The 144179-nt window shown below is 40.2% G+C and overlaps 4 protein-coding genes across 5 annotated transcripts; 2 read left to right on the top strand and 2 right to left on the bottom strand.

Moving 5' to 3' along the window:
- The first annotated feature begins 36050 nt into the window (after positions 1-36050).
- On the top strand, positions 36051-91821 carry LOC137298114 (matrix metalloproteinase-17-like). Its single transcript, XM_067830215.1, has 9 exons — positions 36051-37023; positions 61481-61752; positions 77693-77874; positions 78377-78472; positions 79148-79306; positions 84815-85008; positions 85707-85848; positions 86725-86997; positions 87371-91821. The coding sequence occupies exons 1-9, from the start codon at positions 36751-36753 to the stop codon at positions 87595-87597; spliced, it is 1818 nt and encodes a 605-aa protein (XP_067686316.1). The 5' UTR covers positions 36051-36750; the 3' UTR covers positions 87598-91821.
- A 2286-nt stretch (positions 91822-94107) lies between these two features.
- Positions 94108-103823, bottom strand: LOC137283523 (uncharacterized). Of its 2 annotated transcripts, none has more exons than XM_067815076.1 (3): positions 103535-103823; positions 101456-101622; positions 94108-96426 (listed from the first exon to the last, which is right to left on the bottom strand). In XM_067815076.1, the coding sequence occupies exons 2-3, from the start codon at positions 101577-101579 to the stop codon at positions 94790-94792; spliced, it is 1761 nt and encodes a 586-aa protein (XP_067671177.1). In that variant the 5' UTR covers positions 101580-101622; positions 103535-103823; the 3' UTR covers positions 94108-94789. The 2 variants fall into 2 exon arrangements, with proteins under 2 accessions (XP_067671177.1, XP_067671186.1); XM_067815085.1 differs by having other exon boundaries at positions 94114-96426; positions 101477-101622.
- A 10494-nt stretch (positions 103824-114317) lies between these two features.
- Positions 114318-116122, top strand: LOC137283535 (uncharacterized). Its single transcript, XM_067815095.1, has one exon. It carries the CDS (start codon positions 114395-114397, stop codon positions 115802-115804), a length of 1410 nt encoding a protein of 469 aa, XP_067671196.1. The 5' UTR covers positions 114318-114394; the 3' UTR covers positions 115805-116122.
- Positions 116123-123203: 7081 nt separating this feature from the next.
- On the bottom strand, positions 123204-128843 carry LOC137276333 (uncharacterized). Its single transcript, XM_067808218.1, has 4 exons — positions 128777-128843; positions 126203-126473; positions 123563-123735; positions 123204-123433 (listed from the first exon to the last, which is right to left on the bottom strand). The coding sequence occupies exons 1-4, from the start codon at positions 128841-128843 to the stop codon at positions 123204-123206; spliced, it is 741 nt and encodes a 246-aa protein (XP_067664319.1).
- Positions 128844-144179: the final 15336 nt, after the last annotated feature.

A 144179-nucleotide genomic window follows, 5' to 3' on the forward strand; every position in this document is an offset into this window, starting at 1 on the left:
TAGTGTCAGTTACAATCTGTTTGAAGCTGATGACCAAATTTATCCCAGCTGGTTTTCATACTCATCAGAGGTAAAGGACTTAAAAACTCGAGGTTTTGCGATGACAGATTAATTGTATCAATGTGACAGATTCGGATGTTCCGCAACTTCTTTCAAGCAGTATAGCTGCATTTGCACATAACTAGCATGTGTTCTAAATGATAATTGGGATCTTATTCATGTAGTATAGGACAATAACAGAGAGGTATAATTACAGGTAATATTTTCAAGATGTAACTAATCGGTCTAAACTGTATGTAAAGAAAAAGGTGTTTTTCGCCCTTTTAGTAACGTCATCGAAGTCGTCATCGCTTGTTTAATGTTTCATGATTCATCTGATCGATGGCGATCTTCAGCTAATGGCATCCTGACCAGACAAGTGGGCAATGTTATGAGCATCAATTTGGCATTCTTAGATACGATAAATTTCTTCATCACGAAGGACTACCAACGCAAAAGTACATTCTTTCACTCATTGTGTGTAACTGCTTAATATATTTTGTAAATCATTTTCTGACCATTGTGTAAAACTTGAAAACCTGAAAATACTACAATATAAATGCTATTTATATTGAAATACGTAAACAAAGCTGGGTTAGAATTGGTCTTCAACAACTTCGTAAGACAGGCAACTAAAGGGATCAGATAGTCAGGCTCACTGACGTGGTTGAAGCTCGTCAACGTTATCCCGATTTCGTGGATCTGTACTCTTGATATGAGTCACTCGACTCTCTGCTCCAGATTCGATCATACTGCTGGAAAATTGCTGATTGTGGCAGTAAACAATAAACAATGCAAACAAAACATCTGTTGGCTCTTAAGCAAACATCTCTTGGCTCTGAAACAAACAAATTAAAATAACACATCTCTTTTGAATAAACTTCAAGGAAGAACCCTCTGATTTAATTTATCCTATCTCGTATCTGGAAACAGTAGTATAAACGAACCTTGTGTAACTGGGAGTGTAACGCGTCACCTTTCCCAGACAAAAGACTTAAAGAACAAGGTCTGTTTTATATACAAACAGGGAATGATAGTTCCGAGGATGTCATTGTTGACATCTCTAAGGGGAAAGGTGAGCGTTTAACGAACATTACAGATGATGTCTAAACAGTGAAGTCACGGGTTAACTACCTACCACTCTCAAAAACGCCATGTGGCCAAACAAAAAAATGGCGCCCATGTCGCATCCGGGCACTTAGATCAAACTGCGCCCCCCGAAGGTCAGAGGAGAGTTTATGTCTGGGCACAAGGATGGGAGTATAAAGTTCACGAGCGTGTCTCTGTCGGCTATGGCTGCGACCAGATATAATGAGAATGGAAATATAGTCATATATGTCCACTGTAGATAAACGGGGAAACACAAAACTAGCTTTGTAAGCGTTTCGATTATATCCCTGTGCAAATACGTTGTCCTTCGTGTTCTCAATTTGCTATTCATCATATTCTGTTTTCGGTGCAGCATATATCGCACGACGGAGACACCGTCTGCGGTGGAGTGTCTGTGTCGTTAGTGATCAAGACTCTAGTTCTTCACACATGAACGATAAGTCCCCATGGGCGTCGATCTGCACGTTCTGTAATATACGAAGTGTAAAGTGCGCTTTTTTAGTTTTTCTCTTTTTAACGAAATATCTTGAAACTTAGCTTCCCACTGCTCTGCATTGCGCAAAATCGCAACAGTACATGTGCCTTCATCTGTATAGTAACACTTATTTTGTTATAAGTCTCAAGCAATATTTCCAAGTACCTTTGTAACCTTCACTGGAATATATTGTTAGATTGTTTTTTTTTTGCCAGAATAAAAATGATTGCAATTTGTGAATCATAAACGTATTTATGTTTACATCTGGAACAAGACAATTGCTTCATTTGTAAGAAGAGTATTGCAACATTGGTAAAAAGAAATCAGTAGTGTAACAATTATAAGAACAGTATTCAGGTATTTGCAATGGTAGTATAATAACATTTGAAATGGGAATAACTGTAACAATCGAAATGCAGCTATAACGGTCTCAGCAAGGTCACTGCGTCGTTGAAAAACACAATTTTTCATGAAGCATAACTGATCTGTCTGTAGATAAAACACTATGATATGAATTGTACCAAGCATGTTTCGAAACATTCGTGAAATGTGTTCAACACAGTTGTAGTAAGACATAATTTATTGAATCATGTATCGAATTACATATTGTCCTCTTCGTTACGTTGATCTTGTGATGCCAAAAAACAATGTTGTTTTAACGGAGAGCTTGGCCATAACAACAGACTAAATGTTCCAGACATATAAGGGAAAGTGGAGGGAACGCCTAACTGACGCCTAACTGACGCCTAACTCATTGACGTTTTCCGTTTTGTTGAAACCATGAACACGGATATAGCTCACGAAGAAGAAGAACAAAAAGAAGAAGAAGAAGAAAATTAAATTCGGAATACACGATACTGTTAATGAAATGTAGGCTTGATTCCCTTTCACGGCTTCCCAGAAATCCTATGTGAATCTTTTCAACGCCCAGCGATGCCAGAGAGGAGGAAAAATGAGCTGCATTCTTGTATAAATTTCTCTTCAACCCAGCCCTTTCAGAAGTGCTAAAAAGTCCAAAATGAAGCAAGACTTCCTCAGGGTCTGAATCGCAAACCCAATAGGACTCGTATTCAGTTTAATGGATTGTTTTGTTTTCAATAAAAATTATATATCTTAAGAGCCTATACGCATTAGTCTAGAGCATCCACTGCATTGATTAAAATAAAGTTGGCTCATTGATTTTAAACAAGGACTCAAATGGAAATTTGAAAAAACGAAAAAACAACGTTTAGAGTATGTTGTTCAGAGAGTGGTCGAGACCGTAAGTGGGTCCATGTTTTGGCCAATGTTTCGGATAATTCTGAGATTCAGTCATTCACACCCAGAATGTGTGACTGGGGAACTGTGGGCGAACTCTTTATCCAGTATCCCTTGCCAGCAACAACACCTATGTAACATGGTCGCTCGATCCACGACCTGTTTCAAACATAACAGGACTTCACTTAGAACTTCGTGTATTTGTAAACACTGCGTTACGTACTCATGCTCTGGGTCATCATCCAACTTTCCATCGCCTGACGAATTCAGAAGATACCTCCTGTCCCAATGGAGCGCTCGCATAGCAATCTGTAATGTCACTTGTGTGAACGATCATCGCATTTATATTATATGATTGTCTGTTCCTGACTGGATTACTTACAGACAGCTGCCATACTGCTGGGTATGGATTTAAAACAACAACCAATCAACTGCACTATTAAGAATCAGTTGTTTGTACAGGCTATATCAGTCCTACAGTTTGTGTTACTGCAACAGTTCAGATCCAAAAGGCAGCACTGGTCCCAATACTGTCCATGTCTGTACCGCCTCAGTACCATGGTAATAATTCATTAAACATGTGTGTTCATGAATGTAAATCCCCACATGAAGATCCAAGTTTTAATTTCAACTCATGCTATTGTAAAAGGCAAGTAACGGATGGTCAGTGATGCTAATGAACGGGTTATCTGGTCCAGAATCTGGTCAAGATGTGTACTGAACGTCGCCATTTTGCTGAAATATTGGTCAGTGCAGTGCTAAAAACAAGGAGACAAACAAATATGAAACTAAGTGACGGTGCCAATACACTTCTTTACTTCACGGTGAACGTATGCCTCTTTTAAGGTCTAACCAATGGTTGTCGTACATGACACCTTAGACCCACCGACTTGATCTGGCACGTATTATACTCATTACATCCTTCATCAGTGTGCCTGGTCGAAGTTTGACAATCTACAGGCACAAAGCTGAAATAGTCTTAACTGATACAGTCCTACAAAGATATTTTAGCTGTAAGTTCTTTCTTCATTAAAAAAATATCACCAAATATGTAATTGTACTGGAACTTAACACTACTTGATTTCTATTTCAGGAAACACTGGTTGTGAAAGTGTCTAAAGATTTTCATACAGGTAAGGGGATTTTAACACTTACATAAAGTTTACCAATAGTGTCTGGTAAAATCATATGCTTGCAAAAAAGTTTTCCGACTTTACGTCGGCTGATGTAAGCAGTGACCAAAACCACGCACCAAATTAACAAACAAACACGTTACTTACTTTATAAACCTTTATTCGATTTAGTTTACGCCCATGACGTTTTAAAATTTCTTCAAAAAGTAATCAATCTTTCCTCTGCAGAGTAATAATATCGAAATTAGCAAAAACCTACAAGTTAGAAATCAATATTTGTTTTGAACTCTCATTCCGAGTTTTGGAAGCCGGCAGTCAAGTGCCTCCGAGAGTGCTCGATACATCAAACTGAGAAATGACAAGTCTTATTCATATATTTGGTAACTCGTGGGAATGAGGGGGCAACTGACAATAGACGCTGATGAAGTAAGAAAAATCGCTGAATTAATCGTGTGATGGAAAGACTCCGAGCAAGGGTCAAACTAAAATCACTTTCTGTACAAATTGCCGGCTGACGCTCCTTTGGCTGTGACCGTGGAGTTATCCATCTTTGAAGAACTCTTCTCTAATGCGTCTCCAGTCGATGCCATTTTCCTCCTTCGCTGTCCAGAGAGTTCCAATAAATGTTATTTGTCCTTAAATGGGATGTAACAAATCTCGTTTGGGTAAACACAAGAATCGATCTGAGTAATTTGCTTTCGGACCGCGCTCAGCCATGTTCCAACGGCTCTATATTGGAAGTGAAGCAATTGCTCTCTTAAAGCGCCGGGAACCTGGGCTGCCTCTCCTTCATTTTCACCGCCCGTTAGTTTCTTTCAGGAGCAAGTAGCAAAGAACTGCGACAAATTTCACTGAGAAATTGATTGGGAAAACCTCTTGAAAATTAGATTGGATGGAAGAACAAACTTGTTAGATTTAATCGTACATTAAAAGTAGTGGTATTTATGACGTGAGCCGTTCTCGGAAGATTTGACACTCCTGAAACTGCGGGCAGCTATATCAAGTGTTGGGTTTTTCAATCAAAGCCGAAAAAAATCTGTAGCAATAAAGACTGATATAGGGATCAAAGATTGCACAGGGAGGGAATCGATTCACTGCAGGGATGGAAACAACTATTTGGTTTATGATAATTTTCAAATATTTTTTTTTGAGGATGTTAGAGTACACCTAGAGAAATGATAATCCAGCAAATGATTAAAATACTTTTTAAAAATACCAGAATAGAAACAGGTTTTGGTAACGACATATTTACCATTATCAACAGGATACAGGATAGTCTAATTCTATAAATATATTCGAGCAATTGTCGTTTATAAAATGACATCAACTTATGCACGCGAATCTCCTGTATTACTGGAAGCCATAGCGTAGAGCAAATGATGTAATGAGAACCCAGTTTGTATTGTTAAGAACTATTCGACTAATCGCTGACATATGTGTTTGATAAATGTGTGAGATAGAGGTGCTTCACGGAGTGTCTGATTAAGGCACTTGACGATGTGTTTGTTGAAGACCTGTTGTTAAAGTGTTTGGTGATAGTTGAGTTTGACAAACTTTTTGTTCAAATGTTTGATGAAGGTTATTGATGGGGTTTTGACGAAGTGTTTGACGAGGATGGTGGATGAAGGTTTGATCAAGGTTGTAGCTAAAGTGTGATTGAAAGGGTGATGATGAAGGTGTTTGACGACGTGTTTGTTGAAGGTGCTTGATGAAGACTTAGGTGAATGTTGTGTTTGACACAATGTCTGTGGAGGACGTTCGTTGAGGTGTTTGATTTAAGATGTTTGACGAAATGTTTGAAAGTGCTTGATGAAAGTGATCGATGAATTTATGTTTTGAAGATGCATGACAAGGGTACTCGATGTAGGTGTTGATAAATATTCCAGTCATCTGACCTTGATTGGTTAAAAACCAATGATGTAGAGAAAGAATTCCTTGAATGTGCCAATGTCATTGGTTGAACTGTTCAGGTCCCCAATGACCCCGATGTGTTATTTAATAAAAACATAAACATCAGCTATTATATATTGAAAGTTTTCTAACAATCGACCAGCGTGTATTAGTTTGCATTGCTCTCTGCACTTCCTTGACCGAAACGCCTTGATATCGATAGAAACGTTTCTTATACAATGCCCGAGAGTTTATGAATATCCTTATATGAAAATGTATTCATGTTTCGCGATTTCCTGGCGCCATTGGTACCATTACATCTCCACGTTTAACTGCGAGTGTTGTATAGTGTTACTTGTAGTGTTACTCCGTATTACTGTTATTGGTACCATCTGATTAATCACTTGAACGCTTTCTCATGATATTCAGATACCTCATCATCTGGTGGCGAAATTGTCAGAAGGCGTTAACTGATCTCATTTGGTCATATTCTCCCCGGCGCTTGCCGTTAAAGGGATAACACATGTTATAGTTGGTATCTGAGAGGGAGAAGTACTTAGGCTGTTACACCGACAAAAAGTCCTAACTGGTACATTCAGCCTTTCACACGTCGCTGTAAGAGTTAGAATGCTCCTTGGTAGGGAGTTATTGCTCATTTCATCTCATCTCCTTTATTTTGATTCATCCATGAACACGTTTCGTAGCTATGGCGTTAAACCGGAATATCACAAAGTCAGCATGATAAGCCCTATTGTTTCACCCAAGTATGTTAATGTGAATTGTGGTTGCTAGAATTTGTCCTCATCATTTGGTGGAAATTTACCTCCCTTTGTTGCGTCAGGAGCTTGAACTTCAATCAATAGTCTAATATTGTTTTGGAAAATTGTTTCAACTCAACACAACTCAGTGACTCACTCCACTATTCACTCACCCTCAACAAAATCGTGGTACGTAGCTAATGGACACAAGATGTGTTAGAAAATAAACACGAGGTGACTTCGCAAGGTTATTGAAGATACTAGTGATTGTGTCATAACTAATTACCAGTACAGAAAAAACTGACATAATTTGGAGGACAATGCTGTGGATGTGTTAGGTGATTGAATAGCCTAGCGGTCAAGCCCAGCAACATCATGCGGGCGTAGTTCCATAGCAACATCTTGCATACCTGGCACTCTCCTCATGCATTCCGCGAGTGAATAAGATAGCCCCAGACATAATCTAGACAATATTAGGTGTATGCACAGGGTTGGTGATAACGGGCAGCAGGCACGTGTTATAAGCTGCTATGCACCGTGGAGGAGATACGTAAGTGTTTACGTGTGTCAGACTTGTGAGGGCGCTCTGCTGGTGTTTGTTGCATGATCGAAGCATTGACTGTTTTTTCTTATTTTGAAAGGCAAGGTTTTTACGGTTATTGATGGTTTGAAAACACTTACTCAAAATAGCCGCTTATTTGTTGATGCGTTTATTAAATGTGGGCATTACTTAGTGAATATTATCAGCGTGACGTTTTCTTTTGAAAGTGTGCCACACAATGTCAGTTTTGTATATGAGTGGAAGAGTCAGGGCGAATGAATGCCAGATATTTGGTAAACCTTTATCCTTTGGATGGCTACGAAAATATTTGCCTCGCATTCCAATAAATAAATTTTAAGAAAACGTTTAAATGTAGTCCCTATGAAAATTAAGAACTACTCCGTGGTGGGAAAAACAGCAAGATACAAGATTCGAATCGTTTGATTCACACAGGTTGGCTGAAGTGTACGAACCGATAACCATGCTTCAAAAGGTTCAAAATTAACAGAAGATATATACGGTGAGTGAGGGTTCGAATCCCGGAAGGACTCAACCCAACAAAAGTACTAGAGTCTGTACTTTACTAACGTAAGCCTAAATACAGCATACATGTATGTTAAATTTGACCACTTTCTAAATGACATTGTCTGTTCAAATATCACCAAGTTCGTTTCTCACCATCACACGATAATCCCAAACTGAAATAGTCTGGTTTAACTTAATATTTGAAAATCGTTAATTGTGTTGCTCTACTTTTAACAAGGACACTAAAATTAGTTATAGTTAATTAGCCAAGATTTACCAAGAAATATACACTTCAGTTCAAAGTTTATGCCCACATTAATAACAAGCACCCTACTGTCAAAAGAAGACTAGTGACCTGGACTTAAGGTGTAGTATCAGCGGTAGATGTCTGAGCGGTAAGCGTGAGAGTGAGTGAGTGAGTTTAGTTTTACGCCGCTTTAGCAACATTCCAGCAATATATCACGGCGGGGGACACTAGAAATGGGCTTCACGCATTGTACCCATGTGACGAATCGAACCCATGTGTTTGGCGTGACGAGCGAACACGTTAACGACTGAGTGATAAGAGAGATCGCTCATCACGAATACCCTGTGTGTCTAATGTGAAAAACCCGTTTAGTGCCCCCTTCATGATAATTCCCTAATACAGATCGAAAGGGTGTAAAACGATACTTCGTCGATCAAAGATTAGCAGATATTCCAATCGAACGAAAAATATGAAGTCATTAAAAAGAAGGTTTTTCAAGTTTTCCAGCTGTAAAGCATCTTTGTTTGAAGCAGAACGTCTTGGTAATATATTACCAGTATAAGAGAAGGTAAAATGAAGTTGTTTTGTTAAAGGTAATTTTCTTAATTTCCATCCAAATCATTTCCCCGCAAATGTTGATCTTCACCGCGACAGTCCAGTAGCGTTATCTTGTTCTTTGTTATTACTGCTTCAATAGACTCTTGCTGGGTAAGGAGAACACTGGCGCCGAAACTGGCATGTTCAAAGCCATTTTAGACACTACTAGGATTTCCTTAGTACTAAATTATAGAAATCAATAGTTATTTACCATAACAGGGATACAATTTGCTGGCCTCCAATCTGCATCGGTTAGGGCGTGATGGAAAGCTGCATTGATGGAAAGTGTTTGATTTCAAAATTACACCATTTAGATGAATTCAGTTTGATATAGTTACAAGGTTAACCTATGGGAAATATATGTGTGTTATTGAAAATGTAAATTATCTGGAGTTTTTTTTGTGCCGATCAAAAAGGAAGCATGGCCGTGTTGAATATTACATCAAATATACACGCTGGGATAGATGATAGAATTTAGAGTGAGGAGCGTACTCGTTTGAACGTCCGGGAGGATGCAGCTGCTTATTTTCCAAGATTATTACGCAAATAAGCAAGCATATATATTTTATCTATCTTCAACCTCAGTGCTCAAGTGTATGACTTCGTGTGTGTTACGAGGACCGAAGACTTGCACATGAAAGACAAACGTTTAGTAGAAAGATCAAATTTTATATTTATACGTGTTGTATATCAGAAAAGTCATACATAAATTGCAAATACTTTGCATTTCGGCAGTAATACATAAATGGGAAATTTGTTTTTCTGGTACAAATTGAAGATATTTGTGGAACTGACTGGAGATACTGAGCAATCCCAGATGCAATTATGTTTATTAAAAATGATACCAAATATGATGGTCTTTCTCCTCAGTATTTGAGACTAAGGAGGAAGTATGTTACGAGATCAATAGACAATTGATTAAGTCTGTAGATATGAGAACAGAGAGGTTGCTTGACTTCCAGCAAATACCCTTTGGCGTCCGAGATAATATTTCAATTCTCCATAAATCTCGCGAGAAGCCAGACTATTCCCCATCCCGTCTTCCGCTTCTGTGACGTGACGCCATTTTGACGTTTTGTGAAGCGACCATCGCCTTGCAAACTTGGTGGCAGTTGTTGGTCAACCCTGGAACTGAGCCAGTGGCGGAATAACGAATCCGCTGCGAATATTATGGAGTTAAAAGTTACTGATTCGTCTCGCCTTGCATTCATTGTGAGCGAGTTTAAGATGAATGGCTTAGAAATTTCGGCGTCAGGGTAACACTGAAATCATGACTGATGCAGTTTTTCATACATATCTCAAGTATTTGTGTTATTGAATAACGCCGGATAAAGGACGCTGTCTGCAAAGCTCACTGTATAGCTTTTTAATAACCAGATTTGATTACATAAGTGTCAGGAATATCACAAGGGCATTCATGGTTCATAGTACAATATTTTCCTTACTGCTGGTCTAAATTGCTTAATTTCATTATTTTCAAAGGGTACTGGATAATATCTTTCGACTTCAGGTTGCATATACAGGGTTGCTGCTCACTACTCCATAGGTAGCATTACATGGATATGATCGTAACATTCAGGAAGCGATAGGGCGGTGGGGTAGTCTAGTGGTAAAGCGTTCGCTCGTCACGCCGAAGACCCGGGTTCGATTCCCCACAGGGGTACAATGTGTGAAGTGCATTTTCTGGTGTCCCCTGCTGCGATATTGCTGGAATATTGCTAAAACCGGCATAAAACTAAAACTAACTCACTCACTCAGGGAGCGTATGAAGGTGCCGCTTTGCATCAAAATTCGGCTGTTAGCAGTTTATCCCTTTACAACCTGGAGTTATGATAAGGCAATGAAAGGCTATGAATATCATAATATACTTCTGCAGTAGGTCCATATACTCAACCACTTCATGCAGCCAAGAAAGTATGCGCCATTTCATAGAATATGAACAGAGTACTAGTATTTAGTGGTTAAAGACTCCAAAACTGATCGATACATGCTCTTTTCTCACACGTTTAGTGTTGCTATGGTTTCACACAAATTCAGACACGCAGATATTGTAAATGTGCTTCATAACACAAAGTCTTGGGGTTTCATGGCACATATGAACGTGTTGTTTTTTACGGTTTCTACAAAAATTGGTGATTGGATTTTCCTTTCTGATGCATCTTTGAAAAGTGCAAATATAGTTTGAAGGGGATTCTGACAAATAGACTGTGGAAATAAACACCGCTATACACCATGTTAACATTCAAGTACTAACTACACCGTGAGAATTAATTAATCAACGACTTGATTAACAACCGCACAGTAACGTTTCAATCACTTTATCAAACTGTCACCCAGTCAAATATTTGTTTACAATTATGTCTCTATGCAACAAATACAAACTACAAATTATATCAAACGCATTAAGACTGCTAATTTCATTGCCGACAGAACCTCAGCGAAAATGGCATCAGTTCAAAAGACAACCTACGGTCATTCCAGTAATTTACTGCAGCAAGAAAGCTGTGTCAGATTCAGTCGTGATAATTTCTACTTTAGAAGCGGAAGTTCCCAAATCAGTATTTGTTATTGTACGTGCTAGCTGAAAATCCAACTTTTTGATGAGCCAGTCTTAAGTTTGCGTAAAATCAGCTGAAAGGGTGCATCCAGCAACGTGCGCCGATTCAAAACTAACAGTTCATAGCTTTTAGCCAATCATAATCGATAACCACGTTGGTTGTCGGACCACAATTCCGTGTCCAACATGGCGTAATTGACTGGTGTTGATTTCCTTTCTGCAAGGAAGCGTCCAATTGGCGGTGGCTAACTGAAGACAGATCTCGCTGATAACGTCGCCCAATTTCGATGAAGCTAATCTCTAAGTCTTGGGAGAACTTCAGATAAATGTTATTGATAAACAGGCAACTTGATGGCTATTCCTACAGGAGGGTAATTGAATTTGACCCCCATCGATTGCTGCCTTTGTTAACTTTGGATTCGTGTCATTTGCATGTGACTCAGAACTTAGATCATATGATAGCACCCATCCCCACAATAAGCGTCTCAGCGGGATGAATCAAAGGGGGTCCCTTATGGAAATATTTTTGTCTACCGTGGACGTAATATATGTCAATAGTTCCTCAAAATATGTATCAAAATATTGGCACGATATACTTGATGGTAAGCTTCTGTCCAATAGGAATGACAGACACAATAGGCACACAACCGTTAATAATCTTTACCGTTATCCTTTATCCTAAGTGAGTTTATTGACAGTATGGGTGGCCACTGGCCCATTATACATTTAAAAGAGAAATACAGTGTGTAGCACAACAAAGCGCCTGGAACATCAGTTATACATTTGGCAATACAAAACGTGATCGTAGTTTAACTGCTAGGAATACATATTTTGCAAGCAGTGATAATACATGAACATTTTTTGATGCTAACAACTGTTGAAATTTGGTTTATCCTTTATCCTAAGAGATTATACCTTACCGTTAGGTAGTCTTTTTGTGTGCAATTACTTAACGTTAAATGTCAAAGTGATAACATTTTCTTAGATGTTCCTACCCTGATTGACTTGTTTGATAATTGTTTACACGCACACGTTAAGTAAAGAAACACACTTTATTATCATTCCTTCATGTTTTCCTATATATTCACTTCAGCTAGTACACGTGTCAGCCATACAACAATCCAGTCTAACGAGGAATTATGTGGTTTATCAAAATTAGAGGCTACCTGAGAGGTCAACTTGCGCTTCTGAAAATTCCTGCTTCGTTAAGATACGACTAATCAGTTGATATATCTTACGAATTAACTAAGGTCTGTCACAGTGGATAGCGCCGTAATATATGTATATGGGTCTTTATTTGTCAATTGGCGAAAACTGATTAGAAAGATTATGTTACAAAGGTATGTGAACTTTTATTTACCACCAATATAGTTTAGCCGTTTGCTTTTTTTTCGTTGCGTACGCTCGAGCGGGTCAAATGACGGCCTTCTTGCACCGGCACCACTGCAAACACTCTGTACGTTCAAGATTTAAAGGTCGACGTGAGCGAAAAAAAAACGTCATTCACGAATGTAAATTAAATATTTTCTAAAAGGAAATACATAAATGTCCGGCATGAAACCGAAGTCACTCTTACCAGTTTCAGTTTGACTAGGAGAAAAGGTTTGAATGACCTGTTCAGTTGCACCATGAAACAAACACTTATTTATATTTGCAAAAAAATACTGTCTCGCACACGACCTCTAATCTAATACCAATCTACCATCATTAGAATGCTCTCAGGTGTCAAACTAGTTGCAAAAACAACTGAAATAAAATTCTGCTAACCTTTAAACATATGGCATTCTGGGCAAGTGACATTTGGAATTCATACCATTTAAACGTACAATTCCATACGGGTCATACGGCTTCTGAGAGTGAGCTAAAAGTTACCTTTTGAAAATAGTTATTTCAGACTAGATATTGCAGGTACAAAGTATATATTCACGCCTGAATTAAGTAAGAAACATCTACACTGTATCTTTTTGACAGCGTGTGTATTGTTTTTGCTACATGTACTTTTCAGGCGTACATATTCTGTTGCCCATTAGTTCACCCTCCTCTTTTTAACTCTGAATCTTGAGCGGTGGGGTAGCCTGGTGGCTAGACCCGCGTTCGATTCCCCACGTGGGTACAATGTGTGAAGCCCATTTTTCTGGTGTCCTCCACAGTGATATTGCTGGAATATTGCTAAAAGCGGCGTAAAGCTAAAAGTCAGTCACTCACACTAACTCTGAATTTGAATCTAGAACCTGTGTCTGGCGTTATATAATACACCATACCATTCATTTTACTTCATGTGGATGAAGCTATCGGGTGTAAACAGGGTAGCCTTGCGGTTAAAGTTCCACTCATCATGACCAAATGCCTACCTGTGAACGTGCCGGGGTAGAATAGGCCTTAAGCATCCCATGCTTGCCATAAAAGGCAACTATGCTAGTCGTAAGAGGCGACTAACAGGATCGGGTGGTTCAGGCTCGCTCAATAATGACTGGGTGTTGCTGTTAGAAGCGGTTACCGGTCACCCGAGGACTCATCTGTTATATGTGTAAATGTTGGTCACTCGTGTTTTTGTTCTATGTGTAACTTACCGGGATAGAAAAGGCTTTCAGCAACCCATGCTTGCCATAAAACTTTAAAAGGCGACTATGCTTGTCGTAAGAGGCGACTAAAAGGATCGGGTGGTCAGGCTCGCTGACTTGGTTGACACGTCATCGGTTCCCATTTGTGAAGTTCGATGCTCATGTTGTTGATCACTGGATTGTCTGGCCCAGACTCGATTATTTACAAACCGCCGCCATATTGCTGCAATATTGTTGAGTGCGGCGTAAAACTTAACTCACTCACTCACGACCAGATCCCGGGTTCACTCCCCATACGAATGCAATGTTGGATGCCGTAGAGTGACGCCACCCGCCCCGATATCTGTGGATTTGTCTGCGTAGGTCTCGAGTCCATAAGCCACACATTCATCGCATGTATTAAACATGGTCCCTCATAATTGTCGTTAGGACAAAGCTAACCAAAGTGTTTCCTTCTCTGGAAACGTAGTAGACCACTGCATCAACTACAGTGGTACGAAGTCGTAGTTAGAAATGCTACTTGTATTATTACACCATATCTTTAACACTACGTTGCTATGATAAAACTGCATCTTAGAATTGCTTTAAAAATCAGACATGCCTTTATCCTGCTCCAACAATGAATTTGCTGAAAGAATACAAACGTGTATCCAGTGAACAAAAATATATGCAAATATATTAATTTTATAGACGTGTAATTATGCACACAAAAAGGGAAACACGGAAAGAAAAAAATGAGAAACACATTTCCACATGCGGTAGATTACATAACCAGATCCATTTAGGCCACCTGTCGAGAAACGAGAGATATCTCTTACTACTGTTTGTATAATGACAAAAAAGGGCGTTGCGTAATTGAAATAAAAGTGCATTTGAGACAGAATACACATAAGTATAATTTTCACTCGTTCTTGATGACACATATTTTTTTCAGTATAGCAAGCAACACACCATCTTAGTATCCACTGGAAATGAAATGAAAATATAATATTAGATTTAGAAGGCAAACAAATACCAGACGCCGAACCCAACCTTTAAAAAACGCCCAAATCAAAGAAAACCTAATAGTCCTATCTGGAATGTCAATTGACATCCTCGATAATACAAATTAAGCAAATGTATTTGGACAACAGTCGAATTAGGCGCTGGCTATCGTCAAATTACGACAATCAAATCAGGTCGGATTATTCTGCCGCACTCGTTGGAAACCGATGAAGGAAAACTAAGATCGCCCATTTGCAAACAGAGACACTTGCTGCACCAATCACTGGCTGATTCCCAGAAGATTCTTACAAAGCCTTGAAAAGCAAAATGACAAAAAGCGGCCGGATGTTTGAAGGCATTTATGGATAGTTTGGTTCCACTGCTGCGTTCTTAATGCTACGAAGGCACGCAATAAAAGGCTAAGTTATCGAAACGAGAATCAAATTGGACCAATCAAACGCAATTTGAAAGGCAATGAGATGAAATGAAATATGCCTGTTGTTTCGCTAAACATGCAGGAGTTTTTGTCCTGGTTTTAGACCTTTCGCTTCTGATGTATGCGTGTTAAAATTGAGCAATACAGTTTTGACAGCCACTCGTTTATTCATTAAGATTTTAGATATGTATGTATTTCTCGTCATGTTCGAATCAATCTTATTCTTCCGTGCATGAGTAGAAATTAACGACAATTGGCGGCGTCATGAGATCGTAACATACAACACATCTCTCTCTCATTTCGCATCTTAACAAAACATGTTGTTATTGTTAAAACGACTTAATTCAGAACGATAAATAACATTAACGAAATTGTTTCTCATAGTTATAAATAGGTTATCACCAATGATTCGTTGAAAGTTTACAATGAATCAAGTTTGTAGAATTATGATTCAAAGGCGCTGTTCCTGCCTTACTCTGTATACACTATTCCTAAAAACAAATGCTGCCTTGTCGGGTATGGCACATGGTGTGTGGTGGTTCATTCTAAACTGGCTGAACTCATAAGTCCAATTTCGGGAAAAGCTTTAAGACTAAATGTCAGACAGCTCTGGCTCGTTGGCGATGGTGTCCAGCTTAATCCTGCCACCCTCATGTGACGTCATTGCACGTGCTCGGGCTCCCGCAACAGCAAATCAATATTCCAATCTCTGCGAAGAAGTGGCCATTTGATCAGTCACAGTCAAGTAATATTTGCAACTGCGGAACACTTGCTCATTTATGGCTGTTCATTTCCCAAGAGATTAATCCTAAATAGTATCTAACTTGCTTAACCATTCCGATCAGAAGGCAGTGTATGGTCGCTTTCGCTCGCCCTAGATTGGACCGTCCTGTGACTGCTGCTAGTCATAGAACAGCGAAGACAAAAGTTTGAAACTTTCATCCTGAGAGAAGGCATCATTATAATTTCCCGCCCTTTCTTCCAGCGGCAGACGACAATCGCAGCTTCCAAAGTCCGGTCGGAGGATCATCGTCTGCAAATTCTGACGCTCTTCTAAGCCCTCATCATGCTTGCGGGAGGTAAGCAAAGATGTTTATCAAAGATGCATGTGTTTTATCTCTATTTTCTAGGGTGCTTTTCCTATCCGTCTAATGTCTGAAAACTGACTTGACATATAGATTTTTTGTTCCACACCATGCCTCTTGTCCGACATGGAATACGTTTTGGTGTACTCTGACTGCTGTCAAGAATGTTTGTATTCATTTATACATTGCATTGTGTGTTACCGGAGAGACTCAGTGGGGGTTTCGGAAAGAAGACCCTCGTCAGATCACCCCACTACGAGTTCGATGTATTATTCATTATTGGCAGTGCAATGATTCATTTTGACTGAAACTATTTATCTTGCTTACTATGTATTACATTTACATTTTGACAAAAGACAAAAGTATTTTCATTATTTAACGCTGGGAAATTAAAACAGTATTAAATCATAACCATAGTAAAATGGTAGTTTTGAATACATGACAATGATTTTCGTGAAAGAATATATTGTCCACTTAGATTATCAGTTTACGTATTAGCTCGCATCTGTTGCTTATGTTAAATGAAAATTCTACTAATGATGATAACAAACTTGAAAGGTTTTAATCTGTAGAGTATTGCCTATCACTGTGCGCTGTTTTAAAGCATTGGAATTATGATACATATTCGCCGTATCTTCTTACAATTCTGTTTTCAAAATGTAGTAGAGATCCGCGGTATATGTCCGGTTTTGTGGAGGAAATGTCAAACATACGCAGCATGTAAAGTTTCAGCATCTAAGGCAAATGTACCATATTAACTTCAGTACATTGTCAAACCTTGTTCAGAGTTGACACTTGGTGAATGTTTACAAAGAATGTTATTAAATATTGTATATGTGCATAATATTCGGATATTTTTATAATTCAACATTTAACACAATGTTTCATAAATGCATGCGGAAGATTGTATATGTAGATAGGAATTTACTATATGATTTTGGAATACGTTATCACTGTAGTTAACAAACCTGTTGTGAGACTACGTGCATTTGTATAATAATGACGACCGCTATCAGAACTCGAATTCATTATCTATGTTCGTCTTTCAAAGCTTTCTGGATATAGTGTTCCATGAGATGGAGACTTCTTGAAAAGAAGCTATATTTGCAACTCCTGGTATTTTATTGCGACGTGCACATGCAGATTCGGACACCGTTGTCGAGCTAGACGTAGCCTAAGGGGCCTACCATATATACACCACGTTTTGATCAAGACCAGCCAGTTGGTTGTTTTAAATGTACATGAAAAATCTTCATACACTTCCCTGTCTGTAATGTATCTGTCTTATGTAGTTATTTGTAATTAATGTTATTTGTAATGATGTTATTAAAACGCGAGATGCATATGTACCTCTTTTCATTGCCTGTAGTCACTTCAGCTGAATATCGGTTTATGAATCTAGATCCAAAGGCTGCTTCATGGCGAAGACCAGAATTTGTTATCCATAACCAAGTACATTACCTGTTTCATACACCTACTGCAGGGATGCCAGTCAAACCGTTCCTGAGACTTGTTGCTTTGTAAAACCACTTCTAAAAGAAGAATTTGCACAATGCGCAAATATGTTAAATATATTTATGTTTGCAAACGTCTTTACTGCATTGCCGTCAGTTTCTCAGAAGTTTGAAAGTAGCCTGTCTAATACAACGTACCAGCTACTAATTGGCGCGGGTGACCAATCGGACAAGTACCCATTAACAATCACTTGGAAGAATCACCAGATGATCAATAACCACAACTGAAGTGATCAGGGGTCCATTTCGTTTAATTACTCGTTAAAAAATAAGCGTTCGTTTTATATCTTTCGCGCGTGTCTAGAAAACATCGCGTGTCCATTGCGCTTTCTTCTAACAAGGACACAATGGAATAATTGCGATATTATTCAGATTAGATGAGCCGCGTTCCACAGAAAGGACCAAGGACTGCGACGTGTCTATTCACTATGCATAAGACGATCTGCCTTGTGTTTTGTGGTATCATGTTTGTGTGTGGGTATTAGTTTTGTATAAATGTTTTTCGGAACATCCTAATAGTTGCTTCTGAGTTGGCTTGAAGGAGACTTATATACATAATTATGTCGAATACCCTCTGTCGTATAAGATGTTGTACCAGTTCTTTTTATTAACAGTTATTTCAATGTATATATTAATACTAAACTTTAATTGTTATTTCTGATATATTGTGTGGCGTGTTTGCTCTTAAGCCTGATTAGCTGAAGGCCCTAAAGAACCGTAATCTTAAAAGGTTGTAGGCCCTGATCAGAATGGTCAAAGTATCAGGCCCTATGTTTTCACTAAGTTACGATGTAATTGCCAGCAAACAGAAAACGTGACAACTAACATACTGAATTCAAGAGTTTAATGAATGCTGAATGATGACCTCCTAAAGGCAAAAGCGTTCACGCTTCACGCATAAGACACTGGTTCGATTCCCCACATGGGTACAATGTTGTATAGATAGAATATTACTGAAAGCAGCGTAAAATCTCACTCACTTACTTCAGGACACGCACACACTCACATTGGTGTTCATTTGTTACATTACTGTACTAAATTTGCATTTTCAGCTTTATTGCAGCTACATTGTACTAACCCGATTGTGTAGCAAGTCCACAAACACAGTAAATAATAATTATACATTCTCTTGTACACTATACTTGGATGGGATCTTCAGTAAATTGATAGCTCAGTGTTTGCCACACTCTCTTTCATATTATCTAATTTTCAATGGCATGACGATGAATTATTCATCTGATCTGCCACGACCCCTACTATGAGCAGTCAACCTGCCGGGCTGGGTTACATATTAAAGATAAACAGAGCAGTTAGACATGGCCGTAGGGGATGCCTAATATAATCAGCAACGTCCTGAACCTTGTCATTCATTATGCGCGTCTCCATTTGTTCCTTTGATGTAATTACATTTGGAAAGTTATTTACAATAAACAATTCACTCTTGTTTCAATTTCTATCAATTAGTATTGCATTTGCCACTTTCGTTTGGACGTTATTTACAAAAAGAATTCACTCCTGTGTCAATCATTTAGTAATGACTGTATTTGCCTCTTTCGTTGGTAAGTTATTCACAGTAAACAATTCACTCTTGTATCAATGTATCAACACGTGGAACAGATACACTTGTCCTTGTGACTGTTTTAGCAGTTTCACATTCAAGAGGTGCACAAGTCTAGGTATATTCGTAACCGTCTGTTACACATATACACGAACCTTGTCGTGAGCAGTAACCGTCTCCGGTAGTTACACATGTAAGAATTGCGCGAGTTTACTTGTATTCGGTAACCGTTTCTTGCAGTTACCATGTAACAAATGCACGAGTTTCGGTGTATTTGGTAACCGTCTCTAACACTTATACATTTAAGAGATGCACAAGTCTTGGTGTATTCAGTAACAAGCGGTTACACATATGAGAGATACACAAGTGCAACGAGGTATGATCAGTACTCGCATCTAGATGTTACACATAGTGAGTGAGTGAGTTTAGTTTTACGCCGCACTCAGCAATATTCCAGCTATATGGCGGTGGTCTGAAATAATCGAGTCTGGACCAGACAATCCAGTGATCGACAACATGAGCATCGATCTGCGCAAGTGGGAACCGATGACATGTGTCAACCAAGTCAGCGAGCCTGACCACCCGATCCTTTTAGTCCTCGGGTGACCGGTAACCGCTTCTAACAGCAACACCCAGTCATTATTGATCTCCACGCAGTGACTTAATACGTCAAAAGTGAGGACTGTATCAGCAACTTGTATAGTATATTATAAGTTGTTCAGTGGTCACGTGAGGTCCATGGGTTCATGTACCCTCGAGGTTTGAACATAAACAAACCTCGAGGGTACATGAGCCGATGGACCCCGAGGGACTAGTGAACAATGTATTTATCTTACCAAACACCTGAGTCTTAATTATGAACTGTTTGAAGCAGTTTTGTTGAATGCGAGGTGTGTGCGTGTCGCCATTTTGCAGACGACACAAGGTAAACAGATTTAGAGTTATCTCCCTTCCATCGATTTTCAATCGCAAAATATCTGTAATTTCCGTGCTGCATGCGTGGATGAATGTTATTCGAGACAAAGAAGTACTACCATGAAGCACCAGAAGAGTTCGGAAGTCCGAACATTGAAAATAATACATCTCTTGTAAGCGGGTTACATTGACAATAATAGAATAGCGCTTAGCCAATCAGAAAGCGACATTCATGTGTGAGGTAAGATAACACTAAATATACAAACTATTTAGATAGAAAAGTAGAATATATCAGCATTAGATGATGTTTCAGAATTTTAAGTTGAACCAGGGAAGGCCGATTTCCCAAAATGTTATCGACTTGATTCTTTCTTGGTACATGTACCATGTCTCTTTAGAATTGCATTGTGTTTTCCATAAATTGCTTGTTAGGACTTTGTGGCAACAAATCTACGATGTCTGCTATGCTCTGTAATAAAAACCCATCAAAATGTATTGTGTGATGTATTTCCCCAGAAAAAGAGAAACAAAGCAACCGTTATGTTCCTCTACAAAATCACTACAGTAGTGGAGATTTCAGGCCGGGTGTTTGCAACGGAATCACTACCTTTTGGCAGAATAAAAAACCAATTTATCTCTATCTTATCCCCTGCAAGGCCGTTGGATCTGCAGCATGATCTGTCTCATCGGCCCTGAAACAAATACAAAATGTATATCCAACCCATGTAAATCTACACTGGTTGGCAAATCTGAATGCTTCATGTTTTCGAAAACGAACCTCCTCGTTCGTTTCGAATAAAAACAAACCTTGACTCTGGTACATGATAAATCTTAGATTTTAGATGGGTTGGGTTGTAGTTTAACGCCAGATTCAGCAATATTAGGCATTTAGAAATACGGATCCAGTTTGCTGAGGCACTTAATGTTTAATGTGGGTATGCGACGTTGATGAATCGGCTGCAGATAAGGCCTGTTTAGAAGCAGTGGGCAAGAGTTGAATCTTCTTGTACTCCTGCTTGGCACATGTCAGTGGAGGTAAGGGTCAAGCTTGCCTTGGACTGATGAAAATTCATCGTCTCTGGTGATTAAACCCATCCAAATTGGACTGACAAATTAGGAACGCGGGACCGAAGGAATGGGGTTTGCAGTTTGACCTTGGACGATGGGGTCAAGAGAAGATCGTGATGGGAGATATTAGAGCCGTGACAACGACAAATAAGATTAAATGCATGGTAATTGTAGTTAGTTATCGGGATGAGGATGAGGATGACGAGAGATAATAGATAACTACGAGGGGAATGGCTTGTTCCAGCGCTGTTAAAGTGACCGTGGACATCGATGCCCTGCTAATCTTGGTGATGATTACACTTGTCAGTGGCATTCATCGGAGATAACGGAAACTCCAGGATAAGTCGCCTTCTCGGTGGAAATATATTTATGGGAAAACATAATTTGTCAATAGCTGATGAATAATGGATGCTAATAAAATAGTTATAGAAGTCATGTGATTGCCTTTACATACGTGTATAGAGCAGTGTGGAGACAGGGGCGCTTGGAGTTAATCGTATAATGACCCTGCGCATAATAACCACGTCAGTATTGGGGATCCATATTATACATGGACGTAAGACAAACAGGGTTACAGGTAGGATCCAGCAAGGAGTGAAGCAAGGTCACTGTTCACCTTGGTGTTTCTTGCCGTAGTATTCGTTTTTTTCAGTTGCCTGGGTATGTTTTTTATAGTCCTTCGTCAGTTGTGAACCTTTTTAGGCTTCCGACAGAAATATTTATTTCCTTTCCATTGAAAAGGGGTCCCACTGACTTGGGAGATTCAGAACCATGGGAAATTTGGACTTACTGCGATCAGGACTTTAGCGTCGCAAACGGGCTGAGAGGGAGGGAAAATAATGTGGTTCAGGGACTGTTAGACAAACTACAGATGCCGTTACCATGAGCATTGGACTTGCACAGGTCTGTCAGGTAAACATTAATAGTTTAAATGATAATTTGGAGAAAATAGTAAATATGAGACCGGGTACTGTCCTTTTAACTAGACCTGCCTCTTTGAATGATAGAGTTACTATACATGCATGGGAGTAGCATTGAATACAGCCTTGGAGCAAGGCATCACTAGTGAGGTAGTAAAGCATATCTAACTAAAGAACAAAAGAAAGTTGTTTGCGTGAAGTACAGAATTATAAACGACAGGTATAGGTTTGGGTTAATCCATCATAGAACCATGGTCCCTAGTATGGTGATCTACCTTCTGTTGTTGGTGATCTGTAACCTGTTGTTTTATTGTATTGTCTAAGTAGCCATAGTAGTTTTAACTCTTTTTAATTCAAATTGTGATATTCTAGTTGTTTTACTGTCCTTCGTTGACAGACTTTTACAATATGCATATACTCCACTTAAATTTTAAATGTTCTCGTCAAGAAATGGCAAAGATGTTGCCGATGTGACGTTAAATATTAACTCACTCACTCACTCACACCCCACCATAGAAATGTTACAAATATTCATGTTACTAAAAGTTGCACTTCACTGTAACCACCGAGGCTTCAGTTATCTCATGACTGACTTTTCAGATTTCCTTCCTCTGCAATACAAGGCCTTGCGTGAATTTCATTGTCCCGTCGTTCTCACACTGTAATAGCCGACAAGGCTTTTATAGACTTCACTAAATCAGTCTCGCTTCCGTCTCTCAAACTGTGTCACTAGCACCTTACATGGAGGTTACAGTGAGCAGAGGAAGTGCACATGCAAACACTTCCGGTTGAAGGTGATCCGACCAAGAGAGGAAGAAACGTGTGACGTCATTGATTTAATGTGAAACTGCATATAAGCAATGTCGCTGGCCAGAGTTTCTTAAATTAATACAAATAGCTCATAGATATATATAGGCATTTAAAGTTTACCGACATCATGGGGAAGTCAAAAGTCGGGCATGTGGTTCACAGTTTCACGTGTCCACCATCCAGCTAGACATTTGGGTCACGTGACTTTGACGTTCATGTGACGTACATGCGGGGCTTCTTCAACTCTTTGATTCTTTTGTTAAACAGACGTACGTGTCCGAAAATATTTGAATAATGATGTTGATTGTGGAGGGGGAAATGACAGAGTGTTGAAATAATCTTCTAACAAACCTAAACATAATCGTTCTTGTGGTTCGGTTTATTTTAAATACTATTTTCTATCAAATATGCGGGGGTGACCATAACTGAATCTGTAGTTCACATGTTTGTCCATAACTGGTTGCTTAACACCGAGACAAACAGCTGATCGATGGCATTAACATATTTTACACACACAAAAAAAATAGTTATCAAAATAAAACAAAATAAAATATAATGAAAGGGACCTTGAGACTTTCTTCATTCTGCATGACAGAATAACTGACACCTTGACCTTAGTGTTAAATTCCCATGTTTGCAGACAACAGCGAGTCTACCAATGCTACGTTAAAGAGCACGTCCTCTTTGTGTCGAGGCTACTAAAATACACACGAAACATTCCTACATTTTCACAAGAAATGTGCCTGAACAGTTTTAATATTTCACTAATCAAGACAGAGATGCGAGCTATTCTGCCCAAACTCTCGGGGACAGGGTCCTCGTCACGTGGTCTGGCTGTGGAGCTGGAACTAACCCAGATATGGTGGGGTTTTGGTGAACGTTAAGAACGCGGTGTGAATCTACTCTTGTAAATGTGGAGACAATTTCCACTATTTATACAAAGAACAGCCAAAGTGCTTTCCAATGCCTGTCACGCGGGAATAATTCCGTGGCATGGCACTGAAATCGTAGGTAATTTGGTCGCTTTTTAGAATCTACACTTTAAAGCACAGAGTGGCACTTGTGAATATTTAAGAAAATACGCCAAAGTGTTTTGAACAGGTTGCTTGGTCTGTGAGAGGGTCTTGCTGTTTATTGTGAATATTTTTTCTGGATTTGAGCCTGAAATTAAATCAATCATAGAAATAAGGCCTAACGTATAGAAAAAGACGCGTTAACAAAACTTTTAATTCAATAATTACTTTAATGGCCAAGCACATTATCTTCAGGGGTTTTCTGAATGGGGAACTTTAAATTATTTTTATCTGTTTGAATGATGAATATTGTTTTCTGTGGTGGAGTCATATTTTGTGCTGATGGCTTCTAAATATAACAAGAACTTGTGTGTTATATAACACTGCACTCCACAATATTCCAGTTAAATGACAGCGGCCTGTGCATAAGTTAATCACGAGACTTGCAAACAAAGCCGTAGCACGATCAACCCAATCAACCCACGATCAACCCAATCAACCCACGATCAACCCAATCAACCCACGATCAACCCATTCAGCAAAAGGACAGACGATAGTTAATTAACCAGCCACCAGATCGTACGCACGGGAGAGGTTGCAGGACGCCTTTTCTCAAAGCTATAGTAATTAATCCACTAACGTGAACACGTGTTAAAGCACGAGAGTTTCACGTTTAAATGGATTTGTCGAACGGTGCATTGGAAACAACTCTATCTATGTTTGTGTGACTAAACAGGCACTCTGTCTCCAAGATCCTAGAGAATGAATAAGAAATGACACGTACTGTCTCAAAGTATGATATTTGTCAACTCTAGATTGTCTATATGCTGAAATTGTTGTAAAAGCTATCTGTTTTCAGTGTGTTGTGTGTGTACAGATACACATGCATGCATACAAATAGCGACCGATAGAGTTACAATCGTGGTTATGCTAAACAGGATTGTCGAACGTGCTTTGGGAAAGAATTCAATGAACGAAGAAGCAGACAGTATGTCTCTCCAAGATCAAGAAAATATATCAAGAAATTAACCTATTTCTACTCTATAATTATTTGTCTCAACTGGAAACCCTTAGCAGAGAGGTTAAAGCGTTCGCTCGTCACGATTTAGGCGTGGGTTCAATTCCCCACATGGGCACAATGTTTGAAGCCTATTTCTGGTGTCCTCCGCCATGGCATTGCAGGAATATTGCTGAAAAAGACGTAAAACCAAACAAACATTCAGCTCTGTATTCTCGACTCTATTGTAAATATAGACCTAAGTCTATATTTTTGAATATAAATGTAAATTGTGAAGGAGGGAAACCAGACGCGAAGACATAGTGATATCCTTCATCAATCTTGGCTTCATGCAATCATGTATGTGCTCTGCGCGACCGCAACAGATGGTGCTTCATGTGCATCTGTCGCCGTCTTATTACAGCCGGCACCTCACACAAGACCAGGAACTGCGTCCAGCTAAAGATCAGGACAATAGAACGCCGATGTGAAAATTACTTTCTATGTAGATTGACAGTGACGATATTGGACAAAGATGTTACAATCTGTTCTGAAGTTATCAAAGAAAACTGATTTCATTATCGAAAATACATCATATGCACCAGTGGTTCTTTGAATAGGCAAACTCTGTACCATAACTTGTCGATTGTTTAGCTGACAGTCATTGATTCCCATTCGCCACGCCCAGTAATATCGATCTATACATGCAAAATTACACGTTACGACTCTTTGGTAAAAAAGTATTACGTTAATCTTGTATGATCCAGGTGCGACACTGATGACGTGAAGGTATCAGTGTAACAGTAAATATGAAACGTTGAAACATGAAATACTAACGATCGAGTTTCCTAAGAAACAGATTCCCTTAGCAGTAAAATGCAAATTAGAAGTGGCTAATATATGAATATTGATCACAGGAAATCACTGGTGCCACAGGTGTTTCCTAAATAGTATGTATGACCAGGTGTGACCATTCCCGTCTGAAGTGATTCATCCTCAAAATCTGCAGCTGATATTCACATATTTGAGTGGCTGAAATAAAAGTGAAAATGTACCGATATACAGTTGGATTATGTAAAACAGAAAAAAAACCCAATATCACTGTGCCTAACCGGCTTGCATTCCAAACTAATGGCAGATAAATAACGTCGTGATTGTTATACGACATTAAAACCCACACACAGCATTAAAACCCACACACAGGACAGCATAGAACCAAAGTAACAATGTATAGTTGTGCTTCTGCTTCATGCATCGTTACAGGATGACACTGTTCCACTGTTCCACTTGAAATGCGGTCAGAACTTATTCCATTTCTCTTGCCACAGATCAGTCCACGTTATAAATACACTGATCCACACTGATACTGATACCCGGTACTGTCCATATCACGACCCATAATTCCCTGCAAGAACTGGGTTAGTTCGTCTCCCAGGTCTTGAAACGCCGTATTTCACCTTCCACTAGGCCCTATCTGCAATTCTAAAGGCCTGAAAGGCCTAAGTCTGATTTCCTCAAGTCCTGAATATCCCCATTCACCGATGCTCCTTTTCAGTTTAAAAGGATTGGATTGTTTCTATCAAACGTAGATATATATCAGAGACTAGGCGTTAGTCTGGGATTTCATCACTCAGTAATTTCCCTTGGAGGATTCTGTAAATTATGGAGGGATTACGTAATCTTTAACTGCTGTTTTTCCGTCTTAGGTTAAATGTGATATTGGAAGGTTAACAAAATTATATTTCCCTTCCCAATGATTATAATTATGATTTCATAGGCCATGAAACGGGCAGATTTGAACGCCGTTCATAGGATCCTGCTAAACCAAAGGGAAGTAACTTGTTACAGTGAACTGTGGTAGCAGGAAGGCAGGTTCGGAAACGTACGCACCCCACGTAAGAACATTGTTTCCAAGTCCATGACGGGTATCAAATAAGGTGACTAAGTACAGTATGTCGGCCTCTGAAACTGCTGTAGACTTCTGTGGTGGTGCTCCAGCTCTCTCGAAATCGATAGTGTATCACTTAGTACATAATCCGCAGCTATATAAACACTCAACACTGACGAAATAATGCCACAGTAATACACATCATGCATCGTTCCTGGTTATGATAATATCGCAGAAATATGAACATTACAGGAATTGTCAGGAGAACAAAGTTCGACAGCATCTGCGTAGCGAGGTCATGGCCCTACGTGTATCAGCTGTGAGTCAGCGGTATATAGTCTAAATTATGTCATAATCATATCTTATCTCTCGCATAACACACCAAGTAACTTGCCGTCATATCTCCAAACCTGCAGCTTTGGCTTCATGGTGTGCATGTTTGGCTAAGTCGGCTCCTGGTGCGCGCTTTGTGCTGCAAATGTTGCTGATACAGGTCACAAGATGCAAAGTTCCCCATCCGTGCATATTTTCTTTACACGGGGATTATGAAACTGCTTTCCTAGTGTGAGGTCTCTTATAGGGACGATCTGATAATTTGTGTATTTATACTGGTGGTGCTAGGTGGGATGGAACTGGGTGGAGTTGGGAGGGGTAGGATGGAGTTGGATGGGGTTGAGTGGAGTTGGATGGGGTTAGACTTGGTTGGGTTGGGTTGGGTGGACTTAGATGAGGTCGGGTGAGGATGGATGGGGTTGGAGGGAGTTAGATGGGGGTTAGTTGGGATGGGGTTTGTTGGTGTTGGATGGAATTGGACGGGGTTGGGTGGGGTTTACAGGAGTTGGGTGGGGTAGGATGGAGTTGGATGGGGTTGAGTGGAGTTGGGTGTGATTCGGTGGGGTTGTTGAGTGCAAGATAATCACTTGATTGTGATGCTAGTTTTTCAGCTTAATACCTGGGGTTGCTTTTTAATCTGATAGGAATTATTTGTTTGTTGTCGAAAAGTATATAAAGTAGATACTAGTATTCCTACACTAAAATATCTTCATGTTCGTGAGAGTTACATAAAAGCGGCCAGAGACTGGAGGCTAGTACTTCTCATTGGACTTCCTCTCTGTCATGAGAGAGTTCATGAAAAGGAAATGATGAAGCCCTGTTGATCACATGTAGGCTTCTAGACACATGAACGAATCCATACAGTGATGTTTGACATCTACAGTGGTGTCCACATTAGTGTAAGAAATGCTACATTTGCAGAACCACTACAGATATAACATTACTCATGATCAATATAGACCCGTGAAGGTTCGGGGTAGAATAGGCCTTCAGCAACCCATGCGTGCCATAAAGGACGACTATGCTTGTCGTAAGACGGGATCGGGGGAAGGGGTGAGGGGTAAGGGGTGGGGGGATCAGGCTCGCTGACTTGGTTGTGTAGATCGATGCTCTTGCTGTTGACCACTGGGTTGTCTGGTCCAGACTCGATTGTTGATAACCCGCAGCCGTATGACTGGAATACAGCTAAATAACAACCAGCCAACTTAGTAGTACATCTTTAACAGAGCGGTAGGCAGCATGTTTATTTCACAAGGCGCTGTTCAAGACATCTGCCTGCTGGCATTGTAAACACGTCAAAACGAAATATTGCAAAAGCATGCAAAGGTATCTGGGACAAATTCACGCCAGGTGTGTTTGCACGTCATCATCATCGTCTTCTTCGACCTCATCAGAGTCGTAAACATCAACGACCTGCCCCACAACTATATCCCCTCAAACATAAAACTGGCACAGTGTGACATAACTGCCATTGAACCCACTAACTCTGCTATAGTTTCTGGGTTCAGTTACTCGTGATAATCTTGTCCTGATAGTTGCGATAGGAAGTAACATGTTTGTTTTCCTACGCCGTACACAATCTGGAAAAGTGTTGATTGTCTTTTAAATGAATCAGCACTTATCATGTGTAATAACACGCGTACGTGTAAGAGTCATTTCATCCTACTACACATGAGACTTCACTCCGTGGAAAATGCAGTAAGAATTATAATGTCAACATGCTTTATCATTTCATACAACTTAGACAAATACGTCGGTAAAATCACGTACAACGTAAATGTATATTTGAGATATGTCAATCATGCCATAAAAAATAGTGTCAGGAATAAACGGTGACTGCAGACACAAAGCCCACTGTGTAGCGAGTTCATGGAGCGACACGAAAAGTTCAGATTTCTGTGCTGACCTTCCCACTCTCTAGGGTCCAATCTGCCGGTTAATTTAAAACGCTGATGTCATTGAATGTTAACAAAGGCCTCAGTACATGTATACCCCCGACTCAGCAAATCTCTGTTTTTTCTATTACTCACATACGTGTTATGCCATTTGCTGACATTCTCGCAGCGATTCCTGAAGCCAGGCACTGGGGAAGGCAACAGAGCCCCTTATGTAATCATTAAGCAACGGCCGTCACATCGTGGAAGCTCGGTAGGGCGAGGTGACCTTGAACTTGGAACTTAATGCACATACATGTGCGTCAGGTGGAGCGTTTGACGGTATCGCACTTGGCTCCAGAATAAGAAGGTATATTTAGCTTCGTGAAGCACACGCATAACTTTCTTGATTTTTAAAGGACCTTCTTTCCAACTTATGTCAGTGAAGCTCTTTTCCTTACTGTGCAAATATTCACAGTGACCTTGAATCGAGATGTTACTCTTTGACAGTTCTTCATTAAATCTACAATATACATAACTACAAACACTTTTGCAAGTATAAGAAAGATATAATATAATTCCTGGCTCGTCTCATTGTCCATTCTGTCCAGAACTTAAAGTACTGGTGTAGTCTAAAATATAGTAAGTTCTTTCACTTTTTAATTTGAGTGTGTGTTCATTAGAACTATATGTTTTCAGAGATACACTGCCTGATCATACATTCATATTTATACATTTAAGTATTCCCAATACATAATGATAAACGCTGTACGTGTGTATTGGCTGCGCAACCGTCGGGCCAGCATCTCAAAGACTATGTACCGCGTCAACGTGAGGATGCTTCAGTGGGTGTCAGCATGCGTAAAGTATAAATGTAACTATAACGTCAATTATATAAAGTGGACCCATGTCGTCATGTCCAAAATTGACTAGATCGATGCTCATGATGTTGATCCCTGTATTGTCTGGTCCAGACCCGATTACTTACAGATCGCCGCCATATAGCTGGAATGTCGTTGAGTGCGGCGTAAAATTAAAGTCACTCACTCACCTTAGTTTAAACAGAATAGAACATACTTTAAAACAGGACTCAACACATGAGAGTGTTTCTGAAGGAACATTTAGAGCGTCCTGTGTCGGAGTTCTTCCGGACAAACGTACCTTTCCGCTTCTAAATGTTCGCGAAACTTGGCCTTATGATAGTCTGCCTCGCAGACTCTAAAGCAACTATATTCAATACAGCCCATACAGGCCTATAGCAGCTGAAATGCCTAGATCACCGCCGGTTTTTTTTAGAATATTCGAAGCCCCTGGGCTCCTTGTATGATATTATTGAGTTAATTTAGAAACTATTCATTTTTGTAAAATGTTTTCATTTCAGAGACAAGATGTTAGACTATGTTATGATCAATTCCAATGTACATTTGATGCCGAACAACAAACGCGTCTCTATTAAAGACGGAATACAGTTGAATACGAAATAATAACATTATGCTAGACAGCCCCGACCTGCAGGCAGACATGGGGCTTCTCGCTAAACATATTTTGATAAGAGAAAACCTTAGAATATCGTCAAGGCGTCTTAGAGGAATATGATCAGTCGGGGTCGGAGACAGACTTGGTGTGTTAACAGAGCGAACACAAGACTTTGCCTCCTGTTCTATTGGGTTGGTGAACAACTTACATTGATAGTATAGCCTGCAAATACATTGATAGCATTGGTCTAGAAATGCATTGATAGGACTGGCCTACAACTAGATTGATAGCGTCAGCCAGCAACTTCATCGCTGTAGTCTGCAAAGACATTCATAACATTGGCCTGCAATTAAATTGATAACATTGGCCTGCAACTACACTGATATCATTGGCCTGCAACCAAATTGATAGCTACCCGCAACTTCATGGCACTGGAATGATAGCACATTAATAGCATTGGCTTGCAAATACTTCGTAGCATTGAATCCCAAATACTAAATAACATTGAACTGCCACTACATTGATAGCATTGAATCCAAAATACATTGATAACATTGAACTGCAAATGCACTGATAACACAGAACTGCAAATACACTGATAACATTCAAATTAGCCTGCACCTAAACTGATAGCGCAGAGATTGATACCGATGGCTTTCAACTACTGCGATAGCATTGTCTGGACAGAATTGGTCTGTAACAACATTGGAAGCATTGGTCAGCCACTAAACTGATAACGTTGACAGACAAATACATTGATAGCATTGGCAAGCATCTCCAAAGACGTACACGCAGACGTGTATACTTGAAGTCGGACAGGGGAACCTGATATAACAGCAAAGTAGTGCAAAAACACCATGTTCCCTTTGCGGCCATATATTTTTCGGGACTCATCAAAAACGGTGATGTTTCCGGAAACTGTAAGGCTTCTCCTGTTTAGATCTACCACACGCAAACAGAAACAAGTAGCCACTCGGGTTATGGGCAGATCCTCCGAGACCGGATGGTCCGTTTCCACGGTGCAGGTGTTGCCATCCCAGGAGGTACAGCTGTAAATTGGACATTGTCCAACACACCTTCGGATGTACAAAGGCTGTTGCTGACATCCCTAATAGCACAGGTGATGACTGTTTAACCCCGGGCAGTCAGGCAGAATGTAGGTGAGGCGAGGTATATACAAATATGTTAGCACTTGCTTAGAAAGAGGATAGTCTTGTTAGAGACGGGTGTCTTTAATCTTGGTATTTCAGTAGTATTTATGTTATATCATTGACACAATGTGAAAGATATTAACATATGACAACATAATAAATACTGTACATTGTTCTGAGATACAGTCCGTGTATTATTTGACTCGATATCAAGACTGGGTAACGCTGTTCGTACTCTACTGTTTAAGGGACAGTGGTGCGGCCCAGTTTATGTAAAAGCTCGACGGTTTGAAGGACCGGGTTCAGTTTCCAACATGAGCTCAAGGTTCCTTGAGGTTTCCACTGATGTTTCTAACATTTTCAAAATCGACGTGAATTCTATCATTTACAATTATCTCCAAAGCGTACTAGTCACCGCACATTTTGACTGAATTTCACTCTATAGCACTATTTGTGCCGACCAGCTTACACGAAGATTCTGAAGGGGATTGGCGATAATTACATTATCTTTAATGAAAATTGCTCGTTTATCAATCGATGGCGTGTTCTTGTTGATACGCCACGCGAAGAACTAATATCCTTCAAGACCCTAATTAATAATGTTAAGCCTGTACTGAGCGCGTACGTCCATGTAGTGACTATATGACTCTGGGACAACCCTTATAAGACAAACAGAGACAGTCGTGCAATCAACCTGGGCTAAAGAAAGAGTGCCCATGAAAGTGCATTTGACCCAGAATGTACAACACGGTAACTTCGTCAATCACTGCGAACGTAGGTCCAAAGCATTATGATACTCACATAGAATACACCACCATTTAATAACCGTTTCTTGTTTACTTTCGGACGGTGGGGTAGCCAAGTGGTTAAAGCGCTCGCCCGTTATGCAGGAGACCTGGGTTCGATTCCCTACATAGGTGCAATGTGTGCAGGCCATTCCAGGTATTCCGCGGCGTGATATTGATGTAATATTGTTAAAAGCTGCTCACGCAGTCATATCGAAACACGTGGCAACCATCTAACATGGGTGTATATTTTTTGCCGGCAGTCAGTCTACCGTATTTAGTCGAAAGGTCCTAGGTTAACTTACGTGAATGTTACAGTTTATCAAAATTGTGAATGGATTTGCAACAGTAGTTTAAAGAAATTATACGACTCTCATAAAAGTTCAAGGCTTCCAAATTGAAATTAGACAAAGATTGTTGCGGCAATTCTGTAACATGAGTCACATCTTTAGAAAAGTCGAATCTGAAGTTTAAATTGAATGGAGTCTGAACTAAGTCTAATTACTGATATCATACAGCGACGTCCATAAGTCGAATGTCGACTATGGAGGTTTTCGTTCGATACATGTACACTTGGATTACATGCACTAGATTTTAAAGTCTTATACAAAATAATAATTTCTGTTTACAGAAGTATTGTTTAAATAAAGCCTTGAAATTCATGATGGGAAAGACTACCATCACCCAGACAGATGGTTCATTTCATGAACATGGTAAAATAATAATAAAAAACTCATTTAGTTTGTACAACACAAACTCATATGTACGAAATGGTACTTCATTGTTGATACTGTTGGTGCACAAATATTATTGCAATTACTGAAATAATTCAATTATGTCAACAATAAAAGCTAATTACTATCATTACTGCTTGTACGATGACCGGCAATTAAGTTATCCGCTTCGCTGCACAAAAGACCTCCTCCGACTCTTCACACATGCTTACGCGTGGACAAGGGGGCCATTGTTTTTTTTGTTGAGTTTAATTTTACCCCCAACAAAGGTTGTGGCCATGGTGTATGAACCCGCTGCAAACCCTCCTCTTGGACCTGTTACCACGTGGTCTCCAGATGACAGACATTAAATGGCAATATAAACACGGATGTAGAAACTCGACTTTGCCTTATTCTGCTTCACAGATGTACAGATGTCTGTTTCTTTAGGGAAATTTACAAGTCATTCCAACATGGCCTTGTTTTGTTTTCATCCGATGAGAACGACATCCCGCTTTTGCTAACACGGCAAGTTAACACAGCACGGTGTAGATATTCCTTTGACGCCCTCTCCTAAACAAGCAAACAGTCACTCTACTCTCACAGTGCGTTGCCCTCACGAAGCTTGTTATCGATTCATTTTTTATACTGCCATGAATTATCATTGCTGTAATATTGAATAGCGCCTATTTTTTTACATACAACATGGTATTTGAAATACAGTTAGTGGGAGTCTTTATAGGCAGTTTGTGGGATTGGTCGACCCTTGTCATGCGACGATAGTGATTATCACATGAATGTAATTGAACACCGAAAAATAGCTGAATATCTAAAAAGAAATTCCCCAAAATTCCATTAACAATTAACCAACCATTTGATACAGAAAACGAAATACTTTGTAATAAGGAAATGTTGTTATAAACAAAACTAACCAGTGAAAAACGCCTTGGGATCTGATAGTCAGCCAACAAGCAGAAAATTGTTACTATCTACTGGGAGAACATTTCATATCTATAAATAATGAGACACAATAATAATTTTGTAATATCAATCATCTTCCAAGTGCTTTCAGTTATTTATTGAGCACCACAATTACAGCCAATTACGTGATCAATTCACGTCGGTTATCACTGACGCACGATGGCAGACAGGATCACGCCATCATGAAATATAATGAATTTCCAAGATGATGAATATTTTCAATTTACATGGTATAAATAACTTGACCCACAGATTACGTGGCCCCACGAAGCCGCAGTGTTTAGGTATTTCCCCAAGTATTTAAAACCCGACGACTTCTGTTATATAGGAATGCACTGATGTCATAACTGGTCTCATTTAGGACAGACGTGTGAAGCCAATGCGGAATAGTAATTGTCTTGTTATCCGTATTAATAATTCATGCCTCTGCCCCGCCGGGTCTGAATGACAAGACAGAACCCAGTCCGTCAGCCATTAAGCCCGTTGCTCGGTACTCGATTAATCCGGTGTACATGATAGATGTGAGCAGATACAAATGTTACTATGGTTACGGATCGATATTATGTTCATTCCAAGGCTATACCAACTGTGCCGCGAACCATGACTGATTATTCTCGGTGTTCTTTGACATCTGATTCCTTACTATAATAAATGGGACAGGAGAGCTTTTGTATTAAAAGCGTTAGCAACGGCGGTAGTTAAAAATCCATCTGTCCGCGTCTCCATCACAGTTAGCTCATTTTGATGAACTGGTTTGTTTATTAAAGGTGGTTGAGTGTGTGTGAGTGCCAAAAACAGTCACAAAAATGAATTCACAACTTACCATAAATTAATGAGAAACAGATATCTAGCTCGTATGTATTTTAAAAGATATCTGATAAATAAAAGAGTCACTTTGGTACTGTGGCGCTTTATGCAATTTTCTCGCACTTTCAGGGCGGGGCACTCGATCATATACACGAAGCCGACGAATGGCGCGCGATATTTCCGCGGAATATGCAAACATTATATTTGGATAGCAATTGGTATGGTTTTCAAACACACATGTATCACTTCACGTCAAAACAGGTCACAATAACAAATTTGTCATGCCGATAATTAGGTATTAAAGATGTGTGAAGTAAATAAGAGCTACAAATGGGAAAATGCTTTCCAAATGCAGAGAAATATGTCGACGGCATTGTTGACTCATTACGTCCCTAAGGACTCCGTTCTTCTAAATGGTACGAATGGCGAGGAGGAAAAAAATATTTATGGATAGACAAATTCTTTATTGCAATAGAATGTCATAGAATGCCACTAAAAGAAGGAAAGAATGGCCACTAGCGCCGTATAGGGAACCCACCGGTGACAGGTGATGAGACAAAGAAATGCCTGTTTTATAGCCGAGCATTGGAGGCTGATTAACACCGTACATCTGTGCTGTTCAGCCCCACGTGGAATCGACCGAGTTTGTCACCAAGCCCGATGACTCACGTCTGAAGTAACAACACTCCCTCGCTTACCGCAGAATCTAGGAAGAACTGAGGACAATCGCGTCAGGTTGAATGAATATTGTAGCACTCGACCTTTCCATAGTGGCGTAGTTACGTCGCTTGTAGAGTGGAGTCAAGCGAAGTTAACAAGCCAGATGTGGTACTGACTCGTAGATAGTGATATAGACTATAGCTTTTGTTTACCTGATGAGTCGGGATGTATGTCATGTGATATTATGAGCACATGCTAGCTGTGGGTAGAAATACTCATTAGGTCTGACGGGACTGTTACGTTTATTAAATTTGACACGTGAATCAGGTGCGCGAAAGGACGAAGAATGTTCTGTTGGGTTTGTGGTTGGATCCGCATACACCGCAATACCTGTATTCCTTCATCAGGATGGGTCACGAACAGTGTCAGTGTTAACTGACCAGGATAGATCGTCGGCCATTCATTCATCCATTCATTCACTCAGCTGGCTAGCCGAGAGAGTCCCAGGCACAACGATCGTCTGCTACTGTTGACTGGCAGAGAGTCGTCTGCTCGGAACACAGGAAGTGCCAAGCTACCATATTTAGAGGGTTCAGCTAGCAGCTGTGGGGAAAGTGTGTGCACCTCAAAGTCGCGCGGTGTATTAACTGGGTCGGATCTAGTAAGACGGCTAGTTAGATTGAACACGCTGCCTACGTTTTGGCCCTATATCCTTTCGCTCAATTTCCCCACATTCAAAGACGGAGGCCCGGAGAGTCGGTAGATTCCTGCGAGACTATATTTAGACCCGGTACACGGAGCGTGCGCCGACTGGTGCTGATCTAGTTGGAGTTGTGAGCGAGGGAGTGGACGGGAGTTTTGACAATAATTCCCCCATATGGAGAAAAGGACTTAGCAAGGGTTAATCCCATAACGGCTTGGGCACAGTGTTGTTGCAAAATGTGGGATTAGGATTAACCGGGAACGAGGATTTGGTCCGAGAGAAGGAAACATTTCTCCAGTTGTTGAGATACTGCTCCGGACTTAGGAAGTTGCCCCTTCATTTGTTTACCTTTGTCTGAGTTGTCCAAGACTTAAGGAGCTGGTCAAAGGATGGAATTTGGATACCGACTGACCACTTGTCTCACAAGGAACCGGTGTACTCGATGTAGCAGCATGGACAAATGTTGCAAACGTGATTCCTCGCGCTGCCTTCGGTCCGACCAGCCCAGGTGTAATTCTCCCCTCTCGTCCGTCGACAGACTATCTCTACCTGCCGTGTCTTTCATCATGCTAAAGTTATGTATATTAGTTGTTTTGTTTGGATACTCGAATGCCATATCTAACACAGAGAGACACAACAAGGAAATGAGGAACAAGGCTGTGGTGAGTTCATTACATCCTACTTACATCCTATTTATGTCTATAGTTTAATTTAGATGTATTATTTTAAGTATATATATGTTATGTTTCATTTATTCTTCACCAGAACCAGTAATTTATTCATTAATTCATTAACTACTCGCAAACCGTCAACAGAATTATATGAAATGTCACAGTAGTACAGCGTTGTTGTTTTCTATTTGATTTTGAAAATAACGTCCACAGACATCATCACGCATTAATAATCAATCGAAATCATACAAATTTGAATTCATTATTTATTTTCATTATTTTATTTTGATGATAATTATATAATCATTATGCCAATAAAATTTTAATCTCTCGTAACGTAATAAACTTAACTTAGATTGATCGACTGACAAAAAAGCTCAGGCTAATGGCTTGAGAGGCTTTGTGCGGCTGTAGCTTTTAGCACTGTAGGCTATTAAAGCTATTAAGAAAGTTAAATCTATATCGTTCTGATTTATCCATCCACTATCAAATGACTGTATTAGATTCAACAGTGTAGAAGCTGTTTATCGCTAAGGTTGATGATCTATCGGTGTCTGTGTGTAATGGGGCAAGTGAGATGATCTGTTCGATACAGATGGCTACATTCACAATATCACCAGGTCTGTCTGAGTCATAATCTACTTAATCAATGTGCATTTTCACGGGGCACACCTCCTATTAACGATCTCCTGATATGTTCCCAAAATGCTAGGGAGTGGAGAGCGAGCTATGGGGGAGGGAGAGGAGGGGTGATAGTTAGGATAGCTGTTTAGAGAGAGCTGACATTAGTGCAGTGTACCTGAGAGACATGTATCTTTATATAAAAATGTTATAACTGGTAACATCGAACAGTGCCACTAATGAATATACGTCTGTGATATTTAGTTTGCACTTCAAGTTAATTTAGCGTCTGTCGCGATATGGGGATACCTGATTGTATTGCGGTATGAAAATATCGAACAGTGCCAATGACGAATATAAAACATGTACGTCTGCGAAATTTGATTTGCACTGAGGTAATGAGTGGTTGTTTTTAGGAAGACATGGATCTATTTAAACAACCGATAAACCCACATTTCAAGTTATTCAACAAGCGTAATCCCAGTAGCAGCAACACTGGTTTGTCTGACATGTGTAGTCCACCAATCGCCACAAAGCCTGTTATACTACTAGCACAAGGGACGTACACAGTGCCTATTTCTGACACAGTTTTAACAGACCTGTCTACCAGCCTGGCGAATCTTAAAGAAGACCATCCGTCTGCACTTGTGCATTAAGGCAAAGTGCCAAAGATTTAGTTTATAGGAAATACATGTGTATAGTACCTCCTCTATCTTCACGCGTTCGTTTCACTTTGTTCAAAGTATCCCGAAGCTAGGCCATTGTTTGTTACTCACAGTCTAGCATTGCTTCCTTGTCTATTAAGATATATGAGAAATGAAATTAAACCCTTTGTTCGAATGAATCAACGGAAAGTTAATTATACACACGGAACTCTTCATTGCTCACCCGGGAAGCCAATCTAGATGCACTTGAACAGCCTCTGTACATCCATGCATTACAGATGGTGAGGTTTAACTTTGTTTTCACTTTGTGGAGAGATTCATACGAATGGAAGATTAGATATGATGGCAATTTTTGTGTTTATATGAGTTCTTGCGTGAGTGGGAGAGATCAGTAGGGCAGGACTAGTCTGTTTCATAGTCCTTGAACTACATTATTGTTCCTAGATTTTCAACGGGTTCTGAATCTCTGATCTCCGTGGGGCTCGTTTATAATTTAAATGGCTTTATTTGTTACTGTCAAAATTATATCTACATAGACTAGGCATAAGTCTAGGGCATGCTTACCCGTTTCTCAAACACCAGGTGTCATGGTAGACTTTCTGCAATACATTCACATGGATGTCGGGCCGATGCTACTCTGCTTTTCACTTGATGATGGTGACTTTTTGTCTGGCGTGTCATGGTAGACTTTCTGCAATACAATCACATGGATGTCGGGCCGATGCTACTCTGCTTTTCACTTGATGATGGTGACTTTTTAGTCTGGCGCTGACGTTATCCTGACCCCGAACCGCATTATGTCCCTTTTTGCCTAGCCCTCTCTGCTAGGCTAAAGACCTAAATGAAATATGCCCAGAGTTCATCTCTTGTCTCGCTGGGACTCCTTTCCAGTTTAAATGGGTTGGTTTGTATTTTACTATCAAAATCATATATTCAGACACTAATATAAGCGTTAGTTTAATGCAGGACTAGTCGCACAGTATTTACGACATGCAATTCACTGTTTGAATTTTTGCTGCGATTTTACAAAATTCCTTTCTTTTTCTGCTCACGACACGGGCCTACCCAGATGATACGTGGGGCACGTGCTGTATCCCCATCTTATGTCATCACTATAGTGTAACGCCAGGGGTTATCAGTGAACCTTTCGCTGCTTCAACAACCCTCACAACGCCCTTTACAACGCGAAGGCACACAGCGTGGCCCTGTGAATTAAGGCGGTGTCTTCTTAATTCTACACCACTGCATCACTGATAATAGGGGGCGAGTGATTGAATTAGGGGTCTTTGAGTCATCCTTTACTGGCTATTGTTAGGGAATTATTCGTGCACTTTAGGGTTGGGGTCAAGCAATAGAGTATCCACGTGCCTATTCCAAGCGCATACTGGTCTTTAGGAAAAGCCCTCATATCAGCGAATTTATTTTAGGACGATGACGATGTGAAATATGTGTGTCTTTGTGAAATTGTGGGCATTTGATTAGTTTTGTTCTAAAACAGAAAATGATTGATTAACGCCCGTTTTGACAAAATGATATTTCCAGGATGTTCAGGCTGTTTTGCAATAAAGAACACATGGGTCATTACAACACAGCATGGCTAGTAAGATGCTTTTTGAAAACGTATGATATTCTGGTAGCCATGGTAACGAATGGTGCTTTAAATTGCGTCAATTAGGTTTCCTGATTTTACTTTGGTTAATGTGACATTGATGGATATGAAAGTTTCGTGGCTGGTTTTGTTTTGGACGGTTGATGTTATAGTAAACAGCACTGTTGTTCTAACTTTTGCCATGCATCTGAACCATGTGCAAGTAATGCTCGCTTTGCTCTTTGTGCAGTTATCAGTTGACTGAACCATGACAATTCATTGTTCTTTCATCTTGAGGTTTCACCACATGTTTCACCAGGGATTCAAGAACGTCGTTTCGCTACAGGTCTCATTAAAGGTTTCAAGAGGGCCTCAAGAACGATATTAGTTCCACGACAGGTTTCAGAACGTGGTTCGTTTCACTATTTGTTTCACTACAAGTTCAAGTATGTTAGTCGTTACACTACAGGTTTTACGTACGTTAATCGCTGCAATATAGGTTCCACTACAGATTTCGACAGGTTTCACGACTGGTTCAAGTATGTTAGTCGTGTTTCACCACAGGCTTCGCGACTGGTTCAAGTATGTTAGTCGTGTTTCACAACAGCTTTCCAAACTTTAGTCGTTTCACTACAGGTTTAACGACTGGTTCAAGTATGTTAGTCGTGTTTCACAACAGCTTTCCAAACTTTAGTCGTTTCACTACAGGTTTAACGACTGGTTCAAGTATGTTAGTCGTGTTTCACCACAGGCTTCGCGACTGGTTCAAGTATGTTAGTCGTGTTTCACAACAGCTTTCCAAACTTTAGTCGTTTCACTACAGGTTTAACGACTGGTTCAAGTATGTTAGTCGTGTTTCACAACAGCTTTCCAAACTTTAGTCGTTTCACTACAGGTTTAACGACTGGTTCAAGTAGGTTAGTCGTGTTTCACCACAGGTTTCACGACTGGTTCAAGTATGTTAGTCGTGTTTCACCACAGGTTTCACGACTGGGTCAAGTATGTTAGTCGTTTCACTACAGCTTTCCAAACTTTAATCGTTTCACTACAGGTTGCACTACAATAGCACATTAGTCCGACATTTTCCAGTTACGGTGTATTGAAGTTTGTAGTCATCGTCACTACATATATGCTCATGATCACTCTGTCATACAGATTCTAAAGAAAACTTAGCCAAGAAAAAACAACGAAGGTCCATAAGAAGTAGCAAGTCTAGATTTCAGCAGTTTCATGTAGGATAATTTGCAGGTCTACATATAACTGAAAACTAATGGCTCTTGTATTTTTCGTTTAATTGAACTTAAGAACGGTTTCTCTTAAAATATGTCCATGTTGATTCTAGTTGTCAGTCTAGTGTAGATTACACCCAAATCTTATACCATTTAGTTTCACATATACATCTTCTATCATTAATGGAACAGCTTTTGTATTTGGCTGAGAAAGCAATCGTGATAGAATTACTTAGCTGAACTTTACTGGGACTTCCAAAGTTTCAGACGAAGGATATGCTCAAATGGTACAATATGCCCTCCGTGTAAACGAGTTTAAAGCGGTACGTAGTTATTACCCTTTGATAGTTTTAGATTATGACTAGTCTGTCGGAAAGAAATGTGATTCTAACAGAAACAAGCTCCGTATGTAAATTGGAAAGGCTCCCCAACAACTTGAGTTAGACCTGTTAAATGTCTAGATCTGTGTGGTATAGGTCCCTACCATAACACAAGGTCTGAGTGAGAGTGAGGATCATATTGTTCACGGGCTGTATGCTCTATATGATGCTTAATGAAATGACTCATATTTGCCATTTAAACTTGAAACTTTTGTCGTGTCCATTGATACATGATAACGGTGTGCGTTATCTAAGCGCCCTTGCAATTGAAACCTCCATCTGTGTACATTAGTCCAGAAAGACAATATGGCTTTGTCTAATTGTAACCGGAAGTGATAGTGTTATGATACTTATTCAGAGTTCCGGGCCCAAGGGGATGCTGGGATTCATTAACACTGAGGTCACATTGCAGGGGTCGCTGGTCTCAAGCATCACAAGTGAAACACAGATGTTAGACAAGCTCATAAAAGTCAAATTGAGATATTTTGGATGGGCTTCTGGCTGTTATCCAGCTTTATCCAGTTATGCTGGTGTTTCATAGACTTGCAAATGTCTCTAAGGTAATAATTAATAGTGAAAATGAAAATTTCTAACAGGACAGGCGTCTTCAGTCTCCTTATCTAGACTTCCTCTCTAAAGGATAAAATATTTACGAAGTTCTTTTCTGATGTCCCCGACGTGATATTGTTGGAATATTGCTAAAAGCGGCGTAAAACTAAACTCTAAATTCTTTTTAACCGTAAACTGGCATAACCGGATATTATTCTTTTAAACAAAAACGCTATTTGTGAGAAACGTAAAGTATTATGGAAAAAACCCCGAAATACTGTTATGAGTGATGATGCTGGACATATTTCCACTCGAGGGTAATCACAGATGACACATTAAAGGCCGCTCCACATCTGTCGATGCATCACAGGCCAATATTCAACAGACGACACAATCGATCCGCACCGACTGTGTACCGCGAGATTACACCTGCATGTGTCACAGCAGAACGTGACGCACATGGAACTCATCCCACATCTGACGTCGTTGCACTGATGCAGTTCAAGCATTGAATGTGATGTAATGACGACTTAATCTGGTAGTTGTTCTGTGTGGCACTGAATGGTTACAGATTGCGTGTTACGTGGGCTGTTTGGAAAGGGAGGGATTAGTGGTTCAGGCCTGGGAGGGGGTTGTCGGTAGGCTGCGTGTACAAAGTAATTGCGTCGGATTAAAAGCGTATGGATCAATATTGTTTTACGCCGCTTTTATGATTTTCAGTTAAACATGTGGAAGTGCCCGAAAGTGACTGAGCATGGTTTAATGCTGCTTTTGTGGAAAAATACACAGCATTATCACACCTCTTAGATAAAGAACTTATTGGATGGCGAGGTTACTCAGACTACGGCCAAACGTTGCCACGATAAGGATGAAGCGTTACCATACGAACAACCTCTCACTTTATCGGTCTCACAAGGCCACGGGGGACCTCACCGAATGTGACGTGGTGTTCAAAATGTCATTGTACACACGGAGTGCCATTCATGAATAATTAAACATCAGTGTATCGTTAGGAAGGTTATGACATATTTGTTGTGAGTTGTGGCATGCCTCATCCTTTTCCGGGCTCACTCGCAAGGGCTGTCAGTCGACGTTGTTCTTGCACGGTATGTTTGACATTTGACGTAGCTGTTGCCGTCCGTCATCACCGGGTAACGACAACAGGTCATGATCTCTAGTATATGATCCGCTTGATATTGATATAAGAGAAATACTGATATTTTTCAAGGGATACTGTGTTGGAACATCAGCGGTGTATAACGATATTAGAATAGCTCTAAAGCGTGAGGTTTTAAATAAACGAAAGTAGAGCTGTTATAGTTTCGTTATATACCTCTAATTATCGAACACAGTCATTTCTACCATAAACGCGTTATTGAGATTTTGAAAAAAGACATACTTATATTTTATATACCACAGACTTAACCAATCACAAAACAGTATATACGGAAGTCATGGAAGGAGTGTTTGTACCTTCCGTCAGATTTGCAGAATCGTGCATGAAAGCTTTCAGATATTCCAATCATTTGAGTACTAGATTGTGTAATATAACACGTGTTACATTTGAAAACTTTCTAAATGGCATTGTGCATTCATAGTCACACCGTGTTCAAATGAACTTTGCAACATATCAGTATATGTCATCTTGTTAGGAACGTTTGTGTCACAAACGCTCAAAGATGAAAAATCTCTGGTTACAAACAATTCAACTCTATTTTCTAATGATATGATTTCTTTGTGTTTACACGACAGGAAAGGTTGCGAAGCCGACTCATAGGCAAATATCAACCGACTTCACATAAACTTCCTAGACATATTTGGTCATTATGTAAAGTACAAAACCTGTTGGATATTTTGTGAAAGTTTTTGCTTTGTTGTGAAGAAACCATTTAATCATGTGTCATTGAAATCTATTACAGCTGAATCTGAATCTGTCCGGACTGTAGTATTAATTAATCATCACCCTCAGACACAGCCGACTTCAGGCCCACTGGCCGAGACTACAAGACTCTAAAGTAACAGTTACGAATACAAATGATAATTTCAAAACAAATGTTAACACATTGTCTCTCTAAAAGACTGGCGTCCTTGTGTACTGCTCGATTATGTACACGCATCTCTGTAAAGGACGTAATTACTCTACATCCTAGTCTGGCAGTCCCTGAACCACATTATTGTCCCAATTGCCTTGCCCTCACTGCATTGCAAACGCTCTGGATACAGCAAGATTTCCACGGGTCCTAAATTTCCTTGAACCACATATTTTTAATACTGCCAAGCCCTTCCTACAGTGCTGAAGCCTTAAATCAAGCAAGTCTAGTTGTGTCATGTTCTGAATCTCAGTTCAAACTCGGGCTCCTTTTCAATTTAAATGGGTTTGTTTGTCACTCTCAAAAGTTTTATATATTCAGTCACACTCAGAGACTGAATACCTCCATCATGGATAGTTTTAGCCCATGGACTCACACATAATAACTTTGGAGCAAGGCTAACACTGATTTTACGAGAACAGGCCTCTGTGTATCGGAAAAGCTGTCATAAAGGGTCTTGAGGTTCTCGTTGATCGTTGCGTGTGGCATATGGTAGACAAGAAGGAGATCCAGTGTTTATTATGTCGATCAAGGCAGAAACATAACAGAGTAATGGACGCCGGGCGTCCATAGTAATGAATTATGGGGACGTGGTCGTCTCAATTCCACTCGCTTATCTCATCGTGCAGTATTTTTGCATGTCACTTTCCAGTCTGACTTGAGTTATAGATGTCGCCTGGTCGACCGTGTGTGTTTACTAATTTCGCGTCTGACATTTGTCGCCACGGTGAACTAGAGACTAGACTGGTATGTGAGTCTGTAATTGTCGGTACAATTGGTCACATTGGGACGACCGCAGGCGGAAGCGTGTGCGCACGAAAGGCGAGACTGAATGGTTAAAATTCAAAATCTGAGATTATTGACCGACATTTCATACAGCCCATGACGTGTATTCAAATTCCAGTTTCTATGTTCGTTGTAGTCAGGCAGTCCCTGAACCACACTATTGTATCTCGCCTTCCTTGTCCGTCTCACAGTCCCTGCACCAAATTGTATTCTCTACTGTCTTGTCACCCCAGTTTCGAGAAACTCGTACATACGTTGGTCGACTTCGACACAACGATGTTTGTTGATATAGTGAATAATTACAGCAGATTTAAAGATATATTTGTTTTAGGTTAAACGTATTGTACGACCGAATGCCATTTTGAAAGTGATAAAATGTATAATATATGCTATCCATGTAGATTCTCGTAATGAACTCGGTGGAGTCGCATCCGGGATTCGAACCCACAATCTCAAGGTCAGGCGCCCAATCGTCAGCTCAAAAAGTTAGCCGTACATTACAGAGGAAGTATAACTCAGTCTGCAAATATTAGGTATTTTACCATCAAGAGTTGGGGCAATCCAGGGAGGGACATCAAACTCTCTCCCCAGAAAAGATGACCTATAAGTCACAGAAAGTATATACAAGATGGTCTACTTTGTGGGTCGCACTTTCTGTCGGCCATGTTTCCTGTGACCCACGTCGCTGACTAGACAGTCGTTGTTACAGATAGGGAACGTAAACAGACCCTCACCGCCCTCCATGCTATAAACATACGCATCTGGGGGGAAAGCGTGGCGGCTTGAATCTAATTTCCCAGAACGGATATCAACGCTTTGAAAAAACCCTCTTACTAGCACTAATTATCAAATTTTTATACAGTGCTTTTTCACTTCAAAGAAATTAAGTAGGTCTATAAGGCGCTAAACCAGTTTTGAACATCCTACAAACATTTATGTTTAGTATGTAATGTCTTAATTTCAGCAAATGTCTGTATTATAGAGGCCGTACCACCTGTTCAGTGTTATATCAATGTTTGTTTACTTAGAAGATTTACCCTCAAACTTGGTATGACAATTTGTAAGGATGTTACCTAACCTTCAACCAACTTGATAAACCTGCACCACAGGTGTCCTGACCTTTCAACTCTGACCCTATGACCTTCAAGGCACATGCAACATCTTGAATGTCTCAGGTCTCGTTGTTAATTACCCACAGTCGATCTAGACGAACGCAGTGATTCAGCTGCTGATGAGAACGGTTGGCGTTACGAGAAGAGGCGACAGTAGTACTGCCGTGATGATGTTGATCAACCACAATCTAATTTACATCCATGTCTTCAGTTTAAGCGCATTGTCTGCAGGAGATCTAGGTCACGTGCACTGTATCAACTAGGCTGATAGACTAGCGCTCAGTCCTGAATGTCTGTAATTTTGATAGTAACAAATCAACCCAAAGGAACTAAAAATGAGCCCCTGAGAGTTGGGAAAATCGTAATCTTTGGAAATCTAGATTTGCTTCATTTATGGATTTAGCAGGGAGGGTTAGGTAGTAGGGACAGTATTGGGATTTAGGGACCCCTGACAGACTACAGCTAGACCGCTACACGTTGTTACATGCATGGCGACACTTGCTGAAAAGGTTAACATTGCCATTGTGGTATATATCACTCAAAAGGTAAAGATGTAGGTGACGATATTTAAATGATAAGTGATGTTAACGAAGTGCTTATTGTGGAGTATCAGGTATCGGTCATCATAGATGCAGAAAATATAAATGACGAGTTCAAATAGTCCAGATGAACTTCATATACATGTGCCATGATAGTTCTTCTGAACATCTCTGCCACAATTCTCGTTTATCCAAATGCTGCAAACGTAGATGCGTTCTGCATTGTGTCCAGTTCGTACTTACCTACTTAGATTCGTTATTATTTTGAGTCGACATTATGTCGACAGTTTCATCCAATCAGATTTACATCCAAATATATTGTTTATCAGTTTCGGCTTTTTTCATGCTAGCAACCATCAACATTAGCTTATCCATTGACCGGCAGTCAGAACGGAGCATTTTTAGAATTTAAAAAAACAAACAAAAAAAACCCCATGTTATAAACATTAAAGTACAAAGTGCGAACTCACAGGTGCCACTTGTTCATAGGTTCACAGAACTCATAGCTGTAACCTTAGTTCGTTACATGCAGTTTGACTAAAATATGCAACACTCAAGACAATACGTGTTCACTATATCCATCAGTTTGTACAAGGGTGTTCGTTATAAGTAGCTTACTGTATACCTACAGTGGAGGCTCTCTAAACCGGCACTCATTGGAGCTGAAGAAATAATCCGCCTTAAACAATGTGCCGGACTGTAGAGCTGATGATAAATATACAAACCACGAAGCCATTACGCCAATGTTGACAACATGCCGGATTGGACAGATGCAGTTTTCACAGCTTTCACATGTAATGATCATACGTGACACCATGATTGTCAGTTAAAACATAAGCGATTGACAAGGAACAATATATTTATCTCTCTGTTTTCTCCATTTTCTCCATTTTCTCTTTATACAACATTCAATTGCAATACAGTAGCTAAACAATAGTTCAAACAACTCAAACACAGGCTGTAATTATCTACAATTATGCAGTGTTGCTGCAAGGCGGTATCCTTGCTCCTATGTTTTTCAACTTCAAATGTCCACAGATATTTATGCTAGCGGTCATGTGAAAGGTTTTCTTTGTGGGTAAACCTGATACTGCTAGCTGGCACTAAATAAGCATAAACATCCCCTTGGTCATGTCATTGACCACGTCGTCGCCTCGTTACAGCTGGCATACATTAGTGGACAAGTTTACATCTCGGCAGCGTGTGTACCGAGCGCTGGAGCTGACCCAGTGACTTAGTGTTGACCTATTCAACAGAACCCCATCCAACATAATGCTATGTATGTTACATATGTAGACACAAGTGTTGCCAGTACTAGATGAAAATGAACTCTGGATGTGAGGGAACAGTTACCCAACAATATATTGGGTGGGTCTGCATCGGATACGTTTCGTTTCAGATAGTTTGTTGTTGTTATTTTTTTTTAAAGAACCCGAAGTATTTTCGCTACTGTTAAGTTTTCTGCAGTGCTAAAACCTTAAATGAAGCACGTCTAGATTCAGGTTCTGAAGCTCAGGTCTCCTTTTGGGCTTCTTTTTAATTCATATGAAAAATCACTATCAAAATTACATGTTGAGAGACTATAAGCATTAGTCTAGTTCAGGCTTTGTTCTTCACTCTGAAAGTGATTTTGACTCCCAGACAGAACGTGAATATGTATTGTGTATAAACAGCATACTACTGTAAATGTACAATTTAATGTCGTTCCAACCCTACTGTAAATGGTCGGGCTTATGTTCTTTTGACAAGCAAGGTTTTTGTGTATTTTTGTGTATTTTGTAATTTGAGCGAGTTTTGCCCCCTTAACACTTAAACCTAAAACTGCACAAACATTCCTACCATATAGGAGGGAAATGTCACAATAATGTTTCATGGCATATGCCCGATATAGCAGTACTTGTCCTTTCATTTGTGAACTACCGTTGACATTTGCAAATGACTCAATTTTGACCTCAAAACGCTCCAAATTTGGCAACGTTACATTCAGCTAACATATGAGCCATTCTGCCGATCATCCGCGAACTTCCGCCGACAACCGGAACCCAGGTATGGTTCTCGTTTCCCAATGTTCGCCAGAAATCTCCTACATCTCGTAAGATATCGCGTAACCTCAGAACCTCCATCAGCACCTAGTCTCTGCCCAATCTGAACGTCATTGCCCTTTGATTGGCGGCCGTCCAACAATGCAGTACACAAGACTGGATGTATAACTTGTATAGCACATGTTATTGCAGCCAATAGATCTGCAAGGAAGGGGGTGTAACTGTTGTTGTGTTAGGATACAGGTATTGTCGGTGATTATGTCACCTTGGGGGTTCCCGTGACGGCAATGGTAATACGAATGAAAGTGTAGCATAATCCGCACTTATTGCAGAGGCGATGTATTGGCCGTATCTTGTGAATGTCAGAAATGTTATGAAGCGCAATTCAATATTCGATAACAGCATCGCAAAGTGCATATGGTGCAGTATTAATAGATAAGCACCCAGTCGCTCAATCCATAGCAATTCGACGTTCAGAAATGCATTCCACAGACCCAGGTTCGAGTTGAAGATGCCGTTATGAAAATCGGTCCTTGTTTACTCTGCGCCAGGCCTTGTGGATCCAGCTCGCGAATATGTCTTCTCACGAAGAGGGGCGGCTAGTAGTTTAAGCGTTTGCTCGCCCCGCCGAAGAACCAGGTTTCGATCACCACATGGGTGCAATGTGTGAAGCCAGTTTCTGGTGTCCCCTGCCGTGATATTGCTGGAATATTGCTAGAAGTGGCGTAAAACTAAACTCAATCAAAGAACAGGGCCCAATTGTAAAGGTTGGAAAACAAAATACTTTTATGGTTGTTTTTTTTACGCACACTATTATGATTTTACATAGTGAATCTTCCTACCAAGGGCGTCCAAGTCAATTTTATATGCGTCCTGCACATCTCACTGCACTGTATTAGATACCCTCTGAATAGACCTGAATCCCGCGTTCCTGAGGGGTGATTTTTTTTAACGTTGGAATCTGCGACTTGAACGTTTTCCAGTCAAGTGTCAGTAATATATTTTCAAGTGATTGAAATTAATCACATTAGGTTTGAGTAGGAGAATCTGTAAGAGGGAATTAAACATTTTGCATTTTTTCCCCCGGGTTTCAAAGGCAGACTAATTTCAAAGTAACCCCACGTCAGCTATAAATATCTGATTCATAAAATTTTCATTCCCTGTTACTATGTTCAGCCTGTTTGGACTGTAGTATATATTCATTGAGGACTTGCAATCTTAACAACAATGGTCGCGTGCCTCGAGCTCGACTGCCTGATCCTGTTACCAGGTGTGAGTTCACCTTCAACTCCTCACACCACATTTCAGTTTCTACCGCTAAGAGTGAAGCCTAAATGTCAGAGAGAGGAAAATAGCTTTTCGGGCGGAAACTTCAAAGGATTCCGGGACTGATTCATTTTATGCACAGATGTGAACATTGGCCCGAAGAGCCGAGTCAGTACACACCTGTGCCAATATAAGGGAGATAACCGCTGGGGATAAGTATAGGAATTACTGACCCGGAAATTTGACCCAGCCGTCAGTGTCAGCCATCGTTGAAAGCGTTACGGACTGTACGCGTCCATTGTTTGGCACGTGGCTGGCTGTCGTGGATAATCTATCGAGGTATTAATCACGGGGATGTTTATCCTGGACTGAAAAGACAAAAACGTCTCATTCCATGTGTATTTTGTGCTGCTTCGCCATGTAAGCTCCTTATTGAGAACACTTGAGAGCAAATTACATTGTGCGAACTGTTTTATCAAATCTCAGTAAATGTTTAACAATATCAAGCTTTAGGAAAGTTGAATTTATTTTTCGCCGCAAAACGATAAGAACGTGGTTACAATTTTAATCGACGATTGTTTTCGGATTCACATTTCAAGTTACAAGTATTGTTTGTTTTAAGAAACGATGAAATATCTGATCAGCAATAATCGATGTTTTGCATTCGGAAGTACATTTTATTCAGTTACTTGAACAGAACAAAAGTGAAACAGTAGTGGTTTTGTCTGTAGAGTGCGTAGGCTTTTGACACAGTACTTGAGACAGCACCACATCCCAAGGAAATTGCTATCTTGAACATCTCGATGACCAGAAATGACCAATATCCTGTAGCCCACGACATCCAGGCTGCGCATGGCTCAGTAGACTCTGCGTGTACGTGAGGGATGAGGTGACGGAGTCAGGGGATGCTGTGATCCGCACGTCCACGTACAAGTCGGTGATGAGGATGTTCTAGATTCCTGGATTCAGGCAGTGACAACTACATATGGGGTGGGTGTTGTTTTCTTTGTGGGAATGTCGGATGACTGCTTACATCAAGTGCCATTTGAGTCGATATTGCCATATTTGTTGGTTTGGGGTAAAGCAGCACCCAGACAAAATCTAGTAAACAAGCCTGTAAACAATCTAGTCCGGACCTGACAATCCAGTGATCAACAACACGAGCATCAATCTACACCAGCGGGATACGATGGCATGTGTCAACCAAGTCAGTCAGTCTGACCACCCGATCTGATATTTGTTGAGGTTGGGAAGGAGGTGGGAATGGCAAGGGGACCTTCAATCTGATGGGGTGGGGATGGGGAGGGACGGGGAAACGAGACTGTTTCCTTTACTAGTACTGTAGTCTCCATTTCAGCTCGTCATATTTTTATTGAATAGACGATGCAATTGCTTTCAAGTGTGATACATATTTCGGTAAATATTATTAACAAAGTGTTGTTTCAAATGTATACATTTGCAAACACTGTCAATATCATTTCTAAAGATAACAAAGCGATCCTAACTGTTTTGATGACATCATCACAGTCGTCATGCCCTACTGAATGCACACGCGTCAAACCGATGACAAAAAGTACACACAATATGAATCACAAGGCTCAATTGATTAGACTGTGAAACAAAGCCAAGACGCATGAGTCACAGGCACTGCATGAGTCGACAGATGCTTGTTCTGTCTCTGTTGAGGGTGGCAAGAATACCCGCACTGGGTCGACAGGGGTGGGGCGGACAATAAGGCGAACACAGGCCTTGGATTCGGAGTCTTTATGGGAATAATGAAGGAGAGCGTAGTCGCATAGTCCCTGAACCACATTATTGTCCCTGCTGCCTAACCCTCCCTGCTATGATATTGCCCTGAATGAAGCAAGCGTAGATTTTCTCCGGGTTCTGAATTTCCCAGGGGTTCCTTTTCAATTTAAATGGGATTTTTACAACCAAAATTATATTTATATTTAGTGTGGTAGAGGGTTAGCACTGTAGCTTCTCACGGTAATGTTTTGGTTATGTTCAGCACTGCAAACGCGCAACAGTTACAGTATACATTCTAAGGTCTCGGGATGGTCACATTGTTTTAAATGAAAATCAAATGTGCACGATTATCTATGAAAACACCGCACAAAGAGTAACCCTAGTTTACCGGAAAGTCGACTACCCGTGGAAAGGGCATTATTGTCCGAGGATAGGACAATATTACCCGATGCAAGGGCATTATTACCCGAGAAAGGGCATTCTTTCGTCACCTGCATTTATCATTACCTGCTGTGCTGCCCATGTTCTTTCAGTCTTTTATTCAAACTGATTTTTAAATAAGTATTATTGTTTTGGTTCACATCAGCGAATTATCGCAAATATTCATGAAAATAAAAAACCCCAACGTATTCCACCGTTGATTACTGCCAACAGTTATCACTAGCATAACGAGTCTCCATTGTATAGTGTGTGTTGTTATCTCAGATGAAGATGACCACAAGAAGGATATGAAGAAAGATCACAGGAAGGCGTAAATATATCACTGTTTAATAACCATTACAAATTCAGTTCTTTACCAAAACATTTGGTAACTGAGTATTTGTGCAAGAGGCACACTCCCTACTTAGATCTCCAAAGCTTTCTATATCTTCGCAGGAACTCTGACGCACACGAACCAGAAACTGGAGATATACCTAATTACTTACTACTAAAACAAACAGTTTAGGAAAAGCCTCTTTTCTCACAACTCGCTTGACCTAGCTTGGATAACTCTAGGGTCTGCATATCACTGATAGCGGGGATGAAAGGGAGATAACTGCCCTCGACGATAAAGCGATCCATTCACCTGGTCCTTGTAAGTCATCTGCACACGTGGATCGCATTAAATTTGCTGACATATGTTTATAACACACTATATGTTAGCCTGCACAACTTAGCCCTTGTGATTGGTGTGTGGATTAGTTTAATGTGCTCCGTCATTAGTGCTTTCTTTGGCACTTCCGGCAACATCATTCGATATGGGAGATCAAAGGTTGAAGCCTTTGTCAGTCAAGGTCATACAGCTATCAAGATGGAGGCATGTCGAAGAGATAGTGTTTATATATTCCTTTGAACACTGGAGACTCTCATGAGAGATCGTGGTCATATTATTTTGGGAGAAATATTTCTGATAAGTCTTGGTATAAACACCCAATATAGTGAGACCATACGCGCTCTGAGTTCAAGCACAAAAAATATACATTCTCTTGCTCAGTCTCCACACCAGATGTCAGGTATCCGTTTTGGTTTGTTTTGGTGCTAGTTTAGTCTGTGAAAAAAATTTGATGGAAACCAGTAATAACAGAAAGGAACCCGGTGGGGTGATAAAACATGCTTCATTTAATGCTATGGGATTAAAGGGTTATCGGATGCGGAAATAATGTTCGAATACTGAGAGACATCTGTATAAATGTAAATAGCCACTGTCTCTTCTGTTGGTGTGGCCGCGACGTCTGCATTGATATTCAATGACGTACGACTCGGTATAGTGGCGATACAGTTGTAACACAGCTTCCTTATCCGAAGTTGAACACTGACCACTTCAGCTGTACTCTACAAAGTGTTTCCAAGACGGGAGATTTCGCGGTTTGGGATAAAGCCACTCGGTTAGACTAAGAACTAGTCTCTGATATGAACATATTTTACACAAAAATGCTCGTAGTAAAAGAAAAGGATGAAATATAAAAAGGAGCTCTGAGTCTTTCTTCATTTACAACTGAAGCTGTGGAAATGCCATATTTTCTAGACTTGCGTGGGCTTTCTTGGATATATTTGCTTCAGGGTCAGTACGGCAAACTATCACTCTGTATACTAGATGCAATTCTAAAACAGCTCTCATATCAGAAGTCTAACACTAACCACTTTAGCTCTTAATGTACCAATGGTTTCCACGACCGCGACCTGGGAGGTTTGTGGTATGGGATACAGTCATGGTTCAACAGGGTTTGTCATATGAGTGGTTTTGCTGTTGATGATAATCCCTGGCAGATACTCACTGGGGGTGTGAGAGGGACCGGGGACGGGCTGATGGCACAGGAAGAACCTGCTGAGACACAATCTTCATCACCAGTGTGGCAGATCTGCCATTCCTGGAAGGGGTATGGGTTTTCGAACTCAGTGGCACTTTAATGGTCAGAATGGTCATGCTTGGTGACTTGGATGACAGCAGGGCGTCGTACTCTGACACGGATCATTGCACACTGAGTTATCCATACTGATAACTGGATTCCTTTGTCCAGACTGGGAGCCGTTGTATGGCAGGAATACTGCTGGGCGACCAACAGACAGACACCTCCTCACTTCTTCACTTCACGTGCTTGAAAGCTACAGATTGTATAATGTACTTTTATTAGGAGCACCTGCTGTCATCGCTGATTTTCTGTGTTCCATTCACAAAAACACCATAAACTATTTTCCATTTATGATCTGTGGAATCAGACATGCAGATACCCCACAATGAAATTGCCAAGTAAAAGATATGCAGCCAGGTTAAAATCAGGTCTACACTGAGTGTGAGTGAAACAACAAAACTCCTTTTGAAGCGAGGTGAAAAAAACGTCTGAACGAAGATAATATGTTACCCATTATACAGATGTGTCATTCCCCGGAGTAATTGTCTTTGTGACACAAGTCCGTTGATGAACAAACACAATAAACGCGTTGAACAATTAGGGGCAATTTTTAGGCTGGATGAGATATTTATACATCTTCGAAGAGACGTAGCCTTGCTTCAATGGTGTGCTCAGATTGCAGAAATTTGTTTTTGAATGGACAAGCCCAGATAAGCGACGTTGTTTACAGGCACAAAAAGGGACCGTTTGGTAGCCCCGTGGGTAAAACGTTCGCTCGTCAGATTCCCCACATTGGTACAATGTTTGAAGCCCATATCTGATTTTGGTGTCCCCCACCGTGATATAGCTGGAATGTTGCTAAAAGCGAGTTGAAACAAAACTCATTAACTTAGTCACTATTGGGACAGGCTATCCCTCGTATATGTGTATGTAGAAACAATATTTAAACTAATAAGTATTGCATGAGAGACTTGTGCAAGCCTGCCGCAGCTGTTTCATATTTTCTTCCATCCTCCTGTCTTACTCATGACTTGAGAATTTCATTCACCTGGTCGCGCCATGTGCTTGTCGGAGCCAAATGCGAGTCATGGCAGTGCTTGCAGAAGAGTGGCGTCTTATTTATTTCCCAAATAATTGGATCTGTATCCTTGCGTGGATGAGCACATATCTGTCTCCAGCTGCAGGTAATGCATACATCAGAAGTAGGATTCATCTCACAGTCGCACCGCATCCCTCAAGGCCAGTACCGGAAGCCGTACTTCTGCATCTCCGACATGCGAGAGTGCTATCACGTGATGTCGTTACTTCCGGTGAAGTGACGTTAGTTACCTAATGACTGATGTTCAAAGCAATTTCCAGCCTATTATTATGGATTTTCTCGTGGTTCATGTTGAAGATTCCTGTTCGATAGCTTCCCGAGGTTATTATATGATTGTTACAACGAATTTATTAGTAAAAAAGAGAATAACATACGAATTTGTAACTGATATACAATGAAAACGTCGCTTGGTGTTTCTGTTTTCAAAATGCCTGACTGGAATGCCCGCAATTCTGAAACCATAAAACATTACCATACAGATAAAACACATGGTCATTATCTATCAGCCTGTTGATGGGCTCCGTAAACACCTCACGTCTCACGTCACCAAGGTGCAGCCAGCCATGTTGGGAATGTCTAAAACTCCCATTCTAAACCATGACATCGCTGATAACGGTTGTGGATTGTTTCCTGTATTGAGTTACGTCTGTCGGAGGAATGAACGCAAAGTTTGCGGTTACGTGAGGACACATGAATACGAGGCGTGTCTTGCAATAAGTCTGTTTGTAGTTTTACCTTCTATGAGTGGCATGGTTGTAGTTGATGATGGTCATGATGTTTCTAGACTAAGGCTTAGTCTCTGCTTATGTATAATGTTGATGGTAACGAACACTCCAATGCAAAGAAGCCCCAATGCTTTGGATATATACATTAAACACCAAAATATACCCCTCCTACTTTTATGAATTACGTATAAATTATCAAAGATATGTTAGAATGTAGTAGCTAACAAGAATTGATTGAGTTTAGTTTTACGCCGCACTCAGCAATATTCCAGCTATATGGCGGCGGTCTGTGAATAATCGAGTCTGGACCAGACAATCCAATGATCAACAGCTTGAAATTCGATCTGTGTAACTGGGAACCGACGACATGTGTCAACCAAGTCAGCGAGCCTGACCACCCGATCCCGTTACTCGCCTCTTACGACAAGCATAGTGTGAGTTGCTGAAGGCCTATTCTACCCCCGACCTTCACGGGTCAGTTGACAAGAAAGGTCAACAACACAGTGTTTAGTGGCCATACGACACCATATTATTTGGCTATAAATTGCAGTAGAAAGGTACATCCTCACCAGAACAGGTAACGTTTCTTTCGGTGTTCAGTATTATTTTGATGGTAACAAACAAACCCATTTAGAGTGAAAAGGAACCCCAGTGAGTTGAGAACCTGGTGAAATCTAGACCTGCTTCATGTAGGGTTTAGCATTGCAAGGCAAGTTAGTAGGGGAAGTATTGTGGTTCAGGGACTGTGAGACAGACTAGCTAGGAACCTCAGTGAGATGGGTGATTCAGAACGCCCGGTTTAGGGAAATGTAGGTTTGCACCGACGTCCTACGTACATACCACACTTAGATATGTCGGAACGAGAGTTCGAATCCCGGTTCATCCCGTCTGTAGGTTTGTCAATACCATACTCTTGCTCAAGAGATTGCAGTGTATCCAAGATCGACACCGTGTTTTTATCATACATTAAACTGAAATGCCGTGAGATAATGTTCAACGCTGTGTAAACCCAAACTAAACCCAAACATCAGTACGGCCACTGGACAATAACTGAATCAAAGCTACTATTAACAATGCATGGAGTAATTTACTAATAATGTATGAACAACACTTTTTACTTTTTACATCTATTTTGGTGAAATTAACAACTGAAGGTTTTCAGCTTATGCCATATATTTGTAGCCAAGATGGCATGAAACATGGAACTGGAACATCTATATTAAGTCGCATCTCGCGAGTACGTGTAGCTTCGAGTGCTGTGGGCGGTAGGGGAAGCAACCTTTTAATGCTCGCAGTGATATCACTGGAATAGTCCTAGAACCGATGTGAAAAACATTGAAGTATCTGTTTACACGTTGAGTGATTATTATTATCTGTTGTGTATCCTTAAGCGATTGTGACCATCACAGGCCGATTGTCTGTCTGTCGGCTGTCCCTACAGGTCCGGGGTTGGTGGTTTAGCTTAGTGGTTAAAGCGTCCTCTCGACACACCCATGACCCAGGTTCGATTCCCCCTTTGGTACAATGTGGGAAGTCCATTTTAAGTGTTCCCCGCCGTGATATTGATGGAAAACAGCTACAAGGGGAGTAAAATACTCACCCACTACAGAACGTATTGTCACAACCAAAGTTTTGTCAGTTTGATTCAGTCGCTGCTAATTTGCCCAAATTGTTGAAATTGTTTTCGTCAAATTTGTTCGAGACGTGTGAAAGGAGGGCAAACCCCTTCGTCTTCGTCACCACTGACAGCGAACACAAGGGGTCGGAGTGCCAGTAAACGCTGCCTGCGCTGTAATAAGATTAAAGTGCTTGACTCTAACTCATCCCCCGCCTCTCGAGCTCAAGCACTGGTTTGATCACCCCCGAGACTCTCCGTGCTAGTCGATAGTAATTTACTGAGCTAGAGAGACAAACTCGCAGCAAATTGGCAACTGGATTTGACCCTGATTTACAAGTACAATATAATCATTCCGCTAGTATCAGACGCTGTTTTGAACAACTTCTAATAGGGACACTTGTTAGTGTGTTCTCGGCGTCATTAGAACTGCCCAAGGGACATCCTGCTTTCTCTTTCAAGTTGATAGAATTTGTTTTAATTAAATGTTTTCGTTTAAATAATGTGAAATTCTGACCGAACGAATCAGTGATGAATATAACTGTATCGGTTTCTGCCGCGTAATTCACGATCAGTTTTAGCGGTGCTGAAGACTTAGAATGTTTGTTGGTATTTAAGGCACGGAAACATAAAAACATGAAATAATTCATTTCAAATAAATTGTTGTTTAAATGTGGAAGTTTGCGGTTAAGCGTGAAATTAGCTTGTCATGGTGTTTTCCAAGGGAAGGCAACTCTTCCTGCCTTGCTGCGACAGCTGTTTGACAAACTGGGTCAGCCGCTCAGGGCTTTGAAGCAACCCGCTGTGCCTTAACAAGGACGTGTATAGACAGATTTGCAGGCGCTTAGTGTACACGGAGTCGTTTAAAATGGTTTGAAACTGTGAAACAAGATTGTGAGGTGTATGTTAAAAGGCCAGAATTTTTGTCACTGTCGAAGGAAATCTCTGCTGAATGCAGAGTCTGTTTACTACTGATATTAATGATTTGAAACACGTTATAATATCAATCGTTTCGAATCATTATCACCGAGGGATGATATTACGCATTCGCACTCAAAGATTGGCACATCGCGATCGAGCCCCATTGTTGGTATCCCAACAAACACATGCAACGGCAAGGCAACTGTCCATCTGAACAATCCGACCCATTTGGGGAAAGGTTGATTTTTTTGTGATTAAAATGTCAAATTAGGGGAAAATAGATTCTAATAGATTCTGGTGAAAATACATCCAAGGAAGCCCATGCAAATCTAGATTAAGTCTAGATGCAAAATGATGCAAAGACGAATATACGCCTTGGCAAGACTAACGCTAAGTCTCTAAGAATGTAAAAAAAGAGCTTCATTTAGGGCGCTAGCAATGCAGGGAGGGCTAGGCTGGAGGGACAATGATGTGGTTCAGAAACTGAGACAGACTAGCTTTTGAATGAAGTGAAAAAAATCAAACAACCTTTAAACAAGAACTGACGTCTTCATCGTTTTATGTTCATTGTTGTGGCACTGTATCCTACTAGTGTATGATCATGGCGCTCACGTGTATTTGAAATATTTGTCACATGTTTCAATGGACCACCGTTAAATACTGAATGATACAGCATCTACTGGAAAGGTATTACAGATCGAGCTGTTATGTTCGCGACGGGTTATGTTCGTCCCACTGGAGGGCCCTCGGTGTCATTTCTATTCACGTACCCGTCACACCCTACGGTAATCTGTTGGAGACGTTTGCACACATCAGTTTATACCTCGTCCAGTAGCTCCCAGTTGAATAGGGTAGGTGGAGTAGCCAAAGGTTTGGAGCGTTCGCTGGTCACTCCGAAGACCCAGGTTTAATTCCCCACATGGACACAATGTATGAAGCCCATTTCTTTGATATTGTTGGGATATTGGTAAAAGCGGCTTAAAGCTATCACTCTGTTGACTTGTTAACTAGGTAATTAAAGTCTGGATAGGTTTAAGATATACAGTAATCACGCACATTCGCACACGCACACACACATGCACACACACACATACATATATAATTTGTTACAGGATAGTCTCTCTATTTTGCTGTATGCATTACTCTCTGGTATGCCTTAATACTGATTCGCTATAACATCTCCAAGCCTACCACCTCAACATAATATTAATTACGGAAACTGATATACATCGTTAAATGATCGTTGGCACAGAAACTGTTCATGTACACTGATGATCACTGATTTCATGTGCTGCTCACCCCAGGGAAGATTACAAATGATTCAAAGCAAGTCTACGGAATTATTTCAACGTCCAGGGAAGCTACCACGCATTTCCAGTCATGAACTACACATCTCTATACTTTCTTAAAGGGGAGAGAATCGACCCATGTGCTCTATCTATTCACAGCTATTAATGCCTTTTGGTCCCCATGTCTGTAGGCCCACCCCCCTACCTCCTCACTCCCATCCTCCCACGACCACCTCGTTGCCAAATTGACTCTCTGAATTGAACCAGTGTTCTTAGATTTGTCTTTAACTTAGGACACATTCACCAGATCGATCATCCAATTCACACCAATGTTCTAAACGTATTGGATAAATTGTGGGTTTGTAAAGAGATGAATTACTTTACGTGACTGGACGAGATTCCCTTTACGAACCAGCTTCTTTGGGCTCGAGAGAGATTGCAAGAGAATCGTTGATGCGATGTCTGGTGACGTAGTTTTATGTAATTCCATTACGTCTTCGAGTGCACGAAAACAGTAACACCACCCTCAGCTGGGATCGTATGTATTGAAATTTGAACCTATTCGATGCTTTGATCAGTGTCCGTACAGATTGCTAGAAACGTTAAATGATAGCGTGGTTTCTGTCCATGAATGTGATACGTGCACATTTAAATGTAAGAAGTGACAACTGTGCTGAATGTTGCATCAATTGCACTACGAGATTACGTCTAGGTCTTATGTTTCATACCTCGGTGTTGTGGTGTTGCAGAATTATCACAAACGACCACGCTATGGCCTTCGCGGTTTACAATGTTGAGTGTTTCCTGTTTTCGACATGACTGTCTAGTACATGCATCCCTGTAGGATGCAGGGACGGATAGAAACACTTCCTGGCTGTGTGCAGTCTCTTGTCAATAACGCGTTGAGCTTGTTCTCGTATACCCAACTACAAAAGAAACGCATCTTTATTTAAATGCGTTTTTGTTAAGCAATTTACTTACGGGATAAGAAGCCCTATAAAAAAATTCCGTATAGACTGGAGAGGGAACAGAAATTGTTCGAATAAAAAGGTATAGAATCTCAAAATGGCTGACCGTAGAGATAAAGATGTACATGTGGTGAGGTGCCTGAAGATATATGATTCATGTGCTTGCATCCGTGCAAGAATGGCTGACCGTAGAGATAAAGATGTATATGTGACGAGGTGCCTGAAGATATATGATTCATGTGCATGCACGGGTGCAAGAATGGCTGACAGTAGAGATAAAGATGTATATGTGACGAGGTGCCTGAAGATATATGATTCATGTGCATGCACGCGTGCAAGAATGCATGCATGCTGACGCTGGTAAATAGTTGTACAAGCAGTTCACATTTCGCTTCCTGCGAATAATAGAATTATAATGACCAGCGTAAACTGGACATATAGAACAACATGATTTTAAGGATGTCCTGGGTAAAATCCAGTGTCAGTACGGTTTACCTGATTTTCAGAACTATAGGAACAGTTTACCAAAACATACAGCATAAACATTCTAAGAAGCTTATCATGCCGTTATTCTTACGGAGGAATTTTCATCCCATTATGCGTTTTTCACTATTAATGCAGACAAGGCACTGCTGAGATGCCAAGGTAAAAAACTGACAAGACAAAATGACCACTGTTATACTGCATGTATGCGAATGGCAGAAGAAACCCAAGTTGCGAAAAAAAATGAAATCTGTTAAAAGTACGCGTTCATGTTTATGTCTTCTACGTAAAAAAAATGTCAAAAAAAGCCAAAGTTGCTTTTCTTTTGATGTTGAGTGTGTATATCATGAAATACATTCAGCGTTATATGCAAATACGTTGAAACGGCTTGTTATTTTCCAGGAATACCTCGCAAAGTTCAAATACCTGTCAGGTCCGAGCCAAGAGACGGGGAACCTCATGTCACAGAAAGATATGACAAGGGCAATCAAGAACTTCCAGAGAGTCGGACGGATACCGGAGACAGGCATAGTAGACCAGAGGACCATCGAATTGATGCAGAAACCACGATGCGGGAACAGCGACGAGAACCTCTCCGATGCTGTGCGCCGTCGTCGTCGGAAGAGATATTTGTTGGCGCCGACGAAGTGGGAAAAGAAAAACCTCACGTTTAAGTAAGTCATGTACTCCAGAGTAATGTATTCAGTACTTCCGCGACCGTCGCCACAACGCGAAGCGTTCGCGAAGGGTTCGCGCCGCTGTGGTAATGAGGGGGAGGTTTCCTATTGATGTGAATGTATCTTGTCAGTGTGATAGTACCCAGTTAGTATGGGCAGGTCGACTGTATCAAACGAATATCTTTGTTGCTTGGACTTTCAAGTAACCAAATGTATGTGTCACAAAGGTAATTATTGTTACCGTGCCTGACGCTCGACGTAAGGGGATGAACCGAATATGGTCGACTCGGAGTAATTTGACTGAATTGGCGATTAATGTGTAAATGATTCACTCGGTGTGTGAATTGGGTAGCAGTGGGAAATCGGCGTTATTCCTGAATAGTACAAGCATGAACTTACAAATTTACTACAAACGCACACGCACACGCACACACACACATATGCGGAACTATTATGTAAATTGATTCATTTGAGTCATGTCTGTGGCCCGATGCTATACGAAGGGAACAGTTTTGTAATACGATGCTGAGCTTCATTAATCTCATTCACATCCTTGTTTCGCATACGTATTTACAGACACCGAAACAAATATACCTAAGCTTCACAAGGAAGGCTGCCATACACCTGCAAATCTAGATCTAATTCTAGAAAACCGAAACAATTAACCCGCTTCTTTCACCACCTGTTGTGCTTGTATGTGCTCCCTGTATCTTGATGGACACGTATCAAGATGGTATCATTTGTATTAAAACTTTCTCTATGAGGAAATCCAAAATATTTTTAATTTGCGACAGAATGATCGCGACGTATCTGAACAACGTGTGCCCTGGTAGATTTACCAAATCCCTCCGATACTACATTTTGTCTTTATTGCAGATATTTTTAATGACTTGGATGACATATTTATTTATATATCTGAAGCCATTGTATATTAATTTGTATATTTAGTACCGAGTGTTGACCATATTTGGTAACGAGGCAATAAGGAAGCTAGACACGTGATCAAACAATACAAACACTTAAACATACATGGCCTAATATGGAACGTACGGCCATTTTGTAGACAAAGTAATATTAACACCATCAGCGTAAGTGCTAAAAGGCGATTTGAATCTGTCCTAACTCAACCGATTCATTTGAATGAAATTCCAACTGCTCGGTAGCACAGATCTGTCTAAATAGGTCAAGTCAAGCAACCTGCCCCCTGATGTAGCTAGCTTCTGTTTGTGACCCACTTCCCGGTCGTTTATCTGGCACCAGTAAACAGAAGAAAATGAGGAGTGGCGTTCATCTCCTTACCCTCCTCCCCTCCCCCTATCCCCTATGGTTTTTGAGAATGGTGTGAGAATCTCTTCCGAGCGTCTCAAAGAGGAGGTACCATTCTGTATAATGAATGGACTTTCCCTACACTTACTGGCACTCTGCAGTGTTTTATCAAGAACTTGGTGTGCATAATCTGGATGCGGATTGTTGATTGAAATACCAGTTTGATGTTGTTCTTTGTGATATCAGCTGAGCGTACGGCTACAGTAGGTACAGCCTGGACGACGGGCAGATTGTGGAGTCATGGTGTCTTTGAAAGAGTCGCAGTCGATAGGAGCCAGTGCAACCATTTTCATCCCTGATTCAAGTAATAAGGGTCTTGTTTATAGTAGTTATTATTATCATAATGGCCGATTCACAGCACAGAGAGTATTTTGTTTGATGGTTCAAGATCCACGTCTGTTTGGTCAATCTTGAGTCAATCTTGAAAGCGCTGTGCCATAGTTGTCCAGTTTTCGATCAGCTTTGGTGTCAAATATCAGTGCGGATGTACACAAGGGGGCAACACGACTCGCCCGAGCCGGCAGGAAAACAGCTCTCAGCGTTCCCGTACTCCATTAGTCATCTACGTTATAAACTTATGGGAGAATTTCAAAGCAAATCATTTGCAGCCAATCAGAACGCGTTTCCTGCGAGCTGGCCCCGGTACAGAGGGTATTAATTCTCAAATTTACTTCTTAAATTACATCTGCTTCGTGGGTTCTCACAGCAGACTGTCACAGACCTAGTCGCAGACGACAAAAGGACAGGCGGGAAACTTGGCTGGACATGAAGCTGTCTTGGGAAAGGCTCCGAAGGTCTTCGCACATGGTTTCGAGGATAGTCGCCCTGAGGTAAAATGGCTGTAGATATATGTGGCGCGTGTCCTTGTTCAGCGTGGTTGTGATGTATGAAGAGTCATCACAACCTGCATGAATGAGGACATGGGCAGACATACACTCACGGAAAGTCTGGAACCTCTGAAACTACTTCACTGGCCCTACGGCAGAAGATGATCAACAGGTCTATAACGTAATTAGTGGAGGAGAGAGGATGCACGTCTTGCGTGATTTCCTTGCCAAGTTTCTGTCTACTGCGTTTCTTTGAGATAAGCAAATAGATGCGGAGGTTGTGCCACGTGGTGTGTGGAGGACTAGTTGTTCTTGGTTGTTTCGTTGTTTGAACATCTCAACACCAGGTGTCTTGTGTTCGAGGATTTATTCAGGGTTTGTTCGAAAATGGCGTTGTGTGTCAATTTTAACATTGTCACTTAACTGGTCTCTGAAAGTACGGTGTTACATGTTGAAGCTCTTTCAGTTGTCATTCCTATTACTGGTTGACAATGAGCTGTTGTACTGGTTTCATATCAACATATTCACGTTTCCTGGTATCTGTACGTTGTTGATGACAACATCCATGTTTTTGGCGGCAAAACAAACGAGTTCCTCATTTCCCTCATCTCGCCCTCAATCTTAGGTCAGGTCAACCCTCTGAGCTGGCGTGTAACGATACACCGCACACAGCTACCGTCTCTTAGCGTCAGCTCTCGGCGGTGCTAGGCACCATCCGACCATTCCTTGGTTTAGAATTACGGCTGAAATGAGGCGTGTTCTGACTCTGTGAGGAGATTTATGCCCTACGATAACTTCACATCATGACTCAGCCGTTGGCCTATTGCTTGCCTTTGTGATGAAAGTTGTTCACATATGAAGGTGGTTTATATAAGTAATATATTACACATACATCTTTGTAACATGGCACCAAACTGCACAGTCAACAATAGATAACAAATGGCACTGATCCCGATACGATACAAAAGTACGAACTCATAGTAATGCTCTATGCATTTAAATCCAGTATTTGCTTGCTTGCATATTTGAATACATTGGACCGTCGCACTATTGATGGAACAACAGGTTAGGTTAGGATGATCACAGATGACTTACCCTTCTCAGGAAGTATGTTCATAAACGTATATATGAAAGGATATTGGCAGTGTGGACCAAAAGTTCGAATGGTCACAAGTGATTTTGAACAGACATAATAATCTATCAAAACATTATTTGTTCAAAGTGGCATTTATTTCTCGATATATTTAAGATAGTTGCACTCACTGTGATGTAAAATGACCTCGAAACTCTGGTAACGTTTACGCAAATACTCACAAGGAACGAGACCCCAAATATGAAATATGTATCCGGCTGTAACCATAAAAATAACCCGGAGGTATACGAGAAAAAGGAACTAATGAGAAGAATAGGTTAAATATGCCTCAAATAGCCACAACGTTGACAGAATAACACAAGGATATTTCACCATTACACCAGTAATATAAGTTTAAATACAAACAAGAACGTTTCGAAAAGAGTACGATGGTACAATAAATCAAGAAAGAAAAATATCTATATCTGCGACTAAGTGGAACTAAATTCTTGTAAGGAATGCTTGAACTAAGCTGACATGGCAACACATCGCTGCGTGCAACGTTTACACAGTTTCATATACATAGGCCCGTGAAGGTCCCGGGGTAGAACAGGCCTTCGGCAACCCATGCCTGCCACTAAAGGCGACTATGCTTGTCGTAAGAGGCGACTAACGGGATCGGGTGGTCAGGCTTGCTGAGTTTGTGGACACATGTCATCTTATTCCAGTCTCGCAGATCGATGCTCATGGTGTCGGTCACAGGATTGTCTGGTCCAGACGCGATTGTTTACAGACCGCCGCCATAACAGCTGTGATATTGATGAGTGCGGCGTAAAACTAGGCTCATTCACTCACATCTGTGATTTATGAGTCGCAGGATTCAGTAACAGCTCTGTGTAGAGATTTCAAGTAATATTTCACATATTCCACATCTGTACATTTTTGTGTTCGTGAGCTATTTCAGCTATCTGACACAATTACGCCTGGAGGCATTTCCGGGTTTGTACTTCTGATTATTCCCAGTTGACGATGATTTATCTCGGAGATATTTTGATAGTTTTCCACTGTGTGTATTGCCAAATTCCGACATGCAGACGGTACCAATGGTTCCTTATCTCGACGATTTCCTGCAGGGCACCCGTGTTTCCATGAACGCGTCTATTACTGTAACCATGCAACACATACATATACAGGGCAATATAGAGTGAGTGAGTGAGTTTAGTCTTATAGGTAGGGGCTATAACGTGATATGGGCATGAGAGTGGGGTATACAATGTGGTATGAAGACATGGATAGAGTGAGTGAGTGAGTTTAGTCTTATGCTGTACTCACCAATATTCCAGCCATATGGCGGCGGTCTGTAAATAATCGAGTCTGGGCCAGACAATCCAGTGACCGACACCATGAGCATCGATCTGCGCATTTGAGAGCCGATGACATGTGTCAACCAAGTCAGCGAGTCTGACCACCCGATCCCGTTAGTCGCCTCTTACGACAAGCATAGTCGCCTTTTATGGGAAGCATGGGTTCTACCCCGGTACCTTCACGGGTACGGCAAAATAGAAGCATCTGAAATCCGATTTTGTCCAAAAAATTACAAGCGTTATCAAAGTATTACTAGGCTGAAAGCGCTCTTTCAAGCAGCGAAATCATTTTCCTTGTGGTATTTTATCAAACCCTCGTGTCCATACCACGTTATATACCCTACAACAGTCTTATTTACAAACCACCGCCATATAGCTGGAATATTGCTGAGTACAGCATAAGACTAAACTCACTCACTCACTCTATCCATGTCTTCATACCACATTGTATACCCCACTCTCATGCCCATATCACGTTATAGCCCCTACCTTTGTCTTCATACCGCGTTATATACGCTACCCTCGTGCTCATACCAAGTTATATATACCCTACACGTATCTTCATACCACGTTATATGCCCTACCATTGTCTTCATACCACATTACATTTCCTATCGTCGTGTCCATAACACCGTACATACTCCACCCAGGTCTTCATACCTCGTTATATACGCTACCCGTATCGTCATACCAGGTTGTATGCCCTACCGTCGGGTTTATGCCACGTTATATGCACCACCCTCGTGCCCATGCCATGTTACATACCCTTGTCTTTATACCACATTATGTACCCCACCTGTATACCCATACCATGTTATATACCAATACGATCACGTTTATACCACGTTATACACGTTAATACCACGTTATACACGTTCATACCACGTTATACACGTTCCTACCCTCGTATCCTCACCACACTATACACCCTACCTCAACCACATAAACCTGCCTTGTCCTGCATGTACTTTCACCCCCTAACTGTGTCTTGCAGTACTGCAGCTGGGCGGCGGGGTAGCCGAGCGGTTAAGGCGTTCGCTGGTCACACCTAAGACACGGGTTCGATTCCCCACATGGGCACAATGTGTAAAGCCCATTTCCGGTGTCACTCTCCATGATGTTACTGGAATTTTTTTAAAAGCGGCGTAAACCTAAATTGCATTACTGTTAACAGCGTCTCATGCGGGATTTGTTAGCCCTGTCGCTTTCCCTAGGAACAGATACCGGATTCAAAATGGGTTCATCACATACAGTTTGTCTGTTGACAATGGATGCACGGGGCTACATTGACACTGTTTGCATAACAGAGGAAGTAGATGCTCAAATTGCATAAACTAAAATCTTCACTCAAATGTCACAATAATGCTCATCACACAACCAAACATGCATGGCAAACTTTCCGATCACATGATATACACGAACCAGCCAGACCTATGCTCACAACGAACTTCCGCGTCTAGCGACCACTACAGGAAACACCTTGCAGCGGTGCAGCCCATCCACCAAGTACCACAATGTAGCTAGTGCGTCAGATCGCTAACACCGACTGACCGGCATCCCCTTCGCAATGTTGACTTCCTGTTGACAGGGGGTACTTCCGTTTGTACTAAGCTGATAAGAGTTGCTAACACGACACAGCGAAGACTGGTTTCACAGCTCGGTTCTCGCTGCACAAGTTAGCGTTCTTGATTGTTAAACTGATTGCTTTCTTAAATAGCAATGCATGTAAAAATTGCCTAATATGATGCATAATGTAGGTTATATTTATTACTCCACACTTAAGAGGAGAAATAGCCTAGTGCTTTTTAGTGGGACATTTTGAACATCAGTTGGTGTACCACTGAACACGTGACGATGGGACAAGATAAGATTAGATATTATGTTCATTTCATTGCATTCCTCGAGGAAACAGTGATCGTATTCTATAAACCACCAATATAAGCACAACAAAACGTGAAGTATTTATTCATATGCGGAGACAAGGAAAACAATTTAATGATTAAATATGAATGGTATTAATTCATATTTCATGCAAATCTAATGTGTGATCTATTTGGTATGAAAATGATGCTGACAAACATTCTGTGTATCAAGAGACGAGTATAGAGTGGAGGTATACATGTATGTGCGAAAGAACGAAAACGATACCTAAATGGGATAAGCGTATTCATATTTAATGCAAATGTTCTGTCCAGTATGTGATTCTATTTACATATGTTAACCTAATATTATAACAGTCATGTTTGCCATGTAAGAAAATATGTGAAAAGCATATATCATTATGCCATAAAATGAGAACCCTCATCTCCGTTGGATTTTGTAGTGTAAATCTTCCTGAGCAATGTGTCATTCTAATGAATTGTTCACATCCCATAAGAACGATATGTTTTACGTACTGTGAAAAGTTGAAAAGTGATGGCATGTCAACCTGCTAACAAAAAGAAACAAAAATGCAAGTGCCATTATCGTATTCACATTTCAATACAAATCTATCTGACCAATATGGCGCTACGTCCTGCTTCCACCTCTTCAAAGGGAGATGGGGTAGCCTAGTGGTTGAAGCGTTCGCCCGACACGCCGAAGAGTCGCGTTCGATTCGCCACATGGGTACAGTGTGAGAAGGCCATTTCTGGTCGTGATATTGCTGGAATATTGCAAAAAGCTGCACACTCACTCAAACCTTTCCATGTCATTAATCAGTCCCACTCAAAGTCTGACATCCTTGTTAACATATCTTCTCATCCCTCATCACGTCCACATTTCCCCAAAGGCTTCATGTTAAAATATCAGTAGCCTTAGTCCCTGAGTTTCCCCAGTCGAGAACGATATCCCTGCGGGAATTGCCCATTTATCTTTCCAAGTGACTTTCGAAGTCAGCACATGCTTTTCCAATGCTGGAGAAAACTGCTGATGTGTACACGCAGATGGCAGTTGGCTGATAATCAGATAGACTGGAAAACATACATGGCTTCTGTTGTAACTAACTAGGGAGAAAGGTTCACTGTCTTTGCCCTGTACCTTGTGGGCTCTATGTGATAAGAACCAAAAACCAAAATATCTGTGTGGTATGGGTGTTGATTAGTATGAAGACAACACCGTTATAGCAGGAATATTGCCGAGTGCAGAGTTAAACATGCAAAAATGAATACGCAAACAAACTTGCATACAGAGTACTACCGTATGTATAAGTAGTGTAGCATGGTTCTGTGTAGGCAGTCATGTTTCACTTTCAGTTTCACTGTTGAAATAAGAGCTGTGACACTGGCAGCTCAACTCAACATTTATTTGTAATATTAAACAATCAACTGCAGCTTGTTTGTTTGCGTGAGATCATCACCAAAAGAGGGATTGGGGCAGTCTAGTGGTTAAGGCGTTCGCTGGTCATGCGGAAGCCACGGGTTCGATTTCCCTCTTGGATCCAATGCATGAAGTCCAACGCTCATCACAAAAAACTCACTGGTCACTGGTCTAATTCTTCGAAAGGGTCTGTGAATATTATAGGATGGTCCAAAGAAGCCAGTGCACGTGGTATGAAGGAACGCATCGGTTGAGGATGGCGTTCAGTCGGTTGGTCGTTACACTCAGATGTTGCAGCTTACAGTTCTACGTCGAGCGGGACATTGCTGGATCTATTGTGAATCTACTGAATCATTGGATTGGATCTCTTCCTATTCCAGAAACGAAACATTGCTCAAATGTGTTGTTGCCTTAGCGTAATTACTTCATTGCTAATAGTATTTGTAAATGTTTAATCGTCTCTGGCTTTTAGAATATCAGTAAAATTCCTAAATTACTCATTTGATTACTCAGGCTTGAACGTGTCGGCACTTCCGCGTTAAGAGTTGGACTCTAGCCAAACACAAAAGTAACACATTGTTCAGCTGTCGCAAGGTCATCATGACCTTTTTTGCAGAGTGGTAAACTTCAGTCCCATGTCCCAATTTTAAAATTCTCATTTGCAAAACATACTTTGAAGCCATTAGAAGCGCAGTGCCTGGTGCAAGTTGCGAGAAACACCAGCCGCTCACTTCCTGCTTTAAAAGAATCGTCGTTACTTGGAGGAATAGCGTGCTTGAGTGTAAGCGATATATCAGCCAGACTCCACGTCTAATGACGCTCCATCACCTGGCTCCACAACCATGCAGGCCCAGGGTATTGGCATTTAGGTTATACTTAATTAAAATGAAAAAAAAGCAATACTAAAAACAGCCAAACAAACAAATTAGAAAGAAAGAACCAAGAAAGAACCATAAAAAAACAAACAAACAAAGCAACAAAACAAGCAAACCCATTTAGTAACACTGGTCCTTGTGTCTTTGGGGGATTGAAGATTAAAACAAATATTTACGATTTGAGATTCAAAATACAATCATGAGATTTACGGGTTTTGGGGGTTTTTTTGTCCTCGCAAAGACAAGGTCCAGTGTTTGGTAATCCTTTCTTGTTTGGGGTCAAGTGGTCACTGACTGGTTGACATGGGTCATCGTAACAAAATTGTGTATATCGATGTTGATCACTGAGTTGCCAGGTTCAGATTCGTTTATTTACATACTGTCTTACTGTCGTAGAGCTGGGCTATTGCTGAGTGCGGAATCTGGTGGGGTAGTCTAGTCTTAAGCGTTCGCTCTCACGGTGACGACCCCGCAATGGATGTGAAGCCCATTTCTGGTGTCCCAGAGTGATATTGTTGGAAATTTGCTAAAAGCGGCGTAAACCTCAACATACTCAGTTACCGATGCGTGTGAGTCTTACCAATCCCAGAGGGTCTCTGATTACATGTAAACCTCACTACTTGATCATGTTTTCGAGGATCATAACACACACATATCGTAGTGAATTATCATGTCCCGCTATCAGTATATGGTACATGCAGTGTTTGACTGTGTTGATATTTAAGAAAGGTTGTAATTGCCAGGAACCACAATAATTGAGCAGTCAAGACAACGAAACGCAAGCACCAGATTACACAGCACATGCGTACAGATCATTTTGTTCATTATATTGGAGGTGATGTTCTCGTTACGACCCCGAATTCCAACGAAGTCACGTTCCTAGTGTGGGCACCATGACTTTGGAGGGAGGCCAGAAAGAGTAAATGGAATATTTAATTGATTGCTCCTATTCTGTCAGGTTGGCGGCCCGAGGTTGAGATTCCGTAAGTGGGATAATTGAAGATGAACAACATCCGTTACTTAACGATACCTTCAGCTGCAGGTACACCTTAGATTCAACATGATCTACGGACACATCTGGTAGAAGTTGTATACAAGGCAGGTCATCTGTGTCAGTAGGTTGTTCGTAGCGGAGAATACGTATGTTTAGCTTGTATGACTGAAATCAGATGTGTCTTAAGATGGCCATGTCGCGGATGCATCGTAATAATACTGAAATTCATTCTAATATGAGCAGAGGCATCGACATATATTAATATGATGTATCGTAAGATAACTCGTCAATGGGATTAGGCTCCAATGCTTCGTGATATACTGATATAAGCAAACCATGCTGTATCGTACTATATAAGTAAAATCACATATACCGTAATGTAAACAAATTACAATTTATCGTAATATAAGCCAACTGACCTGTATCGTTATATGCAAAGGCGATGTACCGTATTACAGCCAAACTAATATTATCACAACATGACCAAACTCAGATGATTTATCTTAATATAACAAAACTCGAAGGCATTACGATATAACCAGACCCAGATAAATAAAACCAAACTCCAATTTATTGTGATATATCGTAACCAACGTCTTTTCGCGCGGGATCCATGCTTGCGCTATCTTCACCAATTTGGTAAGACTTTTTTTAATTCAAAATCCGATTTATTCCAAAAGCCATGACATGACGTTTAAAACAATATTACAGTCCAAATTTGCTGATGTCAATGGCTGACGTGTCACACGTTTACCTATATTAAGATGTGCAATAATCTACTTCTGAAATACCTTGTTCCACTAGCTAGCCCAAGTGAACACAGTCGAATGAACGGACCATACCGTGATATGGGTTTCAGTCACAATGTGTAGTAGAGAAATCAATACAAAGACAAAGCAGGAAAACAAACAGGGTATCATTATTTAATCAGACTGATGCAATTTCGCTGCCACATGGTATTAGGCTGATCAAAGCGTACGTATTGCAGGGGATTGGTCAATTGTACATGCACCAATGCCAGATGCACGATGGTCATGGCGACTAGACGATGTTTGATATTTAAAGCGCCTTCATGTCGTCGCACATTGTACTGGAAACATTGAAGTCATGAATGAAAGATGTATTGGCCAGATGTGTGCAAATGTCACTGGAGACTTGAAAGATAGCTGCCTCGTTTAGCTATCCGTCAATGGAATTCAAAGAGATTCTTTATTTGTACCCCAACAGCGTGTTTATAAAAAAAGGATTTAATAGATTTAATGTATGTGTCTTAGTATTCGATACAATGATGGGATATCCGTTTAGCTGAAAACAAATATATTAAGATGAATTAAGATATTTATTGAATAGCATTCCATGAAGGAACAGTGGCAATATTCTATAAACTACAAATATAAACATACTGGGTACAAAGATACAGAAATACAGATACATTTCGCATATAAATGGTGTACATTATGACAATTTCATCATCACAAATGGTAATGCAGTATAATGACCTGGAAACAATAGGAGACTGTGATAATACCCAGAATTCATCATGCATTGCAAACGTGGTGACATTTTGGAAATTGTTTCAGGATTTCTGTTTGTGAAAAATGGTTTGTGCAATTTTAGAGGGTTAAGCAAATTCTTGGTCCTTATGAAGCATTGTTTGGAGATGTGATTCACCTTCTTTGCTTTACTGTGGACAGGATGTTACATGGTATTGCTGATGTCCTATGACATTACACATTTCACAAAGACGTTCTAATGAGGTTGCAGGTTTTGTAGATTATATACATTAAAATCAAGTCATTGGTGATTTTGCATGTTTGTACTTCTGTAGTTCTGCATATGAAGAACATCCCGGATTATTTGTTTCGATATGTAAAATTTGGTTTTGTGAAAATGAAATATTTTAGAGATTTGATATTATGCCCATTTAACAAATAACCTTTAGAATAAAATTGACAAGATCCTGATCAGGAAGGTACTGTGCTTGTATCCATACAATAGTATGGCATTAGATTTATGCCAGTGAATTGTGTCGCATGAAATATGATAGTGATGAATGTAATAACACAGAGACTGGAGTTAAACAAATGCAAACAACTCCGTCCCACCATCTGGTATGAGGTTAAAGTTCAGGGTCGCCGTATATCACAGTGCAGTATATCTACTTGAATGCCAACCTTGGCGCTAGCCATGAATTAGTGTCGATGCTGGCAGTGGTAATTGTCGTTACTGTCCCTCCAACACGTGCGTGCGTCTTTAACATAACCAGCATGTCTGCTTGCAGCCTGCATAGACAGATGGTGGTTTATCTGCCGATGTATCTGAAGACTGTCTGCAGGCAGCAGACTGATATCGGACTGAGGGCGGTGTAGCGAGTGGGAGAAACGGCCACGCTGGCTAGCTAAACAGTGCATCAAGTATCTAGTTGTGTTGTATGTGGGGCTAGGTTGGTTTGACATGATGTTGTTCCGTGATATTTCTCTGTGGGTGTGTATTGTATTCTGTTGGAAATTCCATGAATATGAGAAGTTCCAACTTCAGGATTAATTGTTCTTGAACTTTTCCAAATACGTTCTGTACGAATTCAGCGACTGAATGGCACAATTTTTATGGGGAAGTTTATGCCTTTGGTTTTGTGTGATATGTTTATCAACTCATGGGTGTTCTTTCAAATATGATAGGATAAGACATCTATTACATAGCATTCCATGAAGAAACAGTGGCAGTATTCTATAAACTGCAAATATAAACAAAGTAGGTACAAAGGTATAAAATATACAGATGCACAGCACATATTAATGTTGTAAAGTATAGTAATTCATTAGTAAAATTACGAAATAGGTGCAAAGGTTTGAAAATATACAGATCTAGATGTATTGCATATGTTAAATGAAGTAAAGTATAATAATTCATTAATACATTTACTGAACGGAAAAATGACATACGATTAGTTGTACACTTTAATGCTAGTTTAAATGTTACTCCAGATCTGCCATTGGAAAGACTACAGACAGTAGGGCTTAAAACCCCAGTTAAGATAAGATGAAATGATACGATACATTTATTGCACAGCATTACAATAAGGAATAGTGGCAATATTCTATAAACTACAGATATAAACACACCATATCTAATGAAATCAAAATGTTACCTGATACCCTTTGAAAAAAGTTACAGTCAACAGATCCCACCTCAACCCCGACCCCTCCTTCAAACCCCACCCACAGCGCCTAACAACGACTGAACAGTACAGGCTGTACGCTGTAAACGTACAGTCAGTCTTCCTTCTGCTGCTACTCGTTTCAAACAATCCTTGATCCAGCATACATACACAAAAGCTTGATATTGTCTCAAACCGGAGCTAACACATATGCGCATATGAATCCAACGCGAGATGGCAACAAAGTGTATGTATTACTAAGTGCACAGTCGCCACGCAGTCAGTGTGCGAGCTTGGAGACCCACCCTTAGAAAAACACAACAGTCAGGCTGTTGAACTCTCCACATGGGACGCTTGTGAACCTGCCAGAAGTGAAGTATGTTAAACGATGACAGCCACGCTGGTCCTCAGCCTATCTCACAGTTCCTGAACCACATTATTTTCCCTACTGCCTTGCCGTCCCTGCAATGTGGCCTGTCTCACAGTCCCTGAACCACGTTATTTTCCCCACTGCCTTGCCGTCCCTGCAGTATGGCCTGTCGCATAGTCCCTGAACCACATTATTTTCCCTGCTGCCTTGCCGTCCCTGCAATGTGGCCTGTCTTACAGTCCCTGAGTCACATTATTTTCCCCACTGCCTTGTCGTCCCTGCAATGTGGCCTGAAGGAAGTCTAGATCTACACAAGTTCAGGATCCCCCATCTGAATTGGTGTCGTTTCAAAATCAAATGGTTTTATTTGTTATTATGAAACGTATTGTAGATTCCTCTTTGCCAGGGGTGATGTTGCTTCCACCTTCCCCACTGCTTACCCCAGCCCCTACTCAAACCAATCCACCCCTGTCTACCCACCCAACTCTCCCCCATCTCCCCTCCATCCCCCACCTCAAGTGGGCATTTGCTAATGCTGTAGACAATCTTGCAATGGCAGATTGAGATGAAGGGAAAGTCAGCTGCTCTTCTTCTACGACAACTTTCTTACTTAAGCACACTGCTTCCTTTAGCCTAGCGTCTAGCCCCTCAGATGAGTATTTGAATAATATAAAAACAACAACATAAAAATCATCATAAATATAATTGCAAGCAGTCCAGTGACGTTTTTCATTTTCTACTTTTGCCACGTATAGGATATGTATGTTTTAGTGTGTGTGTGTGATAGTTCCCGGGGATCATTTCATTGACTGTCCAGTGGTTTCTGTGACTCTCCGACAAACGTGCTGCTAACTATAACGATGTAGACAAATTGCGGATATTTAAATCACAGCTTCAGGTCGAGAGTGGGATATTTTCAAATGTTCAAAATGTTCAAACCTTCAACCATCCATGTCCCCGTGACATACATCAGCTGAAACATCTGGATAACAGACTTGGGTACAGCAGCAGAGAGCTACATCACACTCTCGTCTCGCTGCTCTCCATGTCATGTAGAGGATTGCATCACCAAGTCAGAACCTCCCATGTGTTTCCCGTGCCAGCTCTCCAGTGATATCCGAGACTGTTATTCAGAATCCCAAACGCTGAAGGGGAGCGGCCTCACCATAGGCCATGCCAGCTCAATATTTGCTGGAACATCTCACCCCGACTCAGTCTGTGGGACTTGGTGTATTTGTTGGAATAGGATATATGGAGATTATTTTGAGAAACTTCGCTGAATGCATTGCATCCGTGGGAGTTTATTGAACGATGAGGGGCTGGGTGGGTTAGCAGTGTTAGAACGTAATGTCTCAGGACATTGGGTTACTCTTTGTGTTTTACATGTTATTGTTCTGGGTTATACGTTTACAAAGGTTACATTGTTGAGGCTGTGTTTCAGTAGGTTCGGTTCACCTGATCAATGGCGTCGGGTGGTGATGAAATAGCTACGCTGAAATTAGACTAACGCTCTCAATAATAAAGCTGTAATATATTATACTCGTATGAAAAAAAAACCATTTGAATTTGAAACGGAGCCCCAGTGAGATGGGACAACTTGACCCTGGAGGAATGTAGACTCGCTTCATTTACTAAGAGCTTTAGCAGGGCAAGACAGTAGGGACAATAATGAGGTTCAGAAGGACAGAAGACACTAAACCCTGACTACACGGGGACAAAGAGTTTTTAATCTTTTAAAGACAAACGTGACGTATCATGAGAATTTCAGATTTTAAGAACATCAGTTTATACACCGTCATTAGGTCAGATAAAATACTTTTCTCACGAAAATCAATATCTGCTGTTTTATCACAGTGGCTACATTCAAATAAACGATGTATTTGTGTATGAATTCTTTGAAGGTCTTAGTGTTCACGGTTGTTTTTGTACAAGTGCATGCTGAAATGTAATTATAAATATGTAGTGCGAAATCTTTTGCGCGTGAAATTTTCATTACAGGTCAAAATCATTTCAGAATTTAGTGTTTCTTTTATATGTTGCTCTTTTGATGTAATTTTTAAAATTAATTAGATCAGAATCTATGCGTTCAAAACTCGCACGCAAAATACTGTTTGCGTGGCTTTTTTGCGTGAAAAAAAACGCAGGTTTCTGTGTTAACGCAAACACATCGCCCGTGATAAACTATATCCTGCTATTATTTTAGTGTGACGTTAGTATGTGGAAACAATGAAATGTATGTCAAATGAAGTGATATGACAAACGTCTTGGTGAACAAAGCCTGACTATGTTAATGTGCATGGGATTTGTCAACATCGAAAACTGCATTGCCACTCTCCACGCTCTTTTTCTCTCGCCTTCTCTCTCTCGCACACTCTCTCTGTGATTCTCTCTATTAGTTCTCACTATCCGTTTATACTCTTTGCAGTACCAGCTCCCACCCTCTTTCTTTGACTCTCTCTCTCTCTCTCGCACACTCTCTCTGTTCCCCCTCTGTCCCTGTCTCTGTCTCTCTCTCTCTCTCTCTCTCTCTCTCTCTCTCTCCTGTATACGTTGTCCTTGTATCGTTTCTCTAAATGTGTCTATGTGTCAATTAACGTACACTGCACAACGTTATGAACAGAACTGGCACCAACACGTCACAACTTTTGTTTTCAGGATGATCAACTACACCCCTGATATGCGCCCCGAGCAGGTCCAGTCCATCATCCACAGTGCCTTTAAGGTGTGGAGTGAAGCCACACTCCTTACGTTCACCGAGGTCATGCACGGGGATGCCGATATCATGATCCAGTTTGCCAGCAGATATCACCAGGACGGATATCCATTTGATGGAAAAGGTCTCACAATTTTACATTCTACGAAAACATGCGCAGTGTGAAATGTTACATTCAAAGTCACTGACCTTTATTCAAACAATCAGTAATTTTAATTTAAACAAATCATAACACACTCTTTGGATGTTGCGACAAATTGGCGCATCACTACAGTATCTGTTGAGTTCACAGTGTTTCGCCAACTCGTCTCGTCAGTATGCGGTTTCTTAACAGTTTTACGACAATCTAGAACCAACATTGAAATACACTGATATATAGCTGAAAAAATCTAAAGATTAAATGAAAGGGATATCTTCGAAAACGCAATGAAACGCAGAAGAAAATGCGTTCTGTTGAACCTGTTGACATGTTGCAGTGTCAGTGTGAATAAGGACAAACTGGCAATTGCAGGCATTACAAGTAAAGGGAGGCAACTCTCAACAACTTGGTGTGTTTTGTGAAATGGGGGGAATTCAATTCCGTTTAGGTTCATGCATTAATGAAGGACGATGTTTGACGGTTTCAGGTATGATCCTAGCTCATGCGTTTTTCCCCGGAGACGGAAAGGGAGGCGATACCCACTTCGATGATGATGAACACTGGACGTATAATTCATCTGATGGTAAGCACAATAACCAGCCGTGCGTCCGTAAAATGCGCAGTGCAGGGTACGACGTATAAATGGCATGTGCTCCCATTACTGAGTTCCCACATTTTATCAAATGCGTTTCACTGAAATTGGGTCAAAGAGGAAAATCAGGGAAAGAAATGACGTCTGCAGCCTCAGCTTGTTGTAAGCGGCCACAAAATGGAATCCGTGGAATCCATGGTTAGATTTGATCAGATGCATCATGAACAGTATTTATGAGTACACCTTAAACACACATCCATGTATGTTCATGTGTGGAATATGTTGTCTCTGCTTATGATCGTATGACTGGTACTGGTAAGAGTGCTTGAACATAAGTTTTTATGACTTGGGAAGAGTGCTTGAACAAAAGTTTGTAGAACGTTTAGAGTTATGAACAAACAATGCCATGATTTGGTCACATGTTAATGATGTTGCGTTTGGGATTTTCATTTTCTGACTAATTCTAGTACTTTTGTCCCATCAGGGATTTGTCTTTAGGATTCCGGATTTAACGGATGTCTTACCAAGTGTGGCTTCAAATCCCGGATGGGACTCAACCCAACAAAAGAACTAGAATCTGTTCTTTAAAATAAGCAAGTGAAATCCGTTACATGCTTTTAGTTGTGTTGGTAAACACCCTCACGTTATTGTTTTGTTGTATTGAAGGTGTGGATCTCTTCATGGTGGCTGCCCACGAGTTCGGCCACGCCCTCGGCCTGGCCCACAGCACTGAGCCTGGGGCCCTCATGTACCCCTGGTATCAGGGTTTCCAGAAGACATTTTCACTACCTCATGACGACATCAGGGGCATTCAGAAATTATACGGTAGGTACGATCACACCCGACTGAGTGAGTTAAGATTTATAGTCACAGTGCAAGACTGACAAACTTTACGGATAACAACGTCTGTATTACGAGAGTGCAACGTTTCGGTACAGATTCTTGTACCGTTGTCACTCTCTTCTTTGTAATAAAGAAGTTGTTATCCTTAAAATTGGTCATTTTTGTACCTCCCAACTTCTAAAATGCCACTCAAGGAAGTTATAGCCACAGTAATTCATTCGTGAAATCGTATGGATAATGAATAAAGTTTAGTTGTCCTAATTTATCCTAAATTTAAATGACAAGAACAGCGGTAGATGAAAAACGCCGGCAATGATACAGTCTAAGTAAACTTAGCCTCAGTACTTTTCGTTACACTCCACTACTGAGATTAGCAAACCTTTATGGCAGGTCAGGTAACCTTTCCAAAACACGAAAGTGGACATTCGCACATACCTTTTGAACTTTTTATCTCGAAAAAGGTTCGTACCCGAACGATTCCGATTGCTATTTAGCGTACGATCGCTTCTGGGCGATTCACACGGCGCACGTTATAACCATGACAACATAGTAAACTGTCCCTGAAAACAGTGTTTTTCGCAATGTTCAAGGATGTCATCTTGCGGAAATATTAGCTAATGGTAACTATGTCAGTATAAACCCCAAGGCGTATACACTGCAGGTCAAATATCTGTATTTTCTGCGGATCGTAGTTAGCGGAGAGATCTGTGTCCCTAAGTAGTAGCCGTTGTCTGATTGTCTATATGACCGTCTCGCTATTGATTTGACGGTCATAGGTCGCTCAAAGGTTGCCTGACGCGGCCTCCTGCTAGGGTTTGTTAGTCAGTGGTGGAGTGTAACGAATAACATTGAGACTAAGTTTCCTTAGACTGAGAATGATATGGACCATTTAGGTCTGAAGTCATTTCAAGTGACAGATGGATTCTATCGCAACGATATAACAGTCTGGGAATATTGCCAAATACATAACTGTAATACCCGTATATATACTATTATAAAATTATAGGGGATGTTCCATTTTGCCAGTGCATATACGAGAAAGAGTATTACATATCCTTACAGGTGAAACGAATGGAATAAATTGTCACATTTCCCCCTGATTTCTCTTCATCATCTGTTTCCTCCTTGGCTTTATCATTTGCATTTTATTAATTTTGTAGATCCAATATCCCCTATTTGTTTTGAATGGTATATTATATCACCATACAGTAAGGGGCTGGTTTCAGCTCATTTACCACCAGTGCTCAGACTAACGCTTAGATGTGCAATTTATAATTCCGATAGAAACAAACAGTTCCTTAATGCACAAACAGGAGTCCAAATGAAAAGGGAAATTCAGGCGTGAACCTACTTCTTTTGAATGGTACATTATATCACCATACAGTAAGGGGCTGGTTTCAGCTCATTTACCACCAATGCTCAGACTAACGCTTAGATGTGCAATTTATAATTCCGATAGAAACAAACAGTTCCTTAATGCACAAACAGGAGTCCAAATGAAAAGGGAAATTCAGGCGTGAACCTACTTCTTTTGAATGGTACATTATATCACCATACAGTAAGGGGCTGGTTTCAGCTCATTTACCACCAGTGCTCAGACTAACGCTTAGATGTGCAATTTATAATTCCGATAGAAACAAACAGTTCCTTAATGCACAAACAGGAGTCCAAATGAAAAGGGAAATTCAGGCGTGAACCTACTTCTTTTGAATGGTACATTATATCACCATACAGTAAGGGGCTGGTTTCAGCTCATTTACCACCAGTGCTCAGACTAACGCTTAGATGTGCAATTTATAATTCCGATAGAAACAAACAGTTCCTTAATGCACAAACAGGAGTCCAAATGAAAAGGGAAATTCAGGCGTGAACCTACTTCTTTTGAATGGTACATTATATCACCATACAGTAAGGGGCTGGTTTCAGCTCATTTACCACCAGTGCTCAGACTAACGCTTAGATGTGCAATTTATAATTCCGATAGAAACAAACAGTTCCTTAATGCACAAACAGGAGTCCAAATGAAAAGGGAAATTCAGGCGTGAACCTACTTCTTTGGAATGGTACATTATATCACCATACAGTAAGGGGCTGGTTTCAGCTCATTTACCACCAGTGCTCAGACTAACGCTTAGATGTGCAATTTATAATTCCGATAGAAACAAACAGTTCCTTAATGCACAAACAGGAGTCCAAATGAAAAGGGAAATTCAGGCGTGAACCTACTTCTTTTGAATGGTACATTATATCACCATACAGTAAGGGGCTGGTTTCAGCTCATTTACCACCAGTGCTCAGACTAACGCTTAGATGTGCAATTTATAATTCCGATAGAAACAAACAGTTCCTTAATGCACAAACAGGGCCCCGTTTCACAAAACTCTCGTAAGCCTAAGATCTCGTAACTTTTCTCGTAGCATTTCCACCTCCTATGTTACAGTATGCCAGGTACAAATGCTACGAGAAAAGTTACGATACCTTAGGCTTACGAGAGTTTTGTGAAACGGGGTCCAGGAGTCCAAATGAAAAGGGAAATTCAGGCGTGAACCTACTTCTTTGGAATGGTACATTATATCACCATACAGTAAGGGGCTGGTTTCTGGTTTCACCACCAGTGCTCAGACTAACGCTTAGATGTGCAATTTATAATTCCGATAGAAACAAACAGTTCCTTAATGCACAAACAGGAGTCCAAATGAAAAGGGAAATTCTGGCGTGAACCTACTTCTTTGGAATGGTACATTATATCACCATACAGTAAGGGGCTGGTTTCAGCTCATTTACCACCAGTGCTTAGACTAACGCTTAGATGTGCAATTTATAATTCCGATAGAAACAAACAGTTCCTTAATGCACAAACAGGAGTCCAAATGAAATGGGAAATTCTGGCGTGAACCTACTTCTTTTGAATGGTACATTATATCACCATACAGTAAGGGGCTGGTTTCAGCTCATTTACCACCAGTGCTCAGACTAACGCTTAGATGTGCAATTTATAATTCCGATAGAAACAAACAGTTCCTTAATGCACAAACAGGAGTCCAAATGAAATGGGAAATTCTGGCGTGAACCTACTTCTTTTGAATGGTACATTATATCACCATACAGTAAGGGGCTGGTTTCAGCTCATTTACCACCAGTGCTCAGACTAACGCTTAGATGTGCAATTTATAATTCCGATAGAAACAAACAGTTCCTTAATGCACAAACAGGAGTCCAAATGAAAAGGGAAATTCAGGCGTGAACCTACTTCTTTTGAATGGTACATTATATCACCATACAGTAAGGGGCTGGTTTCAGCTCATTTACCACCAGTGCTCAGACTAACGCTTAGATGTGCAATTTATAATTCCGATAGAAACAAACAGTTCCTTAATGCACAAACAGGAGTCCAAATGAAAAGGGAAATTCAGGCGTGAACCTACTTCTTTTGAATGGTACATTATATCACCATACAGTAAGGGGCTGGTTTCAGCTCATTTACCACCAGTGCTTAGACTAACGCTTAGATGTGCAATTTATAATTCCGATAGAAACAAACAGTTCCTTAATGCACAAACAGGAGTCCAAATGAAAAGGGAAATTCAGGCGTGAACCTACTTCTTTTGAATGGTACATTATATCACCATACAGTAAGGGGCTGGTTTCAGCTCATTTACCACCAGTGCTTAGACTAACGCTTAGATGTGCAATTTATAATTCCGATAGAAACAAACAGTTCCTTAATGCACAAACAGGAGTCCAAATGAAAAGGGAAATTCAGGCGTGAACCTACTTCTTTTGAATGGTACATTATATCACCATACAGTAAGGGGCTGGTTTCAGCTCATTTACCACCAGTGCTTAGACTAACGCTTAGATGTGCAATTTATAATTCCGATAGAAACAAACAGTTCCTTAATGCACAAACAGGAGTCCAAATGAAAAGGGAAATTCAGGCGTGAACCTACTTCTTTTGAATGGTACATTATATCACCATACAGTAAGGGGCTGGTTTCAGCTCATTTACCACCAGTGCTCAGACTAACGCTTAGATGTGCAATTTATAATTCCGATAGAAACAAACAGTTCCTTAATGCACAAACAGGAGTCCAAATGAAAAGGGAAATTCAGGCGTGAACCTACTTCTTTGGAATGGTACATTATATCACCATACAGTAAGGGGCTGGTTTCAGCTCATTTACCACCAGTGCTCAGACTAACGCTTAGATGTGCAATTTATAATTCCGATAGAAACAAACAGTTCCTTAATGCACAAACAGGAGTCCAAATGAAAAGGGAAATTCAGGCGTGAACCTACTTCTTTGGAATGGTACATTATATCACCATACAGTAAGGGGCTGGTTTCAGCTCATTTACCACCAGTGCTTAGACTAACGCTTAGATGTGCAATTTATAATTCCGATAGAAACAAACAGTTCCTTAATGCACAAACAGGAGTCCAAATGAAAAGGAAAATTCAGGCGTGAACCTACTTCTTTTGAATGGTGCATTATATCACCATACAGTAAGGGGCTGGTTTCAGCTCATTTACCACCAGTGCTCAGACTAACGCTTAGATGTGCAATTTATAATTCCGATAGAAACAAACAGTTCCTTAATGCACAAACAGGAGTCCAAATGAAAAGGGAAATTCAGGCGTGAACCTACTTCTTTGGAATGGTACATTATATCACCATACAGTAAGGGGCTGGTTTCAGCTCATTTACCACCAGTGCTCAGACTAACGCTTAGATGTGCAATTTATAATTCCGATAGAAACAAACAGTTCCTTAATGCACAAACAGGAGTCCAAATGAAAAGGGAAATTCAGGCGTGAACCTACTTCTTTTGAATGGTACATTATATCACCATACAGTAAGGGGCTGGTTTCAGCTCATTTACCACCAGTGCTTAGACTAACGCTTAGATGTGCAATTTATAATTCCGATAGAAACAAACAGTTCCTTAATGCACAAACAGGAGTCCAAATGAAAAGGAAAATTCAGGCGTGAACCTACTTCTTTTGAATGGTGCATTATATCACCATACAGTAAGGGGCTGGTTTCAGCTCATTTACCACCAGTGCTCAGACTAACGCTTAGATGTGCAATTTATAATTCCGATAGAAACAAACAGTTCCTTAATGCACAAACAGGAGTCCAAATGAAAAGGGAAATTCAGGCGTGAACCTACTTCTTTGGAATGGTACATTATATCACCATACAGTAAGGGGCTGGTTTCAGCTCATTTACCACCAGTGCTCAGACTAACGCTTAGATGTGCAATTTATAATTCCGATAGAAACAAACAGTTCCTTAATGCACAAACAGGAGTCCAAATGAAAATGGAAATTCAGGCGTGAACCTAGACGTGCTTCACTCTGGACGTTTGTGTAGCAGAAACGGTTGGTTGGAAGGGAAATACGGAGGTTCAGGAAGACTTGTTGATCCCGAAAAGGGTCTTTGCAACACTGTAATTGTTGATCAACTTACCAACTTGCACTTACAGGGTTCAAGACTATAGACCTTCCAAAGAGGCCTACAGTGAAGGTTATCACAAACGCCACAGTTACCAAGGACAAGGAACCAACAGAAGAAACCCCGACGGTGGACATTGACACATCCAAGCCCGCTGACCCGTGTGTCCACTCGTTTGATGCCATCACTGTCATTAGGCAGGAGGTGTGCCTCTTCATCGGAAAGGTGAGGGGGAAAAGGATTTTGTTTGTTTGTTAAACACCGCGCCCAACAACATTCCAGCTATATGGCGGCGGTCTGTAAATAATCGAGACTGGACCAGACATACGAGTGGTTAACGTCGTGAGCTCGATTTACGCATTTGGGATGTGATGACGTGTCAACCAAGCCCGCGGGCCTGATCACCCGGTACAATGTCCTGGTTATTTTAACGGGTCTACCTGGCCTTTGGGACGGTGGAGTAGGCTAGTGGTTAAAGCGTTTGCTCGTTACGCCAAAGGCCTGGGTTCGATCCCCAGGTGGATGCAATATGTGAAGCCAATTTCTGGTGTCACCCGCCCTGATATTGCTGGATTATTTGCTAAAGAGGGGTTAAATCTAATTCACTCCCTCACTCTCCGGCCTGGGTATATGGAGAATATTGCTAGACTTCAGTAATACCAAACACAATGTTACATAAAGTTTTATATGTGGTGAGACAATGAGAAAACCAATGATGAATGCATATGTAACAGTAAATCAGGATCCAGTAACGTACCTACAACTGTTCGAGTCTTCTACATACATTGCACAGAGTTAAATAACATTTTTAATCTGAATTTAAGCCAGATATCTCATTCGCATCCCCAACCTGAAAACACAACGACTTGAAACATTGCTGTAATGTTTAATTTATACATAGGTTTGTATGTCCTCATTTTCAGTTTTTCTGGCGCTTGGACTCGCGTAAGATATTGCGGGACCCAGTCCACATACACAAGTTCTGGTACGGGCTGCCGGTCTCTGTTGATCACATAGACGCACTATATGAAAGGCCGACTGACGGGAAAATAGTCTTCTTCTCAGGTGAGTTTGAAACAATTAATTCCAATAACCACATGTGGCTGCAATGACAATGAGTGAAATGATGTCGTTGCAACGTAGCACCTTAACTCACCCCACCTCGCTTGCAAATACAGAATCGAGGCAACAAAAACATGGAGTAATTCGGGGTTGGCTTGAGATAAGATTGTTTTGTTGATACAACCTGGATAATTATGGTATCATGTTGCTCTTCTGTGGTCCACTGCTAGTGGGAACGAGCTATGCTCTTCCAAGTTGTCAAGCAGACCACAAACACGGTATTTCCCTTCACACAGTCCACATAACACGTTATTTCCCTTTCAACATAACACTTGCCACAAAGTTAAAGCGAAAGATGAAGCAAGTCTAGACTTTTCTGAAATGCAGATATGAATTTCCCACCATCTCCTTCAGCTCTTTTATAACTGAAATTCAGTTGTCATGTTATTCTCTCAAAATTATGCCTTCTCAGAGACTATGTGTTTGTTATCTGTTACCTCTAATACCTGGCCGACTTCCGACTGTAAGTTAGATTGGTAAGCATATACGTTCTGTGTTACTTTAGCAGTCCTCTCATTGGTTTAATGTCCTGTTTGAAATGTCTGCCTGTGGTTCGATCCCAGATTGTTAACATGGTACTTGTTGTTAGAACAACTCGCCTGTCATCGTATCCCAGTTGCGATTGCGTAGATCGATGCTCATACTTTTGATAGACTGATAGACTGAGCCAGACTCGATTATATTCAGGCCGTGACCAGAGAGCTGGAATATTTCTCTGAGGCAACAACAACAACAACAACAAAAACAAACATACAAACCCAAAACGAAGGAGCTATTCAGACATTCTGGTTCTCTAATTATCTAAATATCAACCTTCAGGTGACAAGCACTGGGTATTCAACGCCAACTATCTGGAAGCGGGCTACCCGAAGGAAGGACGCCCCATCACAGAGCTGGGTATTCCCCCTGACGTGAAGAAGATCGACACAGTGTTTGTCTGGGGGTTCAATAAACGTACCTACCTGGTCAGCGGCGACATGTACTGGAAGCTAGACGAGAACAACACCTACGTGGAGTACGACTACCCCCGGGACATGAGCATCTGGCGTGGTATTCCCATCCCCATCGATGCCGCCTTCCAGTACTGGGATAGTAAGTATTACCTTGTAACGCCTCTGTTTTGGTGGGGTGATATCAAGGTTCGGTAGCAAGGTCCTCTTTTGATACCCTCCTTCTGTGCAGGTTGCGATGTCTCCAACCATTATGGGGCGGTGGGGTAGTCTTTTGGTTCAGTTGGTCACGCTGAAGAGTCGGTTTCGTTCCCAACATGGGTACACCTGAACCCATTTCTGGTGCCCCCTATCGTGATATTGATGGAATAGTGTTCTAGGCGCTGCATAAAACTAAATTCACTCACTCACTAACTTTATGTGAAACGTATTATCATGTCCTATTCCACTTGTGAAGGTAAGTCTGCATAAAAACAAATGAGCAATTGTACATGAACATGTGGGTTTTTTTTCAGAAAAGACGTATTTCTTCCAAGGCCAAAAGTACTGGGAATTCTACGACCTGAAGATGCGCGGTCGACGCGGTTATCCAAAATCCATAGCTAATGACTGGCTCAAGTGCTCTGGAGCGCGCATTCAGTTTCCCTTACAGAACAGATTCCATGACGCTGCGCCATCTATATCCGGTCACGTGATCCTCATAATTTCATGTTTATTTCTTCTATATCACCAATCACATTAGTGCCGAACACTTGTATCCCACGTCGGTTGTAATTGTACGTTAGTTCACAGGTCGCCTTTTGGTCTTTGCACCTTAAATTAGCCCTTTGTTACACTTTTTAGCCTTAAAGGAAAATATTGGCCATATTGTGATTTTTCGTTGAATATACAGTATTATAATCCTTGGCCAGACGACTCTCCTTTGTTTTGTGTTATTCAAAGATCGATGCATATTTTATTGGCTTGTGAGCCAGACAGAGAAAATACTCATACTGGTTTGATTCTTGATCAGATAATGTAAGTAATTGCCATATTTATTTATTTCTTTTGTGTACATAATGTTCCGAAATATTTTTGTTGTATTCGTTGTAACCAGTCCGGATTTCTGGGGGTATTGAGATGATCAGGGTTCATCCGTAATACTTTTCAGAACAGAGAGAACGATTTATGTGATTTTATTGGATACATAGTGTTTGTTATTCTCCAGCTGTGCGATGCAGTAGGTATCAATAAATATGCGTCTAAAAATGACGTGTGAAATTAATCTTCAGGAAAGTGTTAAATTTGCAAATGATTCCGCAAGATGATGTGGGGAATTTATCTTAAACATGGATGAGGAATATGTTACTGTGGTAATATGGTAAATAGGACTGGCTATTGATAAATATCATAGAGATCAATGATAATAATTACTAAACATCGATTATCGATAAATATTGAAGACAAAATATTTCACTTCACTGGCGAGTTGTGCTATGGTTTTACATAGAGTAACTGTCTTAAATTTGTATACTGTTTGAAAATTTGAAACCTCATTTTCTCTCACCAAAGTTATGGTATCGATATCACAATTTTCAAATCGATAATTTTTCTTATCCGCCATATTTCCGATTATCGATACTTATGCCAGTCCTAATGATTAGGATTGTCAACATAGGCACCGACATAGAGAAAGCATCTGTGAATCATGTCACATCATAGAAATATGTTTTAGATGCCCATTGTCCATATCTGTGTCCAGTGTAGGACGTTTGTAACTTTGTAGACGTTGCTGAGACGCCATGGCGACTACACCGACCAAACAGATGAGGCCAGTCTAAGAGGCACAGACCTCTGTTCTTTTCAGGCTAATTTATTTTCATTTCCATCTAACGTTAATCAGCATCATATGAATTGGCTCAAGCTCATCCTGCCAGAAAAAAACAACAGGAGATGAAGGCGATTATTTTAATAAAAAAGTATCCGCCTTTCTTGCCATGTACCACCATCGCCATGACTACGGTATAATATTGCATGTCGTTAAATTAGGCTACGTCTCGATTAGCATGGTACCAAAGTCCAACGCCTTTGCTTCGAATCTTTGTTACGATATAATTTCTGCATGCGTTTTGCAATACTCAGTCCGAAGGCGTGTGATATTCCAAGTGTGGATGGTTGATTGTGGTATACTGAAATGATGTTATTATAATTAGGAAATGCTATTTATGTTATTTGTCAAACCGACATTTTAATATCGAATAGTGTCAATGTGCGCATCATGAACAACACCGAATGTTTTCTGCAAGCCTTTCTTGTAAAGCCGTAACTGCCAGTTTGTAGGAATATCGCTATTTCGTTTTTGCTCAATTGTGTCCTCTCTAGTCTCCCGTAGGCTGTGGAAACCTGGGCAATACTCACTGTATGTTTTGCATTGTTCAGTGTACGATAATCAGTATGTGCCAAAATCATAGAAAGAATGCACGTGAATGAAAAATGTAACACTTCATTCTGAAAGGTTATGTCACAGAGGTGGTGAACTTGCTCTACAGTTTTAAGGATTTCCAAGAAATCCACGTGGAATCTATGTAGAAACCCAGCACAAATGTGTAAATGTAGAATGTTTGTATATTCGTCCTTTCTGCCCTTCCGTATGACACTGGTGCTGATGATGGAGATTTACGTAGCTAGCTTGTTCTCAATGGACGTAATACTCTCACACTGTAAAAAAAACCTGTTACACAATAATGAATGTTACATTTTGTGAAGAGGCCGTTAAAGGGTATGTCTATATTTTGAGTTTGAGATTATGGATATACGGGCTGTGCGATTATGTTTGATTTACAAATTCGCTTGGATGTTGATAATATTAATGGCGAAGTACGCTTATATATTGAGCGTGATAGGAAATAATCCCGAGGCCTGATTGAGCTTTAATGGTCCGTGGGACCTGTTTGAGTGTTACTGGAACTGGTGCTGGAGACGAAACGTCTGTTATCACGGACGTTATGTTGATAATGGTAATAATAGGAATATCGTGTATTGTTTGAGAAGCATTGGAAATTAGACGTTTTCAGTGATGACATCCTCCTTATTTTTGCAGAGTGCGGCGTAAAATTAAACTCACTTTATCCTCTTTATTTCATCTCATGTTGACGATTGTTCTAAGATGGACGACGACTGAAGAATAAGTTATTATTATCGTCCACAAGACGGTAGTTCCCATTACCATTTCTTCTGCCTGCAACGTCATGTATGACGTTTTGTACATATTCATCCAGATCATAATGGCGTAGATTACGTCACCATATTTTCACGTCACATAAATGTATTCACATTTTCACTGTTGCTTGAGAACGTGCACACTGTCGATATTTTCTGTAGAAGTCTCCCACTCTGTGATTCCACATGCGTAATGATAAGCATAACTTAACCAAAGTGGAGCTTTTTCTTGGACGTCTACGAGACGTTCCGGTGCAAGCTATAATTGGAGCATCACGTATTGGTTTTAGTATGAATGCAACGTTCACATGTAGTGCCACAGAGCTGATGATATTGTGCATATATATTATATATACAAGATATGTAAGTTTGGATGTAGACCTGCCTAGAGATTCATATGATGTGCTTTCATTTCCCCACAAAACCGTCCTTTGTAGCCGACACAACGCTCATACTAGTACATGTACTTAGCCTTACTGTAGACACTGGAACTCTGCTAATCCGGATATTGGTTATCTGACAATTTATACACCTGGACAAACCATTTGGGAATTTGTATTTTGCAATATGGACACCACCGAAGTGAATCCCCCATATGTCCGGAGTGTTTCGGTAGCAAGTGCAGTATCTGGATTAGAGAGGTTCCTTTGTAGGCATCCGGTTCCATGTAAGCTCCCGCGATGTTAGACGTGGTGACGATATAATGGTGCTTTATGGTGGAGATGCCACTGTCGGTGTTTGCAATATTTATCAAAACACAATGTTAAAAATGTTTTAGGATATGCATCACATGTATGAGAACGGTGTATGATGTTCGACGCCTTCATTAATTGACCGAAACGTTTCTGATAAAAAGACCAATTCCTGGCTAATTCTGTCTAATATCTGGTTGGGTAATCGAGAAGTGGCCTGAAGCATTCCAGAATAGTATATGCCACATTTATACAGTGGAAGCTGTCAAAACCGGCATCTATCGATTTCGGCAAGATGTCAACACTAGCATAAAATCGGAGTCCCGTCTGTGGCCTGAACATTTATCATCAGGTCTACAATCCGGCACGTTGTCTAAACTAGATTCTTATCTTATGTCGATGAGTGCCGGTTTACGGTACAGCTTCCGCTCATGAACTTTATATGTAATAAATGTGAACTTGATGTAAGTTTAATGAGTAATATAGCTGATCAAGCCATATCGTGAGTCCAGTGAGGTGATTTCTGTTGTTGTAGTTTTAAGGGGATTAACCGTATATACTGATGGTTCGAAACGAGAGAACCAATAGATAGATAGAGTCTCTACTGCTGAATGCAATACTAATAATAAGCATGGGTAAATTTAGTCTTATGCTTTCCTTGGTTAGATGTTGTTGAATAATCTTCAGTGATCCATGGTTAGGTGAGAAATATGCAAAACCATGTTATTCACATCTGTTCTGTTATTTTGTATTCTCAGTATATATGAGCAGTAATTACATTAAGGATTTCGTTTAAGACTAAACACATCTAAATGACTCGACCATGTTCGTAACTGCATGTGACAATGTGTATATGCAATAGGTCACTATTAATTAATTAAGTACAAATACAGAAGATGTCTTGTAAAGGTTTGTGTCATGTCATGAAGATGCACCCAAAGAGGAACGGTTATCTCCCCTTGAGGGTGGACAAGGCTTGTGCTGTCGTATCTACACCTGCTGTTTGATGATGTATTTTGAGCTTGCTTGGAACTATGTTCAAGCCACGTCTCTGCAATTAAAGTTTAGTAAACATATTGCCTGTGGTTTTAGTTGTTTCTGAACTGGTCAAGATTTGGTGAATTAAAAGCCGCAGGCCCTTGTTAGCAATAGGGAGACCTAATCATATTTTAACAGAGAATGGGATCCACGAGTCTGAACGGTCCACAGAATTATCCGAGAGACTGATCAACGATTCAGTTCGATTTAGTTCAAACTCACCATCCACTGGCCATCCCACCCTACTTAAAATGAAATCTGTTTTGTCTGGTTCTACCCATGCCAGGAGCTCTCGCAGAGACCTCAGTTCAGCAACTGACGTTGTGGTTGTTACCCGGAGACAGGTAATTGAATGAGCCAATGGGTAATTATCTTCCCTGTCAATGTATTGTTGGTGAAAACCAAACAGGTGACAGGTCAGTATTCGGAATATGACATGTCCGTCACCTTGGAAATGGCAGCATGACCTCGGAAATCCAACATATTCTACGTAACATTAGCATCATTAGTGACACATTTTGGATCAGACATTGCCAGTTAAGTACGGATTCCGTCCTGGGTTCGAAACTACACTGTCACCACGTAATCACCAGTTTTCAAACCTTACAATCATTTGTCTTTTTCTTGATACTAATCACAAACAGGAACAAGACAAATGGTATAAGGCAAAAAGATATGAACTATGTTCCAAATCTTTCAAAGTAAATTTAAACTTACCGGGATTTTTTAATTTCAAACATAGTGTATTTGATATTTTGGCCTAAATATCGTACAGTCGCTAGCGATTGCAGGGATTGTGTAAATCCAGTTTGGGTCCATGCAGGTAGAAAATGTACAGTCCCTATTGTACCGAGTATGGCGATCTGTAACCTGCGTTTATATTGCTGTGTCATGTATAGTTAAAATCCCTTAAATTCAAATACTAGTTTGATAAACATGTTAATTGACTGTAATTCATTGACATTGTTATAACGTACCTATAATTGTTATTAATATTTAACTTGATATAGTTACAATATGACTGAAATGCTGTCAGTGCGACCAGTTGTTTGAGTTTGCCGCAACTTGGACTTCAAACAGTAGTCCTCTGGAATGCTCTTCCATGTGATATCAAAGACTCTAAAAGTTTTGACAGTTTCAAAGCAAAACTGAAAACCCACCTTTTCTCAGTATACTTCACATAATTTAACCCATCTTCATCTTTGTACATATTTCTGTTTATTTCTGTAGCGCTTTGAGCATACCTAAGGGCGTGGAAAAGGCGCATTATAAATGTGCATTATTATTATTATTATTATTATAGAAACGGAGATATTTATTAACCTGACTCTTATTTTAGTCAGATAAGTCCGGACTACGAAACATTGTCTCAGCAAATTGACTGGTGGGGCTGTTCAGTCCGTAGTCAGTAGAGTCCGGATAATAAAACCAGCATTAAAGATAACTTAAGAATATGTTTGCCGGAACTACAAGTTGTTGTCAGGGCAAATGTGCAGTGTGAAAACAACGCATTGTTCGGACTTGACAGATTTCACTATACGTATCTCATTTCAAGATAAACATGATCACTTAATGAAATTCACACAGATGGACCAAGTATTCACCAATAAAAACATACTTCTTATACACCCAAAACTACTAAATCCTAATCCCATGAGGCCAATTATTGGATGCTGGTCCAGACTCGATTTTGCCTTTTGGGTTCGGCGAAACATGCAAAAAAGAGATTTGTTTCATATTATTACAGTTAATGTTATAGTAAGGAATGGTATTCTAGTACGGACGATCGGAGACAACCAGATTTTCCTTATGGTTTAAGTACAGTGGAAGCTGTCTAAACCGGCACCCACTAGGACTGAAGAAATAATCAAGTTGAGACAATTATGGAACTGATCATACACACATTAACCATGAATAGGACTGAGATTATATGCCAGTGTTGACAATTTGCCAGATTGAACAAATGCCGGTTTTGACAGCTTCCACTGTAGTATAAGAAGACCCGATAGCAGAACTGCACATTCTTCCAACTCAATAATACTGCTTGATTGTCATTGTAAAGACAAACACATTTTCACTGAAATGAACATATGATACACAATAAATGGTTTATGATTCTTATAGTCAGGGAGCCCAGATACAATCGTAACCTTCAGGAGCTGTGGTAATGTAGACTGGCCACATATTCTAGACATGTATTGGTATTATTGGTTATACTTGTTTCAAGGTATGTAAGACAGACTACCCATTGTTGAAAATGCTCTTAATATCACATATGAGGTATCTCTTATATACTTGTAGACTTGTAAACGTTACACCGTTGATACGTTGCACAGAATATTTTTCCGTTGACGTTTTTATTTTGAAAACAAATATTTACTGAACTCTGAACAGCCAATGCATATACATTGCTTCGAGCAACAATAACCGCAAATGGTTAACTCTTCCCGTGAACAGACAGTTCAGCACACATTCAACACAAGTTCGGCACAAATTGTCACATTCACCATAATTTGTTGTGCTAAAAAGCACAGCACTAGATAATGAAAACATGTTCAGCTTTAATTACTTGATGGATGTATATTAACAGAAACCACAAAATTACACAAATTCATCAACACTGTATCGCTCAGGATAAAGTCAGCATTACACGAAAACGGCTTGACGTTAAGGGGCTGTTTCAGAGCCTGATCCCGATATAACCTGAAGCGTTTGGATCCAGTTCATGTTTGGGTTATCTACCGATTAATTACTTCTAATGTGCTCTCAGTGGAGATCATGAGTTTGTTCAAACAGGGCAAATGATAACGGTATATTTGAAGCTAGTGGACAGATACGTTTTCTTTAACACACATAGTTCTACAGTTGTAGCAGCTAATTGTCGCTGTCAGAGATTTTCATCAGATACAAAGCAGCCAAGTCTGCCTTACGTAGACATGTAAGGCAGGGCCAATATCCCTGGAAAGGAATGTGAAGTTGAATGTTAATGTTCTAGATGCATGGCTGTCAAACAAAGCATTCATCGTCGGAGAAAGACATATCTTTCAGATTTACATCTTCCTGGAAAGGCTCTAATGCTGGAAGCCCCTTTTCGGAGTTTGGTGGAATTTGATCTGCTGCTGGAACAACTGGAACTCCTACAGTCTCCCCCGAAAATGGAACATCTGCTACCCCATCATCTTCTGCATAACCAGCATGTCCAAGGAAGGTAACATTGGGATGAATATCTACCATTGTCAGAGCTTGAACTCCTACAATGTTTTTAGCCTTATGTCCAACTATTGATAAATTTTCTTCTCCATCACACCTTGACCTCAGACCTACTGCTGGTCGATCTTGCAGTTCTACGGTATGTTCCGGACTAGGATTATGTGTTGGCAAAACGTTGTCATCGATTTCATCGTTAGGACTAGGACATTCGTTTAGTAAAGCTTGCACCTCCATAGTCCTTTTCGAAAATGTCTCAGATTCCACGTGACTAGAATTATCTGGATCAGAAACTATACCGTCAGGGTTATCCGTCTTCTCATGAGAACCACCCGTTACGTGTCCACATGAGGATGTGTCTTTATCTTCAGCCACAACGTCGTCTCTCACCAACACCTCGGGTACAGACCCTTCACCAGCAGAGGCAACAACCACCTCCTGTTGTTCGATCTGTGTTCTGTTGGGAGACTTAGCGACTGATGTAGTATGGCGATCGGGGACTGTCTGTTCGTTGTCTTCAACATCTGTGGGAGCATAGACATGGCCAGAATCATCAGATCTACAGGTTCTGTTTGCAGTATTCTTATTCCACATTTTGTGTTCTGCATCCTTATCAGATGTTCTGTTAAAAGGATCCTTATGCGTCTCTCTGTCCAAAGTTTCCTGCGTGGACGTTTTGTGTTCAGCATTTTCACCAGATGTTCTGTGTACAGGATTTTCACCAAACGCTTTGTCTACAGTGTCCTCCTTGGACGTTTTGTGTTCTGCATCTTTACCAGATGTTCTGTCTACAGGATCCTTAGCTGTCGTAATATCTACAATAGTTTCCATGGACATTGTGTGTTCAACACCCTTACTAGATTTTATGTGTTCAGGGTCCCTACCTGGTTCTTTGACTACAGTATCCTGCTTGGACGTTTTGTGATCAGTATCCGTACCGGATTTTCTGTCTTCAGTGTCCTCCTTGGACGTTTTGTGTTCAGGATCCTTACCAGATGTTCTGTGCACAAGATATTCACCAGGCGCTCTGCCTACAATGTTCACCTTGCACGTTTTGTGCTCGTCAACCTTGCCAGATGTTCTGTGTACAGAATCATTACTTTGCGCAATATCTACAGTATCCTGTTTGAGCGTCCCATGTGAAGTATCCTTAACAAGCACTTTCTCTTGGGCATCACCCGATATGTTAGCAGCATCACCTCTCACTGATTCAGGGTAAGTAAAGGTGTGCTCGCCCTCTTTTATTTTCAGCAAACGGGGCGAACTACTAGACTCCTTTCGCTTTTGCAGGAATCTGGATCTTGGTGATGAACTCAGTCTGGTGCTTGACAACCTCATGGAATCCTTTGCCTTCAGATTCTTGTTCTTGAATGGCTTTTTGTGTCCATCTTTTCTGTCCTCTCCGCTGGTGTCAGGAACTGACACTGATGCCTCGGCTAAATGGAAACATACGGGTGGCATTACACACATGCATGTATTTCGTCCTAACAAGCTGACGTAAATAGCAGTGATTGTGTTTATGAGCTGCTGTCCGATACAGCTAAAACTAATACTCATACGAATACTTATGTTACCTCCACTAATGCTTAAAGAACAAACATTTACATGTATCCTTTTGCAAACCTGACTCATCTAAAGTTTATGACGAGCTGTTCACTGGTTGCTAGAGGTCCGAGGGGCTATCAAGACGTTTTCAGCATAAAATACTTCTATATGTGCATGGTAAAAATAACTCTGAAGGGTGATCGACAGCAGTAAGAGTACCGAGTTCCAAAACATATTCGTAATGCTGTCAGGCCTTCTCCTGTGTGCTTCGCCGGGTCAGCGTGATAAGTTTATGTGAGTGATATAAATCATTCATAAATCTATCATTATCATGCCCATATCAGAAGCATTTTAGGCACTAAACCTTTTGATAGCCTCTCTTAAGCAGTGTAATCGAATTCAACATTTGTATGATGAGTCAATGCAACAACCACAACCTTACCCAGCTGATGCGTGACAACTAATATGCACACCCATATGGTACCTTAAAAACAACCATGACGACTTGATGAGCACGGGGGTTCGAATCCCGTATAGGACCTCGCAAAGTATAGTAATCTGTACTTAACTGACTCCACACGATCACTCATTCAGTCACTCGCTTGTTCCAACAATTTGGAAGAGTTTGCAATGGGTGAACAAGACGCACTCACTCATGTATGTTATCATTATACTGAACGTTTATATGTTCAGTGATACAAAGTATTGCTGCATTAAAATTTCTAGCGGTCATTCGGTTGAATTTACAAGGCTTGTACATAAGCTATGCAGTCTTTTTTATATTTAAGAGACTACAAAGAAACCTCTGTTTCCAGTTTATTCATGCAGAATAACAAATTCCAGAATATGAGTGAGTGAGTGAGTGAGTTTGGTTTTACGTCGCTTTTAGCAATATTCCAGCGATATCATGGCGGGGGCCACCAGAAAATGGGCCTCACACATTGTACCCATGTGGGGAATCGACCCCGAGTCTTCGGCGTGACGAGTGAACGCTTTAGCCACTAGGCTACCCCACCGCCCCTCCAGAATATGAGAATATGTGAAGGTCCCGGGGTAGAATAGGCATTTCAGCAACCCATGCTTGCCATAAAAGGCGACTATGCTTGTCGGAAGAGGCGACTAACGGGATCGGGTGGTTGGCTCGCTGACTTGGTTGACACATGTCATGGGTTCCCAATCGCGCAGATCGATGCTCATTTTGTTGATCACTGGATTATCTGGTCCCGGACTCGATGATTTACAGACCACCGCCATATAGCTGGAATATTGCTGAGAGCGGCGTAAAACTAAACTCACTCACTCACTTGATAGGAAATGCTAGTGGAACATTAAGAGAGAACTTATACGAATGATTACGTCTTTGTCAATAGCTGTTTTCCATCTGATGGAGGGGCATGGAATATTATTAGAATATGACTAAATCACTAAACTATTCACTACTGAAGATAATATTCATGCCATAGTGATAAGTTCGCGAATAGAAATGCAAATAAAACGAGTAGCAAATAGTGATAATACAAGGTATTCCTAGTGGATCACATTTTGCCCAAATGTCGGCATTCGGCACACACAACATGCAGAGTCAACCAATTTTACCTAGATAAGCTTTGGAATGTAGGATACAAGAGAAAATAGAGAACTGAATCTGTCATACCTTGCTACGAATGCATAAATATTCTCCACAGATCTACTTTACAAAATTTGTACCCCAGATGTTTTGGCGTTCTGAAAAGATACTGCTGGGATATACACGGAATGCTGTCAGAACCTCTTGTCATGAAGTCCTGTGGAAAGTCTTTTGTCACTCTCAATCATTTAAGCATGGATCTAAAAATGAAACTGATGGCCTCTATAATATTATACATTTCTACTTCAGTTGTGTAATTCAGTGGGAGGGGCAGTGTACAATTACAGTATACATTGTACAAAAAACGGTGTACACTTATTCCGTTCATTCTATTTTATGTTTATCAATAATGCAACCGGTTCATGGTGCACGGCCATTTTCAACGTAGCGCACACACAAAACGGTCTACCATGCGCAACGGGAGAATATTAATCTATATTTAAATGTCAATACCACAGACAGTGCAACACAACAGGGATGTCTCTCACTGCTCTAAAGTTAATCAGCATAATCTGCAGCCTTGACAGCATAATCAAGTGACACTCCCTTGGGTGTTTTGTGCCGATCAAATGCATGGCGCTCCCTAGATTGCATTGCCAACACTACGACTTCACGTCGGGAGACAGTACAGAAAAAAAGTATATATTTACACAAATACTTGGTCCAGTCCAACACTGTACCAAGCTCACTGTGACCCAGCAAGTTGGTTTATTATCTCGCTAGTAATCAACGTGAAACGTCTCTGGTGTATAGCTACGCGTACACAACCACTGGCCTCGTTCCATATTCTCCTCAACACTGACGTATAGCGACCTCGAGTGACATTGAAGTCAGCTTGCTGACAGGCTGATATTCGGGCATTATCTGTTTCTTCGCGTGGGTGTGTTCAAGTAAACTGTCGTTATGTACGGTTCCAAAAGTGAATGCACAATATCTACATTTGATTAAACCAAGTGCTGTCTAGAATATAGATTTACGTGTTTTCCACTCAGGCAACTTCATTTTGTATTTCGACGAAATTATTCGAATACATCATGAAATCCGTTCACGTTTTGAAAACGATAAGCATTTGTATGATCTTTTATGGTAACAGATGACTTTTGGGGTACACCAAGGTCACAGTGGATATGGTCAGTCACAATGAAATAATGTACACTCAAAAACTGTTATGTCGAAGTTGAAGACAGCTACTCAATTACTTCGAGTTATCTGACGTTCGGCACTACCATTAGAAATGATTCCCTGATATGGAATACGCCTATACCAAGTTTGTACTGCCAAGCAAGCGCACGTTCCGTCGGTACTACGTTTTGTACTTACTAATAGAGAGTTAGTGGCACCCCTTTTCAGCAGAAGATATCTTTTCACTGTTGGTATTTGTCTATTGGTTTTTGTCCTGTACATAGTTATATCATGTAATGACCATGCCATGGGTTTGGTTATCATATAACGGTCATGCTTTGATTTACGGCTTGGGTTTGGTTACACAACTTGACGTTGAAAGCTGCATGAATGACACTGATTAGCAAAGGTCTAAATAAACCATTAAAACGTAGGAGAGATTCCATTTTCCTTGCATACCACTACCCAATGCCAATGCACATGAGAAACGGTGATATATACCCATCCAGATGAGACATTTCCAGATGAGACATTTCCAAAGGAATGGAATAATTTTCACTTAAGTTTTCTTCACCAACTGTTTCCTCATGGCTTTATCATTTGAATTTTATTAATTTTGTAAATCCAATATCCCCTGTTTTGGAAGTGTTATGACACAGATCGAAATTTAATGTATTTGCAATGCTTTATGCATTAATGTAAAATCATCAGTTGAATTTTCAGCCACCAGTAAAAGTACGCAAGCAGAAACAATAAATCTCAAGTGTTATGTAGGGTGCAGCAAGGTTGAATCCTGGCCCTTATCATTTTCAACGCATATCCTTAAACCAACCGTTGATAGCAATAAACCCCAGCTCGATGGCCTGACTCGGAAAGATCAACCTGTAGCAATAAATCTTGCCTCAGATTACCACGAAGGGAGGTGTATTTACACACTTCAACCGGAGTCAGACAAGGACGTAGGCTTGACATGACGTCAGAGACATATATAATAACGTTCCATTTCAAGGGAAATAGGTATCCATGAATTTATAACTTTGTTACAAGGACACGTACCATTATCACTACGTTTTAGGAATATATATTCGAATGCAGCCTATAACTTTGTTACAAGGACACGTACCATTATCACTACGTTTTAGGAATATATATTCGAATGCAGCCTATAACTTTGTTACAAGGACACGTACCATTATCACTACGTTTTAGGAATATATATTCGAATGCAGCCTATGTGCACATATTTAAAGGGTCTGAATAATTTTACTCCATAATGTGTTGCCTTGCTCTTTCTTTGATTCTATTACTTTGGAATTCGGTCAAAATAACTTCAAGTTCTTTTTCCAGCTTCACACTTAAACCATGTTACAATGATCATTCAGTTGCATAATTAACACATTGTTCCTATTGTCTCTGTGTCTAAGCTGAATAAGATTTATTTCCGATATTATATATGATGTACATATTGAATATTTATATAGCGCAAATATCCAGGTACTAGTGCATGCTCAAGGCGCTGGTATTTTCCCCTCGATCCGGTCACAGGTGGGCTCGATCCCGACACCTCAACCTCGGTGGATCACTAGCCTAGCGCCTTAGCCAGCTCGCCCACTATGCCCCCAGGTATATTAAGTACGAGTTACAAATTATATGGCTACGTAATCGTGATCGTTTGGGGTACAGTGGCAAAAGCCTAGTGACAAAAACATACATTTGATGGATCCAGATCAATTCCCCTCGAAGGTACAACGTACAGCCCCCATAGAGATATTGCTTAAAGTGACACTCTGTCATTGTGAGAAAATCACAACCCCATCCCCAAACAAGCAGAACAAAACGAAAACGGTTTCTGACTTAGCATGCCAGTTCGTTAGTAAGACACAAGAGAAAGGATGTTTAGCACAGCAGTAAAAGTGCTCTCTCCTCAAGTCCAACACCAAGGTTTGATTACCGAAACCTGTGTACACAGCGGGATACTGATTTTTGGTATTCGCCAACAACACTGTAACCCAAATAGTGCTAAAACGTCCAACATTATCCTCAATCCAAGTAGGAACTAATTGGAAGTCTTATTTACTATGCAGAGGACATTTTAGAATAACAACTTTACAGGCTAATTATACGTCAAATATGGGTACGCCAGGGTTGTGTTCTTTCCGTTCTATCATTACCTTCTCCTCCATCTGACTCACATTGGCCTTCTTCCCTCTCCTTTACTTCATCCTTTGTATCAACCTGCAAGTCGTCCCTGGGGACCCGCATCGGACCCGACTTCTTTAAAATACTTCGCGACATCGTCGACGTTAAGGTTCCGGGTCAAAAGCAAGACACTCCATATCTAAAACCGAAATTGGAATAATGTATAATTTTAAAATGGGTTAAAATGTATCATACATAAAGAAATCATAGTGTGTGTACTTCCGCTGGGCTAACTTCTATTCACAGGATGTATACTAAATAGAGCTAACATTCTTGCTCCGGGCAATGGATCAGTGCCCAAAACACACTACTTACTGAAAGTATTTAACTGTATCGGTAACAGCGTTTGCTGCAGCTACGTACACACTGAAGTTATTAATTGTGAATATCCTATACTATGTTTGCTATATATATATAATTTGAAGTACTTTTCATGTTTGATCCTGCCTATTTAAATCATGTCATCACTGCAACCATGCGTAAATATTAATCTGTGTCTGGATGATGTTGTGGTTGAACGAGCACGTGTATAGGAATGAATTTACTTTAAATGTTGTCAGGTTGTACTAATCGTTCAGTGTGTGATTAGTATAATTTATAAGGCATCCATCAATACGCTTTTGTTTTGTGATCGCTATTTGCAGAAGCCACAGTGCAAGGGTCCATCGTACCTTTTGATGAGATATATGTCTACGATGCCAAATAGGACTTCACTCGAACTATACATGTCATCTTAAAACACATAATTTATGAAGTTAACGGTCTACGACTCATCACGGTGTCTCTGTTCCTCGATATTGCACGCTCGCACTGAAACGTTCAGTTATGCAAGACCAACAATGTATACACAGACGATAATGAATCCTGTATATTAAATATAAATACACTAGCTGGTCTCCACAATCGAAACACATCTATCGATCCATTCATAATTTGAGAACGCATGGTTTGCATATACAAAAGTTATACTGTGTTTTTTCACAAAGCATAGCTAGGCTGCATGGCATATTTATTGATACAGTAACTTTCCGCCCTGTATGATGTTTAAGGCCAGACTCAGCATTATTCACACTAAGCTACCCATGCCACCACCCCCCACCCCAATTCCCTATCCACCTCCTCAGCTCATCCAATCACAGGTGCATTAGGTGTACCCGGAAGTCATATATTTATGCATTTATGGTTTTTATACCTATGCACTGTATCGCCTATTTATATATGTACACTGATCACGAACTGTTACTGAGCAAGTCATTCATTTATTCTAACGATGAAATGGGTAGCCCCATTAATCCCCCTCTGGGCCAAATTTGAGTACCCAGATCATCCAGGCGTGACAAACATCTAATTAGTTCGCCGTACCAAACGTGTAAAATTAGGTGAAATTTGAGGAGACCATTCTTGCCCCTCGTCCAACTAAAGGTATGTATAAACAGAGGCCGACATACGCAGTCGCCCTGTCGACCACACCCTCTCAAGCTCTCTATCCATGCTCTATACAGTATAGTTACACAGCGTCGTACACCTCCTAGTTTAATAATAGCCCCTCTCGTATTGACAAAGATTCCTCCATATTTTTATTACGTATTTTTATATTTCATATAGCTTGTAATTTAGTTCTATGGTGAGAGGCATCTTAGAATGTTTTAACGTTACATGTCTCCGAATCTGAAGTACAACTTGTAGAAGAATAATTTCAAAGGGCGCTGAAGAAATATGAGGCCACCGGCATACGAACAGCACAGTGGTTGTCCTGGTAGTAATTGAATATTGATTTGTTGCATTACGCATTATATGTACTCAATATGGATCCTGTATTATATGACAAGTAGTGTACATTCATATCTACTCGAATACTCATTTTGCCAGTTCACCTAGCCTCTATCACAAGTTGTTGGTAGGTAATATGACAGCCACAAATGGACATACAGATCGCTTAAACAATCATCCTGGCACTGTGTTCACTCCCGCAAGCTGTCACAAATACAAACGTCACAAATAGTCAGTAGCAGACAGCTCAAACCACTGATCTAAATACCAGCGATACATACCTCAGCTTGTTGGGGAAATCTCCTATTGGACGTCAGCACGTATCCTAACGTCAAGCACAGGTCTCACACAAATAGGTAGTAATGAGCAAATAAGCCCCGTATTTGCCTTGTACCACAAACGTATTTATCACACACTGTGTTTGCGACAGTAAACTAAAACAGGCTATGTACGACCAGCCGCCATTGTTGTGGTATATTCACGTTTACGGCGATACGATCTGTGATTGGAGATCGTAACAGTTGGCCGCAGGTAGATGCGTGTATGGCCATGCCTAAAATACTATTCAATAAAAGGGGTGCGCAGTATATATAGGCCTTATCATTACAGGTATTGTGTTTGCTGCGAAGCGATCGTCTAGCCTTGCTGTGGCGTTTTACTGAATTGAGAGGCGTGGCGTGTGAGACCCTTTTGTCAACATTTACTTTGTCACAACAAATGGACACCTTTCATTGCTTTAATATTGCAGCCACGATGTCAAATAAGTACATGATGTCATTTAGAATGAGTAATCCCAAATATGACATGTATTGCCATATAAAATGTTAACTCACCCACTTATCCATGCGCAGCTGTCGCTACGCTACGTATTGTTTGGTAGTGAAGTTTTTCTGAGAGCGAGATAGAGCTCTAAAATGTCCTAAATAATTATAATAATAAGTAATAATATTATGTTTAAACCAGAGAGGGGGTAGGGGTGTGGGTGGGGTGGGGGAGTAGAATGAAACAGGGAGAGACAGGGTGAGACGGAGAGTGAGTGAGTGAGCTAATGTTTAACGTCACGTCAGCAATATTGCAGCCATATCGTGTCGAGAACATACGTGACATAAAAGGGAATATATATATGAATATTATGAAGAATCTGTCAACGAAGGACAGTAAAACCACTAGACTACCACAGTTAGTATTTAAAACTAGCGTGGAACTTAAAAATTAATATTATCACTATTTGGACAGGACGATATAAAAACTGGCCATAGATCGCCAAGAACAGAAGGTAGATCACAATACTAGGAATTGTGAGACGGAGAGGGAGAGAGAGAGACATAAAGAGAGTATATATGTATATAGTTCAGGGTTGTGAGTTAGCCTAATGGCCAGAGCATTCCTTTGTCAGCAAGGGTCAATCCACGTCATTGATAGTACTTATATCTGAGGAACTTGTTCGGTGTTCCGTGACAATAGTGGAATGCTTTTGGAAAATTAAGGGTAACACCATACTCACTTATAAATGTTGCTTCCACAAAATCGTTTAATCAGAAAGAATTGTGTCGCCGTACCGACACAAACAACATCATTAAACACACACTTCGGTGTTTTCATGTATGTATTTAAAACGTCACACTAAAATGAAACCCGGAAGTAGTTTCAATCACACACAAATGCAGTGTTTATATCAATGCAGCCACTGTCAGAACTTACGCACGCAGCAGTTTATAAGATCATGTATAGCAATCCAGAAGTAGTTTTATGTCTGTGATGTTAAACTCTTTGTGGCAAGTCTATTTGTCCCTGTGACATTGCGTGTGTAGTAATGAACGACAAGTGACTGGTTTGCACAATCGCACAGTGTCTTCCCTAACCAAACGTGTTTGTGACTACGGGAAATGTGAAACCACTCCTTGGTTGTCCTCGACGCCTTATGACGATTCGTTCTTCATGTATACATATAGGTATAGCATATGTTTTTCGTCAGCAAATGTTTGGCTTTTCGAACAAGGTAACATGCTGTAAAATACATTATACGGTTAGATTCCATGATGAATGTGTTATACACGAGTAACAGCACGGGATGATATTTACTGTACATTAAGTAAATCAAAGACACAACCGACGAGTGAGTGAGTGAGTGAGTTAATATTTAACGTCACATCGGTATTATTGCAGCCATATCGTGACGAGAACATACGTGACAAAAACAATATATATGCATATTATGAAGAACCTGTCGACGAAGGACAGCAAAACCACTGGACTATCACAGTTAGTATTAAAACTAGCGTGGAAACTTAAAAAATAATAGTATCACTATTTGGACAGTACAATATAAAACAGGCCATAGATCGCTAACAACAGAGGGTAGATCACCATACTAGGGGCCATGGGGACTTACAGTAGCTCTGCTACCTGCATGGTCCCTACCTGGATTTACACCACCCCCCTCAGCTGCAGGCGACTGCATGCAAGATTAGCCACAAATTACAATGACACATATACAACAGCTAAACAAGTGGAAGATTAAATCTGATTCCAAATGTTTTGGGACATACGTACCCTCGACAACCGACGATATACCGTTTGACATATAATACATTTAGAACGGCTGATCAAACATGTGTAAACATATGGACACATAGAAATGATGACAATGTGTGGTCGTTCTGTGTGTCACGATTACAGATGTATGGTCAGTTGTTCTATGTATCATGATTACAGACGTATGGTCAGTCGTTAGGTGTGTCCTGGTCACAGATGTACGACCAGACATTCTATGTGTCATGTGTACGGATGTACGACCAATCGTTCTGTGTGTCATGTGTACGGATGTACGACCAATCGTTCTATGTGTCATGTTTACGTATGTATGACCAGTCGTTCAAGGCTACGGACGAACCCACCTGTGACCGGGTATAAAAACTTTGTGTGGAGACTCTTTCCGTGTTGTCACAACCTCTGGCGTGCAGTACACAAACCTGTGCACTTAAAGCAACCCACGAATCCGTCGGTATATGATCAGATGGTGGCCACATGTATACGTCCACACACCTAGTTGCGGGTACAGCAGCGTGCAGTAAACTTGTATTGTGAAGTACTGTGACTATGTGTCCTAGTCCATCCGACTGTGAACTCGGTACCTTGTTAGGATGCGAGAGCCACAATACACTCGGTTCGCCTAGTGGCAGCAAGAGCTGTATACTCCCCAGTGAGCTGAGATTGAAATACGATGTGTCTCTGAGACGGTCATCCAGTGATCGAGGGAAACACATTCCAGATACACATGTGCGCTATATAAATATCCTGTGATGTACTACCACTCGTTCTGTGTGTCATGTTTACGGATGTACGACCAGTCGTTTTATATGCCATGTTTACGGACGTATGATCAGTCAGTCTATATGTCACCGTCAGTTAAACAGGGTTATTGGGAACGAAGCAGTGAGATATATTGGCTTTGTAAGGAAACAGACGGAGAAACGGGCTGCATTGATATAAAGAGGAAAATAGTGTGTTGGTAACAAAGAGATAATTTCTTCGAGAGAATTTTAACTTTGCGCAGAAAGAGTGAGTGAGTGAGTTCAGTTTTACGCCTCTTTAAGCCATATCACGGCGGGGGACACCGGGAATGGGCTTGTACACATTGTGCCCATGTAAGAATCGAACCCGGTCTTAAGCGCTACGGGCAAACACATTAACCACCAGGCTACTCCATCGTATAAGATATACGGTATACGATGTAGTTAAAGCATGGTATATATGTGAGTGAGTGAGTTCAAATTTATCGTCACATCGGCAATATTCCAGCCATATCGTGACGAGAACGAAAGTAAAACCAACGAAGGAAAGTAAAACCAACTAGAATATCACAGAAAATGTAAGACTAGTACTTAGTTCTAAAACAGGTCAACTACGGAAGACAACACAATATAAAAATGGGCTATAGATTGCCAACAACTGAAAGTAGATCACCATACTGTGGACCATGGGGACTTACATTACTTTGGCTACCTACATGGACCCTAGTTGGATTTACACCATCCCTTCAGCCACTGTCGTTTATGCGGAGAATTAGCCATACATTAAAATGACAAAAATGCTACGATTAAAAACCTGGAAACTAGTGTTGCGGGACTTATGTACGCTCTCAGGAGGACAATAATTTTACAGTAATTTAACCCCTTTTGAGGCTACGGCCACTAACAAACTGAGTTACTAATTTAAACTTCCAATCATAAAATACCTATCTATTTACAAATCAGGTAACAGATCAAATTCTTTTGAAAATGCAATAATTAAATGAGAACTAGTATTGTTAAAAAGGTCCTTCATTGTTCTTGGTTTGAAATAGTTGTCCTTTGTAATGGAATACTCAACACAGTCAAGTAAGATATGCTTGACTGTGATTCTTTCCTCACAAGGGATGCTCAACGGAGGATCCTCACCTATCAGTAGATATTCGTGCGTTTATCTTGTGTGGCCAATACAACATCGTTGCATGATGACCTCTTCAAATCTGGATTGACATCCCAAATAGGTATGACCAATATAAGGTTTTATCGCATGTAATTTATTTATACCTACTTGGGTGTCCCACTTCTTCTGCATCAGATCACGGACGTAAGATCTAATTGTAGGTTATAGTCTGAGTATGGTATAAGAAGTGGTGTCACAGATTTGTTGAGTGCTGCCTTCAAGAATTTCTATTAAAAGTGGATGTTTACATGATAGGTTTTTAATAGCCTGAAGACAAGAAAGGGAGTCTGAATACATTATGTACTGTTTCTGCTTAGGATGTCTTTGAAAATATTTAAGAGCTGATAATATTGTATTTGCTTCAGCTGTAAAATAGAGCTGTTTTCTGGTAATCTAGAGGATATTGTTTTGAACCCAATGACGGTGGCACAAGCTACCGTGCCACCGTCCTTGGATTCATCTGTAAATAAGGACTTGTAACTGCTATATTTACTTTTTAATTGATTATATTCCTGCTTATGTTGTAAATCATTAGTTTCTGATTTTTTAAGCAGAGTTAATGTTTGGCCAACTTGTGTGTGGCCTAACCATCTGCCAAGGAGGAGAAGAAAGAAGACGGGAAGGAGCTATATTTCCCAGCTCAATGCCGGTAGCAGATAAAAATGGTTTAATTCTTATACCAAGAGGCGGAACAAGAGAAGATTTCTTATTGTATAAATCCTCATAGAGATGATTGACATCACAGTTATATGCAGGATTAGATTTGTTAGAGTGTAGTTTTGTAATGTATTGTAAAGATAATTTAATATGGCGTTGTGTAAGAGATGGTTCATCAGCCTCGACACAAAGACTGTCAACAGGCCGAGAAGTTCTAAATGATCCAAGACAAAGTCTGAGACCTTGGTGATGTACCGAATCTAGTAGTCTGAGGTTGCTTTTGCACGCTCCGCTCTATACAATGGAGCGGTAATCAAGTTTTGATCGGATGAGGGATCTGTACAGTTGGAGAAGGGTCTTCTGATCCCCTCCCCAGTTGCTGTTTGAAACTACTTTTAATAAATCTATTGCCTTCATGCATTTAGTCTTCAACTGTTTTATGTGCGGTAGGAAGGTCAAGTGTTGATCAAAGAAACTTGGCCTTTTTTACAACTTTGATAAGAGATCCATCTAATACAAGATCTGGATCCTTATGTGGTTTATATTTCCTGCAAAAATTTCCGGCTTTTGAGAATTTAAAACCATTTTCAAGACACCATTTATGAATCTTATTCAAACAGAACTGCAACTGCCTTTCAATAGCATGCATGTTTTTACCGCGACAAGAAATGTTAAAATCATCCACAAATAGTGATTTACCGATTGAATCATTTAAGGCTTTTGATAAACTGTTGATTTTAATGCTAAACAAGGCAACAGACAAAATACTTCCTTGTGGGACACCCTGATCCTGACTGTAATGGTCAGACAGGGTAGAGCCTACTCTTACTGGAAATTGTGTGTCTTCTAAAAAACTGAGATATAAATTGGGGTAAACGGCCCCACAAACCGAAACCATGGAGATCTTTTAGAATGCCATACTTCCATGTATCATATGCCTTTTCAAGGTCAAAACAAATTGATACAACATGCTGTTTATTCAAAATGGAATTTTTAATAAAATATTCCAAACGTACCAAATGATCAATGGTACTTCGGTTTTTGCGAAAACCACACGGAATGTTAGTGATGAGGTTGTTGGTTTCCACGTACCAAACTAAACGATTATTAATCATGCGTTCCAGAGTCTTGCAAACACAGCTAGTAAGTGATATTGGTCGGTAGTGAGAAGGATCAGTTTGATCCCGGCCAGGTTTAGGGATAGGAATGACAATAGCATTTCTCCATGATGATGGGAAATGGCCAGAAGTTCATATATTGTCAAGATAGTCAATGATGTTTCTAAAGATGATTCAGGTAAATGTTTAAGTAGCTGATAATGTATATTATCGGGCCCTGAAGCGGTGTCATGAGCTTGCCCAAGGGTAGTATGGAGCTCATGAATGGAAAAAATTCATTATAATCCTCCCCATTGTCTGAATTAAAATTAGTTTTCTGTTTTTCTTCTTGGTCTTTAAATTACTTAAATGCCGGCAAATAGTTAAATGAGGAGCAATGTTCAGCAAACGTTTCGCCAATTTTATTGGCAATAACAGAAGTTTCACTTAGAAGAGTATCACCCTCCTTTAGATGGTGCACACTACATTTGGATCCTTTACCTTTAATTTTCTTCACCATATTCCAAACCGTAGAAACTGGTGTTCGTGGATTGATTTTAGAAACATAATTTTGCCATGACTGTCGTTTATGTTGCTTAAAAGTGCGACGAGCTTTGGCATTTGAAATTTTAAACTGGTTCAAATTATGGACAGTTGGATGTCGACGGAAAAACTTTTCTGCCTTCTTTCTCGCCTTTCTAGCTTGTTTGCAGTCACTGTTAAACCATGGTTTACGAATGTGTGGGACTGTAGAGGATTTGGGAATACATTCGTCAGCAATAGTATTAAGTTCATCAGGAAATGTTTGAATTGGATCGGTGACACTAAGAAATAAATTAGGTTGCAATCTTTAAGTGCATAATGCATGACATAAAGACCAAATATTTGTAAAGTTCCATCTTGAGGAAGGTGGAGCATCCCTTGGATGTACAGGTAACAGAACAGTGGGAAAATGATCACTTCCACACAGGTCATCATGAACAATTCAAATTCATTTAATAAGTCTCAGTCTGTAAGATCTATAGAAGAATAACTTCCAGTTCCAGGATGAATGTAAGTAGGAGAATTATCATTGAATATACATAAATCATTATTCGAGATGAAATCCTCAAGGACTTTTCCTTTCGTGTCTATAACTGTACCACCCCAAAGTGGATTGTGGCCGCTCAAGGCACCAGTGATAACACAAGGTTTAGAGAGTTGATCATATAACTCTTGAAGATCTTATGCTGAACACAGGATGAGGGTGGAATGTAAAGAGAACATAAAGTGAGGACAACATGCAACGTCAGCGTAACAGCAACGGCTTGAAGGGGGGTATTAAGTGGGACGGGGCTATGGATTAAACCCTGCCGTACAATAATTGAAGATCCCCCAGTAGCCTTACGGCCTGAAGGGGAAAAACAGTGGTATGATGTATAACCTCGTAAGTCAAATGCATCAGTTGACTTCAGATACGTCTCCTGCAAGCAGAAAGCTGACGGTTTCAAATCTTGAACTAAAAGCTGTAGATCACTCAAATTATTCCTCATTCCTCTACAGTTTCACTGGATTATATTTTTGGCATTCATTTAGGTTGTGATATTGGAGAATGCACCCGACCTTTTTTCTTTGTCTTTGGAGAGTGGCTCTTGGAGCGGGTGGGCAGTTGAACCTATTTAAAATTGGCACAGGGTCTCTTTGTCCTTTTGCAACACGTTCATTTCTGTTTGGCGTTTTTGGAATAATCAACGTTAGCATTTTACTTTTTAACAAGTGGTGCAGATGTTTGAGTTTCAGATGATTTAGATACTTTTAGTGATGATGATTGAGTAATTGCACCAGAAGTGAGATCATTAACACATATAGGTGTCTGTGTAGTCACCCAGGTTAAGTCAGTGTGACAATCCAACCGAATGAGTAGAGGGTTTCATCACTTCAGCATATGTTAACTTACTCCGTAGTGGAATGTTGTCGGATGGTGTAATTGAAGCAGCTAACTTCCTTGCTTCTGCAAACGTAACATTCTTTTCTGTTTTGATACGTTGGGTGGCCATTTCAAATTTCAAAACCATGCACTCTTTAGAGGAAGATATTTGTGGACCCGAACAATTCACACATTTTGGTTCTGACGCACAAGTACCACTGTCATGATCTTTGTCTCCGCAGCGAAAACAGGCACCATGATTTTTACATGTGTTTTGACCATGGCCGAATTTCTGGCACTTAAAACATCGGAGAGGATTAGGAATATAGAGGTCAATTTTCATGGAGAAGCATCCGACTTTAAGAAATTGGGGTAACTTTGGAACATCAAACGTGAGCAAATACGTGTTTGAAGGCGAATAGACACCATCTTTCTTGAATGTGAAACGCTTTGCCACCAAATACACCTTGCATTCTAAACTGACTAAACCGTGGAGAGATCAGCAAGACTTCTACGTCTGTCTCGGATAATACCTTTGCTGAAATTGAGAGACTTGTGTGGATAACATTTTACAGGAATGTTTGCAAATGATTTTGTTTCCATGAGATTTGCTGCTTGTTCTCTCTTGACACATTCTATCAAAAGTGAACCAGATCTAATTTTGGTTACATTATTAACAGTTCCAACAATACCTTGAATTGCTTTTTCTAATAGAAAAGGAGAACATGAACTTTTTCTCACTAGACTCTGCAACAATGAATCGAGGCCAGGTTTCACGTTCCGAATAACATAGTCTGGTAATTGCATCTTCCTCATCATCAGTATCATCAGCATGATAACGTTTTTGGTTTTGGGGGTTTTGTGAAGCCATGATTATATAGTTTGTGGTTCACTCTCTTGACTCCCCACCCACCATCGAGCGTCAACAAGGACAACGCCATATGCCTGTGGGCCTCCAACAGGCGGCACCAAGGATACCAAGAGAGTATACTCCATCAGTAACTTTGAATAAAATGTACTACCAGAGTGGCCCATGAGCCATCGCCTTCTGGGCAAATAAAGACTCTAGGGAGATGTATAATAACAATAATTCCTAAACAAGATTTCTATGATTAACAAACCGGACCAAGACCTAAAGTGAAGTAGTAATTCAGAAATAGAATTTGTGCAAATACAAAATCATATGCACAGGGCTTGGCATGACCAGCCGATTGGTTGAACCGAGCCCATTCAACCATCCGTTTAGGTGAAGTCAGGTCCGAAGTGGTGTATTAGGCAACAGGAACACGGTTGTAGGCCCCTATTGCCCTCAACCACCAGGATCCCCTCCTCCACCGACACAGGGCGGCAGCCCACGGCAAACGTGATGGTGGACCAAATATTCCCCCGATTCCAAGGCAGGGGATGAACAGCTCTTGGCGTTACCCAGCACCCACCACGAGGAGGTGGCCGTTCACGGATGCCTGGTATATATGTATCATGTGGATATTTTAGTATATTCAAGCACTATCAAATACAACGGAGGGTACGGATTGTGTTTACATGACTTGAACATAGCTGACATACCCAGAACGATAAGAACTCACTGCACGTACACTGTCGTTGAAAGAGGAGAGGTTACGGCGAAGAGAAATGAGATTTTAGAGCGAGAGAGGGGGAGTAAGAGAGAAGGGGAGGGAGAGAGAAGGGGAAGAGTGAGGGGTAGAAAGAGAGGGTCATCAGTATGGCCAATATCCAAACTCTCCACGATCAATAACGGCGCAGGGATTGTGTATAGCTAAGCCTACGACTATGGAAACGATGACACCATACACATTATGTTCAGTTTTGCTTCGCACACAAAAAGCTGCAAGAGTTCTGTCCCTTGTGCCTTGTCTGACGCCACGTCGTTTCCTATTTCTCTGTCTCTGTTCATTTTGTAAACCGTTCGGGTGTACTTGTGTTTTAATGAGTAAACACGTGTATAAAATGGATTATGGAATATGGATTACGGATTGAAGGGTCCGACGTAAGAAAACAGGAGCATGACAGTACACGGAGGGGGGATACGATTAACATATATATTGTCAGTTAGATCTCATAGGTAAACATGTACTACATGGGGCAAACATTCACAGGGTACTCACTTATTGCAGCTGCTGGCGAAGTTGGCGAAGCCTACTGGTTAAAGCGTTCGCTCGTCATGCCGAAGACCTGGGTTCTATTCTCCAGATAGGTTCAATGTGTGAAACCAGTTCCTGGATCCCCCGCCCTCATATTGCGGGAATATTGCTAAAACGGCGATAAACTAAACTCACTCAGTAGTGAGAGCGAGTGAGTTAAAATGTATAGTCACGTCGGCAATATTTCAACCATATCGTGACTAAAACAAATTGTAAATTCACCGTAAATGCATGTAAATTATAAATACCTGTTCACGAAGGACAGTAAAAGAAACTAGACTATCACAGTATTTGAGAAGTAAAAATTCAGACAAGACAGAATAAAAATGGGCTATAGATTACCAACAACTGAGGCAGGACACCATACTAGGGACCATGAGAGTAGTGATAGAGCGAGTTTGAATTTATAGTCACATCGGGAATATGTCAGTCATACTGTGACTTAAACAAGTTATACGTTCAAAACCATGTCACCGGAGAATAGTAAAAGAACTAGGCTTCCACAGATTTCAGTTCAAAACTAGTAATTAAATCTTAACATATAACTTGTATACAATAACACATAACTATACTGACTGCCAGCAACAGATTTGCAGATGCTGTGACATACTTAAATCATCAGTGCCAAAGCTGCAAGTAGCCTTAAGTAAATAGTGATACCCGAATGTTGTTTACACCCAAGAGAGAGTAACATTGACTGTAACCTGACACTGATTACATAGTGATGACCCAGTAAATAAATATGTTCGCCTTGCGCAAAACAGCCAGTAACGTTGTGTCGTACGAGAGGAACACGTACACAGTAATCTAACGGACAAGGGTCCATCACGGGAGTTGAACAATTCAAACATGAGCGTGTTTACAGGTCTTTCCTTGCTGCTGACATGTGCGTTCCTGATCTGCTGTTGTAACTGCCAGGACAGTTTTGTGTCTTTGATGAACAGACTGGACCAGTTTGAGGAGGAATTGCTCAATAACAAGATTAATGTTCTCCACGTGAAACAAAAAGTGTTCAATATGATCGAAGTCGCTAAGGTATCCTTGAAATCTGAACTAAAGGAAAGCATACGGGAGCAAATGAGAGAAGTCATGGCCGAGACTCTGGAAGGAGATTCTCTTCGGGACATGTTGAAGAGTGAGGTTGCTTCTGCACTGAGGCATGTGAAACGAGGTTACCATCAGATGAAGCGGCAGATACACCATGTCTCAAAGTCATTCAAAGACTTTAAGGACGAAACAACCGTATTTCATGAATGGAATGATACGAAGTCAGATATCTGTGTTATAGGCAAACACAGACTGAGGAAGAGTGTCAATCTGAAGGCAGATGTGGAACGAATCATAGCATTGAATGAGACATGCGAGTCACGACTGTCACGACTATCACAACTGAAAACAGCTCTTGATGTGTCTACGTCGTCCCAAACAGCTCGCAATGTCATCCCCACAACGAGCCCGCTTGTTTCGATGACACCCAGGCTAGGAGAGAAGAGAAGTAGGATCCTGATATCTCCATTCTGGTCATACGTCCAGAATGAGTTCCTTCAATTCAACATTGAAAATAAGTCTCTCACAGCCTATCAGTATCACTCCCTGAGCTCGGTTATGTCTGTTGAATATATAGCTAAGACAAATAAACTTCTGATAGGATTATACAACACTGATAAGATATTGTCATCTACCCTGGATACCGATCATGTAAAAGTCTTAAAACGAGGCGTTGCGGCAACATCCATGGCAGCAGATGAAGACAGAGACATCGTATTCATGTCAACATATCAACCACGATTATCAATCAGTCGTATGTCTTTAAAGGGAAAAAACTTCACCACCATCATTGACTTATCTAGCTATGGAGGCATACCTGGTCAGATTGCTCTTGACACAAAGGCTAAGAAGATATACGGTTGTAACGAAAACAAGTTGTTCACAGTAGGATATGATGGCCAAGGTTTGGCAACACTGGCTACAGGACGTACTATTCGCGCTGTAATCCTTGATCATAAAACTGGTGCATTGTATTATAACATCGGGAGGACGCTGATGAACATGACAGTGTCCAATAATGTAAGTACAGGAGTGACCTCACTCAGGGCTTATCCCCGCAACATGAGACTGTACAGAGGTATTATCTATTACGGTGGCTATGACCCCTCTATTGTAGGTGCTGTCAATGTGACACATAATACAATCGCATATACTCTTCAGTATGTACGCATGATAGGGGCTAATGACTTACAGGTGTGTTTGATCCCGTGACTTCCATATTAAAATCATTCGACCCGTGAAGGTCCCGGGGTAGAATAGGCCTTCAGCAACCCATGCTTGCCATATAAGGTGACTATGCTTGCCGTAAGAGGCGACTAATGTTCGATGCTTGAACATTGTCAGACGATTGTGGTGACGGTTTCACACCTGAGACCTCAAGCCAGGTTTACAATTGTAATGGCAATACTGAAAAAGGTGTACCGTTTATAGACAAATGGTACATTGTTGTATATATTATGTAAACCTATGTTTTCGGTACGTTACATGTTGGAACAACTGACAATAAAAGCATATGAAAAGCATGAAAAAGGTCCACAGACTATTGATGACCATATATTATTGTCAACGAACGGTTTTGATAAATATTTAACGTTGTAGTTAGATTAAACTAAGATTTGCAGTCACATATTTAAAAATGTGTCGCCGAAGGACAGTAAAACAACTAGAATATCACAGTTACAGGTTTACAGCTTCCATGTAACTAAAAATGATATGCAATTACTCCGCTATTAGCAATATTCCAACAATATCACGAACCGAGACATCATAAATGAGCTTCACACTTTGTACCGTTGAAGAGAACTTGAACCCGGTCTTCGGCGTGACGAGCGAACGCGTTAACCACTAGACTACTTTAAGTGATCTCTTCTAGTTCTGTTGGGACTTTTTAACTGTTTGTATAGTATATCGGAACAGGAGCGTGATACTCAACAGCATAAATAAACGGAATAGGTTTCCTGCAGACAGAAAGCAGATTGTGCAAAATCTTGGACTAAAAGCTGTAACACATTAAAATTGGATCATCTGCCTCTACAATTCCACTGTACTAGTTTTGTAGTATGAACTATCTGTTAGGAAGGTTGATTGGGGATCTGCCCCGCACGTTCTTTGAGGGTGATAAGCTATGAGCCCTTGGATGGATGTTATCAGAAACATCCATATCCTCAAGTGATCCACATTTGTTAGGTATTTGTTTCTCCCCTTACAGTCCCTTTACTAGCATTCAGTGTTCTATGAGCAGAGATCTAAACGGGAGTACCAGCTAACATATCTGTCGATAGCAGGTTCATTGCTTGCTGTTTCCTGTTGCATTCGATTAACAGGGATCCCTTCCTCCACCTACACAGTGCCGCAACCCACGGCAAACGGGTTGGTGGACCAAATATAACCCCGTGTCGCCCCGTGGCGAGCTCTTAGCGTTACCCAGCACCCACCATGAGGGGGTGGCTCGCCACGGGTACCAACACACGGAGTGCAGAAATATTCTCAGTGATGCTTGTTTCAACAGTGAGCACTCAGGCGTGAAGTGTCAATCTTGGATGTAGGTTATAGGTCGGGTGTTGTGGACAGTCGATGATAGGCAGAGGAAGAACTGCAGTAATTCCGAGTGTAAGTCCGTATGTGTTTCCGTCAGCACAACAACCAGCCTTTATAATACTGCCGTGATACAAAATATGACCCATATTAACTATCACTCAAAACTCTGAACATTGTGACCCAATAATAACTATCACTAAATCAGTGATAATACAAACTACAGAAAACACACTCTCGTAACAATTTGATACAAAAAAACATGTAAAAACTAAAGTATTGGTGGGACGACTTTTTGTGCTTATTTCATGATAATGACAATGCATGTGCATCCCAAGGTGTCATCCATATAAGAAGATCCACCAAACATGCACCGAATCCTTCACTTTTCGATAGGAGCGACATGGCGCGATTAGTTAAGTTTTACCCTGCTTTTAGCAGTTTTCCAGCAATATCACAGCTGGGACACGACAGTTGTGCTGCACACATTGCACTCATGTGGGGAATCGAACCCTGCCTTCGGTGTGACGAGCGAAGGCTTTTACCACTTGAAATAAGCCGTGACGTTTTGGGTTAGAATAGGTCTTCAGCTAACTATGCTTGTTGTTAGAGGCATCTGAAATATGGATTTCTAAACATCAGTTCTAACCCGGATTTCCATAGGAGTGTCATCAGTTTACTGTGACATATGTTATATTTGGCATTACACCTTCATAGTAAAGTACAAACTCTAGTACTTTTAGGGTGGATTCGCACATTCCAACCTATACCCTCATAGTCAGGCATCTAATCGACAGCACACAAAATCAGTCGCCGAACCCTTTCAATCACCGCGACTTTCATGGCAGCTGCCTTGTGTCAAAATTACAAATATACATAATAACACAAATATCCATATTTAGTTCCTGGACAATGAATCATTTGAGCAGATTTTCAAGGTAAATGCTCAGAGGCAGAGTGGAAAAAGCTATCCCTTGATAGGGTTGGGTACGGTTTGGTGGCAATATGGCGGCCTCGTTATTTGCATTTGTGTGTGGTGAGGATAACCTTGACCCTTAAAGTGAGTGAGTGAGTTAATATTTCAGTCCTATCGTGACTAAAACAAGTTATAGATTTATGATGATTTTTGCCCTGAGTGAAAGCAATGGGCGTTTATTTGCTTGGTTGGTGATTTTATGTGTGCTTCGTTGTGTAACCGGAATATTCACTGGTTGTAACAAAATTCTGAACATGGTTTTCCAGAATGGGAACCCTAGTGTAAAATATATAGAACTTTATTCTATATGTTCAGGAACAACAAAAAGTGAAACAATACAGGATAGATGAATATAATGGTAATAAATACAATAATACAATAATACAATACGCCACTGCATCCTTCAGATGCAATACTAGTCATAGTGAAAGGGTCCTCTTGACTTACTTCGAAATAGTGAGTGAATGAGTGAGTGAGTGAGTGAGTGAGTTCATGTTTAACGTCACATCGGCAATGTTTCAGCCATATCGCGACAAGAGCATTTAACACTGAAATGGAATATATGTATATCATAAATACCTGTCGACAAAGGACAGTAAAACAACTAGAATATCACAATTAGATTTAACACTAGCGTGGAAAGCTAAAACTAATATCACTATTTGGACAATACAATATGAAACAGGCTATAGATTGCCAACATCTGAAGGTAGATCACGATGCTAGGGACCATTGGGACTTACAGTACCCTTGCTTCCTGCATGGACCCTACCTGTATTTACACCATGCCTTCAAATGTTAGCAATTTAGACACATCTAGCCAATAATTACAAATACACATATACATACTACGATTAAAAAAGTGGACGGTTTAAATGTACTCGCAATGCTTCGGGACTTACGCACTGGACAATAATTTTACGGTACTTCAACCCCTACTTCGAAATAAACAATTGTAGTTTAGTGAGTCAGTTAATGTTCAAAGTCACATCGGCAATACCTCAGTCATATTGTTACGAAAACAATTCATATAATAAAAATGAAACAAATGTTGAAGAGTAAACCATGTCGACAATGAAAAGTTAAAATACCAGAATATAACAGACATAAGCATAAAACTAGCATGAAAAATTAAAACATTGTAATTAAAGAAGACAATACGATATAAAACATGGGCTATAGATCGCCAACAACTGAAGGTAGATCACCATACTAGGGTGAATGAGTTTAGTCATATGGCGGTCACCATACTAGGACCCATTGGGACCTATATTACTTTTGCTACCTGCATGGACCCTAGCTGGATTTACACCATCCCTTCAGCTGCTGGAGATATTGGTGAATTTAAGTCAATGTTAAAATAACACACATACTAAAATTAAATGTATGGTAGAGTTAAATTCACTTTGAACTGGAGGAACTTACGTACTCTCTCAGGAGGACAATAATTTTACAATACTGTAAACCCCCCACCCCCACCCCCCGAGTGTTAGTCACTAGCAATCTAAGGAACTGATCTAAACTACCAATCATAAAAATACATCTACAGAACATATTAATCAAAGTTCATCCATGAAATCAATGTCTTTTAAAATACAACAATTAAATGAGAACCAGCAGTATTAAAAAGATCCTTAACTGTTTTGACATCGAAATATTTATTCCTTGTGATGTAGAATTAAACAGAGTCACGCAAGATCTGTTTGACCGTGACTATCTCATCCCAAGAGATACAAAATGAAGGATCCTCTCGTTTTAACAGGTGTGCATGTGTATATATTGTGTAACCAATACGACATCGTCGCACGATGACCTCTTCAAATCTGGACTGACATCCCAATTACGTATAACCAATGTAAGGTTTTATTGCATGTATTTTATTTATACCTACTTGGGAGTCACAGTTCTGCATCAGATCACGGATGTAAGTTCTAATGCTATCTGTGCAATCAGAGTATGGGATAAGAAGTGGTGTTACAGATTTCTTGAGTGGTGCCTTGGCAGCAAAATCGGCCATTATGTTACCAGAAATACCAACCTGACTGGGCAACCATTGGTATTGGCCAATAGCAACATCATTATACAATTCAATAATTTAAGTTAAAAGTGGATGTTCACATGGTAAGTTATTAATACCCTGAAGACAAGAAAGAGAGCCTGAATAGATTATATATTGTTTGGAGCGTCTTCGAATATACTTAAGAGCCGTTAATATGACGTTAGCTTCACCTGTAAAAATAGAGCTGTTGTCTGGTAATGTAGAAGATATTGTTCTGGATCCAGACAGTGGCACAAGCTACTGCGCCGCCGTTCTAGGGCCCATCTGTAAATAAGGATTTGCAACTGTTATACTTGGTTTTTAAATGATGAGTGAGTGAGTGAGTTTGGTTTTACATTGCACTCAGCAATATTCCAGCTACATGGCAGCGGTCTGTAAATAATCGAGTCTGTACGAGACAATCCAGTGATCAACAACAGGAGCATCGATCTGCGCAATTTGGAACCGATGACATGTGTCAACCAAGTCAGCAAGCCTGACCACCCGATCCCGTTAGTCGCCTCTTACGACGAGCATAGTCGCCTTTTATGGCAAGCATGGGTTGCTGAAGGCCTATTTTACCCCGGGACCTTCACGGGCTTTTAATTTATGATATTCTTGTTTATATTGTAAGTTATTTATTTCTGAGTTTTTAAATGAAGTTAATGTTAGGTCAACTTGTGGCCTAACCAACTGCCAAGGAGGAGAAGAAAGAAGACAGGAAGGCGATTTTCCAGCTTAATGCCGGCAGCAGTAATGAAAGGCTTAATTCTCAACCCATGGGGCGGAACAAGAGATGATGTCTTGATATACAAATCTTCATACAGAGTGTTAAAGACACAGTGAAATACAGAAGTGCATACAACTGGTTTTTGATTTCGAAAATTTAAAGCCATTTTCAAGACTGCATTTTTTTATTTTGTTTAAAGACAACCGTAGCTGCCGTTTCATAGTATGCATATTTTTCCACGACAAGAAACATTAAAATCACCCACAAATAAAACCTTTGACAAAGGGTTAATCGTGATACTAAACAAAGTCACGGACAAAATACTTGACAAAATAACTATAACAATCAGGCAGGGTAGAACGCAGGCGGACCTGAATTGTCTTTCATTTAAAATGTTCGCTATAAATTGAGACAAACGGCCTCGCAATCCAAAGCCATGTAAATGTCTTAAAATGTCATATTTCCACATCGTCATATGCCTTTTAAAGGTGAAAACATAGACTCAGCATGTTGTTTATGAATTGAAGCGTTTTTAGCAAATGATTCCAAACGCAGTAACTGATCGACAGTACTTCTGTTTTCACTGAAACCACACTGTATACCCGTTATAAAGTGATTTGTTTCCAAATATCAAACAAGTCGACTATGTATCATTTTCAAACACAGCTTGTCAGGGAGCTAGGTCGGTAACTCGAAGGGTCAGTATGATTACGTCGTGGTGTCGGGATGGGCACAACAATACTATCGCGCCATGAAGAAGGAAGTTTCCAGACGTCCAAATATCATAAACAATGTTGAAGGGTGTCTCTAAACACGATTCTGGTAAGTGCTTCGGGAGCTGATAGTAAATGTTATCAGCCCCTGTAGCAATATGGAGCTCAGGAACAGAAAATAGTTCATTGTAGTCTTCCCCATTGTCTGAATTGAACGTGACTGACAGATACGTACCGGATATCCTGAATGTAGGAATCCTTTTCAAATTTGGGACTGAAGTTATTTTCACTGCACCTGTGAATAAGTTTGGAAAATTACACACAACGGGCTTGTGATCCCACGCTACTCTTGGAATTACTTCCAAATAACACAATTCGTTGAACATCCCACTATATGCAATAACGCATTAAACAATACTGGTACCTAAATGTGACATTTATTTGTAATTACCCGGTGAATCTGAAACCGTTCATACGTTGACAATGTGGATTCCAGACTGTTTCCATAAATCCAGTAGTTGAATAACAGACAATTTCCAATCCGCCTTATCAATGCAGTCAGAATAAGGTGGTTCCACAAGGCATTATGTTGTCTGCAACATTATTTAGTAGTGAAATAAATCTTTCAAGGTTGGTACTTAAGTCCCAAAACCTTTAAATTAAATTTGAACTTACTTCTATTTTTAATTGTAGTATGTCGGTTATTTTAATAGACTGTAAAAAACTGTTAACTTCTGAAGGGTTAATGAAAAGGAAGCTAGGGTCCATGCTGGAAACAAACGTACAGTAAGTCCCCATCGTCCATAGTATTGTGATCTACCTTCAGGGAATCTGCAGCTTGCTATTTATTTCGTATTATCATCTATAGTTATATGTTTTAGATTTCATTAGTCGATTTAGTTAAAATCTGTGATAGTACACAAGTGTTACTGTCGTTATTTGACAGTGTTTTAAAATTCTGTCAGGAAATAACAACTTGGTTTTAGTCACAGTATGGCTTATATATTGCCGACGTCAGTTAAAATTTTAACTGCCTTCCCCTCTCATTGAATACTTTAACTGAGTCAGTAGATGAATCTCTTGGATGATTTTAGTACTTCTCTTCGTGGTAAAAAGATGCGAACCACTGAGTGAGTGAATACTGCTTAGAGGTGCACAAGTAATGTTGTAGCTATTCGCGGTGAGAAAATGGGTTTCGTTTTACGATACACGGAGAATAATAAAGGTGATGTTGAAAATCACTAAAACAGCATCCAGTATCACATTCGGGCCTCGGTACGGAATGCGGATGTCAATGGGTGATAGGGCTGGGTTAAGCGTTTAAAAGAATCTTTGTATTTGGTTGCCTTGGTTTTTCATGTTTTTTGTGTCTCCTTTAGATCTTGGGGATGTCCAAAAGGGTGTGAAAGTCGTATTCAGGTTACCTGTGCAGAGACTGTCCAAACTGCAGATGGCTTGTGCTTGTTAGGTTAAGGGGGTAATTTGAACATTCACATTTGTATGTATTGGTTCGTGTGAGTGGGTTCAGTATACGTCAGAGTGGATGTTGTCCTCTTAGTGAACCACCACCATAAGGATGAAATGTGAGAACCTACAGTTAGCATTGACGTTGGGTGCGCTTAAGCATTACAGTACAGCATTTTCCACGATTTCCAGTCAGAGTCGGAAATCCGCGAGAAAACCGACGCTGTCCTGTCGAACAGTGCACATCTTTTTTGACTACCCCTATGACTGAACATCCCACACTTTGCATGGATGAAGCACCTCCGAGCACAAGTTATAACGTCCGCGTTAAATTTGTCCTCCATGAGACCGCTGGTCCACTTGCCAGGGACACTGCGAAATCTTGCTTGGTAGTCTTCACCTGAATCAGCAAGAAATGAAACATGTCTTAGCAAACTGTGTGTTGTGTTACTATTCCATCAACTGAGCACATTCCCAACTAGAAAGGAGCTTTTATTCTAATTTTAACTGATACGAAGGCACGAGTTACCTAAACGGATTAGATGAGGGTGGCTGTTGAAACCCTTCAGGCCAATTCGTTTGACAGAGACACCTGCTGCTATGGTGACTTCAAAGATTTTGTTGAATCCAACCGTTTTGCCTTTTCCATAGGAAATAATTCCATTGCGCCAAGATGTCCAGAAGCGTCTGAATAAAAGAGAACATGTTATGAACCCTATAATGTAGCATGCAGTCCATTCGGACCCTAGAATTCATTTGGAAATGTATTAGAATGCAATAGTTTAGCCATATCGTGACTTGAAAGTTATAAATTCAGAATAGACAAAATAATACTGTAAAAACTAAGGGCAGTAAACTAAGAAGACTACTACAGATAAAGAATTAAAACTTGAATATAACTAAAATTCGGCGAAGATTTATGGACAATATAATATGAAAAAAACCGGACTGAAGACCACTAGTTACTCAATGCACGTCACCATAATAGGGACAATGGGGACTTGCGGTGCTTTTGCTACATGGGTGATTTCCCATTTCTGGCAGTCTGTTGTGCACTGGACCATGCAAGTGTTCTATCTCACTTTCAAGATTGGGACAAAGATCAATTAGGTCTCGTCCGTAAGGTGGTAACTAATTTCCTACTTGGACAGTTCGGATCAGTTATGCACTGAGGATGTTTGTAGAGTACAGGATAGAGTATAATGCTTATGTAGAAGAGTGAAGGAGTAGAGTAGGATGATAACTAATTTCCTGAGAAGACGAAAGAGGGAAATTCATCTTACAGACTAGAAAAGAAGGATGTTTTCTATAATTCAGTATGTATGTACTCCGCGTCAAAAGTTTAGACTCACTAGTGACTTACTTCAGTCATCATCTGTTCTAAGCTATATTTTGCAAAATATCTCATACTGTGTAAAGGTGCTATTCGTGCAACTCATTCGCATAAGGTTTGCAGTTGGTTCCCCGAAGTTAGTAGAAAAATTCATCTTCGATGTAACGGCATATGCTCCCTCGAAACGGGAACTGTTTGAGTTTGTTGTCATATCAAGTCACCCTGGGTATATGATCTCGTTAGATTCATGATTTGTTACTTCTGAAATTCAAAATAATGACAAATGGTGCGTCTGCCAAATATTAGATTTGGCAATTATCACGAAGGTAGTGAAGCAGTTACTGTTGATTTTATGGACGGCCAAGGTAAAATCTGGCCTTGTGTTGTCGATAATAGTTATATCTTTAAGCGTTTCAAAGTTTCAAACCAATTTCAAAGCAGTCATACCAACTATTCCACAGCTAAATCAAGGTGCGTCTTGTGTAAAATATCCCACATGGGTACAATGTGTTAAGGCGTAAAACTTAAACTCACTCACTCGTATGGAAAAGGAGGCACGGATCTGTAAACAGAATTATCGTCGCGTGACTAACTCAATTTTTGTTTGAACTGTAACTGTATCCAGTCGTTCTATTTATGATCAGGGATAGTGACATTACACTGGAGTTTACTTGCTAATTTGATTTTAGTATCATAAGGCTGTTTTCTCAGGCATAATATCATATTGGAAATGTATTACAGCATCCTTAATAATCCGATTGTTTTACAAATGTGGATGTCTAAGATATGATGTGTCCGTCCAGCCGGGAAGTCCAAATGTTTTGCATCAATTCCCACAACATACTAAAATATCAATAGTGCGTCTGCTGCTTAAAAGATCTTTGCTGGTTAAGGATTTTTTATATCGTTTTATAGGTGTGATATGTCCATTGTGTAACAATGTCCCAATTTAAGTGGACATGTGATATTCTGTAATGGACAGCGATGTGATATACTCTTCCGAAAGAGAAACTTGGTATGCTGTTTTGGAGTTTATTTATTGAGTGCATATAACTGATTCAAACTTGACTTCATTGCTCAGAAAAATCATCACCAATTTTCAAAACATGATTTTCAGAAAGTGTTTGGTACAATCACACAGTGCTGTTATATCTACTTGATCATAGCAATGGTGTGCCCATCATGAACATCGATAACAGATTGGCAGCGGTGGCCCACAGAAGAAAGGCGATACCTAATGCTGTCTTGAAGAATGCTTTGATACCCTTGCTGAAGTACTGCATGCAGTTCATGTTAAGTCTGAGGTGGCAGATTGCGCTGACGCAATCTTCGATCAAGAGTATCCAGTAGATTTCTTTGCCAAGCATATTAGAAGTTGTATATGTGACGTTAAACCAAGTTCATAGCAAAGTTAATAAAGAAGCTGACTTTCCATAGAACTTGGTTTTCCTTTATACCATATATGTTCAATGGGGGACAAATCGGATAATCGAGAAGGCCATGGTAACATCTGAGCGCTGTTTTGCAAACAAACACCTGCAACGAGGGCTTGAGCATTGCCATAGTCGTTGTAACGACGTAACGTTACAAACTCTCGTTTCTATAGCGAACCCTGTTCAATTGACGTGTCACGTGCTCATGGGATGTCCGCACATTATGACGGATACCTCTCCTAATCATGACACTATTAAATCCCATTTGAGTCACTGATTCCATGTTAATATTCTAGTTTAAACATTGGAAGCAACATTCAACAATCAATGTATAAATTTACTTTAACATAATGCATAATGTGTTGAAAACATTTGTATAAATACCTACCTGAATTCGTCACAGTGCAGGATGGAAGTTGTGTTCGCGTTCCTCTTTTCACCAGTTGGCTTGATCGTTAGTTTGGATGCACTATTCAACCAGCCACCAATGAGGAACTCAATGAGTTCGGCACCGTTGGTGTCCAGGAGGCTGAGTCCATGGTCCTGGCATGCCTTGACTTCGTACACAAGGCTTGTACATTTTTCAGCATCAACTCCAAAAGTGATCAAGTCTTTGATCACTCCATTGATCCCATTTGTGTAAACTTCCAAGGGAACTCCTACAAAACAAGGAGTGGCTCTTGACAATGAAAACATCACTTTAACATCTTTTGTACTAAAGTTTTACCAACCTGAAACCTTAATTGCACGAGGATGATTCATCAAATTGCTGAAAAGCATCTGCAGATACTGAACTGCTCCGTTTTTCTGTAAAGTTTTTATAACAACTTGCAATTTTTACCGAGTTTAATCATTTGTTGACCGCATGACAATAATCTTGTCAACGTTACGAATTTGTTTACTGTACATCAGTTCATGTGTAAACAGTACCTTTAAACAACTTGAAATATTTTGCAAAATATAGTTTAGAACAGGTGACTGAAGTATGCGGCTACACTTACATTAGTGCGTCTAAACTTTTGATGGGTAGTATAGTTGAACACATGAGTCTAATGGGTAAGGAAACAGTAGACTCGTAGAGTAAATGAAACACATGACAGTAGACACGAATGGTAAATATAACACACAACTGTAGACTCTAAACGTAAATGTAAAGTCCTACCTATGAGTGAGTGAGTGAGTGAGATAATATATAACGTCACATCGGCAATATCTCAGCCATATCGTGACGAGAACATTCAAAATTGAAAAAGATCATATGTACGTTATAAAAACCTGTCAGCGAAGGACAGTAAAGCAACTAGAATATCACAATTTCAATTACAACTAGCATGGAAAGTTAAAACTAATATCACTATTTAGACAATACAATATACAAACAGACTATAGATCACCAACAACAGAAGGTAGATCACCACACTAGGGACCATGGGGACTTACAGTACCTTTGCTACCTACATGGACTCTAGCTGGATTTGCACCATCCCTTCAGTTGCTGGCGATTGTACGAAAACTTAGGTAAAATTAAAAATTAAAATAACATGAATACTACGATTAAAAACCTGGTAGACTTAAATTTACTGTGAATGTTTTTGGACTTACGTACCCTCTCAAGGGGACAATAATTTTACAATACTTCAACCTCCTTTGAGGGTACAGCCACTAACAATTCTAGTTACAAATCTAAACTACCAATAATTGAAATACATCTGTTTACAGAACGTTTTACTCAAAATTCAACCAAAAAATCAATTTCTTTTTAAAAAAAAAACAATGATTAAATGAGAACTAACGCTGGTAAAAAGATGCTTGATAGTTTTGACATTGAAATATTTATCCCTTGTGATGGAGAATTCGACACAGTCAAGCAGGATATGCTTGACCGTGACTCTCTCATCACAAGGGACACAAAACGGAGGATCCTCACCTTTTAAAAGGTATGAATGGGTATATCTAGTAAGGCCAATACACCGTCTTAAAATAACCTCTTCAAATCTGGACTGACAGCCCAAGTAGGTGTAACCAATATACGGTTTTATTTCATGTAATTTATTTATACCTACCTGGGTGTCCCACTTCTTTTGTATCAGATCACGTATATAAGTTCTAATGCTTGCTTTGTAATCAGAGTATGGAATAAGAAGTGGTGTCACAGATTTGTTGAGGGCTGCCTTGATCGCAAGATCGGCCATTGTGTTACCTGAAATGCCTACATGGTTGGGTAACCAACAGAAGACGATGTCGTATTGGCCAGTAGCAAGATTATTATACAATTCAATAATGTCAATTAAAAGTGGATGTTTAATCGTCTGAAGACAAGAAAGAGAGTCTGAATGGATATATATTGTTTACGTTTTGGGTGTCATTCACTATATCTAAGAGTCTTACGTAGGAGATATTGAGTACTAAGTCCTACGTAGGAGATACTAACGAGGGTAAAAACATTTTTCACGATGGTCCTAATACACTTCCGTATTGATACACCTAGAAGGAAGAGGGAAAATCTTTGTTTAAGCCATGTTCTGACGGAACTATAAACGCATGATCACTTTTATTTCCATTTATATTTCTGAAACAGGTTTAATAATTTGTTTTATTCAATACGCAAACAAAATTCATTTTACAAAAACACCAAGCTACATTAAATCCCAAAGATTTAAAGATTAACTTTGATTATAATTATATAATTATAATTGTTGTTTTAAAGCTCCTAGAGGCCCATGAAGGTCCGAAGTAGAACAGGCCTTCAGGAAATCCATGTTTGTCACAAAAGGCAACTATAGGGTTCGGGTGGTCGTTCTCGCTGACTTGCTTGACACATGTCATCGGTTCCCAATTTCGCAGATCGATGCTCATGCTGTTGATCACTGGATTGCCTGGTCCAGACTTGATTATTTACACACTGCCGCCATATGGCTGGAATAATGCTGAGTGCGGCGCAAAACTAAACTCACTCACTCACTTCTCTCCTTGTAAACCGTTTCAGTCAGTGCTCCTTGAGATTTCATTTCTGCCAGAATCTCAGACATATCCGAGAGGCACATTGCACGATCACGTACAATGCCTCTCCATGAATTTAGGGTCTTGTGGATTGATACGACAATCTCAGTGTTGTCAAAATGATGAGCCTAGAGAAGATTTTGAGACTGTTACCTCCTTGCACATGCACTAGAAGAGAACCGGACATGAGACGTGTAACATTTTTAACAGTTCCACAAATGCCAACAAATGCCAGTTGCAACCAACTACAAACCAGGGCTACAAGGATGCTATACTCCAGCAAGAAGGACGCTGGTAGCTATAATAGTCAAATAGATTAAAAGGTCTGGCTGGTTCAGCCCTAGACAATTATCCGATAACAAACAGAACCCGGAGGTCATTAATGCCAGATTGGCCCATGAGCCACTGCCTGTTGGCATAGGACTCTAGGCAAAAGTGTGATACAGTAACAGTTTGGGGGTTGCCATAGTAACCACATGAAATATGAATATTTCCTCAACCGCCAGGATCCCTTCCTCCACCGACCCACGGCAAACGGGTTGGTGGATCATATATTCCCCTGGGTCCACTACAGGGGTGACCAGCTCTTGGCGATGTAAAGCCACATCGGCAGTAGTTCAGCCATATCATAACTAAGATACCTAAACCTAGTTCAAACTTCATAATGCAGACATATAAAATGTAAAACTCTACCAATACAGGAAAATAAAAATACTAGACTATCACAAAATTAATCAAAACTAGCTGAACACTATCTTTGAAAATAGACAACTATCTTTAGACAATACAAAGTAGAAATGGGTTATAGATCGCCAAAAACTGACGGTACATCAATATTCTTGAGACCATTGGGGCTTGCAATGTCTTTGTTACCTACATGGTCAATAGCTGGATTTACAACATCCCTTCAGTCACTGGCGATTGTAGGCAAATTGATGCAAACGAAGTGCACCACCCAGTTAGGTATAAATAATTTACATACAGGTACTCATACCATGGGTTAGGCTCACTCGGGTTGCCAGTACAAGTTTGAAGAGGTCATTATACAACGATGTCGCATTAGCTATTATCGATATACTAACATATTCCTGTTAGAGCATCTATCAAGTATCAACGCCTTGTGACGGAATGATCACGGTTCTGCTTGACGGAATGGATTTTTCCATCACAAGGAACACACATTTCAAAGTAAATTCATAACTGAGATTGTTAGAGGCTGTATTCTCTACGGGGGTTAAAGTATCGTAACATTATTGTCATTCCGAGAGTGGGGAAGTCCTGGGGATTGTTTCACAAAACTCTCGTAAGCCTAAGATGTCGTAACCTTTCTCGAAGCATTTGTACCTGGCATACTGTAACATAGGAGGTGCAAATCCTACGAGAAAAGTTACGAGATCTTAGGCTTACGAGATTTTTGTGAAACGGGGCCCTATAACATTCAAAGTGTATTTTACTTTATCCCAATATATATCGTAGTATGTGTGTGATTTTGAATTATGGCCATATTTGTTATCGACGTTTAATCTCCAGCTCATTTTTATTCCTCGCTATGTGTTTTGCGGTAGGTATTAGAAATGTGAAATGGTGCCTTTTGGTAGTTTCGGCATTTGGAATAAAATATGTTTGTGCACTCCATGGCAATGATAAGTTTGACTTTTACTGAAATTGGAGGTACTGTTCTTTTCTGGAGAAGAACTTAAACTTTTCAAAGTGATCCTTCCACTTTGATATATTTACGCCAAAATATTTCACATAATCATAATTACTAGATATATCCATGAAGAATATTTTGTCATCGCGGGAAAGACTGATAACTTGCCTTCATGTTTAATACTGTATTGTCTAGTTATTTTACTGTCAGTTGTCGCCGGGTTTTTATAATCTAATTGCATGTATTATGAATGCATAACCTTTATAGTCACGATAGACTGAAATATTGCCGATGTGACTGAAAATCTTAATACACACTCAAGACCGTTTGAGTAGGGATACTAAATCGTAACAGTGGAGCTGATCTTGTTAAGCCGTGGAAATTTATGTGAAAGGGTACTGATGAGTCGTCCAAGTGCATCATAAGGAATTGATATCTTTGTAGGGGCGCCCAATGTTGACATTGCTTCTATAATTGCACTTTCGTTTTGTGACCAATTTCTCTTTGATGATGTTCCGCTGCAGACATTGAACTTGTTTGTCCACCAGAGCAGATATAACTTCAGGTTCAGCGGAATAACGATTCTCTGCACACTGTTTAAATGAGATATCAGGAAGTGTTGTAATGTCTGTAGCTGCATCCTGTCTCTGCCCATGAGGGCCTAAGATGATGTGAATAGACCTAGGAGCCGTTTCCAAGCTCTTATAGGCTAAGTGAGCGAGTTTGGTTTTACGTCGCACTCAGGAGCATTTTACCTATATGACAGTGGTCTCTAGATACTCGAGTCTGGACCGGATAATCCAGTGATCAGCATGTGCATCTACCAATTTGGAACCGATGACGTGTCAACCAAGTCAGCGAGCGTGATCATCCGATCCCTTTAGTCGCCTCATATGACAGGCATAGCCGCAATTTGTGGCAAGCGTGGGTTGCTGATGACCTATTCTACCGAATCTACACTGGTCATGTAGCATCGAAGTGGACAGTCACAGGTACAGGCTGTTGTTCATTTAAATATCATTGAGAAGTTCCAATATAAACATCGTCTATCCTGTTGTCAAGGCTAGACATCTCTTTTAGATTCCTACCATGCCAACAGGCCGGTGTTGTACCTCATCAAGATGATGCATAACACTAGCATTAAATAAGGTTATCTCATATTGTTGAATTCAAACGTAAACATTATGTTTTGATTAATTCAACTTTCCCCATCAGTGGTAAGTGTTCAGTGACGAAAAGAGTGAGTGAGTATTTAACATCACATCGGCAATATCTCAGTCATATCGTGACGATAACATTTAAAACTTAAATGAAATATATCCATATTCTAAAAATCTGTCAAAGAAGGAAGTAAGTAAAACAACCAGAATATCACAATTTGAATTAAAACTAGCATGGAAAGTTAAAACTAATATCACTATCTATACAATACATTATAAAAATAGGCAATAGGTCGCAACAACAGGAGGTAGATCACCATACCAGGGACCATGGGGATTTACAGTACCTTTGCTACCTACAAGGACCCTAGTTGGAAGTGACGAAAAGAAATGAGAAGAAAAACACAAACACACCAATAGAGTACCTTTTCAACCACAGTATGTACATGTCATCGAAATATCTTCAACATATAGTCAAACCAGCTTTTGACAATTAGTGAATGATAAAACATGATTGTTACTAACCTTTAACAACGGTGATCATGAGGAGGTACACACTGACAGACAATACGACTTCTACCATGATGATCTGTCAACGCGTCTGTTGTCGCCTCCGAGATGGCTACACAAGTTACAAACTTGAAACACAAATCGATGTCATGATATATCTGGGTCCAATGTTTCCGCAGAGGATAGATAATTTATAATTTATATTACCAGTTCCGCAAAACACTGACATCAGGGATAGTGTTGCGTATTGATCTGGTGTATGAGTCTGGGATCTTCTTGTTCAGAAAAATAATATGTTTATTTTCCCCCAACTGCTTAAGAAATAACGAGTGTTCTGAGGATTTCTAATCCAATGCCGCAAACTGATGTCTACCCACCTTGTAAACCAGCAGGCCAAAATAGGTATAATAGTATTTCCTATGTGTTGCAGATAACTGAGCTGCTGGACTGAAACAGTGATTGTGTCTTCCATATGTTACATTGAAATTGTTCGAATTATCCCCTAGAATATGGCTCTTGATTTGGCAAGGGCGTCAAGCTGTTCAAAAACATCGACCAAGACGGCCATGAAGTCTTCCCACACTTAACTGGGCACAATAACAACACTTACATTAAGACGTTCAATAATTGTTCGCTCGAATAACGTAAAGAGGTTGCAAAAAAGTAGTTTTGCAATAAAGACTTCATGTTAAGTTATTTCTTTTTTGAAAATTTTAACTAGTTTTGTATGCACGTACATAATGAGATGAGTTAAACAATTGCGATATGTGAGAACAATCCTCCGACAACACGGAACGACCACTTTATCAGATTATGCTATATTTTATTCATGGTGTTGTTGTGGGAAGATGGATTACGAAATTCTGTAATGCTTCATTAAACACATGAACACGTCACAATTTAATTCTGGACTCACAATAGTCCAGAAACTCTCCGAACTGTGGCCACTCCCTCACAAAGGATTTGGCAAAAATAAACATGCAGCTGTTATGAATATGTGCTGAGGATGAAAAAATGATTTTTTTTTCGAAACCTCAAAATTTAAACTCGCGACAGTGTTTGACTTCGTCCAGAATAAATGTTTTGGAGGTTGTAAATGAATGAAAAGATGTTAATAAGTATCATGACACAAAATCCAGCTCGTTGTGACTTGACTCCGCTAACTGAAAAAAATCTCGCCCATGGGTGAAAAACGTATTGGCCCATGGACGAGAATATTTACTTTGACCGAAAATACATTTTTTTCATGTTTTGCAGTTTTTAAATAAATGAAAGTATATTTATTAGTGTCATGACACGAAATTCAGCTTATCTTGACTTAATTCTGCTAATTTAGAGCGATTTGGCTTATGGATGAGAATATTTACTTTTACTCAAATTACATATTTTCCCATGTTTTGGAGGTTGTAAATGGATGAAGGTATGTTCATAAGTATCATAACGCAAATTTCAACTTAGTTTAACCTAATTCCGTTAATTTAGAGCGATTTCAAACAATATCGCCCATGGGCGAAAAACATTTTGGCCCATGGGCGAGAATATGGCCGTTTACTCCAAAAGCATTTTTTTCAATGTTTTGGAGGATATAAATGAATGAAAGTGCCTTTATGTGTATCATGACACAAAATTCAACTGATTTTGACTTTATTTTGCGAATTTAGGGGGATTTTTAAAAATATGCGAGAATAATTACTTTTACTCAAACTAATCTTTTCCTGTGTTTTTCAGGTTGTAAATGAATGAGGATATATTTATAAGTATCATGGCACAAAATTCAATTCATTTTTATTTAATTCCGCTAACTACAAGAATCTGCACTTCCACTCAAATACATAGTTTATTCTGCTGGTTGTAAATGAATGAGTGAGTGAGTGAGTGAGTGAGTGAGTTAACATTTAACGTCACATCGGCAATATTTCAGCCATATCGTGACGAGAACCATTAATGTCATACATAATAGAGAATGGTAAAAAATCTGTCAACGAAGGACAGTAAAGCAACTAGACTATCACAGGAATATATTTAAAACCAGTAATGAAATCTAAAACAATTCAACTATAGAGGACGATGCAATATAAAAACAGGCTATAGACCGCCGACAACTGAAGGTAGATCACCATACGAGGGTCCATGGGGTCTTACAGTACCTTTGCTACCTGCATGGACCCTAGTTGGATTTACACCATCCCTTCAGCCGCTGGCGATTGTACGAATGTTTAGCCAACTTTTAAAAGAACAAATATACTACGTTTAAAATCGGGTAAGCGGAAATTAAACTGTGAAAGTTTTGGGACTTACGTACCCTCTCAGGAGGACAATAATTTTACGATACTTTAACCCCCTTTGAGGATACAGCCATTAACATTACCAGTTGCTAAGTTACACTACCAATCATTAAAATATAGCTATCTACAACAGTTATTAATCAACATTCAATCATGAAATCAATTTCTTTTAAAAAACCAATAAGTAAATGAGAACTAATACTATTAAAAAGATCCTTGATGGTTTTGACATTGAAATACTTCTCCCTTGTGATGGAGAATTCAACACAGTCAAGCAGGATATGCTTGACCGTGACTCTCTCATCACAAGGGATACAAAACGGAGGATCTTCACCTTTTAACAGGTATGCATGAGTATATCTGGTATGGCCAATACGACATCGTCGCAAAATGACCTCTTGAAATCTGGACTGACAGCCCAAGTAGGTGTAACCAATATAGGGTTTTATTTCATGTAATTTGTTTATACCTACCTGGGTGTCCCACCTCTTTTGCATAAGGTCACGGATGTAAGATCTAATACTAGCTTTGTAGTCAGAATAAGGAATGAGAAGTGATGTCACAGATTTGTTGAGTGCTGCTTTGGCGGCACGATCGGCCATTGTGTTCCCAGAAATTCCTACATGGCTGGGTAACCAACAAAAGACAATGTCGTATTGGCCAGTAGCAAGATCATTATACAATTCAATTATTTCTATTAAAAGTGGATGCTTGCAAGAAATGTTTTTAATCGCCTGAAGACAAGAAAGGGAGTCGGAATAGATTATATATTGTTTATGTTTGGGGTGTCTTTCAATATATTTAAGAGCGGTTAATAGAGCGTTTGCTTCTGCTGTGAAAATAGAGCTGTCAGCCGGTAATCTGGAAGAGATTGTCTTAGACCCAATGACTGTGGCACAAGCCACTGCCCCACCATCCTTGGATCCATCTGTGAATAAGGATTTATAGGTATTGTATTTACTTTTTAATTGATGGTATTCTTGTTTATATTGTGATTCATTCGTTTCTGACTTTTTAAATGTTGTCAGTGTAAGGTCAACTTGTGGCCTAACCAATTGCCAAGGAGGAGAAGAAAGTAAACGAGCAGGAGCTATATCTTCTAGCTCAATGCCAGCGGCAGAAAGGAAAGGTTTCACTCTGATACCAAGAGGGGGAACTAGTGAAGACTTCCTGCTGTACAAATCCTCATACAAGGGATTAAATACACAGTTATATGCAGGGTTTGATTCGTTGGAATATAATTTTGTTACATACTGTAAAGTCAATTTGGCACGGCGTTGGGTAAGAGATGGCTCATCAGCCTCGACATAGAGGCTGTCGACAGGTGATGTTCGAAAGGAGCCAAGACAAAGTCTTAGACCTTGGTGATGGACAGAATCTAATAGTTTCAGGTTGCTTTTGCAGGCTCCACCATATACAATGGAACCATAATCAAGTTTGGATCGTACCAATGATCTGTATAAATGAAGGAGGGTGGTTTGATCCCCTCCCCACTTAGTATTGGAAACAACCTTCAGCAAATCTAGTGCCTTCAGGCATTTAACTTTAAGAGATTTAATGTGTGGTAAGAAGGTTAAATGAGAATCGAAAATTATACCCAAGAATTTAGCCTCCTTTACAACTTTGATGGGAGTGCCATTTAAAGATAGCTCTGGGTCCTTATGCGGTTTATATTTTCTACAAAAGTGTATACAATTAGTTTTTGTTTGAGAAAATTTAAAGCCGTTTTCAAGGCACCATTTATTTATTTTATTTAAACACAACTGTAATTGCCGTTCAATGGTGCGCATATTTTTACCACGACAAGAAATATTAAAATCATCCACAAAAAGTGATCCATCGATTGAATCAGTTAAAACCTTTGATAGACTGTTGATCTTAATACTAAACAGAGTGACAGACAAAATACTGCCTTGTGGAACGCCCTGATCCTGAGTATAATGGTCAGACAGGGTTGAGCCCACTCGGACTTGAAATTGCCTGTCATTTAAAAAGTTGGATATAAATTGAGGCAAGCGGCCTCGTAATCCAAAGTCGTGTAAATCTTTTAAAATCCCATGTTTCCATGTCGTATCGTATGCTTTTTCTAGATCGAAAAAAATTGACACAGCATGTTGTTTATTAATTATGGCATTCTTAACAAAAGATTCTAAACGCACGAGATGATCGATGGTACTTCTGTTTTTACGGAAACTACATTGTATATCTGTTATTAGGTTACGAGTCTCCAAGTTCCAAACAAGTCGATTATTTATCATGCGTTCCATGGTTTTGCAAACGCAGCTGGTTAGCGAAATTGGTCTATAATTCGATGGATCAGTATGATCACGTCCAGGTTTAGGGATGGGTACAATTATGGCATCTCGCCACGAAGGAGGAAATTTTGCAGTTGTCCAAATGTCATCAAAAATATGTAAAAGTGTCTCTAAACAGGATTCTGGCAAGTGCTTCAGAAGTTGATAATGTATACCATCAGCTCCAGAAGCAGTATCGTGAGCTTGGTCAAGAGCAGTATGAAGTTCATGTATCGAAAAGGTTTCATTGTAATCTTCCCCATTCTCCGAAGTAAAATTAATATATTTCTTTTCCTGCTGTTTTTGATATTTTTGGAATTCAGGTACATAATTTGACGAGGAAGAATGTTTCGCCAAAGTCTCACCAAGTTTATTAGCAATATCTGATTTATGAGTCAATAACTGATTCCCATCTTTAAGATGGTGAATACTAGATTTAGAGCCCTTACCTTTTATTTTCTGGATCATGTTCCATACCTTTGAAACTGGCGTACGTGAATTTATTTTTGAAACGTAATTTTGCCATGATTGGCGTTTATTTTGTTTAAAAGTACGCCTTGCTTTAGCATTTAAAATCTTAAATTTGTTTAAATTATGGACCATAGGATGACGCCAGAAATACTGTTCAGCTTTCTTCCGAGCCTTCCTAGCTTGTTTGCAGTCAGCAGTAAACCATGGTTTACGTATGTGTGGATTTGAAGAGGACTTCGGGATACATTCATCAGCTATTTGAAGAAGTTCTTCAGAGAAGATTTTTATCGGATCAGAAACATCAACAAAAGCATCAGGTGTTAGTTTAACAGAGCAGCGAATTTCATACAAATCCCAGTCAGCTTTAGCAAAGTTCCAACGTGATGATGGAGGGACATCAGAAGGTGTCACAGATTTTAATATGGTGGGAAAATGATCACTCCCACAAAGGTCATCATGAACTAACCACTCAAATTCACTCAGTAAAGTAGAGTCCACAATGGATAAATCCAGACAGGAGTAAGTTCCAGTTCCTGGATGTATATATGTAGAAGAACCATCATTAAATATGCATAAATCGTTGTCCAAGAAAAAATCCTCCAGCACTTTACCTTTTACATTGCTGTCAGTACTGCCCCAAAGTGGGTTATGGCCATTTAAATCTCCCATTATGACACAGGGTTTAGGGAGTTGATCATTTAGCACTTGAAAATCAGACTGTTGAAGGGAAGTCGACGGTGGAATATATAAAGAGCATAATGTGAAAACAACATTTAATGTCATTCGAATAGCAACAGCCTGGAGAGGGGTATTGAGAGAAACGGGACTATGGATGATGCCCTGCCTCACTAAAAGAGAAGAACCTCCAGTAGCTTTATTCCCTGGAGGGGAAAAGCTATGATATGAATTATAATGTCTCAGATCAAAGTTGTGTGTGCTTTTGAGGAACGTTTCCTGCAAACAAAGTGCTGATGGTTTAAAATCCTGTGTTAAAAGTTGAAGATCATTGAAATTGTTCCAAAGTCCTCTACAATTCCATTGTATTATACTGGAAAAGCCACTCATGGCGGCTTAACTGGAGATCGTGAGCAGTTAGATTTTCCCCTATGCTGCATGGGCAGCGATGGATTGACTTCCATGGCTAGAGGTTCAAAGACATTATGAACCTCCAGAGGGGATGTTGACGTAGACAGGTCCTGAATATGTTTAAGGGACCTTGCTTCTTTTTTCCGTTGTAATTTTCGTTCTTTTGCAGTTAGAATTCTATTTGTTTTCTCTTCAGTTATACTGCCGGACGCAATCACAGGGTCAGGAACAGAGTCTGTCTGCGAAGCTGATGAAGTGTTGGTATCTGCAGTATCGATTGGGTACAGTAGTTTTTGGTCGGTAGACACCCAGCTAATAGCAGTTTGACAGCCAGTATCAGATGTGATAGGAGTAGAGGAAACTGCGTCGGAATACGATCGTGAAGGAGAGGAATTTGTTGATGCATTTGTTACCAACTGTTTTGCCTCAGCGAATGAAATGTCATTGGTGTATTTTATTTTCAATATTTGTGTTTGTGTGACGAAAGAGGGACAAGATTTGGATGAGGACATGTGAGGACCACTGCAATTTGCACACTTGATCTCATCTGTGCAGTCTGTGCTGTCGTGCTGTTTACTGCAACGGGAGCAAACTTGGTTATTACGACAAGATTTAGCTCCATGTCCGAACCGCTGACATTTAAAGCATCGAAGGGGGTTAGGAATATATGTATCAACTCCAATGTTGAAATACCCAGCTTTAATCGATGAAGGAGTCTTCGTGAGGGCAAAGGTAAACAAGTACGTGTTGGTATTAACAATGCTGTCACCATCTTTCCTTGTAAATCGTTTCACTGATGATACACCTTGGGGCTTCAGTTCTGTGACAATGTCCTCTTCGGACATGTCTGAGAGACACTTAGCACGATCGCGGACAATGCCTCGACATGAGTTGAGAGTTTTATGCACCGACACAACAATCTCAGTGTTTGCAAAACGATGTGCCTTTAAGAGATTTTGAGACTGCTGTCTTCTTGTACACTCCACAAGCAGGGAACCGGAGCGGAGACGAGTGACATTCCTAACTGTACCACAGATTCCTTCAATAGATTTCGAAACCACAAAGGGATTGATTTTAAGGGGTTCACCATTAACTCCTTCAACGACAAGAAAACGTGGCCAAGAATCAACATTTTGAACAGATTCTTCATCAGAAGATGTTGCTATATCAGCGTCAATGTGACGTCTTTTCGTTTTAGAACGAGAACCAGTCAAATATGTGGTGTCCATAATGGATCAGAGGTTATTCAGCATCCCTGCTCCCCACCCGCCATCGAGTGTCAACAAGGACGATGTTGAAGTGGAAGCCGCCTACAAACACCAGGGTTACAGGGATGCTATACTCAAGCAAAAATGACTCAGATAGCTATTTCTGCCAAACAGAATAAAGGTCAGGGTGGTTCAGCCCAAGACAGATACACGAAGACAGATAGAATCTGGAGGTCAAAAATGCCAGATTGGCCCATGAGCCACCGCCTTCTGGCATATAGTCTCTAGGCAAAGGTGTTTTCTTTTTAAACTGTTGTCTATTATTCCCATAAAAAACAGGAATGGATGGAACAATTTACAAATACAGAAGTCACATGCTCAGGGCATGGCGTGACCAGCCGATTGATAGAATCGGGCCCATTCTACCACCCGTCTAGGTGAAGTCAGGGCCAAAGTGGTGTGTTGAGCAACAGGAACACGGTTGCAGGCTCCCATTGCCCTCAACCACCAGGATCCCGTCCTCCACCGACACAGGGCCGCAACCCACGGCTAACGTGTTGGTGGACCAAATATGCCCCCGGGTCCACAACGGGGGTGTTGGCGAGCACTTAGCGTTATCCAGCACCCACCACGAGGAGGTGGCTCGCCACGGGTGCCATAAATGAATGAAAGTGTGTTTTTAAGTATCACTCCGGTTTGAATTCGACTAATGTCGCTCGTGCACGAAAATATTTTCATTTGCTTGTTTTCTTCATTTTGCAAGCACATGGTTAAAATTTAGATGAAATTATAATGACAAATAATTTCAAATTAATTTAGTGAGTTTAGTTTTATGTCGCAGTCAGCAATATTCCAGCAATATGGCAGCGGTTTGTAGATAATATGTTTGGACCAGACAATCCAGTGATCAACAGCATGACCATCGATATGCACAAATGGGATCCGATGACATGTGTCAACCAAGTCAACGAGCCTGAACACCCGATCCTGTTAGTCGCCTCTTATGACAAGCACAGTCACCTTTTATGCAAGCATTGGTTGCTGAAGCCCTGTTCTGCTCCAGATCTTCATAGGTCCTGAACGCAGAGCTTTACGTCGAGCAACATATAAAATGTACACGTAGAATGCTAAGCCTTGAGATTCTTTTGATTTAAGTATTTTATGAATATAACAAAATTCAAGCTATATCTATGAAGTTGAAGTTATGTATGAAAGCCCTAATCAAGAGTGACAGAACTTCAGTGACATAAGACTATACTGGGACACATTAATAAACAGTGTTGTGAGATCTTTAAACTGTATTGAAACATGTCTTGTCAATCCCACTGACATTCACCAGTAACCACTTAAATATAGAATACATAGTCTGTGCTCCTTCAGAACAAATAAGTAATTAAGGATCCCTAACTGGGTAACTAAAGAAAGAACTCAAAATACTGTCACTTTCTGTCCAGAAAATCACGGTCGTGAGGTAATGACCTTGTATAGTATTCCCAGAAATTATTGAGAATCATGTTGCGTCATGTAACTCATTACGTTTATTAACTTCTGGCGTTTTACTTACATAAACATGTTAAAACATCCTTTTACAGTCTCAGTCTTGTTTTAGTACTTTGTTAGACCTCCTCGCTCAGCAATGCATGCCTGAATACGCCTAGGCACACTACCCATCAAAGTTTGTAGGTAATCGTGTGACAGGGTATCCCAATATTGGACCACCTCGGCCTTCATATCTTCAATATTTCTCAGTCCCTTTTGGTTTATTCTGTCCTTCATGACTCCCCACACATTCTCAATTGGGTTTAGGTCTGGGCTGTAACTGGGTCAGTCTAAAACTTGAACATTTTCGCCCGACAACCACTGTTTTGTGTAGCGCGCAGTGTGTTTTGGGTCATTATCATGCTGGAAAATCCAATCATCTTCATACAATGTTTGTGCTGTCGGAAGAAGGTGACCATTTAGAATGTCAACGTATCTTTCTTTTGTCAAGTTTCCCGTGAAAACACACAATGGCGTCACTCCGCGAGCCGATATGCCACCCCACATGTGAAACTTCGGGCTATGTTTTGGTCGCTGGTAGATAGGTTTGACAGTATCTTTGGTCCAAATTTTCACACAATTAGGGAAAAGCCAAACAGAACTTTCATCCGAAAAGAAAACATTATCCCAATATTGATTTTCATGAGCCCGACACCAGTTTAAACGTTTTTCCTTTTGTGCATCTTTCATCAACGGCGAGGGAATTCCACGTTTTTTCACCCAATTAAGTCTCTGTAATTCCTGCCTAACTGTTTCATTGCATACCTGAGGACTTCCTCTGCTAATCATTTCATTTCTGATGTTCTCAACACTTTTCAATTTGCCCCTACTCACAATCTGCCCAAGTCTTCGGCGATCCACAACACTGAATTTCCTAGGCCGACCTGCCCCTGCTTTGTGCTCTATCCCGGTTCCTGTTTGAATATTCTTCAAAGTTCTGTATACTGTAGACAGAGGAATACCATGTCTACAAGCTAACACTTTAGCATCAGCCTCACCCCTTTCAAAATCATCTAGAATGAGCTTTCTTTTCTCTCTTGCTGTAAATTCTGCCATGTCAACACAGGAAGCCGTCTGCTCAGACAAGGGAGATAACTCTTGACGTAATGAGCGGCCTTCTAAGCCTTCAAGAGTTGTCTCCCTTATTTAGTATGCTTAGTGCATAGTGAAAGCCCTTTTTCCAATCTTAGCATCATAAGAAAAAAAACAAAGATTTTCTCAATAATTTCTGGGAACACTGTAAAACCCCTCACAAAGAAAACACAAAGCACAAAAACAGTGTTTCTTTCTAGGTGACACACGGTATGTTATCAAAGTTTCCGTTGTTGAATACAATCCATCGTGGGCAAAACCTTGCAACTTTTAACTAAAATGTGATGTTACACATATCATAAAAGTAGTCTTAAGGTATCATTCAGTTGATAAGTTATCATTCTATGATAGATATATGTATGACATGCTGGACAGGTATTGGGCATTTTGTGTAAATTTAGCATTATCATTTTCATAATGAATAAAAAAGACACTCATCAATCTATCACTGAGTTTTGTCATTCTTTCACTCGAACATGGTTGCTAAATCCCCTCTGATCATAGTATACGGACTCTCCCTTACAAAATTCACCTAATCCTGAGAAATTAACCAGCCATGACATACCCACGTCACCTGATTAATTTTCCGTACCTATCGAGTAAAAGATACATAAAATGGGAACTAATGGGAATGAGTCTTGTAGAGAGTAACCTCACTCTCACACACCCACAGATGGAGGAGAAGCGGGCCTGTTTGTCCGGGATTCGTCTGGCTTTGCTAAATAAATCTTACATAAACATGTAATATATTTTGCTTTGATTGTATAACTACCCATATTATGACACTGAGACTGTTCTGATTCATCGAGCAAAATACGATTGCATAGTTTAGAGTTTGAATCTTGGCATATTTTCCCGGTTTTACCACTTTTGCACTCTACCTATATACCTGGGCCGTGCATAATTTGGTGTTTTTTAGTATTTCATCTATCTGTTTAGATTTATTGATTTATTTGTGAGTGTGAGTGAGTCTGTTTTGATAACTCTAAATTTATTCTGACGTTGGACGAGCGGGGACATGAAGCGTTGTTATCATGTATGTTATGTAATATTATTGGTATGGAGCGGCATTGGTATGCATTATTATACGTTCGACGAGCGGGACTTGAAGTGTTGTTATCATTGGTATGCATGTTTATACGTTCGACGAGCGGGACTTGAAGTGTTGTTATCATTGGTATGCATGTTTATACGTTCGACGAGCGGGACTTGAAGTGTTGTTATCATTGGTATGCATGTTTATACGTTCGACGAGCGGGACTTGAAGTGTTGTTATCATTGGTATGCATGTTTATACGTTCGACGAGCGGGACTTGAAGTGTTGTTATCATTGGTATGGATGTTTATACGTTCGACGAGCGGGACTTGAAGTGTTGTTATCATTGGTATGCATGTTTATACGTTCGACGAGCGGGACTTGAAGTGTTGTTATCATTGGTATGCATGTTTATGCTTGCAAATCCAATCACGATTATTTGAAAAGATTAGTTTAAACTATAGATGAAAGTATCCATACTATTAATCTGTAATCTTTATATTCGGCTATGAGGAATACGTAATATATTCAAGATTGATTTTGCGTTCACTTTTATATCTTTTATACATTTTCGCTATTTTTGCTACAGTCGAAAAGATGTACCGTGGCTTTGTTGTGTACAGGTTCATGGTTGTGGTTTCTAAGTATTTTAGAAATTATGTTGTTGAGACAGATGGAACTGTTGATCTGCAGTCTTTCAAAATTCATTTTCACGAAATACATTCTCCCTTTTTACCATTTCTCACAATGAACATATATATAACCGTTACAAAAAGGTATCTTCCCGTAGAATCAGTAGGAGGAAACGTGAAGTATAGCAGCGCATTTCCCATAACAGAAGTTGTTTAATACATACTAAAGACTGTCATTTCCAACATTCACATTGCAAGCAATTTTATTAAGAAACTGAATAATTCATTACTAATGGAAGGAGTGAACTGAAAGTTCATTTTATTAGCTAAAGTCACCGAGTGAACTCGCTAACATTCTGGTACACGTGTCTTTTTTCGTTCCTGAGAAAACACATTTTTCT

Source organism: Haliotis asinina, chromosome 1 (assembly GCF_037392515.1).
Source record: "Haliotis asinina isolate JCU_RB_2024 chromosome 1, JCU_Hal_asi_v2, whole genome shotgun sequence".
NCBI lineage: Eukaryota > Metazoa > Mollusca > Gastropoda > Lepetellida > Haliotidae > Haliotis > Haliotis asinina.

Bases quoted from the DNA above. Each gene is read 5' to 3' on its own strand.
- LOC137276333 (XM_067808218.1), bottom strand. From the start codon at position 128,843: ATGTCTGAGATTCTGGCAGAAATGAAATCTCAAGGAGCACTGACTGAA. The intron at 126,474-128,776 runs GTGAGTGAGTGA...CTTGTTTTGTAG, and splicing joins AACGGTTTACAAGGAGAGAA to GAGTTCCCTTGGAAGTTTAC. The intron at 123,736-126,202 runs GTAGGTATTTAT...TCTTTTATTCAG, and splicing joins CTGCACTGTGACGAATTCAG to ACGCTTCTGGACATCTTGGC.
- LOC137298114 (XM_067830215.1), top strand. From the start codon at position 36,751: ATGGAATTTGGATACCGACTGACCACTTGTCTCACAAGGAACCGGTGT. The intron at 79,307-84,814 runs GTAGGTACGATC...TTGCACTTACAG, and splicing joins GGGCATTCAGAAATTATACG to GGTTCAAGACTATAGACCTT. The intron at 85,009-85,706 runs GTGAGGGGGAAA...CCTCATTTTCAG, and splicing joins TGTGCCTCTTCATCGGAAAG to TTTTTCTGGCGCTTGGACTC.
- LOC137283535 (XM_067815095.1), top strand. From the start codon at position 114,395: ATGAGCGTGTTTACAGGTCTTTCCTTGCTGCTGACATGTGCGTTCCTG.
- LOC137283523 (XM_067815076.1), bottom strand. From the start codon at position 101,579: ATGTCGCGAAGTATTTTAAAGAAGTCGGGTCCGATGCGGGTCCCCAGG. The intron at 96,427-101,455 runs GTAATGATAGAA...GTTTCCATTTAG, and splicing joins TGAGTCAGATGGAGGAGAAG to CCGAGGCATCAGTGTCAGTT.